Raw genomic sequence first — 144,179 nt, 5'->3', positions numbered from 1 at the left:
TCTCTCCACTCGTGTTTACACTCATTCTCACAAGTGTATCACTCTTCTCTCATAGCTCCATAATCCAGCTGTACCTGCAAGGAAAATCACCTTAGCCATCCTTAAGGAGGTCACAAGTGGTGCAATGGGAGTTCACAAATCCCCATCCTTGTTAAACTCGTCAGATGAATCTGAGTCATAATTTACAAGTTGCTAGTTTCCCTTTTAGGGTTCCAGATTTGAATTCTGGGAAGGTAAACAATGATCCAACGAATTTAGCATAAAGATCAAAGTTCCCTTCTAATGTCTGTGAAGACATTTCCTTGTGACTTATCAGGTAATATCTGAATCATTGTCAACAAGTTGCCGATCTGCGCCTATGTCAGATCCACTATCCGCAGATGCATCCAGGGGATTTAAGCCTGGGGAGGTAGACACTGACCACTGACATATGGCTTTTGGATCAGTATCCTCTCCTAACACCTGTAAAGGCAATTGGTCCATTAACGAACCTTAAACAATCGAATCTGACCTTAAAATGGTCGAAACTCTTATTTCCGTCAACTCATCCTTTGTGTGTGTAACCTCTCCTTGTGCATCAAGAATTGATTATATTTGAAGTGGTGACACTACATCGGATACCTTGGCCGACAGGCAAAATTCAATAGACTCACCCTGTTGAGAGAATGAATCTAGTAACTGTTTTTGTGCCTTTTCAGCCATTACATCTTTTTAAGAAGATGTATGGGGGCTAGCAGTTGTCTCGGTTTAAATACTACTCATCTATGTAGGAGACAGAGCTACTGGGTTGACTACAGAACCTTCCTTATGTGGTGCACTAGGCACTATCTCCCTCACGCTCATTCATACTACATTTAGTGGTAAGAGAGTGTTGGTTGGTTCTGTTTTTGTGTTTGTCTTTACAGTCTGGGATAGATGTTGTGGGTTTTCAACCTCATGACTGTCAATGAAAGAAAGTCATTAGAGACTGAACCTGTAACACAGAACATATGGTAATAGAGAGAAAATAATTTACAATAGTGATTTCAAAAGATTTTACATGAAATAAGAAATCACTAATGTAGAAAGAAGTTTGATTTTGTTTTTCAATATGAATGAGTTTTTGATAAAACATTGATCACTTAGGGTAAAGTCTAAGTAATTCTCATTCATGTCAAAAGCTTACAAATATCTGCAACATAATGTTAACAAGATATCATTGACCGATACTTGTCAAGTACTTTAGATACTAATTGTTATGTTGCATAAGCAATATACCACTGCACATATAAAACAATATGATTGTGCTTAGTGATAAGATAGTTACTAATATGATGACTCTACTTATTCATATAAGATTATAACTTCTGTTAGAGTGCCATACCATGTCCTTGACGATTGCTTGAGCAGTATACTAGTTCATACCAACCTAAAGTGAGATTGTGAAGAAGAGATTGCATAGTCCAATAGATCTGCAGCTGCAAAGTCCATGAACTGTGGTGCACTGACTTCCTCTTTTGACTCACCAAACAGGAGTACACTTGTACACATCTTACTAGAGTACAATTCCAAGTGTAATGTGCAGCAGGTGTCTGATATGTCGTAATATTCTCAAGTCTCGTCACTGGTGCTATATGTTAGATACTGCTTCCTGATAATAACCTAGCACAATATACAAAATTACAATGATAACATTCCCAGCTTGTAAATAGCCATATCCCTCAGATAAACCTTTGCTGTTATCTCCAAAGGTAACCAGGGGGCCAGCTTTCTCAATCCTCATTTGATAGCAGGGCTCTATCTCCGGTCATATGTCTTGATGATCCATTGTCAAGAATCCACACTTCCGGTTTCACCTGTTTTAATGCCCTGCAACACAAATGGATTAACCCTTCTTCGGAACCCAAACTTGGTTGGGCCCGGCATACTTGTAGAATTGTCCTTTGTCAGGCAAAACAACATTTTTAATTTTAACGATCTCAACATCCTCAATGACTGAACATTTGACCTTGTAAACAGCCTTAACAAATTTCTGTTTAAGCTTAGGCACAAATGTCTCCTTTCTAACCTTAGAAGGACTAGCAGTCTTAGACCTATCATGCTTCTTGTTATTCACATGCTGACGAGGAGTAGTCTTATCATTAGACACATGCTTACCATTAAAATAAGCATACATCATATTAAAAGCACAAGACATACAATTAGCAACACCACATGCTTTATGAGAGTGATTAACAGCAGGCAATTTATGCATGGTAGACATGGCATTATTGTTATCCAACTCATGTGTGTCTGAGTTAGTCTCAGTTGCTTTCACAATTTTGACTGGAACTTTTGACTCACTTGACTTGGAAACAATCTTCTCATTAGCATGATCCTCAGCACGTATTTCTTCTTGAATAACAGAAGAGGTCGCATCAAATGGTTCAGCAATTGATGCTTTATAGAGGGGTTCATCAACACCCTTAAGCACATGTGGTACTTCCCTCCCTTTAGCACAGACATGAGGAGGGGAGTTTATGCCTAATTCTCCAATAGCAGCATTGTAATCATAACCTATTCCAGATGTTTGATTAACAGCTTGCTTACTGTAGAACTCTTTAGCCTTCGAACAAGAATTGAAGTAGGCTCTAACCTTAGTCTCAAGACCGGTGATCTTGTCTTTGAGAATAGTTTCGAGTTTTCTATAACAGTCAACTCTATTCTCTAGAAAAGATACCTGTTCTTTTAATTTGTCTTGATTAATGTGCACAAGTCTTAATTCATTGACCTCTTTCTCAAGGTCTGTAATCTGTAAACTTAACAGTTCATTATCACGACGTGCACAATCTAAGTTACCTCTTAGATGATAAACCATTTCAGCATCAGAAAGTTTTACCTCTATTCTTGACGATGAAGCTTTTCCATCAATAGCCATAAGAGCAAGATTTCCTTCTTCTTCATCTTCACTGTCAGTATCATCCCAGCTTCTTCCCTTTTCCAGATAAGCCCTTTCAGAGTTCTTTCTTACTTGCTTTAGCTTCCTACATTCTGTGGCAAAGTGTCCCAACTCATTGCAGTTATAGCATCTAATGGTGCTCCGATCAACCATCCCTGTTTGGTATCCACCACTGCTGGTGTTAGAGGATGAAGATCCACCTTTCTGGAATTTGTTGTAGTTGGACTTGTACTTAAGCTTGGGATTCTTCTTGAATCTGACATGGGAGAATCTCTTGACAATTTGGGCCATTGACTCGTCTTCCAATTGCTCCAGCTCTTCCAAGGAATAAAAATCATCACTTGATTGATTTGTAGTAGGAGGATCATATTCTACTACTAACATATTTTCCTCAGCCTTGGAACACTGTACCATTCTCTCCAATTGTTGAGATTGCTGTTGTTGTTGACCTTCAGCTACAAGTGCAGTAGATGTAGTGACCATTCTATCCTTCCCGTAGACTTCCTTCTGTTGAATCTGCTCCAACTCATAGGTTTTTAACACTCCATAGAGCCTGTCCAAAGAAATCTCACTCAGATCTCTAGCTTCTCTAATGGCAGTGATTCTATGTTCAAGATGAGCTAGCAGTGTTAAAAGGAACTTTTTGTTGACCTCCCTGATTGAATAATACTTTCCATTGATATTCAGGTTGTTGATCAACGCATTGTACCTCTCAAACACTTCAGTAATTCCTTCTCCTGGATTTGATTTGAAATGTTCATATTCAGAGGTTAGGATTTCCAACTTGTTCTCCCTAACTTCCTCTGTGCCTTCATTAATCACCTCAATAGTTTCCCACATGTGTTTGGAATTTTTACAGTTCATCACATGTCTGTTCATCAAGGGATCAAGGGAATCAATTAATATTAATTGAAGGCTGGCATCCAAGGAGGCTTCTTCCTTCTCAGCAGGAGTAAAATCTTCAGGCTCTTTTGGATAGGTTCTAGCTTCAGTAGTCACCACACCATCTATTATTACCTCCGGTTCAATAACCATCGGAGTTTTTATACCCTTCTTTAACAAGTTTGAATATTTGGGATTTGCAACTTGTAAAAATAATAGCATCTTCTTCTTCCACATGATATAATTCTCTTTATCAAATTGTGGAATTTTAACGGTTCCAACTTTATGTGAAGTCATTATGAATTTTTGAATAAATAAAAATTCAAGGAGTTGAAAAATCACAAAAGTCTAGGATCTTGATTTGTTCGTTAATCAGAAGGCTCTGATACCAATTGTTAGGTCCAAATGTGTTTGTAGAAGGAGGGTTGAATACAAACAGTACCAAATAATCGAATAAATGCGGAATAAAAAATGTGAAACAAAATTCAAGTTAAATAAAAATATTATTAAACTTGAAAGGTGTTACAACAACTATATCGATTACAAGGAATTAATCTCAAATTAATTATCACAAATTTAGAATAAATTCGACATGAACTTTTTCTATTTTTGCAATAATTAGAATCAAATGCTAAACGCGATTTGAGATTAAGTTCTAGGGATTTTGATCCGCTAGATTGTTACACAAGAACAAGATAAAGATTTCTAGTTGATTGGATTTAACTTTGCAATCTAGAAATTGATCTTTGAATTTCAGCAGAGAACAATGAAATATTTCTTAGGCGGCTGCTGTGTTCTTGTATTTTTTCAGTTAGTGAATGTCTTCTGCTTCTTTTTCTTTTTGTATGCAATCCAACAAAATTACTTGAACTGCAATGACAATCGGTAGGACAATCTCTTTGGCTCAGCAAGACTTTCAGTAGGACTTTCAATTGTATTAGCAAGACAATCTGATTGAACTACAATGACTATCGGTATGACAATCAGTTGAACTAGAAAGACAATCTCCTTCCTAGTGTAACTTTCGGTATGACAATTGAAATGACTTGGCATGACAATCGGTATGACAATCCAGATTGTCATGCTAGTTCATTTTCAATTGTCTTGCTGATTTAAAACTGTTTTTAAACCAATTAAACTTCTGAAAATTCCTAAAATTAATTCAGAATTAATTAATCAATTAATTCAATTAATAAATAAATTATTCTTCGCAGATATAATTTATTTTCTTAATTAAATTAGATGACTTAATTAATTAATAGAGAATTAATTCTAGTCTTGAGCAGCAACCATTCTTCTGCAAATCTTCTGAAAATCACTGAAAATTATGAATCAATTCCACCACTTCAACGTTGACACTCGATGTACTGTCTGGTTCATGAGTGACTAACTTCCGTGACTTTTCTTCATGTCTTGACTTTGATACTCTGATTTTCTTTAGATTAAATCCTTGTAATAAATGATACCCTGACGAGATCTCTGTCAATTGATTAAATCCACGATCTTGATTTATATCACTGAGGCATGATCAAATTCTTGAACTTCTTCCAGTGAATTAACTCCTCAAGTCTGTAGATGAACCTTGTTTCTGAATCCTTTGACAGATATTACTTTGCGAGATCTCTCTGACGGTCGATCCACTATTTACTTATTACATTCTTATTTGAGTTGAGTTGAATCCTCGAATATACAAATAGGCCTATGACATATGACTTACATAAAGGAATTATTTGATATAAATAAAGGTTTATTTAACCTTCATGCATTTTTATAAAATTATCCGAGTAAGATAAAAACATGGGATTTGTTTTGTTATCTTCATAGTAGTCCTAGAGACTTTTTAAAAATGATGAATGGATTTATTTGGTGGTCATTGCATTTTAATTGATTTTTATGTGGAAAAATGTTATTATTAAGACGAGCTTGCGTAATTCATATAAAATCAACCGTTCGCTCAAAAGTTTATTATGAGTAATGATTGGAAAGCTAATTTCGAGATCTACGTATTAAAATTGTCACTTGTAATAACTTTCGACTTTCCGAGAGAGAGATATTTTATAATTGATTTTTATTACATTTGAGTAAAAAGAAAGGATCAAATAAGCATAAAAGGAATTTAGTAGATTACTAAATTGCCCTTGTCTTTGATAGTTTATAAACCCATCTCCCCCCCTTTTCTTTTCTTTCCTGTGCACCCCATTCTCCCCTTCTCTCTTTATTTTTTTACTCCCTCTCGGCTACTCTCTCTCTCTCTCGGCTCCCTCCATCTCTCTTTTCTCTCTCTTGTTGCAACACCTAATCTTCACTCAAACTCAAAGATATTGCTCTCTATAGTTTCTATTTTCGGTATACTTCTCAAATTCCATTTGCATGTAAGTATTTGTGTAAGTGTTTTGGTGATGATCTCTATGGTTGTGTTCAAGAAAATTAATTTCTTGATACAAAACAATAATAGTAAATTCAAGAGGATTATGTGGTTTAAAACTCAAGAGGAGACCCGTTGCGGGCTCTCTTAAGTTCGACCACCACCGGCTATGATCTAAGGAGAGCCGGTGGAACTTTAATGATGTGTTAATATGAATTTTAAGCCTTGCATGTTTGGTTTTTGAAAGATCAAAAGAGTTTTTGGTATTTCCTTTAAAACTTGAGTATGTGATTGAAAATGGATTTGTTTTGATTATTGATGTGTGTGTAAGTCGTTTGATGATTAGGAAATCAAAATTTAAGGTTTGCATGTTGGGTTATAATTCGGCTTTGTGCTAATTAGAAAGGGAATTGGATTTGATGATTTGATCTTAGTATAAACTAAGCTTATTTAGTATAAAAAGTAATTACATGTTAGGTTTAAAGAAGAACAAATAGTGTATGCCATTGTTTGATCCTTGGAGAGTGTAAATCATGATTTAGCCGAATGAAAATGAGGTTAGAAAAGATTAACTTGATGATTAAGTGAATGCATGCATGTTGATTAAATGATTTGATTAGGGTTGGAGTCATTAAGTGATGCTTGGTGTTGTGTTTCAGAAATTTTGATGAAAATAAGTCAAAAGACTAAGTTAAGGTTTAAAACAAGTTGGAAATATGATATAAAACTTTGCATGTCAAAAATCGATCCTTGCATGTGTAATTTATTAAAAAACCCGAATGGGTCTTATGCTTAAAAAGAGAATTAAGTTGATTTTTGCTAAATATCTTAGTGGCTAGTGAGAACTTGATTGCATGACAATGATTGAATGGTGTTTGTGTTCGAATTTTGATAATTAAAAAGAAGGTGTTGATTTTCGATTTTAATGTGATTATGATTCGGATTTTTGATTAAAAAGGATGAAGTTTAATTGCGTAAATGACTCTTGTGATTTGCATTATTTGTGTTTGATTATATGAGATTGAAATTGAGTATACGTGGTTGTGTTTTACGTGTATGACCGAATGGTATATAAGTAGAAAAGCGACTGATTTGATTCCAATACCTTGCTAAGTGATTGCATGTGAAATCCTAGGAGATATGTGATTCATTTGTGTGATTGGTTTTTGTTATGGTTCAAATTAAGGAATAAAAGAAAAAGGAAATTAAATGGTTTGTTATTAAAGAACTATAAGTGACAGTTATGGTCGCAAAAGGTTTAGTTGTGAATAAATCATGTACTCGTAAGATTTATATTGGTGTGATCTGAGAAATAGTTAAGGTTAAGCAAGTACGCGTCGATCGATAAGTATATATAAAGATATAAAAGTTACGAGAAAGAAATGTGTTATGTGCTATGTGCTTATGTGTATAAGCTATACTCGTATATTTGAGTCAAGAGTATAATCGAGCTATCGTAATTGAGTGATCGTTCCGGGAACGAGAGTTGAGAAACTGATTAAGGTTTTGGTTTTTATTGTAGATTCGGAGCGTGAGGGCATTCAGGATAGGAAAGGGAAAGGTTTACTAGGTGGCAGTAGTTCAACCTTCAGGAAAGCAAATTCAGGCAAGTAACTCTCATTACTTGTGAAAATGGTTATAGAGAGGTGGTTGTTCATACCATGTAGGGTATGGAATTGTTAATTAATGAACCCCTGTTAATGACTTGAGATATCCTGTTTTGATTCTGATACACTGTTATTGATAAGCTTACTGATTCAACCCTTTTGGTAACCTGTCCTTTATGTTCAAGTCATTTATTAAGCCATGAATTGTATTGAACCCTAAAATTATCCTTGCAAACCCTATTTAATGATACCTCACTTCTTGATCACACTATTGATCCCTAAACAGATGTTGATCCTCCTATTTTAAGTACCTTGTTATCCTTGATACAGAATCCTTAGAGTTGTTCCTTGCTTATCTTGAATCACTCCCCAAACTTTGTTTTCTTGAAATTTGACTTAAGAATGAGTTTTGACTCGAAAGAGTCCGAATGATTTCATATTCTTGGTAATGATAAAATGAATTTAGAAAACCTATCTTTTTTCCAAACTCAAGGTTTTCCAAATGAATTCCTGATGGATTGGATTGGGACGTAAGAGGCTAGTGGGACTAGTCCAGTCATGGTAAGAGGCTAGCGGGGCTAGTCCAACTTAAGGCTGAAATTATGCCGATTGGTACCTTAAAGACCGGATGGAGGTCGGTACGGGCTGATCACCCGTATTATAATGAAATGGAAAGATAAAGTGATCCAATCAAGGGTTCTAAATGATTATTTAAAAAGGGAACTGGAACTTTTTGTTCAGTAAATTGATTCATGAAAACGAAAATGGTTTATATTGTTTTGAAAAGAGTTGATTGTGTTAACATGGAGCTTAAAGCTCGAGAACCCTGATTTTAATCTATTGATCATAAAAATTTGATTCCATATAGTGAAGTACTGTTGCTTTCCTCTTTCTAAAAGATCTATTCTGATCCTTTAGTGATTTCTGATGAATGTCGGCTTTCGTCCTGCATTGAGCCTTGTTCCTTGAAAGCCCCGCATTATCCTTCATAACCTTTCCTTAACCCAAAGGATAAAAATCTGCCACCTAGATCAAATAAAGTAGAATGCCCTGAGACAGGTAAAGTCTATTGTGGATTTGATATCGTAGAACTGCTTTATAGTTGCTTGTTGAGTTTCATACTCATATGTTTTGTTTTAATCTAACCATGGCAGTTAAGCAAGAAGATGGCCAGGCTTAGGCGCACTGCTCGTAAGAGCGTACCTGATGGTCCCTATCGTGTTGAGGGCTTCTGGTTGCCAGAGCAGGTAGTGGTATTTCTGAGTGAGCAAGCGCTTAGAAGGAAAGTTTTAAAGATATAATGGGTTATCTGTCGGTTCCCAGCCGGAATCGATTATGATTACTTAATAATATTTTGGGGTTGTAAGTTATATTTTATGATTGGTAGTTGTAATCTTGTCTCATACTTTATCCTGTTGATCCTGTTAGTAGTTAATCGGGGTTTAAGCTTTTTTAATTATTAGATTAAAGGTGTGTGAGTCCTCATTTTCTAACCCCGAGATTGAGGGCGTCACAAGTTGGTATCAGAGCTACAAGATCTAGTCCCTGAGATAAGTTAGGAATAAAAATAGGTATTTTGGGTATATATCTATATCGCGAGAGAGTTTGATTCATATAGAGTTGAGTTAGACTATTAGGTATAGTCTAAGGAAAGTGTGTATCAGTTAGAGTGGAAACTAGAGTTAGGGTGTGAGTTAGATGAAAACTTTATTTAACCCTAACATTGTTTCTTGGTTGCTGTTTTGTGTTTTCTCTCAGGATCCCAGTAGTGGTAGTGACTCAGATTCAGAGATTAGTTTGACTGGTACCCCAGTGGACCCCATTCCACCCTCTCCAGAGGAGCCTGTGTATGTTAGTTCAGACCCAGAGGAGGACCCTTCTGAGAGTAGTGAGATCCCTATGCATATTTCACCCTTGAGGCCAGATTCAGAGACCCCTGCCCCTGAGCCAGAGTCTGAGATGCCTAAGACTGTATCTGTCAGTGTTGGTGGCAAGTTAGCCCAGGATCGAGAATTTATTTACTCTTGCATTCCTGAGTTGGGAGCTTTGGTAGATAGGCTAGCCAGAGAGTCTAGGCAGAGTGCTTCAGTTATGGATGATGAGTGACGAGTTCGGGTGAAGATGGTGGAGCAGGGTGCCAGGAGGAGATTGGATGAGGGGCCATCCACTAGTGATGTTGATGCTCAGGCCCGCAGGCTGCATAAGATCATTCGCTGGATGTTGGTTGTGTTGATAGAGATTCTAGATGATTAGACGGGACTGTTGGTTGAGCCCGTAGATTGTTGTTTTTCAGCGCCGGTAGGCTTTGGGATACTTGGTCAGATGCCGGGATCCCTTTTTCATTTATCTTGTTGTATTTCAGAACTGTGTTATAGTAGTAGTTGTTGGAATTTAGGGGTAGATAGGGGTATATTTTCCATTTTTTCCTCTGTTTAACCCTGCTATATTATTGTACCTTATTTCAGAACTTATGATAGCCAGACTTTTCTTTATGTACCCTTTGTTTAAATAAATCCATTGTCTTGTTTCAATTGTGCACCCTAAATATCTCATAAACTGTTCTACATATCATGTTTCTATACAACCATGTTTTCGTATAACCATGTTTAAAGATCATAAAACCCTATTCTGTGCCATGATAAAATAACACTGATATGAGAATTATGTAGTAACAGGATTGCATGTGCAAAATTGGGTAAAGCTTAAAACCAGCAAAAGAGATTTTATAGAAAATACTGTTATATATGCCATGCTATCATATTACTAAATAATTGCTCAATCACGTTTGTAAGAAATGGCCAACTCACCAGATCACCAAGAAGAAGAAATTCCAACCCAAGACCCAGAAGTAAACCCAGAAACCACCATGATGAGCAGACTTGCTCAACTTTTGCAACAACCTGTGGCCCCTAAAGTTGAAAACTTCAAACACTTTCAATCTGTTCATCCCCCAGAGTTCTTAGGTTTGCCAGACCCAATTAAAGCTCAGTCATGGTTGAGAGAAATGGAAAAAGCTTTTGAGTTAGCAGAAGTTAAGGATGACAAGAAAGCTCAGTATGCAAGTTATTACCTGAAAGATGAAGCAAGTTTCTGGTGGGAGTCTTCGAAGGCGTTGTTGGAAGGCAAGGACTTAACATGGGAGAGGTTCACTGAAATGTTTCTGGATAAGTATTTTCCGAGCTATATGCAAGATCAATTGGAAATAAAATTTCTGGACCTTAGGCAGGAATATATGTCAGTAGCGGAGTATGAAGTGAAGTTCTCGGAATTGTCTAGATTCGTACCTGAATATGTGAATACAGAGGCAAAGAAGACTAAGAGGTTCCAGCAGGGACTTAAGCCGTGGATTAGGAGTCAAGTAGAATTGTTGGAGATCAAGTTTTATGCTGCCTTAGTTTAAAAGGCAATGATAGTGGAAGGTGAGCGTGAAACTGCAAGGAGAGAAAACGAAGGAAGAAAGAGGAAATTTGAAAGCCCAGAGCAAGATCAAGGGAGTACAAAGTTTAGAGGAAAGTCTGGCAAGAATGGTGGAGGTCAGAACCAAAAGTTTCAGAAGCTTAAACCCGGTAACGGAGCTCAGAAGAATCGTTTCTAGAAAACGGGACAACCGGGGAAGGATAACAGACCTCAGATTCAGGAATGCAAGAATTGTGGAAAGAGACACCCGGGAAGGTGTAATAAGTTGGATGTGACGTGTTTTAAGTGTAACCAGAAGGGGCATTACTCTTCAGAATGCCCAAGTGGAGCAAGGAAGCCAGATTTGGCTTGTTTCAAGTATGGTAAAGTGGGCCATATGGCCAGGAATTGTAAAGAGCCTATTCAGAAGGCTAATGTTCTCAGGATTGCTGGACCGCCGTCTTTCCCAGCACCATCAGCTCAACCCAGAGCTAGAACCTTTAACATGACGATGAAAGATGCGGTGCAAGATGTGGACGTGGTAGCAGGTATGCTTGTTATAAACTCAGTAGAAGTAAAAGTATTGATAGATTCTGGAGCAACTAGATCCTTTATTTCTGAAAGTATTCTTGATAAGTTAAATTGTGTTGCGTACCCTCTGGAACCTAGTTTAATTATAGAGGTAGCAAATCAAGAGAAATTTATTGCTAGCAAAGTCTGTCTCGATTGTGATGTGGTTATAGAAGGTCGACACTTTTCTGCTGACTTAATTCCCTTTAAGTTAGGAGAATTTGAGGTTATACTAGGAATGGATTGGTTGTCAAACCATGAAGCGCAAATAGAATGTAAAAGCAAGAAGGTGAAGTTAAGAACCAATGATGGTGAAGAAGTGGTATTCAAAGGAAAGAAGCAAGAAAAGAAATTCCTGACGGCTATTGAGACGAGGAGGTTGATACGTCAAGGATGTGAAGTTTATTTGGCTCATGTCGTGGATGTGGAGAAAGGATCTGTAAAGATCGAGGATATTCCGATAGTAAGAGATTTTCCGGATGTATTTCCTGATGAATTTCCTGGACTACCTCCAGACAGAGAGATCGAATTTACGATTGATTTGGCTCCTGGAACGGAACCAGTGTCGAAAGCTCCCTATCGCATGGCGCCAGTCGAGATGAAGGAATTGGCAGCTCAGTTACAAGAATTGTTGGATAAAGGAGTGATCCGACCGAGTGTATCCCCATTGGGCGCACCGGTGTTGTTTGTAAAGAAAAAGGATGGAAGTATGAGGTTGTGCATTGATTATCGCGAATTGAATAAATTGACGATTAAGAATAAATACCCTCTACCACGGATCGATGACTTGTTTGATCAGCTAAAAGGAGCTTCATGTTTCTCCAAGATTGATTTAAGATCTGGGTATCATCAGTAAATGATCAAAGCGGAAGATATACCCAAGACGACATTTCGAACGAGATATGGACACTACGAGTTTTTGGTAATGGCATTTGGCTTGACGAATGCGCCAGCCGCATTTATGGATCTTATGAACAGAGTGTTCAAGCAATATTTGGATAAGTTCATTATTGTGTTTATTGACGATATACTGATTTACTCCAAGACGGAAGAAGATCATAAAGAGCATTTGAGAATTTCTTTGGAAACTCTGAGGAAAGAGAAGCTGTATGCTAAGTTTTCGAAGTGTGAATTTTGGCTAAAGGAAGTACAATTTCTTGGTCATGTAATTAATAAAGAAGGAATCAAAGTGGACCCATCCAAGATAGAAGCTGTAATGAATTGGGAAAGACACAAGACTCCTACGGAAGTCAGAATTTTTCTGGGATTAGCTGGATATTACAGGAGATTTGTGCAAGATTTCTCTAAGATTGCCATTCCGTTAATGAAGTTGACAAGAAAGAATAAGAAGTTTGTATGGACAGAAAAGTGCGAGGAAAGTTTTCAAGAGTTAAATAAGAGGTTGGTAACCGCCCCAGTGTTAGTATTACCAGATGAAAAGGGGAATTTGTGATATTCAGTGATGCTTCATATATAGGACTTGGATGTGTGTTAATGCAACACGGAAAGGTAATAGCATATGCGTCAAGGCAACTCAAGTCGCACGAGCAAAAGAATCCAACGCACGATTTGGAATTGGTAGCAATTGTGTTTGCCCTTAAGATTTGGAGGCATTATTTGTATGGGGAAAAGTGCGAGATTTATACGGATCATAAGAGTTTAAAGTATATCTTTACTCAGAAGGAATTGAATATGAGACAAAGAAGGTGTAACACCCCCAAATCCGGGGTCGGGGATCCGGGTTGTCACGAGTTCCATTTCCCTTAATAACACCCAATCTTAATAATTAATCAACTATTCTGTACTGTGACCCCACCATAAACACACACACCACAAGTTATAGTCTCAGAGATGAATATCCAAAAATAATCACAAGTCGTTTTATTCCACAATTATATGCCAATACACCTTAAAAGGGTTTCTGAATAAATTTACATTTCTTTGCCATTATTACAATTTATAAATATACATAAATCTGGTTCATCAATAGTTGAAAACCTAGCCTATTGGTAGCTCCTACCTCAGCTACGGCGGCATCAACGCTTCCAGAAAACTGCAGAACATTTTCTAACTGCTTGCGAATTGGAACCTTGGTCCTGTTCATCTTGTCTAGCTGGTGTTGTGTGATGAAAGAAGAAAGCAAGGGTGAGCAACAAGCCCACCAAAATAATATGTATAATGATTTACAATATATGAGCATTCTCATAGTACTCATGAAAGTCTTGGTCAAGAAGAAATGAACCAAGTTGATATCTTACCGCGACCAAGTCGCAAAATATTCAGTATATATGTACATATATACTTTTCACAATCTTTGAAATCCTCTGTCATGTATAATATACACAGAGCTCCCGTTTATAACTGTATAAAATATCGTTGTAAGGTGATCTCATATATCTAACCTTGTCTCAACATTTTTCCGAAAATCTTTGACATGCACAAGATAATCATTTACTAGATACAAGTTTAAAAGATGAAGTTACAAGATACTCCAATATACTTATATCCGAATACTACTTGAACTACCTCCGATCAAGTTATAATCAGTTTCAAAAGTTCATCACCCAGATGAGACTACAAGATAAGACTTGAATAGATTCAATCCTTGAAATATCATTATAAATAATGAAGTTACGAGATACTTCATTAAGTCCCGATATATATATACACCTATATATATACATTTCATACACTCCTTGAAAACCTCTGTTATGAAAATTATAAACAGAGTTGCAATATCCAATGAATTTTGGAAAGGAGAAAACCTTGGCATAAACCTGATATCTTGCTGATCAGGCAAAGATACCAATAAGTAACCTTTTCTACTGTAGATGGATGAATTCCTCGCCGGTCATCACCCTGGCCGCATTCGGACCTCGCGCTAGACCGTTACCCGGCCACTCACGCGTGGATGGACTGTCACCCAGCCTCTTACACCTTCAGACCGTACCCCGGCCTGTCGCTTATGCCGACTCAATTAGATGGACTTACTTCCCGAACATTGGGCAAGTAATCAAATTGTTGTCTCAAAACAGCAACCACGTTGCGAATATAAAATACACCACAGAGTCGGATCCCTCAGGTTTTGAGCGAGTATTTAAATCCCCTTGAAAGGAAGATCTTAAATATAAAAATGAGTTTTTGGGATCCGCTCTAACCTTTAAAAATCATTTTGAAGACTCGAAAACATTTTTAAGAATGTTTGGAGAAATGCTGATTTAATGAAATAAATCAGTCCCGATATATTAGAAAATATCTGAATATAATTAAATAATATTCCCATAAGGATAATCTCTATATAAATAACTTGAAGTAGAAGTTGTAAAACTTATACTTGAAATTAGTATTAAATAACCAAAGATATACTTATACGAAAGTACTATCTTTATTTGAATAATCAAAAATAAGTTTGATTATCGACGCCTTATTCTTTAATAAAATAAAGAATATATTTCAGTAAATAATTGGAGTCATAGGTCCTCAAATGAATATTCAAATAATATTCAATAAATAATATAAAGTGAGTCATAAGTCCTCGAATGAATATTCAAGTAATATTCATTAAATAATATAAAGTTATCGAATAAAACTTATTCGATTAATAGTTTTGAAAACTATATTAATATATATATATATAAATATATATATATAATATACTCGGGAACATCGACTCCCGGTTTTAGCAAATGTTCACCTTTGGGTCCCCTATACTAAGGGTATCCGCAACTATTGCTTATCTCTAGCATAGGTATTATGCAACTAATAAGCATTTGAACCAACAGATATATAAATCAAGAATACAAAACAGGCATGCATATATACCATATCACATGCTCCAATATATCGCAAGAATTTGCTAATAACAAATATGCATTTATCACAAGATCATGCATATACACATATACATCACAACAACAGTTATACGGGTAAAAAACTTGCCTGAGCGACTAGGGGTGGTAAAAAGCATGGGACGAGTCTGGTAACCTATAAACAACATATAAGTTGGAATTAAACCAAAGTCGCTTAAGAATCTAGACTTTAACCAATTAGACTCTAACGCTTGCTTTTGCGCTTAACGATTCACTTACGTCGCTCGAGTACCCTCGGCTCCACCATTTTTAATAAATTAACCGTTACGAGTTTTAAGGCGATTCTTTCGCGAGTGTCTTACCAACTGCCTATTACACTTTACATAAATGTTTTATACTCCAATTAGTCTTTAAGATCTTTAACCTATGTTTCAAAGTAAGGCGAGGGGTAATGGTTTGTTCGCGAAACGTCGTTACTTAAAACGGCCGTTTCTCCTAAACCGTATATCGGAATCAAACGAACCACATATCAAAACGAAGCTCGTAACATGAACTATCTAAACATGGCAATGGTCAAAACCTAGCAGTGAGTTCACGGGTCCTAATGTTAAGAGCAAAAACAGTCTAAAGTAAATCGGGCATTACGACGACTATGTTTACGCGATTTCCCAAATTTATACCATTCCAAATCAACCACCAATCAACCCCAATTCATTCATACAACCAAAATCCATCCATACCATACTACAACAGCCCCAACACCTCAAGTTCTCCAATTTATGTTATTTTCAAACATGAATTTAAAACTATACTTAAGTCCTTTAACTAATCAATAAGATTTCAACATCCAATTTACTACAACTCCAACCCAAACTCTAAACATGCAAGCATCAAGCTACTCTTTTACCATAACAATCAAAATCATCCTAATATACAAAGTAAAGTTAGGGTTTGGAGATGTTATACCTTCCTTGAAGTGATGTGAGTAGCTAGGAAGCCTTAAGAAGCCTTGAGATGTCTTAGGGATGCTTGGATCTTAAAGGAAAAACAAGAAAAATCAAGTTAAAAATCTTGAAATCACTATTAATTATCTTCTTCATTGATTTCTTGGAAGAGATTGTGAATGATTTTGGAGCTCAAACTTATAGGATAGCTATATATGTGCATAAGAAGTACTAGATAATTACCTTACTAATTAAGGAAGCTTGGAACTTGAACTTTGAAATTTCTTCTTCTTGAAATGAAGAAAAGCCAAGAGCAAATGTTGAAGAAGAAAGGAAATGATTTTTGTGTTTGTGATTTGTTTAGCTTATCTTGGTTGCTTTCGATTTGATTTTGGTTAATTACCTTATTAACCTTGAAAATTATGTGGTTAAAAACCAACCACACCTCCTCCCCCCTATGTCATGCTTATGTCACCTTTGCTATGTCATCACCCCTTACTTGCCCTCTTCTTATTGGTTTGATGACCTCATCATCCCTAACCTCCTTGATTAACTCCTAATTGTTTGCCTAATGACCGTTGATCTGTTATACGGTTCGCTTAACTTTCGTTCTCGTTTGAGGGATCATACCCGGGATCTTATTACTTGGGTTTCCTTAACCTTTCTCAATACATTATAATCCTTTTATGATCCTCTCTTATAATCCTCTAATTTAAATCCTTTTTATCATGTTACCTTATACTCAATTCTTTCCGTATCTAGTGGATTTCCGGGAAAAATCAAAGTGTTCGGAATTGGATTCTGACGATCTTTACATACACTTATATACCATATAGAGTACTAATAAAATCTCAGAATATCAATAACAGAACACCTACATAGTGTGGCATGAAAAGTTTTCTCATTCAGCATAATCAGCAAAAACACTATTCATAAGGGTTACAAAAAAAAAGTTCAAAATTTTGGGGTTATTACAGTCTCCCCTCCTTAAAAGGATTCTGTCCCGGAATCAGATAGAAAATGAATAGGGATACTCTCTTAGCATTGCACTTTCTAACTCTCACTTAATTTTCCCTCATTGTGGTTCTACCATCAAACTCTGACTAGTTTTTTAACCCTTCTCCTAAGCACTAGTTCCTTTTCACTCTATAACCCTTCCTGGTTGCTCCATATAGGTTACGTCGGGTTGCATGTCTATGTGCTCATATGCCCCTATTTATCTGGCATCCGAATTACACTTCCTTAACATTGATACGTGGAACACGTTATGAACTTGCTATAGGTTCGGGGGTAGGGCTAGCTCGTATGCTAACTTCCCAATATGTTTTAGTATATCCAAGGGTCCGACAAATTGTGGACTTAGCTTTCCTTTCTTTCCGAATCTCATCAATCCTTTCCAAGGGTTTCCAAGGGGATACCTTTAAAAACACTAGGTCCCCTACTTCCTATTCTTTGTCCTTTCGTGTCAAATCAACATACTTCTTATGTACATCTTGGGCTACTACCAGCCGTCCTCTGATTAGATCTATTATATCCTTGGTCCTTTGGACTACTGCGGGTCCTTTGGACTACTGCAGGTCCGAGCATCTTGCGCTCTACATCTTCATCCTAACATAAGGGAGATCGACATTGTCTTCCCTCAAGGATCTCATAAGGAGATATCTCAATACTGACATATGATCTATTGTCGTAAGAAAACTCAATCCGTGTTAAGTGATCATTCCAAATTCTTTCAAGTCTTTTGCACAGACTCTCATTATAGCTTTTAGCATTAGATCTTTTGTAACACCCCCAGATCCGGGGTCGAGGATCCGGGTCGTCACGGTCTTTCTTTCCACAATATCACTTCACTTAATTAATAATAATAACCTTATGCTGTGACCCCACACTAACACACACCACAACCCGTTATAGTCTCAGAGATGAAATTTAAATAAGTACAAGTCTTTGAATCCACAATTTAAAAGTTATTACAACCCAAAATGATTACTTGATAAAATTTACAGTTAATTGCCATTATCTGCCACAAGTTATAATTATACATAATTGATTCTCAAAAGTAGATGGTCTGATCTACAATAGATCTACCTCTGCAGCTATAGCAGCTACAACATCAACGGGAAGACGCGGGACGCTTCCCACGCGCTTGCGCTGGGTCTGCTGGAGTCTGGCCATCTTTCCTAACTGTTGTTGTGTGATGAAGAAATAAAGCAAGGGTGAGCAGCAAGCCCACCAAAATAATATGTATAATGATTAACAATATATGAGCCTTCTCATAGTACTCATGAAAGTCTTGGTCAAAAGAAATGAACCAAGTTGATATCTTAATGCGATGAAGTCGCAAAATATTCAGTATATATATATATACATATATACTTTTCAAAATATGGGAAGTCCTCTTCCATGCATAATACACACAGAGTTCCAGTGTATAACTGTATAAAAACATCGTTGCAAGGTGATCTCATATATCTAACCTTGTCTCAACGTTTTTCTGAAAATCTCTGTCATGCATAAGATAATCATTTACTAGATATAAGTTTAAAAGATGAAGTTACAAGATACTCCAATATACTTATATCTTTTCCAAATACTACTTGAACTACCACCATTCAAGTTATAATTAGTTTCAAAGGTTCATCACATAGATGAGACTACAAGACCAGATTTGAATAGATTAAATCTTTAAAATATCATCAAAATAAAATGAAGTTACGAGATACTTCATTTGATGCAAACATCATTTTGAAAACTTGACCCTGCCAACACTCAACAATCGCCCAACCGTAGCCTTTCTATCGAAGTGCTCTGGGTAGTGTTGCAGAAATATCCAATTGGATGATGAACTCATTACGGGAGTTTGCCACGCCAGGAAGACCACTTACGATGATCAGTCGTAGTAGTGCAACCCCACCATTTTCAATATGTAGAGGAGAACCTGTCGGATTTACTTGTCAACCGAACACTGAACTCCTAAGGAATGGACCGCCTTAGCGGAACTTCCAGGCCATTTGGGCCAATATAATAAGGCTGGGCCGGCGCCACTCGACCACTTACGCCACTCCTAGTTCAGATGAAATCCATGACTCTGAAACGTAAAGCTCGTTCCCCCTTTCCCCAAGTAGAAACTTGTTGATACGGCTCCACCAAGAAGTCGTATCTAGTTGGAAAGGAAAACTCACCGATATTTCCCAGGCGATGCCTGTTAATGGATTAACTTGTTCCAAGAATTTTACTTCCCGAGTGTTGGGTAAGTAATCAATTCATTTATCAAAACAGCAACCTTGTTGCGAATATAAAACACACCACAGAGCCGGATCCCTCAGGTTTTGAGCGAGTATTTAAATCCCCTTCGAAAGGAGGATCTTAAATATAAAAATGAGTTTTGGGATCCGCTCTAACTTTTAAAAATCATTTTGAAGACTCGCAAAATATTTTTAAGAATGTTTGGAGTGATGCTGATTTAACAAGGTAAATCAGTCCCAATATATTAGAAAATATCTGAATGTTATTATTTAAATAATATTCCCATAAAGAATAATCTTTATAAAAATAATTGAAGTAGAAGTTTTAAAACTTATACTTGAAATGAATATTAAATAACCAAAGATATACCTATACGAAAGTACTATCTTTATTTGAATAATCAAAAGTGAGTTTGATTATCGACACCTTATTCTTTAATAAAATAAAGAATATATCTCAGCAAATAATCAGAGTCATAGATCCTCAAATAAATATTCAAATAATATTCAATAAATAAAATAAGCTGAGTTATAAGCCCTCGAATGAATATTCGAAATAATATTCAATAAATAAATAAGTTGAGTCATAAGCCCTCGAATTAATATTATAAATAATATTCATTAAATAAAATAAAGGAGTCATACATCCTCAAATGAATATCCAAGTAATATTCAATAAATAATATAAAGGAGTCATAAGTCCTCGAATGAATATTCAAGATAATATTCATTAATAAAATCAGGTTAAAGTTATCGAATAAACCTTATTCGATTAATAGTTTTAAAAACTATATCCATATATATATATAAATAAATATATATATATATAATATACTCGGGAACATCGACTCCCGGTTTAGAAATATGTTCACCTTTTATCCCCTATACTAAGGGTATACGCAACTACTTGCTTATTTCTAGCATAGGTATTATGCAACTATAAGCATTGAAATCAACAGATAGATAACCAGATTACGAAATAGACATGCATATATACCATATTAGCATGCTCCAATATATCGCAAAATTTGCTAATAACAATCATGCAATATCACAAGATAATGCATATACATATATTTACATCACATCAACAGTATAACGGGTAGAAAACTTGCCTGAGCGACTGGGGGTTACGAATGGCTCGGGACGAGTCTGGTAACCTATAAGCAACAAGTAAGTTGGAATTAAACCAAAGTCACTTGTTAATCTATACTTTAACTAACTTAGACTCTAACGCTCGTTTTGCGCTCACTGATTCGCTTAAGTCACTCGGGTACCCTCGGCTCCACCATTTTTAATAATTTAACCTTTACGAGTTTTAAAGCGATTCCTTCGCGAGTGTCTTACCAACTGCCTAACACACTTACCATAAATGTTTCATACATTAATTAACCCTTTTTGGTCTTTAACCTATGTTTCAAAGTAAGGCGAGGGGAAAAGTTTCGTTCGCGAAACGCCGTTACTTGAAACGGTCATTTCTCCTAAACCGTGCATCGGAATCGAACGAACTACATATCAAAACGAAGCTCGTAACATGAGCTATCTAAACATGGCAGTGGTCATAATCTCGCAGGGGGTTCTCGGGTCCTAATGTTATGCACAAAAATAGTCCAAAGAAAATCGGACGTTACGACGGCTATGTTTACGCGATTACCAATGTTTAAACTACTCCAATTAACCACCAACCAACTCATAACCATCAATACAACAAAACTTCACCTAAACCATACCACATCAGTCCATAATCTCCAAGGTTTTCAACTCAAACAACCACAATCAAGACCTATGAACTATAATCAAGCTTCAATTACCAAAACACTTCCAAATCAAACCAAACTACTAATAATCACAATCCATGCTTCTCATTTCACAACACCAACCATTAAACTTACTAACAAATAAAGTAAAGGCTAGGGTTTGAAGTTTATACCTTCCTTGGGAGGTGTTAAGTTGCTAGGAAGCCTTAGGGAGCCTCCTACAAGCTTGATCTTTCCAAAGAAATCAAGAACACAAAGTTAGGCTTTGAAGTTTCTAAAAGTCCGATTTAAAGAACTGTAAAAATGAGGGTCTTACCATGATTATTTGGACGAGACTTGTGAACAAGAGTTGTAGGCCATCTCAATTGTTACGACCGGCATTTTATGTAATATTATTTGTGAATAATATTAAGTTAAATAAAAATATATTCAATGCTTGTACGTTTGTGTGAGTGAAAATTTCTGCATTTTAAATTTGCTTTGGGTAGTATATGATTTTTTTTCAAAGCAAGAATTTATTTAATTTCTTTATTTTTGATTTATAAGGAATATTCTAAGCTTTGGAAAAATTTTCTTTTAAAAGACATTTTGTACACAAATTTTGAAAATGATTTTATAAAGTCTCTAAAAATCCAAGTTATTTTATGGTATAAATTTTATAATTTTTGAACTTGTACTTTATTATATAAAAATAAATCTTTGGAAATTAGTTGCTTAATAATTATCAAATTACATGAATAACCTTGCATGCAAACTCTCTTCTATTTAACCAAAGGGCAAAGAAGACATTCTCCACCCCACTAACTCACATTTTGCTAGCCAAATTACCTCTTTGACCTTGCATGCAAACTTGCCTAACTTTAGCTAGAGGGTTACTCTTGTCATTTCCTAAATCCACTCACATTTAGTCTAGTCAAAGACATAAAAACAAAACTAAAGTGATGATCACTCCATTTTCACTCCACCCTCCCCTTTTCTCCTCCCTCCCTCTCGGCTCAACCCTCACTCTCGGCCATCCCATAGCCGAGGCCCTCCATCCCCTTCATTTCTTCATTCTTTCACCCAAACAATCATCTTATATTCAAGTAATTTTACTCCCTATATGTTATTCTTATATATTTCAAAAGTATAGAGTGAAAAACCTATATTTTGACCTTGCATGGTGATGTTTTTGTTAAACTCAAAGTGAACCTCCTTGATTCTTGTGAATCTAAGGCTTTCACCATGAGTTATAGTATCATAGGGTCAAGAATGGCTAGACATAAGAGTGTTACACCTATGCGAATGCTGTTTTTACCCTAATCCATTCGGCCATGACTTGATAGGAGCCGAATGGATGGTGTTTTGTTGCCTTGTTAACATTTTTGTGTATTTTGTGATGATAACATGAATTTTGTAGTAAAGTCTTGATAAAATCCTTTTGCATGCTAGTTGATCATTTAGTTGTAATCCATGTTAGGCTTGCATGTTGAATTATGATAAAAATTTATTTGGAAATCATGTTGTTTTGGTTTGAAAAACCCGAAGGCATGCATGCATGTGGAATTCTCTTAGTTTGTTGTGAAATTTTGATCATTTGGAAAGATTTTGTTAGTGAGCCTTAATTTCAGTAGGAATAATGTGATAATATTGATTTATGCTTCTTGTTGCATGGTAATAATTTGTGGTTATCTTTTATAAAAATATATATCTTGTTGTTTCAAAGGCATGAAGATTTGCGATTTGTTAAGAGTAGTCTCTTTTGTTTTGCCATAGTTGCACCTTAGGTAAGGATGATCTCACCAAGGGTATTTTAAGAAAAAGGGAGTTAGTTCAGTAGAATACCAAGTATAGGTCTTGGTTTAAGTATTTAGTTGTTGTTAGTTGGGTTTGTCAAGTCAAAATCTTGGAAAATGAGAAGTTATAGTTTCTGCAGAAAAATCAGTTTAGTACCCTGAGGTTTAGAGTGAGTTTTGACCATGTCATTGATGTGCACCTTGAGGCCCAAGCCACCAGAAGTTAGTATGGGGAGTATATAATAGGTTTTAGGAGTTGGTTGGAGGTTTGCATGTCATTTGGTTAGGTGCACAAGTAGAATAACAAAATCTGTCCAGCAGGGGACAGTTTTGTTGCAACTTAGAAATAGGGAGATTTGGCCATGTCATGGGTAGGCCCTCATTAGGCCCAATTGGGCCTTAGTTAGAGGGTATGTCAGAGAAGTTTTTCCAACCATAGTTCATAGGATATGAGCTAGAACCATGTGTCACAAGTTAATTCAAGTCAGGGCATTTTCTGCCCAGAAAAACAGGGGTACCTTGGACTTTTAGCTTAGGCCCAAGAAGGCCCAAGCCAGGCCTTTGAGCCACATCAAGCTTATGAGATGCCCTTAGGTCAGGAGAGTCTTGTGTAAAAATTTTGAAGAAAAACTTGTAGTTTAAGTCAAGAAACCTTAGTTACCATTCTGAAATTGGCACCAGTAAGCACTTTCACTTATCACATAGTTTTAGGACACTTAGAAGTGAGTATTAGGTCGACCACCATAGTTGTAAGATAGTATAAGGTCAGTAGAGCAAAAGGCACAAGTGAGGGTCAATAGGTTTTGGATAATTTAGGAAAGGCACATTGAGTTAGGAAGCCCAAATTCGAAGACTTCGTTTAGTTAGCGACCAAGTAATTTAAGTGGTGAGTCGAGATCATCCGAGCCTAGTGTGGCGTTATGGTGTATGTGATGTTATTTGGTATTAATATACGATATGTGATTATGTGGCTACGTGTGTACATTTAAAAATATAAATGTTGGATATGAATTAAGTGTGTATAGGCCTAAGTGCCATCCATGTTTAATTTCGGGTTGTAAATAGGTTAAGATGGAAAGAATATATTATAATGAGGATTATTATTATTTATGTAGGATCTCGAGACGAGGGAAAACTTGCCTTAAAAGTCGAGTGAAGCTCCAGTTGTTGCTCCTACCAGTCAGACCAGACCAGTCTATCTCAAGGCAAGTGATTCAACTTGACCTTCGTATTTGCTGTAAACAGTTCATATATATATATATCGATGCAATTATCCTGAGTCATTTTGATGTATTTAAATCAAGCATATCTTTTGTTTATCTTTGAGTTACATAGAGATGCCATGAACCCTCGAGTACATATTGCAAGTAGTTCAAAAGTCTTTCATGATAGTTTAATGCCATGATAAATTAGAGATGCGTTATAATATCTTATTGATCCTTTTGTTTATCATGCTATTGATCCCTGAGAAATCTTGATGTTGCACCCTGATGCTTTGATTCAACTCTTGAAATAACCTCGATAGAAACTTTATCTTGATACCTAAAAGCCAATCATTTCTTAAATACATTCATGATTGTTTGATAACCCTATCCTTACCCTAAAGCTTGATACCCTGTTATATACTGAGCTGATGATCGCTTTCTTTATATTTTAACACCTTTATCCTATTGGAACCAGTGATGCCTATCTTTTGATGTTCTAATACCTATATCTTGTCTACAACCGTTGCTTTAAGCCTAGTTTGGCATTACTCTTTCATCTTATCCAATAGCCTGGCTTAATTTCCTTGTCTAAGTTCTTGTTTATGGAAACCTCTCAATTACCCTAATATAGTAAAGTCTAGTAGATCATGGCCCTGAGATTTAGTGTCATATTTCCAGTGTTTCAAGTTGATCTATAATCCCTTGATAAAAATAATTACAGTCGAAAGAGATTTTGTCATAAATCGGCATCAGTTTTTAAAATGATTAAAACGTGGATTTTTCAGTCCCAAAGGGGGGCAAATGTTTTCTTGACTGGTGGATCTGGACTGAGACGCGAGTCCTTTCCACACTTATATTAGGCTTAAAAGTTGCCTAGGGATTCCCAATAATGTTTTAGAACCCAGCGAGGTTCGGGGTTACTTCGCGGCTGATCACCGGCTGTAATCCGTAGCGTCATAAAATGATTTTGATTAAGAATGATTTTAAAATTGTTTTGATGCAAGCATAATGATGCCAACTCACATAAGTTTTATCTCTCGATTATCATTGATTATGTCATTCCATTGTCATTCCTAAAGGTATATCTCGATTTATGCTTTGCGTTGTATTGTTAGCACTTGTTGAGCTTTTGGCTCACTTCTTGCTTTACCCTGATATTACAGCTAGCAGCCATGGTTAGATTCAAGCAGACTGCCCGTAAGACCTGTGATGCGGATGCTTATGTTCGAGCCCAGGTAGAATAAGTAATAATAGTTGTGTGAGGACTCGGTATTTGTAATCAGATGTAATAGTTGGTAGTGTTGGGCTGTTCCAAACCCTAAACTGTAAGATCTTGGATTTTGGTTGTGTAGTACTCATTAAAATGATGTAATAACTATATTTATTTTGCTATTTAAGTTGGGGGTGTGACAGGTTTTGGTATCAGAGCTACGGTTTAGAGTCCCTGAACAGCCCAAATAGGTTATAGGACTTGTGAGTAGGTTATAGATATTATGCGAGAGAGTAGGTAAAGTAAATTATTATTAATACTCCTCTTATTGGTTGTCAGCAAAGGGCGCATTCCTCGTCATCCTCTGGGTCGGACGACACTATTGCTTTCTCCGTGTATGCTGAGTTGAGGCGCGAGTTCGACATGCTTCAGGGCAAGTACGACCGACTGATAGACCGACTGAAGAACGTGTATCCGGACAGCCGAAACTACGAAAGGAAGCCCAAGGAGCAGATGATTGCGAGACTTGAGACCTTGGTTCGGTACGTTAGCACTAAGCTTGAGGAGATGCCAGCACACCGGGACCGTACCAGCCAGTATGTCATTCAGATGGTGGCGGATGAGCTCCAGAGCATTGTGAAGACACTTCGAGAGGAAAAGTCTACCAAGCCCCGTTCAGATGGAGTGGAGCCTTAGTTCTTTCCATTTACCTTTCATGTTGTTGTACTATCAGACTCTATGGAATCCCCCGGTTGTTTCCGTCTTTCCTTTAAATAAGCCTGTTATTTCTAGAATCAGACTATGTCCCAATCCTATGTACTGTGACCTTTAAAATTTCAATAATTATGTGCTATTGTTCCATTTGCTCTCAACTGTTATTTTATGTTTTTATCATCATATCTGCTTAATTTGGAAACGTGACCCCATATGTAAACAAGAATGCCATGCGATACCCTCGAATCATTTTATCAATTATATTTGTTATAACACAACTCTTATTTCAGGATCATGCCTCCCAAAAAGAAGAACCCAACAACCACCTTCACCACAGACTCAAACATTCTTCAACTACTGGAAACCTTGCAACAGCAAACCAATGCTATAGCTCAACAACAACTAACTCTTCAACAACGAATTGAAAACCAAGATAACCGTGAGCCATATCAACCACCTGAACCACCAGTACCACCAAGACAAATTGTCACTTTCAAGGTTTTTCAGAGTGTGAATCCACCTGTATTTCATGATACCACTGATCCAGTGATAGCAAACACATGGATCAAGGAGATAGAAAGGGCTTTTGAGTTGGTACAGTTAGGGGACGATCAGAAGACGCTGTATGCCACTTACTTCTTGAAGGGAGAAGTCATTTATTGGTGGGAATCAGTAAAAGCTATGGAAGTCACTCAGCAGATTTCTTGGGAGAGATTTAAGAAGTTATTTCTGGACAAGTATTACCCTAAGTACATGCAGAATCAGATGGAGCTAAAATTTCTTGAGTTAAAGCAAGGGAACATGACTGTACTGGAATATGAGAAGAAGTTCACTGAGTTGTCAAGGTTTGTGACAAAATATACCAGCACTGAGGAAGAAAAAGCAAAGAAATTTCAGCAAGGATTGGAGCCTTGGATCAGAGATAGGGTGGCTATGTTTGAACTTGAGACTTATGCGGGAGTAGTACAGAAAGCTGCTCTGATTGAGAATAATGGGATGCAGTCAAGGAAAGAGAGGGATAACAAGAAGAGGAAGGTTCCATTTTATGGAGAAAAGTCTGAAGCTGGAAATTCGCAAGATCGGAATGTAAAGAGGATTGGTTTCCAGAAGGGCGGAAATTTTCAAAGGAAGGGAAATTTGGGCAAAAGGCAAGAATCAAAAGGGAACAATCAGGCAAGCCAAGGGCAAGTTGGAGAAAACAGGTTCCAGAGGCCAGAATGCAAGCACTGTGGAAGAAGGCACCCCGGAGTATGCAATAAGCTGAGTATGACCTGTTATAGGTGCAATCAGAAGGGACATTTGGCAAACGAGTGCAAGATGCCGAAGCCAGGAGTTACGTGCTACAAATGTGGGAAGACTGGACACATGGCTAGGGAGTGTAAGGCAACAGGACCAGTCAGAGCTCTGATGAACGTGGCAAGTACCAGTGCAAGCGTGCCAGCTGAGGTATTGGCATTACCTCCACCACCCGCACCAACCCCGCAAGCAACAGCAAGGACATTTGACCTAAAGATGAAAGATGTTGTTCAGAATTCTGTGGTGATAGCAGGTACACTTTTACTCAATAATGTCAAAGCCAAAGTATTGATTGATTCGGGAGCCACAAGATCTTTCATATCAGAATCTTTTGTTGATAAGATCCAATGTGATAAAACGGTTATGAGTGAGGTAGTAAATGTGTTAATTGCGAACCAAGAGAAGATTCCTGTGAATCAATTTTGTCCAAAATGTGAGATTGATATTTCGGGATATAAGTTCTCGGCCGACTTGATACTCTTCAAGCTGGGAGAGTTTGATATAATCTTAGGAATGGATTGGTTAGGAGAGAATAGCGCGCAGATAAATTGTAAGACCAAGAGAGTGAATTTAAAGACGAAGAGTGGAGAGAAGGTAGTATTTAAGGGACAGAGGCAAGAGCGACTATTTCTTACAATTATTCAGGCTAAGAAGTTACTTAGAAAAGGTTGTGAGTCGTTCCTAGCATATGTAGTGGATTCAGAGAGAGGCAGCCCCAGCATGGAAGATATTCCTGTAGTTAATGAGTTCCCCGATGTGTTTCCCGACGAACTACCAGGCTTACCACCAGATCGACAAATTGAGTTCGAGATCAACCTTGCTCCAGGCACGGAACCAGTTTCAAAGGCTCCGTATAGGATGGCACCAGCAGAAATGAAAGAGTTGGCGAGCCAGCTACAAGAATTGTTGGATAAGGGAGTGATACGACCAAGTACGTCGCCATGGGGAGCACCTGTTCTCTTTGTGAAGAAGAAAGATGGGAGTATGCGTCTATGCATAGATTACCGGGAGTTGAATAAAGTAACGATCAAGAACCGCTACCCGCTACCAAGGATAGATGACCTTTTTGATCAGTTAAAGGGAGCAAAATGTTTTTCGAAGATTGACTTGAGATCGGGATACCACCAATTAAAGATCAAGGAAGAAGATATTCCCAAGACCGCATTTAGGACCAGATATGGGCATTATGAATTCCTAGTAATGCCGTTTGGATTGACCAACGCCCCGGCCGCATTCATGGATCTGATGAATCGAGTATTTAAGAAGTATTTGGATAAATTTGTCGTGGTATTTATTGATGACATCCTTATTTATTCTAAATCGGAAGAAGAACATATGCAGCATCTCTGGATAGCATTGGAGATACTCCGACAAGAGAAGTTGTATGCCAAGTTTACCAAATGTGAGTTTTGGTTAAAGGAAGTTCAATTTTTGGGGCATGTTATTGGAAATGATGGAATTAAAGTGGATCCGGCGAAGATTGATGCAGTTATGAGTTGGGAGAGGCCAAGGACTCCTACGGAAGTGCGAAGTTTTCTAGGATTGGCCGGATACTATAGAAGATTCGTCAAGGATTTCTCGAAGATCGCCACACCATTGACCAAGTTAACCAGAAAGAATCAAAAGTTTGAATGGAGTGCAGAATGTGAAAATAGCTTTCAAGAGTTAAAACAGAAGTTGGTAACAGCTCCGGTGTTAGTACTTCCAGATGATCAAGGGAATTTTGTAATATTCAGCGACGCTTCACATAAGGGTTTGGGTTGTGTGTTGATGCAACACAGTAAGGTAATAGCATATGCGTCAAGACAGTTGAAGCCGCACGAGTTAAAGTATCCGACGCATGACTTGGAACTAGCCGCCATAGTGTTCGCACTCAAGATTTGGAGACACTATCTCTATGGAGAAAAGTGTGAAATCTACACGGATCACAAGAGCTTAAAGTACATTTTTACTCAGAAAGAGCTCAATATGAGGCAGAGGAGATGGCTGGAATTGATTAAGGACTATGACTGTTCGATAAATTACCATCCTGGAAAGGCGAACGTAGTGGCCGATGCGCTGAGTCGGAAGGAAAGATTGAATGCAATGATAACATCAAAAGAGTTATCTGAAGAAATCGGAAAATTTGAATTGGAACTTTGTGCTTATGGGAAAGTCAAAGAAGTTTGTCATGCAATGACCTTTCAGCCAACACTAATGGAAAAGATAAAGAAGTGTCAAGAGGAAGTAATGGAAAAAGAGAAAAATCAGTTATCTGGAGAAGAGATTAATACTAAAAAGGATGAGCAAGGAATACTAAGGTTTTCATCCAGAATATGGATTCCCCATGTATCTGAATTAAAGAATGAGATCCTCCATGAAGCCCACCATTCGAAATTTTCAATCCACCCGGGAAGCACCAAGATGTATCAAGACTTAAAGAAGAACTTTTGGTGGCCAAATATGAAAAGAGACGTGGCAGAATGGGTTGCGAAGTGCTATACCTGTCAGAAAGTAAAGGCAGAACATCAACGACCAAGCGGATTAATTCAGCCCCTGAAGATTCCAGAATGGAAATGGGAAAACATCGCTATGGACTTTATAGTAGGACTACCACGAACAAAGTCCGGACATGACGCAATATGGGTTATAATTGATCGTCTTACGAAGTCGGCGCATTTCCTTCCAATAAATGAGAAGTCGTCACTGGACAAGTTGGTTCATCTGTATGTGCACGAAATCGTATTAAGGCATGGAGTACCTGTATCAATAGTTTCAGACAGAGATCCCCGATTTAACTCAAGATTCTGGAAGCAATTCCAGGAATGTCTTGGCACGAAGTTGAATATGAGCACGGCGTATCACCCGCAGACTGATGGCCAGAGTGAAAGAACAATTCAAACAATTGAAGACATGTTGCGCAGTTGTGCAATCGATTTTGCTGGAAGTTGGGACGACCACCTGCCATTAATTGAATTTTCATATAACAACAGCTATCATTCCAGTATCGGCATGCCACCATATGAAGCTTTGTACGGGCGAAAATGTAGATCACCAACAAGTTGGGATGAAGTAGGAGAAGGAAGAATTCTCGGCTCAGAATTGGTACAACAGTTGCATGACTCAGTCAAGTTAATTCAGAAAAGGTTGCTTGCTGCTCAAGATAGACAGAGGAAGTATGCGGATCCCGCGCGTAAGGATGTTCAATTCCAAATTGGCGAAGCTGTGTTGCTAAAAGTGTCACCTAGGAAAGGGTTGATAAGATTTGGCAAGAAAGGAAAGTTAGCACCTAGATACGTAGGTCCTTTTGAGATTTTGAGCCAAGTAGGAAAGGTGGCCTACGAGTTGGCCTTACCACCTCAGTATCAGCATGTGCATAATGTGTTCCATGTGTCGTTGCTTAAGAAGTACAATCCTGACGCTAGCCATGTGATAGAATATGAACCTGTAGAAATTCAGGCAGACCTGTCATTTGTGGAGCAACCGGTTAAAGTACTCGACTGGCAAGTAAAGAGTCTTAGAAATAAATCAGTAAAGTTAGTGAAAGTACTTTGGAGGAACCCTAAGGTCGAAGAGTCGACTTGGGAGTTAGAGTCTGATATGCGTTCCCGGTATCCTCATCTGTTCTCTTAGATTCTGGGGACAGAATCCCTTAAGGGGGAGAGGATGTTACGACCGGCATTTTATGTAATATTATTTGTGAATAATATTAAGTTAAATAAAAATATATTCAATGCTTGTACGTTTGTGTGAGTGAAAATTTCTGCATTTTAAATTTGCTTTGGGTAGTATATGATTTTTTTTCAAAGCAAGAATTTATTTAATTTCTTTATTTTTTATTTATAAGGAATATTCTAAGCTTTGGAAAAATTTTCTTTTAAAAGACATTTTGTACACAAATTTTGAAAATGATTTTATAAAGTCTCTAAAAATCCAAGTTATTTTATGGTATAAATTTTATAATTTTTGAACTTGTACTTTATTATATAAAAATAAATCTTTGGAAATTAGTTGCTTAATAATTATCAAATTACATGAATAACCTTGCATGCAAACTCTCTTCTATTTAACCAAAGGGCAAAGAAGACATTCTCCACCCCACTAACTCACATTTTGCTAGCCAAATTACCTCCTTGACCTTGCATGCAAACTTGCCTAACTTTAGCTAGAGGGTTACTCTTGTCATTTCCTAAATCCACTCACATTTAGTCTAGTCAAAGACATAAAAACAAAACTAAAGTGATGATCACTCCATTTTCACTCCACCCTCCCCTTTTCTCCTCCCTCCCTCTCGGCTCAACCCTCACTCTCGGCCATCCCATAGCCGAGGCCCTCCATCCCCTTCATTTCTTCATTCTTTCACCCAAACAATCATCTTATATTCAAGTAATTTTACTCCCTATATGTTATTCTTATATATTTCAAAAGTATAGAAAGAAAAACCTATGTTTTGACCTTGCATGGTGATGTTTTTGTTAAACTCAAAGTGAACCTCCTTGATTCTTGTGAATCTAAGGCTTTCACCATGAGTTATAGTATCATAGGGTCAAGAATGGCTAGACATAAGAGTGTTACACCTATGCGAATGCTGTTTTTACCCTAATCCATTCGGCCATGACTTGATAGGAGCCGAATGGATGGTGTTTTGTTGCCTTGTTAACATTTTTGTGTATTTTGTGATGATAACATGAATTTTGTAGTAAAGTCTTGATAAAATCCTTTTGCATGCTAGTTGATCATTTAGTTGTAATCCATGTTAGGCTTGCATGTTGAATTATGATAAAAAATTATTTGGAAATCATGTTGTTTTGGTTTGAAAAACCCGAAGGCATGCATGCATGTGGAATTCTCTTAGTTTGTTGTGAAATTTTGATCATTTGGAAAGATTTTGTTAGTGAGCCTTAATTTCAGTAGGAATAATGTGATAATATTGATTTATGCTTCTTGTTGCATGGTAATAATTTGTGGTTATCTTTTATAAAAATATATATCTTGTTGTTTCAAAGGCATGAAGATTTGCGATTTGTTAAGAGTAGTCTCTTTTGTTTTGCCATAGTTGCACCTTAGGTAAGGATGATCTCACCAAGGGTATTTTAAGAAAAAGGGAGTTAGTTCAGTAGAATACCAAGTATAGGTCTTGGTTTAAGTATTTAGTTGTTGTTAGTTGGGTTTGTCAAGTCAAAATCTTGGAAAATGAGAAGTTATAGTTTCTGCAGAAAAATCAGTTTAGTACCCTGAGGTTTAGAGTGAGTTTTGACCATGTCATTGATGTGCACCTTGAGGCCCAAGCCACCAGAAGTTAGTATGGGGAGTATATAATAGGTTTTAGGAGTTGGTTGGAGGTTTGCATGTCATTTGGTTAGGTGCACAAGTAGAATAACAAAATCTGTCCAGCAGGGGACAGTTTTGTTGCAACTTAGAAATAGGGAGATTTGGCCATGTCATGGGTAGGCCCTCATTAGGCCCAATTGGGCCTTAGTTAGAGGGTATGTCAGAGAAGTTTTTCCAACCATAGTTCATAGGATATGAGCTAGAACCATGTGTCACAAGTTAATTCAAGTCAGGGCATTTTCTGCCCAGAAAAACAGGGGTACCTTGGACTTTTAGCTTAGGCCCAAGAAGGCCCAAGCCAGGCCTTTGAGCCACATCAAGCTTATGAGATGCCCTTAGGTCAGGAGAGTCTTGTGTAAAAATTTTGAAGAAAAACTTGTAGTTTAAGAGTGTCTAATGCACTCAAGAAACCTTAGTTACCATTCTGAAATTGGCACCAGTAAGCACTTTCACTTATCACATAGTTTTAGGACACTTAGAAGTGAGTATTAGGTCGACCACCATAGTTGTAAGATAGTATAAGGTCAGTAGAGCAAAAGGCACAAGTGAGGGTCAATAGGTTTTGGATAATTTAGGAAAGGCACATTGAGTTAGGAAGCCCAAATTCGAAGACTTCGTTTAGTTAGCGACCAAGTAATTTAAGTGGTGAGTCGAGATCATCCGAGCCTAGTGTGGCGTTATGGTGTATGTGATGTTATTTGGTATTAATATACGATATGTGATTATGTGGCTACGTGTGTACATTTAAAAATATAAATGTTGGATATGAATTAAGTGTGTATAGGCCTAAGTGCCATCCATGTTTAATTTCGGGTTGTAAATAGGTTAAGATGGAAAGAATATATTATAATGAGGATTATTATTATTTATGTAGGATCTCGAGACGAGGGAAAACTTGCCTTAAAAGTCGAGTGAAGCTCCAGTTGTTGCTCCTACCAGTCAGACCAGACCAGTCTATCTCAAGGCAAGTGATTCAACTTGACCTTCGTATTTGCTGTAAACAGTTCATATATATATATCGATGCAATTATCCTGAGTCATTTTGATGTATTTAAATCAAGCATATCTTTTGTTTATCTTTGAGTTACATAGAGATGCCATGAACCCTCGAGTACATATTGCAAGTAGTTCAAAAGTCTTTCATGATAGTTTAATGCCATGATAAATTAGAGATGCGTTATAATATCTTATTGATCCTTTTGTTTATCATGCTATTGATCCCTGAGAAATCTTGATGTTGCACCCTGATGCTTTGATTCAACTCTTGAAATAACCTCGATAGAAACTTTATCTTGATACCTAAAAGCCAATCATTTCTTAAATACATTCATGATTGTTTGATAACCCTATCCTTACCCTAAAGCTTGATACCCTGTTATATACTGAGCTGATGATCGCTTTCTTTATATTTTAACACCTTTATCCTATTGGAACCAGTGATGCCTATCTTTTGATGTTCTAATACCTATATCTTGTCTACAACCGTTGCTTTAAGCCTAGTTTGGCATTACTCTTTCATCTTATCCAATAGCCTGGCTTAATTTCCTTGTCTAAGTTCTTGTTTATGGAAACCTCTCAATTACCCTAATATAGTAAAGTCTAGTAGATCATGGCCCTGAGATTTAGTGTCATATTTCCAGTGTTTCAAGTTGATCTATAATCCCTTGATAAAAATAATTACAGTCGAAAGAGATTTTGTCATAAATCGGCATCAGTTTTTAAAATGATTAAAACGTGGATTTTTCAGTCCCAAAGGGGGGCAAATGTTTTCTTGACTGGTGGATCTGGACTGAGACGCGAGTCCTTTCCACACTTATATTAGGCTTAAAAGTTGCCTAGGGATTCCCAATAATGTTTTAGAACCCAGCGAGGTTCGGGGTTACTTCGCGGCTGATCACCGGCTGTAATCCGTAGCGTCATAAAATGATTTTGATTAAGAATGATTTTAAAATTGTTTTGATGCAAGCATAATGATGCCAACTCACATAAGTTTTATCTCTCGATTATCATTGATTATGTCATTCCATTGTCATTCCTAAAGGTATATCTCGATTTATGCTTTGCGTTGTATTGTTAGCACTTGTTGAGCTTTTGGCTCACTTCTTGCTTTACCCTGATATTACAGCTAGCAGCCATGGTTAGATTCAAGCAGACTGCCCGTAAGACCTGTGATGCGGATGCTTATGTTCGAGCCCAGGTAGAATAAGTAATAATAGTTGTGTGAGGACTCGGTATTTGTAATCAGATGTAATAGTTGGTAGTGTTGGGCTGTTCCAAACCCTAAACTGTAAGATCTTGGATTTTGGTTGTGTAGTACTCATTAAAATGATGTAATAACTATATTTATTTTGCTATTTAAGTTGGGGGTGTGACATCAATACCTTTCCAATGAGCTATAGAACACAATATTTGAGTGAGAAATGAAGGAGATACAGCAGTTTTAGTGTTCTGGTTCTGTTTTGGCCGAGAGCATGAAGAACAATGCCTTGGTTTCTTTTTGATTTTGATGAAAATGATTTTACTTGGCTTGGTAGCTTTGTTTTTGTGTTTGATTTAGTCAATTACCTTGTTGCCCTTGAATTTGTGTGGTTCTCATTCAACCACACCTCCTTCCTTCCCATGTCATGCTTGTGTCATCCTCATGATGTCATCCTCCCCTCCTTGTCCTCTTTCTATTGGTTGGATGACATCATCCCCACTAATCCCCTTGATTAACTTCCTAATCGTTTGCCTAATGACCGCTGATCTGTTATACGGTTCGCTTAACTTTTCGTTTTCGTTTATCGTTTGAGGGATCATACCCGGGATCTTATTACTTAGGTTCCCTTAACCTTTCTCAATATATTGTATTCCTTTTATGATCCTCTCTTATAATCCTTTAATTTAAATCCTTTTTATCCTGTTACCTTATACTCAATTCTTTCCGTATCTATTGGATTTCCGGGAAAAATCCAAGTGTTCAGAATTGGATTCTGACGATCTTTACATACACTTATATACCACATAGAGTACTAATAATATCCCATAAGATCAATAACAGAACCCCTACATAGCGTGGCATGAACAGTTTTCTCATTCAGCAAAAATACTATTCATAAGGGTTTCAAAAATTTCCAAAAATTGGGGTTATTACAGTCTCCCCTCCTTAAAAGGATTCCGTCCCGGAATCAGATAGAAATAAATAGGGATACTTTCTTAGTATTGCACTTTCTAACTCTCAAGTCAATTTTCCCACATTGTGGTTCTACCATCAAACTCTTACTAGTTTGATAACCCTTCTCCTAAGCACTCGTTCCTTTTCACTCTATAACCCTTCCTGGTTGCTCCATATAGGTTACGTCGGGTTGCATATCTATGCGCTCATATGCCTCTATTTATCTGGCATCTGAATTATACTTCCTTAACATTGATACGTGAAACACGTTATGAACTTGCTACAGGTTCGGGGGTAGGGCTAGCTCATATGCTAACTTCCTAAACGTCTTAATATATCCAAGGGTCCAACAAATTGTAGACTTAGCTTTCCTTTCTTTCCGAACCTCATCAATCCTTTCCAAGGGATACCTATAACATTACTAGGTCCCCTATTTCATACTCTTTATCCTTTCGTGTCAAATCAACATACTTATCATGACCATCTTGGGCTACTACCAGCCGTCCTCTGATTAGATCTATCATATCCTTGGTCCTTTAGACCACTGCTGGTCCGAGCATCTTGCGCTCTACAACTTCATCCTAACATAAGGGAGATCGATATTGTCTTCCCTCAAGGATCTCATAAGGCGATATCTCAATACTGACATATGATCTATTGTCGTAAGAAAACTCAATCCGTGTTAAGTGATCATTCCAATTTCTTTCAAGTCTATTGCACAAACTCTCATTATAGCTTTTAGCATTAGAGCTTTTGCTTCTCAATACCCATTCTTTTCCAGTTCGTAATCGCTACTACCTTTCGTTCCTAATATTATACTGGTTATACTTTTACTCGTTAGCGTTCTATAACCTTTTAATAACCACGTCAACCTTAGTATCACGAATGTGTTCCCATTCCGCATACTACCACCACTTTATTACTCCTTTTTCAGTTGTTTCTATTTTCCAAAATTTGATCAATCAAATAGAAGTAAAGGAATTTGTTGAGAGATCACTATGATCATGAACACTTGTTATATCGCATAGTTAGTACAGAAGGTGGCCAGCCTTTAGTACTTAACAAGCAATTAAACAATAGCTGGTATCCTACTCGGCTTCTATCACACAGATAGATAGTCATTCGGCAATACCTCCCCTTCTGGAAGGGTTGTTCTTCTCAGCTTACATGAAATGAAAAGAAGAGAAAAGAACGAACTGAAGAGAATTGTATATTCATAAAAAAAATTTATTGCCATAAAATATCTGGCTTGGAATCTACCTCTGAACTATAGAGGTTTATCATAGAAGAACAAAACATATATGTATTTATATCAATATCAAGTATTATAGCATCGCATTTCACGTGCCTAAATATTTTCGCTATCCCGTCCATCATTCTATGGACCCATGCTCTTCCTCGAGCTTATACACAATCACCTTTGAAACTCCCTTGACATCGAAAATCGAATTTGGGATCTCATTCTATATATCACCGTTACTAGGATTCTATGCTCGCACCGCAACCTTCCTCGTATAATAATACGACTCTCTATTGATAAGAAAGAATAATTATTCACTAGGTAGATACTCTACTTAATTAGTCTATCAATGATAACTTATACACTACCACGACCCGATTAGGGGTACTCAATCTCAACACCCATTCCAATACAACTCTCATGGTTGTAATCAGCTCACTACTCGCAGAATCATTGCTGCCTTACTATGGTCCACCACTGACCCACTGTAGTCATTCATTTTCCATGAAGTCTTAATAGCTAACCATACGGAGTCCATACATGTCGTATCAAATCCTTCTAAGGAGGTAACATAATCACCATTCATGATTCATGGAGTACACTCCTGATTCTGACATACATACATGACATGAAGCAGATAAAAGTGCAGAAGAGTTTCAATCAAAGCAACGATAGCAGGTTAATACCATTCTTAGTCATATGCCTTAAATAGAAGACTTAACTCAAAGGTTCGTTTAGTCCTTTTTGAAACATGGTCCTGGATTATTCTCAAGATAGTACCTCCTAAGATAGATAGCCCGTTCCTGGCGATTACACTTATTAAACCTTTACCAACTACTATTACGGTTGGGTATTGCACAGTCATCAGAAGGAATGTCAATCTTCCAAACCATAATTCAACCTTCACATTTTTAACCATCATCACTGTTTTCTTTTGGTACACGCGCCTATAATTATCCACTTACCTTTAAAGTGTCGGCCACCTCTTTGGCCTTTCCTGATAGTAAAATTTCCTTACAGTCAATGTCATTTTAACCACCTCCAAATAAATTTTCTACCTTATTTCCGATCACTGCTTGAGTGAAGATGTTTTCCTTAAAATCAGATGGGAAAGAAAAGAAAAGAAAAAATATCACCATTTTTCCATAAGTTATTGCCTCAATCTTTAGAGGCTAATCACTGCCAAGACTGACTCTCAATCATACTTAGAACATTTTTTATCTTAAGTCCTAATTGCCCTGAACAATTTCGACCATTACTGGTTCGATCCATACTTTGTCGTGGTTTAACACGTGCCCCACTTGGCATCATTATAATTATGTCATATTTCCTTTATCAACATTTTTATTCTTGAGAATTTCGAATATTTCCTTTCTCCTTGTAAAACCTCTAAGGTTATCCTTCAATCGTTCCTCCTGTATTTGTCACACCCCCAACTTAAATAGCAAAATAAATATAGTTATTACATCATTTTAATGAGTACTACACAACCAAAATCCAAGATCTTACAGTTTAGGGTTTGGAACAGCCCAACACTACCAACTATTACATCTGATTACAAATACCGAGTCCTCACACAACTATTATTACTTATTCTACCTGGGCTCGAACATAAGCATCCGCATCACAGGTCTTACGGGCAGTCTGCTTGAATCTAACCATGGCTGCTAGCTGTAATATCAGGGTAAAGCAAGAAGTGAGCCAAAAGCTCAACAAGTGCTAACAATACAACGCAAAGCATAAATCGAGATATACCTTTAGGAATGACAATGGAATGACATAATCAATGATAATCAAGAGATAAAACTTATGTGAGTTGGCATCATTATGCTTGCATCAAAACAATTTTAAAATCATTCTTAATCAAAATCATTTTATGACGCTACGGATTACAGCCGGTGATCAGCCGCGAAGTAACCCCGAACCTCGCTGGGTTCTAAAACATTATTGGGAATCCCTAGGCAACTTTTAAGCCTAATATAAGTGTGGAAAGGACTCGCGTCTCAGTCCAGATCCACCATTCAAGAAAACATTTGCCCCCCTTTGGGACTGAAAAATCCACGTTTTAATCATTTTAAAAACTGATGCCGATTTATGACAAAATCTCTTTCGACTGTAATTATTTTTATCAAGGAATTATAGATCAACTTGAAACACTGGAAATATGACACTAAATCTCAGGGCCATGATCTACTAGACTTTACTATATTAGGGTAATTGAGAGGTTTCCATAAACAAGAACTTAGACAAGGAAATTAAGCCAGGCTATTGGATAAGATGAAAGAGTAATGCCAAACTAGGCTTAAAGCAACGGTTGTAGACAAGATATAGGTATTAGAACATCAAAAGATAGGCATCACTGGTTCCAATAGGATAAAGGTGTTAAAATATAAAGAAAGCGATCATCAGCTCAGTATATAACAGGGTATCAAGCTTTAGGGTAAGGATAGGGTTATCAAACAATCATGAATGTATTTAAGAAATGATTGGCTTTTAGGTATCAAGATAAAGTTTCTATCGAGGTTATTTCAAGAGTTGAATCAAAGCATCAGGGTGCAACATCAAGATTTCTCAGGGATCAATAGCATGATAAACAAAAGGATCAATAAGATATTATAACGCATCTATAATTTATCATGGCATTAAACTATCATGAAAGACTTTTGAACTACTTGCAATATGTACTCGAGGGTTCATGGCATCTCTATGTAACTCAAAGATAAACAAAAGATATGCTTGATTTAAATACATCAAAATGACTCAGGATAATTGCATCGATATATATATATGAACTGTTTACAGCAAATACGAAGGTCAAGTTGAATCACTTGCCTTGAGATAGACTGGTCTGGTCTGACTGGTAGGAGCAACAACTGGAGCTTCACTCGACTTTTAAGGCAAGTTTTCCCTCGTCTCGAGATCCTACATAAATAATAATAATCCTCATTATAATATATTCTTTCCATCTTAACCTATTTACAACCCGAAATTAAACATGGATGGCACTTAGGCCTATACACACTTAATTCATATCCAACATTTATATTTTTAAATGTACACACGTAGCCACATAATCACATATCGTATATTAATACCAAATAACATCACATACACCATAACGCCACACTAGGCTCGGATGATCTCGACTCACCACTTAAATTACTTGGTCGCTAACTAAACGAAGTCTTCGAATTTGGGCTTCCTAACTCAATGTGCCTTTCCTAAATTATCCAAAACCTATTGACCCTCACTTGTGCCTTTTGCTCTACTGACCTTATACTATCTTACAACTATGGTGGTCGACCTAATACTCACTTCTAAGTGTCCTAAAACTATGTGATAAGTGAAAGTGCTTACTGGTGCAAATTTCAGAATGGTAACTAAGGTTTCTTGAGTGCATTAGACACTCTTAAACTACAAGTTTTTCTTCAAAATTTTTACACAAGACTCTCCTGACCTAAGGGCATCTCATAAGCTTGATGTGGCTCAAAGGCCTGGCTTGGGCCTTCTTGGGCCTAAGCTAAAAGTCCAAGGTTCCCCTGTTTTTCTGGGCAGAAAATGCCCTGACTTGAATTAACTTGTGACACATGGTTCTAGCTCATATCCTATGAACTATGGTTGGAAAAACTTCTCTGACATACCCTCTAACTAAGGCCCAATTGGGCCTAATGAGGGCCTACCCATGACATGGCCAAATCTCCCTATTTCTAAGTTGCAACAAAACTGTCCCCTGCTGGACAGATTTTGTTATTCTACTTGTGCACCTAACCAAATGACATGCAAACCTCCAACCAACTCCTAAAACCTATTATATACTCCCCATACTAACTTCTGGTGGCTTGGGCCTCAAGGTGCACATCAATGACATGGTCAAAACTCACTCTAAACCTCAGGGTACTAAACTGATTTTTCTGCAGAAACTATAACTCTCATTTTCCAAGATTTTGACTTGACAAACCCAACTAACAACAACTAAATACTTAAACCAAGACCTATACTTGGTATTCTACTGAACTAACTCCCTTTTTCTTAAAATACCCTTGGTGAGATCATCCTTACCTAAGGTGCAACTATGGCAAAACAAAAGAGACTACTCTTAACAAATCGCAAATCTTCATGCCTTTGAAACAACAAGATATATATTTTTATAAAAGATAACCACAAATTATTACCATGCAACAAGAAGCATAAATCAATATTATCACATTATTCCTACTGAAATTAAGGCTCACTAACAAAATCTTTCCAAATGATCAAAATTTCACAACAAACTAAGAGAATTCCACATGCATGCATGCCTTCGGGTTTTTCAAACCAAAACAACATGATTTCCAAATAAATTTTTATCATAATTCAACATGCAAGCCTAACATGGATTACAACTAAATGATCAACTAGCATGCAAAAGGATTTTATCAAGACTTTACTACAAAATTCATGTTATCATCATAAAATACACAAAAATGTTAACAAGGCAACAAAACACCATCCATTCGGCTCCTATCAAGTCATGGCCGAATGGATTAGGGTAAAAACAGCATTCGCATAGGTGTAACACTCTTATGTCTAGCCATTCTTGACCCTATGATACTATAACTCATGGTGAAAGCCTTAGATTCACAAGAATCAAGGAGGTTCACTTTGAGTTTAACAAAAACATCACCATGCAAGGTCAAAACATAGGTTTTTCACTCTATACTTTTGAAATATATAAGAATAACATATAGGGAGTAAAATTACTTGAATATAAGATGATTGTTTGGGTGAAAGAATGAAGAAATGAAGGGGATGGAGGGCCTCGGCTATGGGATGGCCGAGAGTGAGGGTTGAGCCGAGAGGGAGGGAGGAGAAAAGGGGAGGGTGGAGTGAAAATGGAGTGATCATCACTTTAGTTTTGTTTTTATGTCTTTGACTAGACTAAATGTGAGTGGATTTAGGAAATGACAAGAGTAACCCTCTAGCTAAAGTTAGGCAAGTTTGCATGCAAGGTCAAGGAGGTAATTTGGCTAGCAAAATGTGAGTTAGTGGGGTGGAGAATGTCTTCTTTGCCCTTTGGTTAAATAGAAGAGAGTTTGCATGCAAGGTTATTCATGAAATTTGATAATTATTAAGCAACTAATTTCCAAAGATTTATTTTTATATAATAAAGTACAAGTTCAAAAATTATAAAATTTATACCATAAAATAACTTGGATTTTTAGAGACTTTATAAAAATCATTTTCAAAATTTGTGTACAAAATGTCTTTTAAAAGAGAATTTTTCCAAAGCTTAGAATATTCCTTATAAATCAAAAATAAAGAAATTAAATAAATTCTTGCTTTGAAAAAATCATATACTACCCAAAGCAAATTTAAAATGCAGAAATTTTCACTCACACAAACGTACAAGCATTGAATATATTTTTATTTAACTTAATATTATTCACAAATAATATTACATAAAATGCCGGTCGTAACATCCTCTCCCCCTTAAGGGATTCTGTCCCCAGAATCTAAGAGAACAGATGAGGATACCGGGAACGCATATCAGACTCTAACTCCCAAGTCGACTCTTCGACCTTAGGGTTCCTCCAAAGTACTTTCACTAACTTTACTGATTTATTTCTAAGACTCTTTACTTGCCAGTCGAGTACTTTAACCGGTTGCTCCACAAATGACAGGTCTGCCTGAATTTCTACAGGTTCATATTCTATCACATGGCTAGCGTCAGGATTGTACTTCTTAAGCAACGACACATGGAACACATTATGCACATGCTGATACTGAGGTGGTAAGGCCAACTCGTAGGCCACCTTTCCTACTTGGCTCAAAATCTCAAAAGGACCTACGTATCTAGGTGCTAACTTTCCTTTCTTGCCAAATCTTATCAACCCTTTCCTAGGTGACACTTTTAGCAACACAGCTTCGCCAATTTGGAATTGAACATCCTTACGCGCGGGATCCGCATACTTCCTCTGTCTATCTTGAGCAGCAAGCAACCTTTTCTGAATTAACTTGACTGAGTCATGCAACTGTTGTACCAATTCTGAGCCGAGAATTCTTCCTTCTCCTACTTCATCCCAACTTGTTGGTGATCTACATTTTCGCCCGTACAAAGCTTCATATGGTGGCAATGCCGATACTGGAATGATAGCTGTTGTTATATGAAAATTCAATTAATGGCAGGTGGTCGTCCCAACTTCCAGCAAAATCGATTGCACAACTGCGCAACATGTCTTCAATTGTTTGAATTGTTCTTTCACTCTGGCCATCAGTCTGCGGGTGATACGCCGTGCTCATATTCAACTTCGTGCCAAGACATTCCTGGAATTGCTTCCAGAATCTTGAGTTAAATCGGGGATCTCTGTCTGAAACTATTGATACAGGTACTCCATGCCTTAATACGATTTCGTGCACATACAGATGAACCAACTTGTCCAGTGACGACTTCTCATTTATTGGAAGGAAATGCGCCGACTTCGTAAGACGATCAATTATAACCCATATTGCGTCATGTCCGGACTTTGTTCGTGGTAGTCCTACTATAAAGTCCATAGCGATGTTTTCCCATTTCCATTCTGGAATCTTCAGGGGCTGAATTAATCCGCTTGATCGTTGATGTTCTGCCTTTACTTTCTGACAGGTATAGCACTTCGCAACCCATTCTGCCACGTCTCTTTTCATATTTGGCCACCAAAAGTTCTTCTTTAAGTCTTGATACATCTTGGTGCTTCCCGGGTGGATTGAAAATTTCGAATGGTGGGCTTCATGGAGGATCTCATTCTTTAATTCAGATACATGGGGAATCCATATTCTGGATGAAAACCTTAGTATTCCTTGCTCATCCTTTTTAGTATTAATCTCTTCTCCAGATAACTGATTTTTCTCTTTTTCCATTACTTCCTCTTGACACTTCTTTATCTTTTCCATTAGTGTTGGCTGAAAGGTCATTGCATGACAAACTTCTTTGACTTTCCCATAAGCACAAAGTTCTAATTCAAATTTTCCGATTTCTTCAGATAACTCTTTTGATGTTATCATTGCATTCAATCTTTCCTTCCGACTCAGCGCATCGGCCACTACGTTCGCCTTTCCAGGATGGTAATTTATCGAACAGTCATAGTCCTTAATCAATTCCAGCCATCTCCTCTGCCTCATATTGAGCTCTTTCTGAGTAAAAATGTACTTTAAGCTCTTGTGATCCGTGTAGATTTCACACTTTTCTCCATAGAGATAGTGTCTCCAAATCTTGAGTGCGAACACTATGGCGGCTAGTTCCAAGTCATGCGTCGGATACTTTAACTCGTGCGGCTTCAACTGTCTTGACGCATATGCTATTACCTTACTGTGTTGCATCAACACACAACCCAAACCCTTATGTGAAGCGTCGCTGAATATTACAAAATTCCCTTGATCATCTGGAAGTACTAACACCGGAGCTGTTACCAACTTCTGTTTTAACTCTTGAAAGCTATTTTCACATTCTGCACTCCATTCAAACTTTTGATTCTTTCTGGTTAACTTGGTCAATGGTGTGGCGATCTTCGAGAAATCCTTGACGAATCTTCTATAGTATCCGGCCAATCCTAGAAAACTTCGCACTTCCGTAGGAGTCCTTGGCCTCTCCCAACTCATAACTGCATCAATCTTCGCCGGATCCACTTTAATTCCATCATTTCCAATAACATGCCCCAAAAATTGAACTTCCTTTAACCAAAACTCACATTTGGTAAACTTGGCATACAACTTCTCTTGTCGGAGTATCTCCAATGCTATCCAGAGATGCTGCATATGTTCTTCTTCCGATTTAGAATAAATAAGGATGTCATCAATAAATACCACGACAAATTTATCCAAATACTTCTTAAATACTCGATTCATCAGATCCATGAATGCGGCCGGGGCGTTGGTCAATCCAAACGGCATTACTAGGAATTCATAATGCCCATATCTGGTCCTAAATGCGGTCTTGGGAATATCTTCTTCCTTGATCTTTAATTGGTGGTATCCCGATCTCAAGTCAATCTTCGAAAAACATTTTGCTCCCTTTAACTGATCAAAAAGGTCATCTATCCTTGGTAGCGGGTAGCGGTTCTTGATCGTACTTTATTCAACTCCCGGTAATCTATGCATAGACGCATACTCCCATCTTTCTTCTTCACAAAGAGAACAGGTGCTCCCCATGGCGACGTACTTGGTCGTATCACTCCCTTATCCAACAATTCTTGTAGCTGGCTCGTCAACTCTTTCATTTCTGCTGGTGCCATCCTATACGGAGCCTTTGAAACTGGTTCCGTGCCTGGAGCAAGGTTGATCTCGAACTCAATTTGTCGATCTGGTGGTAAGCCTGGTAGTTCGTCGGGAAACACATCGGGGAACTCATTAACTACAGGAATATCTTCCATGCTGGGGCTGCCTCTCTCTGAATCCACTACATATGCTAGGAACGACTCACAACCTTTTCTAAGTATCTTCTTAGCCTGAATAATTGTAAGAAATAGTCGCTCTTGCCTCTGTCCCTTAAATACTACCTTCTCTCCACTCTTCGTCTTTAAATTCACTCTCTTGGTCTTACAATTTATCTGCGCGCTATTCTCTCCTAACCAATCCATTCCTAAGATTATATCAAACTCTCCCAGCTTGAAGAGTATCAAGTCGGCCGAGAACTTATATCCCGAAATATCAATCTCACATTTTGGACAAAATTGATTCACAGGAATCTTCTCTTGGTTCGCAATTACCACATTTACTACCTCACTCATAACCGTTTTATCACATTGGATCTTATCAACAAAAGATTCTGATATGAAAGATCTTGTGGCTCCCGAATCAATCAATACTTTGGCTTTGACATTATTGAGTAAAAGTGTACCTGCTATCACCTCAGAATTCTGAACAGCATCTTTCATCTTTAGGTCAAATGTCCTTGCTGTTGCTTGCGGGGTTGGTGCGGGTGGTGGAGGTAATGCCAATACCTCAGCTGGCACGCTTGCACTGGTACTTGCCACGTTCATCAGAGCTCTGACTGGTCCTGTTGCCTTACACTCCCTAGCCATGTGTCCAGTCTTCCCACATTTGTAGCACGTAACTCCTGGCTTCGGCATCTTGCACTCGTTTGCCAAATGTCCCTTCTGATTGCACCTATAACAGGTCATACTCAGCTTATTGCATACTCCGGGGTGCCTTCTTCCACAGTGCTTGCATTCTGGCCTCTGGAACCTGTTTTCTCCAACTTGCCCTTGGCTTGCCTGATTGTTCCCTTTTGATTCTTGCCTTTTGCCCAAATTTCCCTTCCTTTGAAAATTTCCGCCCTTCTGGAAACCAATCCTCTTTACATTCCGATCTTGCGAATTTCCAGCTTCAGACTTTTCTCCATAAAATGGAACCTTCCTCTTCTTGTTATCCCTCTCTTTCCTTGACTGCATCCCATTATTCTCAATCAGAGCAGCTTTCTGTACTACTCCCGCATAAGTCTCAAGTTCAAACATAGCCACCCTATCTCTGATCCAAGGCTCCAATCCTTGCTGAAATTTCTTTGCTTTTTCTTCCTCAGTGCTGGTATATTTTGTCACAAACCTTGACAACTCAGTGAACTTCTTCTCATATTCCAGTACAGTCATGTTCCCTTGCTTTAACTCAAGAAATTTTAGCTCCATCTGATTCTGCATGTACTTAGGGTAATACTTGTCCAGAAATAACTTCTTAAATCTCTCCCAAGAAATCTGCTGAGTGACTTCCATAGCTTTTACTGATTCCCACCAATAAATGACTTCTCCCTTCAAGAAGTAAGTGGCATACAGCGTCTTCTGATCGTCCCCTAACTGTACCAACTCAAAAGCCCTTTCTATCTCCTTGATCCATGTGTTTGCTATCACTGGATCAGTGGTATCATGAAATACAGGTGGATTCACACTCTGAAAAACCTTGAAAGTGACAATTTGTCTTGGTGGTACTGGTGGTTCAGGTGGTTGATATGGCTCACGGTTATCTTGGTTTTCAATTCGTTGTTGAAGAGTTAGTTGTTGTTGAGCTATAGCATTAGTTTGCTGTTGCAAGGTTTCCAGTAGTTGAAGAATGTTTGGGTCTGTGGTGAAGGTGGTTGTTGGGTTCTTCTTTTTGGGAGGCATGATCCTGAAATAAGAGTTGTGTTATAACAAATATAATTGATAAAATGATTCGAGGGTATCGCATGGCATTCTTGTTTACATATGGGGTCACGTTTCCAAATTAAGCAGATATGATGATAAAAACATAAAATAACAGTTGAGAGCAAATGGAACAATAGCACATAATTATTGAAATTTTAAAGGTCACAGTACATAGGATTGGGACATAGTCTGATTCTAGAAATAACAGGCTTATTTAAAGGAAAGACGGAAACAACCGGGGGATTCCATAGAGTCTGATAGTACAACAACATGAAAGGTAAATGGAAAGAACTAAGGCTCCACTCCATCTGAACGGGGCTTGGTAGACTTTTCCTCTCGAAGTGTCTTCACAATGCTCTGGAGCTCATCCGCCACCATCTGAATGACATACTGGCTGGTACGGTCCCGGTGTGCTGGCATCTCCTCAAGCTTAGTGCTAACGTACCGAACCAAGGTCTCAAGTCTCGCAATCATCTGCTCCTTGGGCTTCCCTTCGTAGTTTCGGCTGTCCGGATACACGTTCTTCAGTCGGTCTATCAGTCGGTCGTACTTGCCCTGAAGCATGTCGAACTCGCGCCTCAACTCAGCATACACGGAGAAAGCAATAGTGTCGTCCGACCCAGAGGATGACGAGGAATGCGCCCTTTGCTGACAACCAATAAGAGGAGTATTAATAATAATTTACTTTACCTACTCTCTCGCATAATATCTATAACCTACTCACAAGTCCTATAACCTATTTGGGCTGTTCAGGGACTCTAAACCGTAGCTCTGATACCAAAACCTGTCACACCCCCAACTTAAATAGCAAAATAAATATAGTTATTACATCATTTTAATGAGTACTACACAACCAAAATCCAAGATCTTACAGTTTAGGGTTTGGAACAGCCCAACACTACCAACTATTACATCTGATTACAAATACCGAGTCCTCACACAACTATTATTACTTATTCTACCTGGGCTCGAACATAAGCATCCGCATCACAGGTCTTACGGGCAGTCTGCTTGAATCTAACCATGGCTGCTAGCTGTAATATCAGGGTAAAGCAAGAAGTGAGCCAAAAGCTCAACAAGTGCTAACAATACAACGCAAAGCATAAATCGAGATATACCTTTAGGAATGACAATGGAATGACATAATCAATGATAATCAAGAGATAAAACTTATGTGAGTTGGCATCATTATGCTTGCATCAAAACAATTTTAAAATCATTCTTAATCAAAATCATTTTATGACGCTACGGATTACAGCCGGTGATCAGCCGCGAAGTAACCCCGAACCTCGCTGGGTTCTAAAACATTATTGGGAATCCCTAGGCAACTTTTAAGCCTAATATAAGTGTGGAAAGGACTCGCGCTCAGTCCAGATCCACCATTCAAGAAAACATTTGCCCCCCTTTGGGACTGAAAAATCCACGTTTTAATCATTTTAAAAACTGATGCCGATTTATGACAAAATCTCTTTCGACTGTAATTATTTTTATCAAGGAATTATAGATCAACTTGAAACACTGGAAATATGACACTAAATCTCAGGGCCATGATCTACTAGACTTTACTATATTAGGGTAATTGAGAGGTTTCCATAAACAAGAACTTAGACAAGGAAATTAAGCCAGGCTATTGGATAAGATGAAAGAGTAATGCCAAACTAGGCTTAAAGCAACGGTTGTAGACAAGATATAGGTATTAGAACATCAAAAGATAGGCATCACTGGTTCCAATAGGATAAAGGTGTTAAAATATAAAGAAAGCGATCATCAACTCAGTATATAACAGGGTATCAAGCTTTAGGGTAAGGATAGGGTTATCAAACAATCATGAATGTATTTAAGAAATGATTGGCTTTTAGGTATCAAGATAAAGTTTCTATCGAGGTTATTTCAAGAGTTGAATCAAAGCATCAGGGTGCAACATCAAGATTTCTCAGGGATCAATAGCATGATAAACAAAAGGATCAATAAGATATTATAACGCATCTCTAATTTATCATGGCATTAAACTATCATGAAAGACTTTTGAACTACTTGCAATATGTACTCGAGGGTTCATGGCATCTCTATGTAACTCAAAGATAAACAAAAGATATGCTTGATTTAAATACATCAAAATGACTCAGGATAATTGCATCGATATATATATATGAACTGTTTACAGCAAATACGAAGGTCAAGTTGAATCACTTGCCTTGAGATAGACTGGTCTGGTCTGACTGGTAGGAGCAACAACTGGAGCTTCACTCGACTTTTAAGGCAAGTTTTCCCTCGTCTCGAGATCCTACATAAATAATAATAATCCTCATTATAATATATTCTTTCCATCTTAACCTATTTACAACCCGAAATTAAACATGGATGGCACTTAGGCCTATACACACTTAATTCATATCCAACATTTATATTTTTAAATGTACACACGTAGCCACATAATCACATATCGTATATTAATACCAAATAACATCACATACACCATAACGCCACACTAGGCTCGGATGATCTCGACTCACCACTTAAATTACTTGGTCGCTAACTAAACGAAGTCTTCGAATTTGGGCTTCCTAACTCAATGTGCCTTTCCTAAATTATCCAAAACCTATTGACCCTCACTTGTGCCTTTTGCTCTACTGACCTTATACTATCTTACAACTATGGTGGTCGACCTAATACTCACTTCTAAGTGTCCTAAAACTATGTGATAAGTGAAAGTGCTTACTGGTGCAAATTTCAGAATGGTAACTAAGGTTTCTTGAGTGCATTAGACACTCTTAAACTACAAGTTTTTCTTCAAAATTTTTACACAAGACTCTCCTGACCTAAGGGCATCTCATAAGCTTGATGTGGCTCAAAGGCCTGGCTTGGGCCTTCTTGGGCCTAAGCTAAAAGTCCAAGGTTCCCCTGTTTTTCTGGGCAGAAAATGCCCTGACTTGAATTAACTTGTGACACATGGTTCTAGCTCATATCCTATGAACTATGGTTGGAAAAACTTCTCTGACATACCCTCTAACTAAGGCCCAATTGGGCCTAATGAGGGCCTACCCATGACATGGCCAAATCTCCCTATTTCTAAGTTGCAACAAAACTGTCCCCTGCTGGACAGATTTTGTTATTCTACTTGTGCACCTAACCAAATGACATGCAAACCTCCAACCAACTCCTAAAACCTATTATATACTCCCCATACTAACTTCTGGTGGCTTGGGCCTCAAGGTGCACATCAATGACATGGTCAAAACTCACTCTAAACCTCAGGGTACTAAACTGATTTTTCTGCAGAAACTATAACTCTCATTTTCCAAGATTTTGACTTGACAAACCCAACTAACAACAACTAAATACTTAAACCAAGACCTATACTTGGTATTCTACTGAACTAACTCCCTTTTTCTTAAAATACCCTTGGTGAGATCATCCTTACCTAAGGTGCAACTATGGCAAAACAAAAGAGACTACTCTTAACAAATCGCAAATCTTCATGCCTTTGAAACAACAAGATATATATTTTTATAAAAGATAACCACAAATTATTACCATGCAACAAGAAGCATAAATCAATATTATCACATTATTCCTACTGAAATTAAGGCTCACTAACAAAATCTTTCCAAATGATCAAAATTTCACAACAAACTAAGAGAATTCCACATGCATGCATGCCTTCGGGTTTTTCAAACCAAAACAACATGATTTCCAAATAAATTTTTATCATAATTCAACATGCAAGCCTAACATGGATTACAACTAAATGATCAACTAGCATGCAAAAGGATTTTATCAAGACTTTACTACAAAATTCATGTTATCATCACAAAATACACAAAAATGTTAACAAGGCAACAAAACACCATCCATTCGGCTCCTATCAAGTCATGGCCGAATGGATTAGGGTAAAAACAGCATTCGCATAGGTGTAACACTCTTATGTCTAGCCATTCTTGACCCTATGATACTATAACTCATGGTGAAAGCCTTAGATTCACAAGAATCAAGGAGGTTCACTTTGAGTTTAACAAAAACATCACCATGCAAGGTCAAAACATAGGTTTTTCACTCTATACTTTTGAAATATATAAGAATAACATATAGGGAGTAAAATTACTTGAATATAAGATGATTGTTTGGGTGAAAGAATGAAGAAATGAAGGGGATGGAGGGCCTCGGCTATGGGATGGCCGAGAGTGAGGGTTGAGCCGAGAGGGAGGGAGGAGAAAAGGGGAGGGTGGAGTGAAAATGGAGTGATCATCACTTTAGTTTTGTTTTTATGTCTTTGACTAGACTAAATGTGAGTGGATTTAGGAAATGACAAGAGTAACCCTCTAGCTAAAGTTAGGCAAGTTTGCATGCAAGGTCAAGGAGGTAATTTGGCTAGCAAAATGTGAGTTAGTGGGGTGGAGAATGTCTTCTTTGCCCTTTGGTTAAATAGAAGAGAGTTTGCATGCAAGGTTATTCATGAAATTTGATAATTATTAAGCAACTAATTTCCAAAGATTTATTTTTATATAATAAAGTACAAGTTCAAAAATTATAAAATTTATACCATAAAATAACTTGGATTTTTAGAGACTTTATAAAAATCATTTTCAAAATTTGTGTACAAAATGTCTTTTAAAAGAGAATTTTTCCAAAGCTTAGAATATTCCTTATAAATCAAAAATAAAGAAATTAAATAAATTCTTGCTTTGAAAAAAATCATATACTACCCAAAGCAAATTTAAAATGCAGAAATTTTCACTCACACAAACGTACAAGCATTGAATATATTTTTATTTAACTTAATATTATTCACAAATAATATTACATAAAATGCCGGTCGTAACAGTATTCCCTATATACAGGGCATATCAAAATACCATTTACTAATACTAGAACCATTGTCTATATACTTCTGAAAAATTTCTCCACCGATCCTTAAAGGTTATTATTACCTTAATCCTTTCCAATTCATACTGTCAAAACTCATACTATCCCTATTAAGGGTGAAATGCCAACCTTTATGCATTCCCCTAGGATTCGTTTTAAGTTACCGATGTTCTATCCTTAATTCCACCTTTAAAAAGGTACAAGCATCCTTCCATGGATAAATAAAGTCATATATCCCTGATAAGGGTATCTTATTCAATCATTTCCACCTCGATAGTCTATACCGAATTTCACAATAGCATCCTTATTCAAGTTAAGGTCAATCCACATGGCCTCCAAAAGATAAAAATGGTTATCCGCTTTTCTTTCCTGATTTGGTAATGATCACATGGATGATCTGGAAGATATTGGTCGTGTTCAACGTGAACTTCTTCTTAATAAATCCTTATTTACTTTTGTTATTTATCTCAACAGTCATCTCAATGTTGGGATATCTTTCCTGGCGTCTCCCTTCCTGGGTATCAAGCCACCGGTCTTACACTTCACATTCTTGAAGGTCACTTCCTTCATCCAATTTTCTTAATTTCTTACTTTCTTGTCTCCTCAGTCTATCCGCGTCTCCTTATTTATCCTTCGAACTATCTCAAGGTTTCTTCGAACCCTCCCAACTTACAGGGGATAATATATATGTATCTCTTATACCTTCAACCATCAATTTAACTCATGGTATATCACCCTCATCCTGACGATTACATACTTTTCTATGTCTATTGCTACGAGTCTTTAGGGTTTCCTCATACCCAACTCCCTTATCATTCCTCAAACTCTATTGCCTTTATATTCCTTTCCACTTCAGTTTCTTTTTATTTTCCTTTCTCTTATCATTATTTCATGGACCAACACAACATAAACATTGATTTCATACATCCCGTCATTCTGGATTCGTGTCCTCAGAACGAATCTTGATAACTTTTACAACTTAGATTCATAATTCATCATACTCGTCTGCCTTTGTTCTGTCTCTAAAGCTTTTACACTATCTCCATAACCTTGGGAAGTACTTTCCTAAAACAATTGACTGAACTTAAATCAGTTTATTATAACCTCTGGCTCCGTGCCTTTCTTGGTCTTTCACCAGCGGGTGGCCTCTCTCTTAGGAGGGTAAGTTACAAAAACAGTCCTTTGTGGTTCGTCAATCATTTAGAATCTCAAATGATTCCTCTATTTCCTTTAGCCAGGCTCTTGCCTCGGCTGGGTCAGCTTGTTCCATGGAACTCTGAGAGCTTAGCGACTTAAAGGTCCTGAAAGAATTTCTCACCGTACTGTCTCCTCAGGGTGGTGGTTGGGGATAATAGTCTAAGTTCTCTTTAGACAGGTCCATGAATTGCCGTATAGGGGTACCATCTCGGGTCTCCTTTCCTTACTCGACTTTTTGTTTCCTTAGTATGAAATGTTTCATCCTACTCCCCATAATTGGGGTCATCTTTTAATTTAAAATCCTCATTTTCCACTCCATTATGTCATGGGTTCCTTCTATCTTGATGGCGACCTCCCTGACTATCACGTTCAGGGTTTGCTCTAAATCTTATTCCTCAAACTAGCTTTCATCTAAGATCTCATCTTTAAGCTCTTGAACATTCGGAACCCAAATTCTGTAGGAATACCTCATTATTCCCTTATCATCTCTCTCGGTATTAATCTCTTATCTATTTGTTGGCTCTCTGCCTTCATTCATAACTTTTTCTGGCACAATATGATCTTTTCCAATAATTCGGGCTGTATTGCTATCTCAAACAGCTTTTCGGTACCGGCTCCGGTTACCTTCACTACTATTTCCATTTTCTCAAAATCTCTTATAAACTCTCCAAAAGACATTATCATCTTGAGTCTCTCCTTTTTACTAAGGGCATCAGCCACCATATTGGCTTTCCCCGAATGATAAAGAATCTCCCAATCATAATTCTTGATTAGCTCTAACCGCCTCCTCTGGCGTATGTTGAGCTCTTTCTACGTAAGAATGTACTAGAGCACTTATGGCTTAGGTAATTCTCGCACTTCTCTCCATACAAGTAGTGCCTCCAATCTTTAGGGTAAAACTATTGCCACGAGCCTAAGCTCATGGGCGGGGATATCGAATTTCATATTACCTTAATTGTCTTGATGCAGACGCGATTATCTTGCTGTGCTAAGAAGCACCCTAATTCCTTATGCGAAGCGTCACTTACAAATTACAAAATCTCCTTTTTCCATCCGGCAACGCCAGCATAGGGGCCATCAGCAACCTCTGCTTCAGTTCTTGAAAGCTGTTCTCGCATTTCTCTGTCCATTCGAACTTCTCAGTCTTACGAGTAAGCCGCGTTAAAGGGGCTACTATCTTTACAACTTGAACGAACCTCCGGTAGTGACCGGCCAATCCTACCTCTGGTAGTTGCCCTAACCATGGTCATCAATTCCTCAGTGGTCCTTTATTCATTCTTGTCAGGATCCTCCATGGGATCCTCCTCAGCAACTATCCCTTCTAGGACAATATCCTCAACCGCTACATCCTCAATATCAACATCATCCGGTCCCGCGTTAGGACGCTCTATCGGATCCATAATCTGATCCCCAATAAATAATAAAACATCATCGCGTTGATGTTCCTCAACTTCAGGGTTCGGAGTCTCGCTACCATATACGATAACGAACTACGCTTCTATCGCTACATTTATAAGGGTTCCCATAAGGGTTTTAACTGTCAGTACTACGTTAGGTAGTCCTACTATGAACTTGGCAAGAGTTCTTATTATCTTAGTGAATTTATTATCTTAACGTCCCATCATCTCTGAGGTTTATAACGCTTAGCTCTGATACCATTTCTGTAACACCCCCAGATCTGGGGTCGAGGATCCGGGTCGTCACGGTCTTTCTTTCCACAATATCACTTCACTTAATTAATAATAATAACCTTATGCTGTGACCCCACACTAACACACACCACAACCCGTTATAGTCTCAGAGATGAAATTTAAATAAGTACAAGTCTTTGAATCCACAATTTAAAAGTTATTACAACCCAAAATGATTACTTGATAAAATTTACAGTTAATTGCCATTATCTGCCACAAGTTATAATTATACATAATTGATTCTCAAAAGTAGATGGTCTGATCTACAATAGATCTACCTCTGCAGCTATAGCAGCTACAACATCAACGGGAAGACGCGGGACGCTTCCCACGCGCTTGCGCTGGGTCTGCTGGAGTCTGGCCATCTTTCCTAACTGTTGTTGTGTGATGAAGAAATAAAGCAAGGGTGAGCAGCAAGCCCACCAAAATAATATGTATAATGATTAACAAAATATATGAGCCTTCTCATAGTACTCATGAAAGTCTTGGTCAAAAGAAATGAACCAAGTTGATATCTTAATGCGATGAAGTCGCAAAATATTCAGTATATATATATATACATATATACTTTTCAAAATATGGGAAGTCCTCTTCCATGCATAATACACACAGAGTTCCAGTGTATAACTGTATAAAAACATCGTTGCAAGGTGATCTCATATATCTAACCTTGTCTCAACGTTTTTCTGAAAATCTTTGTCATGCATAAGATAATCATTTACTAGATATAAGTTTAAAAGATGAAGTTACAAGATACTCCAATATACTTATATCTTTTCCAAATACTACTTGAACTACCACCATTCAAGTTATAATTAGTTTCAAAGGTTCATCACATAGATGAGACTACAAGACCAGATTTGAATAGATTAAATCTTTAAAATATCATCAAAATAAAATGAAGTTATGAGATACTTCATTTGATGCAAACATCATTTTGAAAACTTGACCCTGCCAACACTCAACAATCGCCCAACCGTAGCCTTTCTATCGAAATGCTCTGGGTAGTGTTGCAGAAATATCCAATTGGATGATGAACTCATTACGGGAGTTTGCCGCGCCAGGAAGACCACTTACGATGATCAGTCGTAGTAGTGCAACCCCACCAATTTCTACATGTAGAGGAGAACCTGTCGGATTTACTTGTCAACCGAACACTGAACTCCTAAGGAATGGACCGCCTTAGCGGAACTTCCAGGCCATTTGGGCCAATATAATAAGGCTGGGCCGGCGCCACTCGACCACTTACGCCACTCCTAGTTCAGATGAAATCCATGACTCTGAAACGTAAAGCTCGTTCCCCCTTTCCCCAAGTAGAAACTTGTTGATACGGCTCCACCAAGAAGTCGTATCTAGTTGGAAAGGAAAACTCACCGATATTTCCCAGGCGATGCCTGTTAATGGATTAACTTGTTCCAAGAATTTTACTTCCCGAGTGTTGGGTAAGTAATCAATTCATTTATCAAAACAGCAACCTTGTTGCGAATATAAAACACACCACAGAGCCGGATCCCTCAGGTTTTGAGCGAGTATTTAAATCCCCTTCGAAAGGAGGATCTTAAATATAAAAATGAGTTTTGGGATCCGCTCTAACTTTTAAAAATCATTTTGAAGACTCGCAAAACATTTTTAAGAATGTTTGGAGTGATGCTGATTTAACAAGGTAAATCAGTCCCAATATATTAGAAAATATCTGAATATTATTATTTAAATAATATTCCCATAAAGAATAATCTTTATAAAAATAATTGAAGTAGAAGTTTTAAAACTTATACTTGAAATGAATATTAAATAACCAAAGATATACCTATACGAAAGTACTATCTTTATTTGAATAATCAAAAGTGAGTTTGATTATCGACACCTTATTCTTTAATAAAATAAAGAATATATCTCAGCAAATAATCAGAGTCATAGATCCTCAAATAAATATTCAAATAATATTCAATAAATAAAATAAGCTGAGTTATAAGCCCTCGAATGAATATTCGAAATAATATTCAATAAATAAATAAGCTGAGTCATAAGCCCTCGAATGAATATTATAAATAATATTCATTAAATAAAATAAAGGAGTCATACATCCTCAAATGAATATCCAAGTAATATTCAATAAATAATATAAAGGAGTCATAAGTCCTCGAATGAATATTCAAGATAATATTCATTAATAAAATCAAGTTAAAGTTATCGAATAAACCTTATTCGATTAATAGTTTTAAAAACTATATCCATATATATATATAAATAAATATATATATATAATATACTCGGGAACATCGACTCCCGGTTTAGAAATATGTTCACCTTTTATCCCCTATACTAAGGGTATACGCAACTACTTGCTTATTTCTAGCATAGGTATTATGCAACTATAAGCATTGAAATCAACAGATAGATAACCAGATTACGAAACAGACATGCATATATACCATATTAGCATGCTCCAATATATCGCAAAATTTGCTAATAACAATCATGCAATATCACAAGATAATGCATATACATATATTTACATCACAGCAACAGTATAACGGGTAGAAAACTTTCCTGAGCGACTGGGGGTTACGAATGGCTCGGGACGAGTCTGGTAACCTATAAGCAACAAGTAAGTTGGAATTAAACCAAAGTCACTTGTTAATCTATACTTTAACTAACTTAGACTCTAACGCTCGTTTTGCGCTCACTGATTCGCTTAAGTCACTCGGGTACCCTCGGCTCCACCATTTTTAATAATTTAACCTTTACGAGTTTTAAAGCGATTCCTTCGCGAGTGTCTTACCAACTGCCTAACACACTTACCATAAATTTTTCATACATTAATTAACCCTTTTTGGTCTTTAACCTATGTTTCAAAGTAAGGCGAGGGGAAAAGTTTCGTTCGCGAAACGCCGTTACTTGAAACGGTCATTTCTCCTAAACCGTGCATCGGAATCGAACGAACTACATATCAAAACGAAGCTCGTAACATGAGCTATCTAAACATGGCAGTGGTCATAATCTAGCAGGGGGTTCTCGGGTCCTAATGTTATGCACAAAAACAGTCCAAAGAAAATCGGACGTTACGACGGCTATGTTTACGCGATTACCAATGTTTAAACTACTCCAATTAACCACCAACCAACTCATAACCATCAATACAACAAAACTTCACCTAAACCATACCACATCAGTCCATAATCTCCAAGGTTTTCAACTCAAACAACCACAATCAAGACCTATGAACTATAATCAAGCTTCAATTACCAAAACACTTCCAAATCAAACCAAACTACTAATAATCACAATCCATGCTTCTCATTTCACAACACCAACCATTAAACTTACTAACAAATAAAGTAAAGGCTAGGGTTTGAAGTTTATACCTTCCTTGGGAGGTGTTAAGTTGCTAGGAAGCCTTAGGGAGCCTCCTACAAGCTTGATCTTTCCAAAGAAATCAAGAACACAAAGTTAGGCTTTGAAGTTTCTAAAAGTCCGATTTAAAGAACTGTAAAAATGAGGGTCTTACCATGATTATTTGGACGAGACTTGTGAACAAGAGTTGTAGGCCATCTCAATACCTTTCCAATGAGCTATAGAACACAATATTTGAGTGAGAAATGAAGGAGATACAGCAGTTTTAGTGTTCTGGTTCTGTTTTGGCCGAGAGCATGAAGAACAATGCCTTGGTTTCTTTTTGATTTTGATGAAAATGATTTTACTTGGCTTGGTAGCTTTGTTTTTGTGTTTGATTTAGTCAATTACCTTGTTGCCCTTGAATTTGTGTGGTTCTCATTCAACCACACCTCCTTCCTTCCCATGTCATGCTTGTGTCATCCTCATGATGTCATCCTCCCCTCCTTGTCCTCTTTCTATTGGTTGGATGACATCATCCCCACTAATCCCCTTGATTAACTTCCTAATCATTTGCCTAATGACCGCTGATCTGTTATACGGTTCGCTTAACTTTTCATTTTCGTTTATCGTTTGAGGGATCATACCCGGGATCTTATTACTTAGGTTCCCTTAACCTTTCTCAATATATTGTATTCCTTTTATGATCCTCTCTTATAATCCTTTAATTTAAATCCTTTTTATCCTGTTACCTTATACTCAATTCTTTCCGTATCTATTGGATTTCCGGGAAAAATCCAAGTGTTCAGAATTGGATTCTGATGATCTTTACATACACTTATATACCACATAGAGTACTAATAATATCCCATAAGATCAATAACAGAACCCCTACATAGCGTGGCATGAACAGTTTTCTCATTCAGCAAAAACACTATTCATAAGGGTTTCAAAAATTTCCAAAAATTGGGGTTATTACATCTTTTGCTTCTCAATACCCATTCTTCTCCAGTTCGTAATCGCTACTACCTTCCGTTCCTAATATTATACTGGTTATACTTTTGCTCGTTAGCGTTCTATAACCTTTTAATAACCACGTCAACCTTAGTAGCACGAATGTGTTTCCATTCCGAATACCACCATAACTTTACTACTCCTTTTTCAGCTGTTTCTATTTTTCAAAGTTTGATCAATCATATAGAAGTAAAGGAATTTGTTGAGAGATCACTATGATCATGACTACTTGTTATATCGCATAGTTAGTACAGAAGGTGGCCAGCCTTTAGTACTTGACAAGAAATTAAACAACAGGTGGTATCCTACTAGGCTTCTATCACACAGATAGATAGTCATTCGGCAATACCTCCTCTTCTGGAAGGGTTGTTCTTCTCAGCTTACATGAAATGAAAAGAAGAGAAAAGAACGAACTGAAGAGAATTGAATATTCGTAAAAAAAATTTTTATTGCCATAAAATATCTGGCTTGGAATCTACCTCTGAACTATAGAGGTTTGTCATTTGTCATAGGAGAACAAAACATATACGTATATATATCGACATCAAGTGTTATAGCATCGCAGTTCACATGCCTAAATATTTACTACTCCGTCCATCGTCCTATGGACCCATGCTCTCGCTTGAGTTCATTAACAATCACCTTTGAAACTCCCTCGACAACGAAAATTGAATATGGGATTTCATTTTGGACATCATCGTTACTAGAATCCATTGCTACACCGCAACCTTCTTCCTATAATAATACTACTCTTTATTGATAAGAAGGAATAAATATATCATAGGTAGATAATTGACTTAATTAGTCTATCAATGATGACTTATATATCACCACGACCCGATTAGTGGTACTTAATCTCAACATCCATTGCAATACAACTCTCACGGTTGTAATCAGCTCATTACTCGCAGAATCATTGCTGCATTACTATGGTCCACCACTGACCTACTGTCGTCATTCGTTTTCCATGAAGTCTTAATAGCTAACCATACGGAGTCCATACATATCGTATCGAATTCTTCTAAGGAGTTAACATAATCACCATTCATAATTCATGAAGAACACTCCAAATTCTGACGTACTTTCATGACATGAAGCAGATAAAATTGCAGAAGAGTTTCAATCAAAGCAACGATAGCAGGTTAATACCATTCTTAATCATATGCCTTAAATAGAAGACTTAACTCAAAGGTTCATCTAGTCCTTTTTGAAACATGGTCCTGGCTTATCTCAAGATAGTACCTTCTGAGATGGATAGCCCGCTCATGGCGATTACACGAATTAAACCTTTACCAACTACTATTACGGTTGGGTATTGCACAGTCATCAGAAGGAATGTCAATCTTCCAAACCATAATACAACCTTCACAGCTTTAACCATCATCACTGTATTCTTTTGGCACAAGCGCCTATAATTATCCTCTTACCTTTAAAGTGTCAGCCACCTCTTTGGCCTTTCCTGATAGTAAAATTTCCTTATAGTCAATGTCATTTTAACCACCTCCAAATAAATTTTCTACCTCATTTCAATCACTGCTTATGTGAAGATGTTTTCCTTAAAATCTGATGAGTAAAAAAAATCATCATTTTCTATAAGTTATTACCTCAGTCTTTAGAGGTTAATCACTGTCACGACTGACTCTCAATCATACTTAGAACATCTTTTATCTTAGGTCCTAATTTCCCTGAACAATTTCGACCTTTACTGGTTCGATCCATACTTTCTCATGGTTTAACACGTGCCCCACTTGGCATCATTATAATTACGTCATATTTCCTTTATCAATATTTCTATTCTTGAGAATTTTGAATATTACCTTTCTCCTTGTAAAACCTCTAAGGTTATCCTTGAATCGTTCCTCCTGTATTCCCTAGATACAGGGCATATCAAAATACCATATACTAATACTAGAACCATTGTCTATGTACTTCTGAAAAATTTCTTTACTGAACTTTAAAGATTGTTGTTACCTTGATCCTTTCCAATTCATACTTGTCAAAACTCATGCTGTCCCTATTAAGGGTGAAATGCCAACCTTTATGCATTCCCCTAGGATTCGTTTTAAGTTACCGATGTTCTATCCTTAATTCCACCTTTAAAAAGGTACATGCATCCTTTCATGGATAAATCAAGTCATATATCCCTGATGAGGGTGTCTTTATTCAATCATTCCCACCTCGATAGTATATGCCTAATTTCATAATAATATCCTTATCCAAAATGAGGTCAATCCATATGGCCTCCAAAAGACAATAACGGTTATCCACTTTTCTTGCCTGATTCGGTAATGATAACAAGGATGTTCTGGAAGATATTGGTCATGTTCAACGTGAACTTCTTCTTAATAATTCCGTATTTACTTTTGTTATTTATCTCAACAGTCATCTCAATGTTGGGATGTCTTTCATGCCTGGCGTCTCCCTTTCTGGGTATCATGCCACCGGTCTTACACTTCACATTCCTGAAGGTCACTCCCTTCATCCAATTTTCCTAATTTCCTACTTTCTTGTCTCCTCAGTCTATCTGTGTCTCATTATTTATCATTCGAACTATCTCAAGGTTTCCTCGAATCCTCCCAACTTAAAGGGGATAAAATATACATAACTCTTATGCCTTCAACCATCAACTTTAACTCATGGTGAATCACCCTCATCCCGACGATTACATACTTTTCTGTTTCTATTGCTACGAGTCTTTAGGGTTTCCTCATACCCAACTCCCTTATCATTCCTCAAACTCTATTGCCTTTATATTCCTTTCCACTTCAGTTTCTTTTTATTTTCCTTTCTCTTATCATTATTTCCTGAACTAACACAACATAAGCATTGATTTCAAACATCCCGTCATTCTGGATTCGTGTCCTCAGAACAAATCTTGACAACTTTTACAACTTAGATTCATAATACATCATACTCGTCCGCCTTGTTCTGGCTCTAAAGCTTTTACACTATCTCCATAAACTTGGGAAGTACTTTCCTGAAAACAATTGACTGAACTGTAATCAGTTTATCATAACCTCTTGCTCCGTGCCTTTCTTGGTCTTTCACCAGTGGGTAGTCTCTCTCTTAGGAGGGTAAGTGACAAAAACACTATTTTCTGATTCGTCAATCATTTAGAATCTCAAATGATTCCTGTATTTCCTTTAACCAGGCTCTTGCCTCGCCTGGGTCAGCTATTCCCTTGGAACTCTGAGAGCTTAGCGACTTAAAGGTCCTGAAAGAATTTCACACCACATTGTTTCCTCAAGGTAGTGGTTAGGGTAAAAGTATAAGTTCTGTTTAGACAGGTACATGAATTGTCGTATAGGAGTACCGTCTCGGGTCCCCTTTCCTTACTCGACTCCCGTTTCCATAGTCTGAATGTTCCCTCATTCTCCCCATAATCGGGGTCATCCTACATGTTTTAAATCCTCATTTTCCACTCCATTATGTTATGGGTTCCTTCTATCTTGATGGCGACCTCCCTGACTATCACGTTCAGGGTTTGCTCTAAATCTTATTCCTCAAACTAGCTTTCATCTAAGATTTCATCTTTAAGCTCTTGAACATTTGGAACCCAAATTCTGTAGGAATACCTCATTATTCCCTTATCATCTTTCTCAGTATTAATCTCTTATCTATTTGTTGGCTCTCTGCCTTCATTCATCACTTTTTCTGGCATAATATGTTCTTTTCCAATAATTCGGGCTGTATTGCAATCTCAAACAACTTTTCGGTACCGGCTCCGATTACCTTCATATCTATTTCCATTTTCTCAAAATCTCTTATCAACTTTCCCAAAGACATTATCATCTTGAGTCTCTCCTTTACACTAAGGGCATTAGCCACCATTTTGGCTTTCCCTGGATGATAAAGAATCTCATAATCATAATCTTTGATTAGCTCTAATCACCTCCTCTGGCGCATATTGAGCTCTTCCTGCGTGAAAATGCACTAGAGCACTTATGGCTTGTGTAAATCTCGCACTTCTCTCCATACAAGTAGTGCCTCCAATCTTTAGGGCAAAACTATTGCCACTAGCCCAAGCTCATGGGTGGGGATATCGAATTTTATATTCCCTTAATTGTCTTGACGCGTACGCGATTACCTTGTTGTGTTGTATAAGAAGCACCCTAATTCCTTATGCGAAGCGTCACTACAAATCACAAAATCTCCTTTTCCATCTGGCCACGCCAATATAGGGGTCGTCACCAACCCTTGCTTTAGTTCTTAAGAGATGTTCTCGCATTTCTCTATCCATTCGAACTTCTCAGTCTTACGAGTAAGACGCGTTAAAGGGGCTACTATCTTTACAAACTTGAATGAACCTCCGGTAGTGACCGACCAATCCTACCTCTGGTAGTCACCCTAACCATGGTCATCAATTCCTCAGTGGTCCTTTATTCATTCTTGTCAGGATCCTTCACGGCATCCTTCTCAGCAACAATCCCTTCTGGGATAACATCCTCAACCGCAACATTCTCAATATGAATCTCATCCGGTCCCTCGTTAGGGTACTCTATCAGATTAACAATTTGATCTCCAACATGTAATATAACATCCTCATGCTGATGTTCTTGAACCTCAGGGTTCGGTGCCCCGCTGCCCTATACGAGAACGAACTATGTTACTATCACGATATTTATAAGGGTTCCCATAAGGGTTTTAACTGTCAGTACTGTAACGCCCCCAAATCCGGGGTCAGAAGATTTGGTCGTCACTATGAAACCTCAATCCAAAATAACCTGTTAAATCAAATAATAAATGCCAGCGGAAGATATTTAGTATAAATGACCCCAAACTAATCCAAGATCTTTTAAGGTTACAGTTCTAGAAATAAGATATCCAAATTCCAGAAATAAATTTTTTTTCACTTTCTTTTAAAACTCTTTTAATAATTCTCAACCTTAAAACTTAACCCGCTAGTATAACTTCGAAATGAAGTATACTAGGACTAAATAAAATACACAACTATAATATAATATAATATAAACAACTTTACATAATAAAACTTACACTAGCCCGCAAACCCTGGATCAACCACCTTCCAAAAGCTTCTTCTTTGCTTCCTCGAATTACGCAGCTAAACAGCGCAAGCTAATCCTCACTGGAGGTTAAATTTAAAAACAGGCAAGTATGAGCGGAAGAAATGCTCAGCAAGATCATTATAGTAAATATAAGGTCGTTTGATATAAAACCGACATCTGCATTAGAGCAGAACATTTTTAAAAATCATAGTTGCTGAATCATAAAATTTTAGTTGAGGAACCCCATAATTGATTCCTTAATTGTATTCAAAACCATTTTGATATTCTTGAGCGACATGTTTCAGCAATACTTTGAATCTTGACGAGAATAAAACTCGTAAAACAGTGTTTACGGAAATATCGTAAACCACAATAACATGAAACAATGATTATGGATTGAATCATAAACTTTACTCAAAACTCAACTCTTAATATTAATACTTATTTTGTTGTCATATCAAATTAGATATCAATACGAACTTTGATGCTCACAACACCCATACTGAAGTCAACATCAATCATCTATACTAATACCACCTTTGATATTTAACAACAACGTAAGTATCCACAAAATCAGAAACTGAATCAAAGCCACAATTCACTTCTAATCCAAAACAGAATCAGTACTTTTAATCCAAAAAGAATCAGTCAATAAATCATTTATTTTATGAATATCAAAAATGATATGACAATTTAGATTAGGATCATTCTCCGACGGACGTACTATCACATGCTGATCAGCCCGTGTGATAGCACAAGGTCATGATTCATAGAAACGTGACCCCAAAAACACGAGTACTCAAACAAAAAGGCATAACTAGCCTGTGGCAAAATGGTGTCATAATATTCATATGGCACTTAGAAATAGCCCTCCGCTGGACCGTCCGTCCCGGTCACTTACGCAATTATGATCCAATCTTAAAACCTTTTATTGAAATGGGGTCATGATACTCGACACCCGAAATAATTTTATTCCCCCAATAACTTGGGTAGAAATATTCACAACCAAATCACTTTTCTCAAAATCCAAAACATTTATAAATCCAGAAATTGGATAAGTAAAATCACTTGACTATTCTGAATATAGTATAGCAGATGAGTATTTGCATAAACAGAATTATTTAATTCAGCGATATGTAAAACATTTATCGATTCTAAACTGAGAATAGGAAAAGCAATACTTGCATGATACGATTCAAAATAAATATCACTTGAACAATAATTGATGATAGGGATACTTGCATAATATGAATCGAATTAAACGTCACTTGAATGATAAGTGAGGTTAGGGTACTTGCCTTTGGATTTTAGCAGTTAGTCACACTCGCAATGACGCATCTATTCGGACATTCTGTATTAAAGTATCACCGTCTTGCTTTTCAACACCTTACTGATATGCTGCTCCTGCGATTGCTAGAAGCCAGATATCCACTTCCATTCCATCTCACTCTTTATCCAACACCTTGTCCTGATCAACTCGAATGATCCGCATCTATAATTAAAATATAGAACTTTAATTGTCTAATCGATAACCACTCGACGAACTGCACGTCAAAAGCCTATCGTCTACCCATATGATAGCCCACATATAATTATATCAGCCAAACACAGGAATCTTGACCCACATATGCACATAATTCACATAGCACGTAAGCACATAATCCACGTATCACATAATTCATATCACATATGACTCAGTTCGTAAAAAGGGTCGACTCGATACGTTTAAAACTGAAATCGGGTCAAAAATATGATTTATCGATGAATAATCGACTCAGAATCATTCGTAAAACAAGCGACCTTTCAAACAAAAGGATTTGGGTTTTGAAAGTATTTTTATTGAAAGCGGAATATTTTTCTGAGTCTGTACGCGTTCGTTTCGTATTAAACGGATGAACGGTTGATTTATTATGAATTTTTAAACATTTTTCGGAATTAAAACGGGCTTCCGAATCATTTTATAATTAAATAATAGGGCTCGAACACTCAAAAATAATTTTATAAAAATTATCGAGCTTGGAAAATAATTTAAAATAATATTTTAAAGCTCGAACTATTTTTCACAATTTTTAAATCAAAGTAAATAATTAAATCTAATTATTAAATCAATTTAAATCAATTAATAATTAATTAAGTTAATTAATCAATTAATATTAAATTAATCGATTAACTAAAATAATTAAAAACTAATTAAAATTAATTAATAAAATAAATCAGATTTATTTTTGAATTAAAATGAATTTTGGAATTAAAATAATAATTTTAGGAATTAAAATGAATTTAGAGATTAAATAATGGATTTTGAATTATTAATAAAAATAAAACCCAAAAACACTTTTTAGAAATCCAATTAGGGAAAATGGGGATCAAAACCGGGTATATTTTTCAACCCAGGCGGGTCGTAACCGGGTCACGAAGAACCCTAGAACCGACCGGGAAATCTGCAGAATCCGGTGATCTGCGATTTCCGGCCGAGTTCCGACCAAGGCTCAACAGCCAACAAGTCAACAGGAATCAATCAGGTTTAATGCTCAAATCGTTCCTTATCATTCCAGAAACTTTCAATCAACTAGAAAACATCCAAACATTCTGCAGAGCTTCGATTCCGATCATAATGCAACAAACCGGCGAGCAAGTCCGGCGAAGATCGAACACAACAATTCGTAATCCAAATTCAACAATTAACATCTTAAAATGAAGCTTAAGACATGTATAATCAGTTCATATCATCAAAATAATCCAAAAATTACTCAATAAGAAACCCCTAATTTTCGAATAAAAACCCTAAAATCGAATTTTGAAAATTACTAATCGTTTGAATGATTTGATGGCTTAAACAGAAAGAACATGAAAATATGAACGTTTTGGTTACTCATACTTCAAATTCTGAAGTCTGCATCACCCTCAAATTTGGGTTTGATTCTCAGAAATCTTCAAGAACACCAAGAACACATATTCAAATAATTTCCAGAAAATTCAAACCTTAATTTCTATATGATATTGAACTCTATTTTTGAAGTATAATATACCAAATTGACCAGAAAAACATGCTCTACAACATGGAAGCATCAAATCACATCAACAACATCAAGAACAAAAATTCGTAATTTAATTATCAAATAATTCGAATATAAATAATTAAATAAGAAAATTACTGTGATTTCTGGAAGGAAACTGATGATTGATTCAGATAGAAGATTTCGAGAGCTTCGTTTTGATATGCTGCACGCCCGAATCGGAGTTCGATAACGCCTTCGTTCGTGTGTTTGATTCTCGGGAACGTATCGGTTTTCTCGGGTTTTTCTCTGTATTTACGGTGTTTTAACTGGTTGCAAATGAATAAACGGAATAAACGAAATAAGAAATAGGCTATTTATATTTATGGAATATTGGATCGTTCTGGATCGTTTTGGATCGTTTTGGATCATTAAATTAGTTGCTTAGCCGCTAAGTAATTGCAATAACGATCCGATTTGATATCAAAATTGGATAATTATCCAAACCGGGCTTTTTATAAAATACTTTATACGAAAATAATGTAATAATATCCCGTCTTTTGAAAATACGGGTTTCGTTGGTTCACCGAAATGATTATCGTATCGAAAAACTTGCGCCGGGCCGCGCACGGGTCAAACCGTAATCCGGATCGAAAAAGTCAAAACACGGAAAATGTCCGGAATTACCAGATTAGGTTAGGAAGGAGTTTTCGGAAGAGTTTCGGGTTGTAAAAACGCAAAAACGGTTGAAGTCGGACGATTCCCGGCTTTATAAAATAATTTTGGTAATTATTCAGAAAATAATTAATAATTCATAAATTAATATAAAATCATCTAACAGTCCAAAAATTACCAGAAAAATATCACAATTATCTATATTTTATTCTGGACATATAATAATTCAAATACTCAAATAATGTCACATCTAAACACCCAAACATCAATTTCACTTATCAGATAATTCACCAAAATTCACCTAAAATCACATAAACAATTCCAAATAATTATAAAAATAATATCTGAAAATATGGGATATTACAATCTACCCACCTTATAAGGATTCCGTCCTCGGAATCAGCAGAAGAAAGCACTAAGGGTTTTCTAACCAATTTCCCATCACACCGCCTTACTTTGACTTGACCAGGATACTCAACTTAACTTGATTGGCATACCTTCGAATATTTGGAATAATAAAATCATGGAGTTTCAAAAAGAAAAGAATCTGATGCCATAACGGAACCAAAATCTGAATTTGAGAAAAATATTGTTGAAATAAAAGAATAACTGAGAGATCAATATGACCAAACGAACTTGGTATTGCGTGTCCAAATTAAGACACTACTAAAGGTTGTTAACCTTCATGTATTCACAATACACACAAGTGATGGCGTCCCATCCAACTCCTATCACACAGACAGGTATACCTTGTTTCCCCTATAATTAGGGTTGTTCATCTCAGTCGGAATAAAAATATCAAAGAATTCAAAATCAAATGAATAAAACTGAAAAGATTTCAAAACTGATATTTCTGAAGGAAATGAAATCCAGAGAACAAAATTCTGGCACCAAAATGAGCAAGTGGTGTCACATGATCAAGAAACTATCCACCAAATAAGAAAAGTGGAATTAATTATCATAAGTTGACAGAGCTATCAAAACCGGAAAAAAATAGGCTTCATGATAGCCTCTGGCACATTTAAAACACAGATAGGATTGAAAATGAGTGTTAGGGAATATATCCTCTAACAATTACTTCTTTTTGAGAGATGTCAAAAGGAATTATAGAAAGAGAAGGTATTGCCAAAGTCTTAATATTTATCTTCAATTTGAACTCTTCAGTTGACTCGTCATCCGATTCTAGATACTTCTTCATTTTCTAAGGATATCGATAATCTCCATCATCGTCGAATCGTAGTTTCAGAAGATTCCACAATAGAAATTTGCAGCTTCCCGGAGTTCCATCCAGTTCAGCACAATCATCTCAAACGAATGCGCCTATCTTAACTTATTCGTTGGTACTATATCCAATAGTCCAACAGGAACTCGATATGAGCTCAAACGTCCTCACATAGCTATACACACTCCTACATACTCTCGTTTCTAGTTTACTATAACCTCAGCTCTGATACCAACCTGTAACGCCCCCAAATCCGGGGTCAGAAGATTTGGTCGTCACTATGAAACCTCAATCCAAAATAACCTGTTAAATCAAATAATAAATGCCAGCGGAAGATATTTAGTATAAATGACCCCAAACTAATCCAAGATCTTTTAAGGTTACAGTTCTAGAAATAAGATATCCAAATTCCAGAAATAAATTTTTTTTCACTTTCTTTTAAAACTCTTTTAATAATTCTCAACCTTAAAACTTAACCCGCTAGTATAACTTCGAAATGAAGTATACTAGGACTAAATAAAATACACAACTATAATATAATATAATATAAACAACTTTACATAATAAAACTTACACTAGCCCGCAAACCCTGGATCAACCACCTTCCAAAAGCTTCTTCTTTGCTTCCTCGAATTACGCAGCTAAACAGCGCAAGCTAATCCTCACTGGAGGTTAAATTTAAAAACAGGCAAGTATGAGTGGAAGAAATGCTCAGCAAGATCATTATAGTAAATATAAGGTCGTTTGATATAAAACCGACATCTGCATTAGAGCAGAACATTTTTAAAAATCATAGTTGCTGAATCATAAAATTTTAGTTGAGGAACCCCATAATTGATTCCTTAATTGTATTCAAAACCATTTTGATATTCTTGAGCGACATGCTTCAGCAATACTTTGAATCTTGACGAGAATAAAACTCGTAAAACAGTGTTTACGGAAATATCGTAAACCACAATAACATGAAACAATGATTATGGATTGAATCATAAACTTTACTCAAAACTCAACTCTTAATATTAATACTTATTTTGTTGTCATATCAAATTAGATATCAATACGAACTTTGATGCTCACAACACCCATACTGAAGTCAACATCAATCATCTATACTAATACCACCTTTGATATTTAACAACAACGTAAGTATCCACAAAATCAGAAACTGAATCAAAGCCACAATTCACTTTTAATCCAAAACAGAATCAGTACTTTTAATCCAAAAAGAATCAGTCAATAAATCATTTATTTTATGAATATCAAAAATGATATGACAATTTAGATTAGGATCATTCTCCGACGGACGTACTATCACATGCTGATCAGCCCGTGTGATAGCACAAGGTCATGATTCATAGAAACGTGACCCCAAAAACACGAGTACTCAAACAAAAAGGCATAACTAGCCTGTGGCAAAATGGTGTCATAATATTCATATGGCACTTAGAAATAGCCCTCCGCTGGACCGTCCGTCCCGGTCACTTACGCAATTATGATCCAATCTTAAAACCTTTTATTGAAATGGGGTCATGATACTCGACACCCGAAATAATTTTATTCCCCCAATAACTTGGGTAGAATTATTCACAACCAAATCACTTTTCTCAAAATCCAAAACATTTATAAATCCAGAAATTGGATAAGTAAAATCACTTGACTATTCTGAATATAGTATAGCAGATGAGTATTTGCATAAACAGAATTATTTAATTCAGCGATATGTAAAACATTTATCGATTCTAAACTGAGAATAGGAAAAGCAATACTTGCATGATACGATTCAAAATAAATATCACTTGAACAATAATTGATGATAGGGATACTTGCATAATATGAATCGAATTAAACGTCACTTGAATGATAAGTGAGGTTAGGGTACTTGCCTTTGGATTTTAGCAGTTAGTCACACTCGCAATGACGCATCTATTCGGACATTCTGTATTAAAGTATCACCGTCTTGCTTTTCAACACCTTACTGATATGCTGCTCCTGCGATTGCTAGAAGCCAGATATCCACTTCCATTCCATCTCACTCTTTATCCAACACCTTGTCCTGATCAACTCGAATGATCCGCATCTATAATTAAAATATAGAACTTTAATTGTCTAATCGATAACCACTCGACGAACTGCACGTCAAAAGCCTATCGTCTACCCATATGATAGCCCACACATAATTATATCAGCCAAACACAGGAATCTTGACCCACATATGCACATAATTCACATAGCACGTAAGCACATAATCCACGTATCATATAATTCATATCACATATGACTCAGTTCGTAAAAAAGGGTCGACTCGATACGTTTAAAACTGAAATCGGGTCAAAAATATGATTTATCGATGAATAATCGACTCAGAATCATTCGTAAAACAAGCGACCTTTCAAACAAAAGGATTTGGGTTTTGAAAGTATTTTTATTGAAAGCGGAATATTTTTCTGAGTCTGTACGCGTTCGTTTCGTATTAAACGGATGAACGGTTGATTTATTATGAATTTTTAAACATTTTTCGGAATTAAAACGGGCTTCCGAATCATTTTATAATTAAATAATAGGGCTCGAACACTCAAAAATAATTTTATAAAAATTATCGAGCTTGGAAAATAATTTAAAATAATATTTTAAAGCTCGAACTATTTTTCACAATTTTTAAATCAAAGTAAATAATTAAATCTAATTATTAAATCAATTTAAATCAATTAATAATTAATTAAGTTAATTAATCAATTAATATTAAATTAATCGATTAACTAAAATAATTAAAAACTAATTAAAATTAATTAATAAAATAAATCAGATTTATTTTTGAATTAAAATGAATTTTGGAATTAAAATAATAATTTTAGGAATTAAAATGAATTTAGAGATTAAATAATGGATTTTGAATTATTAATAAAAATAAAACCCAAAAACACTTTTTAGAAATCCAATTAGGGAAAATGGGGATCAAAACCGGGTATATTTTTCAACCCAGGCGGGTCGTAACCGGGTCACGAAGAACCCTAGAACCGACCGGGAAATCTGCAGAATCCGGTGATCTGCGATTTCCGGCCGAGTTCCGGCCAAGGCTCAACAGCCAACAAGTCAACAGGAATCAATCAGGTTTAATGCTCAAATCGTTCCTTATCATTCCAGAAACTTTCAATCAACTAGAAAACATCCAAACATTCTGCAGAGCTTCGATTCCGATCATAATGCAACAAACCGGCGAGCAAGTCCGGCGAAGATCGAACACAACAATTCGTAATCCAAATTCAACAATTAACATCTTAAAATGAAGCTTAAGACATGTATAATCAGTTCATATCATCAAAATAATCCAAAAATCACTCAATAAGAAACCCCTAATTTTCGAATAAAAACCCTAAAATCGAATTTTGAAAATTACTAATCGTTTGAATGATTTGATGGCTTAAACAGAAAGAACATGAAAATATGAACGTTTTGGTTACTCATACTTCAAATTCTGAAGTCTGCATCACCCTCAAATTTGGGTTTGATTCTCAGAAATCTTCAAGAACACCAAGAACACATATTCAAATAATTTCCAGAAAATTCAAACCTTAATTTCTATATGATATTGAACTCTATTTTTGAAGTATAATATACCAAATTGACCAGAAAAACATGCTCTACAACATGGAAGCATCAAATCACATCAACAACATCAAGAACAAAAATTCGTAATTTAATTATCAAATAATTCGAATATAAATAATTAAATAAGAAAATTACTGTGATTTCTGGAAGGAAACTGATGATTGATTCAGATAGAAGATTTCGAGAGCTTCGTTTTGATATGCTGCACGCCCGAATCGGAGTTCGATAACGCCTTCGTTCGTGTGTTTGATTCTCGGGAACGTATCGGTTTTCTCGGGTTTTTCTCTGTATTTACGGTGTTTTAACTGGTTGCAAATGAATAAACGGAATAAACGAAATAAGAAATAGGCTATTTATATTTATGGAATATTGGATCGTTCTGGATCGTTTTGGATCGTTTTGGATCATTAAATTAGTTGCTTAGCCGCTAAGTAATTGCAATAACGATCCGATTTGATATCAAAATTGGATAATTATCCAAACCGGGCTTTTTATAAAATACTTTATACGAAAATAATGTAATAATATCCCGTCTTTTGAAAATACGGGTTTCGTTGGTTCACCGAAATGATTATCGTATCGAAAAACTTGCGCCGGGCCGCGCACGGGTCAAACCGTAATCCGGATCGAAAAAGTCAAAACACGGAAAATGTCCGGAATTACCAGATTAGGTTAGGAAGGAGTTTTCGGAAGAGTTTCGGGTTGTAAAAACGCAAAAACGGTTGAAGTCGGACGATTCCCGGCTTTATAAAATAATTTTGGTAATTATTCAGAAAATAATTAATAATTCATAAATTAATATAAAATCATCTAACAGTCCAAAAATTACCAGAAAAATATCACAATTATCTATATTTTATTCTGGACATATAATAATTCAAATACTCAAATAATGTCACATCTAAACACCCAAACATCAATTCCACTTATCAGATAATTCACCAAAATTCACCTAAAATCACATAAACAATTCCAAATAATTATAAAAATAATATCTGAAAATATGGGATATTACAAGTACTACGTTAGGTAGTCCGACTATGAACTTGGCAAGAGTTCTTATTATCTTAGTGAACTTATTATCTTAACATCACATCATCTCTGAGGTTTATAACGCTTGGCTCTGATACCATTTCTGTAACACCCCCAAATCCGGGGTCGGGGATCCGGGTTGTCACGAGTTCCATTTCCTTTAATAACACCCAATCTTAATAATTAATCAACTATTCTGTACTGTGACCCCACTATAAACACACACACCACAAGTTATAGTCTCAGAGATGAATATCCAAAAATAATCACAAGTCGTTTTATTCCACAATTATATGCCAATACACCTTAAAAGGGTTTCTGAATAAATTTACATTTCTTTGCCATTATTACAATTCATAAATATACATAAATCTGGTTCATCAATAGTTGAAAACCTAGCCTATTGGTAGCTCCTACCTCAGCTACGGCGGCATCAACGCTTCCAGAAAACTACGGAACATTTTCTAACCGCTTGCGAATTGGAAGCTTGGTCCTGTTCATCTTGTCTAGCTGATGTTGTGTGATGAAAGAAGAAAGCAAGGGTGAGCAACAAGCCCACCAAAATAATATTTATAATGATTTACAATATATGAGCATTCTCATAGTACTCATGAAAGTCTTGGTCAAGAAGAAATGAACCAAGTTGATATCTTACCGCGACCAAGTCGCAAAATATTCAGTATATATGTACATATATACTTTTCACAATCTTTGAAATCCTCTGTCATGTATAATATACACAGAGTTCCCTTTTATAACTGTATAAAATATCGTTGCAAGGTGATCTCATATATCTAACCTTGTCTCAACGTTTTTCCGAAAATATTTGACATGTACAAGATAATCATTTACTAGATACAAGTTTAAAAGATGAAGTTACAAGATACTCCAATATACTTATATCCGAATACTACTTGAACTACCTCCGTTCAAGTTATAAACAGTTTCAAAAGTTCATCACCCAGATGAGACTACAAGATAAGACTTGAATAGATTCAATCCTTGAAATATCATTATAAATAATGAAGTTACGAGATACTTCATTAAGTCCCGATATATATATACACCTATATATATATATTTCATACACTCCTTGAAAACCTCTGTTATGAAAATTATAAACAGAGTTGCAATATCCAATAAATTTTGGAAAGGAGAAAACCTTGGCATAAACCTGATATCTTGCTGATCAGGCAAAGATACCAATAAGTAACCTTTTCTACTGTGGATGGATGAATTCCTCGCCGGTCATCACCCTGGCCGCATTCGGACCTCGCGCTAGACCGTTACCCGGCCACTCACGCGTGGATGGACTGTCACCCAGCCTCTTACACCTTCATAGACCGTACCCCGGCCTGTCGCTTATGCCGACTCAATTAGATGGACTTACTTCCCGAACATTGGGCAAGTAATCAAATTGTTGTCTCAAAACAGCAACCACGTTGCGAATATAAAATACACCACAGAGCCGGATCCCTTAGGTTTTGAGCGAGTATTTAAATCCCCTTAAAAGGAAGATCTTAAATATAAAAATGAGTTTTTGGGATCCGCTCTAACCTTTAAAAATCATTTTGAAGACTCAAAAACATTTTTAAGAATGTTTGGAGAAATGCTGATTTAATGAAATAAATCAGTCCCGATATATTAGAAAATATCTGAATATTATTAAATAATATTCCCATAAGGATAATCTCTATATAAATAACTTGAAGTAGAAGTTGTAAAACTTATACTTGAAATGAGTATTAAATAACCAAAGATATACTTATACGAAAGTACTATCTTTATTTGAATAATCAAAAATAAGTTTGATTATCGACGCCTTATTCTTTAATAAAATAAAGAATATATTTACTACAACTCTAACCCAAAGTCTAAACATGCAAGCATTAAGCTACTCTTTTACCATAACAATCAAAATCATCCTAATATACAAAGTACAGTTAGGGTTTGGAGATGTTATACCTTCCTTGAAGTGATGTGAGTAGCTAGGAAGCCTTAAGAAGCCTTGAGATGTCTTAGGGATGATTGGATCTTAAAGGAAAAATAAGAAAAATCAAGTTAAAAATCTTGAAATCACTATTCATTATCTTCTTCATTGATTTCTTGGAAGAGATTGTGAATGATTTTGGAGCTCAAACTTATAGGATAGCTATATCTATGCATAAGGAGTACTAGATAATTACCTTACTAATTAAGGAAGCTTGGAACTTGAACTTTGAAATTTCTTCTTCTTGAAATGAAGAAAAGCCGAGAGCAAATGTTGAAGAAGAAAGGAAATGATTTTTGTGTTTGTGATTTGTTTAGCTTAGCTTGGTTGCTTTTGATTTGATTTTGGTTAATTACCTTATTAACCTTGAAAATTGTGTGGTTAAAAACCAACCACACCTCCTCCCCCCTATGTCATGCTTATGTCACCTTTGCTATGTCATCACCCCTTACTTGCCCTCTTCTTATTGGTTTGATGACCTCATCATCCCTAACCTCCTTGATTAACTCCTAATTATTTGCCTAATGACCGCTGATCTGTTATACGGTTCGCTTAACTTTCGTTCTCGTTTCTCGTTTGAGGGATCATACCCGGGATCTTATTACTTGGGTTTCCTTAACCTTTCTCAATACATTATAATCCTTTTATGATCCTCTCTTATAATCCTTTAATTTAAATCCTTTTTATCTTGTTACCTTATACTCAATTCTTTCCGTATCTAGTGGATTTCCGGGAAAAATCAAAGTGTTCGGAATTGGATTCTGACGATCTTTACATACACTTATATACCATATAGAGTACTAATAAAATCTCAGAATATCAATAACAGAACCCCTACATAGTGTGGCATTAAAAGTTTTCTCATTCAGCATAATCAGCAAAAACACTATTCATAAGGGTTACAAAAAAAAGTTCAAAATTTTGGGGTTATTACAGAAGGTGGTTGGAATTGATCAAAGATTATGACTGTGTGATAAACTATCATCCTGGAAAGGCAAATGTGGTAGCAGACGCTTTAAGTCGCAAGGAAAGGTTGAATATGTTAACATCATCGGAAGAATTGATCAAGGATTTTGAAAAGATGGAAATAGAGGTGCAGACTCCAGAATTTGGAGGTGAAGCTATATATGCAATGTCTTTTCAACCCGAAATTTTGGAAAAGATTCGATGTTGTCAAGAGCAAGTGATGAATCGCGAAAAGGATAAGTTGACGGGAGAAGAAATTAAAGCTCAAAGAGATGGAAAAGGAATATATCGTGTTAACTCACGTATTTGGATACCTAATGTCGTGGAACTAAAGCACGAGATTTTGCAAGAAGCGCATAACTCGAGATTTTCAATTCACCCCGGAAGTACGAAAATGTACCAGGATTTAAAAGAAAGTTATTGGTGGCCATACATGAAGAAGGAAATTGCAGAATGGATAAGTAAATGTTATACGTGCCAAAAAGTCAAAGCAGAACATCAAAGGCCGAGCGGATTGCTTCAGCCACTGGATATACCGGAATGGAAATGGGAACATATAGTGATGGATTTCGTGGTAGGATTACCTAAAACCAAGTCAAATCATGATGCGATTTGGGTGGTAATTGATCGGTTGACAAAGTCAGCACATTTCTTGCCGATAAATGAAAGGTTTTCGTTGGAAAAGTTGGTCAAATTGTATTTGGATGAGATTGTGATGCGTCATGGAGTTCCTGTATCTATCGTGTCTGATAGAGATCCAAGGTTCAACTCGAGATTTTGGAGATAATTCCATAATCATTTGGGAGCTAAGTTGAAAATGAGTACGGCATATCATCCGCAGATGGACGGACAAAGTGAAAGGACAATTCAGATAATTGAAGATCTGTTGCGAACCTGTGCAATAGATTTCAAAGGAAATTGGGACGATCATTTGCCGTTGATTGAGTTTTCCTACAACAACAGTTATCACGCGAGTATTGACATACCGCCTTATAAGGCGTTGTATGGAAGAAAATGTAGGTCCCCAACATATTAGGACGAAGTTGGTGAACGCAAATTAATTGGCCCAGAGCTAGTTCAACAAACAAAGGAAAAGGTAGAAATGATTCGAAAGAGATTAATTGCAGCTCAAGATCGCCAAGCAAAGTACGCAAATCAAGAATGAAAAGATGTGCAATTCGAATCTAGAGACAAAGTCTTATTAAAAATATCTCCTTGGAAAGGTTTAACCCGATTCAGAAAGAAAGGGAAGTAGAGTCATAGGTATATTGGACCATTTGAAGTATTGCGACGAGTTGGGAAAGTGGCATATGAGTTGGCGCTACCTCCACAAATGCAACATCTGCACAATGTATTTCATGTATCTCTTCTGAAGAAGTATAATGCTGATGCGAGCCATGTGATCGAGTTAGAACCAGTGGAAATCCAACCAGATTTGTCTTATGTGGAACAGCCAATTCAAATTTTGGACCGAAAAAAGAGGGCGCTTAGGAATAAAGTTGTACCTCTAGTTAGAGTATTATGGAGAAATCCATTAGTTGAAGAATCGACTTGGGAATTAGAAAGAGAAATGAAAGAAAAGTATCCCCATCTATTTGCTTAGATTAGATTCTGGGGACAGAATCTTTTTAAGGAGGGTAGATTGTGACGACTGAGAATTTTGCGACGTAATTAAATCAATAAAGTATGCTTTATGTGATGTGATTATAATTATATGATTAAGTGTTGATTAATTATCTTTTCTGTATATTAGAATATAGGAGCGTAAATAAAAGCGTTCCAATTTAAGGAGTCAGCTTAGGAGTTAAGCTGTGTTGTCAGGCCGTCTGGTAGAACGGAACCCATCCTAATAAGGAGTTAAAGAATATAAAATATGAATTATGTGTGATTGAATGAAATGAATGTGTAAATAAAGTATTTCGTACTCAGTGACGTGTCGGTCGATAATGATAATGAGAAGCGTAATCGAAACGCTGAGCGTCGGGCCGTCAGGCTGAGCGAGACCCGGTACGTGTAGAAAAAGGATAAAGATTAAAGAAGGAAAAATTCTCTGATCAGACCTGAGTTGTTATGTGTTCGTATATGTGTGATTACTGGTCTCTGTGTATGACTATGTGTTCTTTGACATTTTTATGAATTTAAAGGAATTATTAGATTTAAATAAAGGTTTATTTAACCTTCATGCATTTTTATTAAATTATCCGAGTAAGATAAAAACATGGGATTTGTTTTGTTATCTTCATAGTAGTCCTAGAGACTTTTTAAAAATGATGAATGGATTGAATTGGTGGTCATTGCATTTTAATTGATTTTTATGTGGAAAAATGTTATTATTAAGGCGAGCTTGCGTAATTTATATAAAATCAACCGTTCGCTCAAAAGTTTATTATGAGTAATGGTTGGAAAGCTAATTTCGAGATCTACGTCTTAAAATTGTCACTTAGAATAACTTTCGACTTTCCGAGAGAGATATATTTTTTAATTGATTTTTATTACATTTGAGTAAAAAGAAAGGATCAAATAAGCAAAAAAGGGATTTAGTAGATTACTAAATTGCCCTTGTCTTTGATAGTTTATACACCCATCTCCCCCCTTTTCTTTTCTTTCCCGTGCACCCCATTCTCCCCTTCTCTCTTTCTTTTTTTACTCCCTCTCGGCTACTCTCTCTCTCTCTCTCTCTCTCGGCTCCCTCCATCTCTCTTTTCTATCTCTTGCTGCAACACCTAATCTTCACTCAAACTCAAAGATATTGCTCTCTATAGTTTCTATTTTCGGTATACTTCTCAAATTCCATTTGCATGTAAGTATTTGTGTAAGTGTTTTGGTGATGATCTCTATGGTTGTGTTCAAGGAAATTGATTTCTTGATACAAAACTATAAGAGTAAATTCAAGAGGATTATGTGGTTTAAAACTCAAGAGGAGACCCGTTGCGGGCTCTCTTACGTTCGACCACCACCGGCTATGATCTAAGGAGAGCCGGTGGAACTTTAATGATGTGTTAATATGAATTTTAAGCCTTGCATGTTTGGTTTTTATAAGATCAAAATAGTTTTTGGTATTTCCTTTAAAACTTGAGTATGTGATTGAAAATGGATTTGTTTTGATTATTGATGTGTGTGTAAGTCATTTGATGATTAGTAAATCAAAATTTAAGGTTTGCATGTTGGGTTATAATTCGGCTTTGTGCTAATTAGAAAGGGAATTGGATTTGATGATTTGATCTTAGTATAAACTAAGCTTATTTAGTATAAAAAGTAATTGTATGTTAGTTTTAAAGAATAACAAGTAGTGCATGTCATTGTTTGATCCTTGGAGAGTGTAAATCATGATTTAGCCGAAAAAAATGAGTTTAGAAAAGATTAATTTGATGATTAAGTGAATGCATGCATGTTGATTAAATGATTTGATTAGGGTTGGAGTCATTAGGTGATGCTTGGTGTTGTGTTTCGGAAATTTTGATGAAAATTAGTCAAAAGACTAAGTTAAGGTTTAAAACAAGTTGGAAATGTGATATAAAACTTTGCATATCAAAAATTGATCCTTGCATGTGTAATTTATTGAAAAACCCGAATGGGTCTTATGTTTAAAAAGAGAATTAAGTTGATTTTTGCTAAATATCTTAGTGACTAGTGAGAACTTGATTGCATGACAATGATTGGATGGTATTTGTGTTCGAATTTTGATAATTAAAAAGAAGGTGTTGATTTTCGATTTTAATGTGATTATGATTCGGATTTTTGATTAAAAAGGATGAAGTTTAATTACTTAAATGACTCTTGTGATTTGCATTATTTGTGTTTGATTATATGAGATTGAAATTGAGTATACGTGGTTGTGTTTTACGTGTATGACCGAATGGTATATAAGTAGAAAAGCGACTGATTTGATTCAAATACTTTGCTAAGTGATTGCATGTGAAATCCTAGGAGATATGTGATTCATTTATGTGATTGGTCGTTGTTATGGTTCGAATTAAGGAATAAAAGAAAAAGGGAATTAAATGGTTTGTTATTGAAGAACTATAAGTGACAGTTATGGTCGCAAAAGGTTTAGTTGTGAATAAATCATGTACTCATAAGAGTTATATTGGTGTGATTTGAGAAATAGTTAAGGTTAAGCAAGTACGCGTCGATCGATAAATATATATAAAGATATAAAGGTTATAAGAAAGGAATGTGTTATGTGCTATGTGCTTATGTGTATAAGCTATACTCGTATATTTGAGTCAAGAGTATAATCGAGCTATCGTAATTGAGTGATCGTTCCGGGAACGAGAGTTGAGAAACTGATTAAGGTTTTGGTTTTTATTGTCGATTCAGAGCGTGAGTGCATTCAGGCTAGGAAAGGGAAAGGTTTACTAGGTGGCAGTAGTTCAACCTTCACGAAAGCAAATTCAGGCAAGTAACTCTCATTACTTGTGAAAATGGTTATAGAGAGGTTGTTATTCATACCATGTAGAGTATGGAATTGTTAATTAATGAACCCTTGTTAATGACTTGAGATATCCTGTTTTGATTCTGATACACTGTTATTGATAAGCTTACTGATTCAACCCTTTTGGTAACCTGTCCTTTCTGTTCAAGTCATTTATTAAGCCATGAATTGTATTGAACCCTATTGTTAGGTCCCAATGTGGTAGAAGGGGGTTTGAATACAAGCAGTACCAAATAATCGAATAAAATGCGTAATAAAAATTGAAACAAAATTCAAGTTAAATAAGAATATTATTAAACTTGAAAGGTGTTACAACAACGATATTGATTACAAGGAATTAATCTCAAATTAATTATCACAAATCTAGAATAAATTCGACATGAAATTTTTCTATTTTTGCAATAAAAAGATTCAAATGCTAAACGTAATTTGAGATTAAGTTTTAGGGATTTTGATCCGCTAGATAGTTACACAAGAACAAGATAAAGATTTCTAATGGTTTGGATTTAACTTTACAAACTAGAAATGGATGATCTTGAATTAGCAGAGAAAATGAAATATTGCTTCTGCTTCTTTTCTTTTTGCTGTGTTCTTGACTTCTGTTTTTTGTATATTTTGTTGAATGGCTGCTTCTGTCTTTTTAATCAATCAACAGAATGGAATGAACTGGAATGATAATCCCATAGCTGGCAAGACTTTCAGTAGGACAATGGATTGAACTAGCAAGACAATCTGATTGAACTACACTGACTTTCGGTATGACAATCAGTTGAACTAGCAAGACTATCTCCTTTCTAGTAGAACTTTCGGTAGGACAATTGAAATGACTTGGCATGACAATCGGTATGACAATCCTGATTGTCATGCTAGTTCATTTTCAACTGTCTTGCTGATTTAAGACTGTTTTTAATCCAATAAAACTTCTGAAAATTCTTAATATTAATTCTGAATTAATTAATCAATTAATTTAATTAATAAATAAATTAATCTTTGCATATATAATTTATTTTCTTAATTAAATTATATGACTTAATTAATTAATAGAGAATTAATACTAATCCTGAGCAGCAACCATTCTTCTGAAAATCTTCTGAAAATTATGAATAAATTCCACCACTTCAACGTTGACACTCGATGTACTATCTGGTTCATGAGTGACTAACTTCCGTGACGTTTCTTCATGTCTTGACTTTGACAACTTGATTTTCTTCAGATTAAATCCTTGTAATTCTCTGATACCCTGACAAGATCTCTGTCACTTGATTAAATCCACAATCTTGATTTGTATCACTGAGGCTTGATCAATTTCTTGAGCTTCTTCCAGTGAATTAATTCCTCAAGTCTGTAGATGAACCTTGTTTCTGAATCCTTTGACAGATGTTACTTTGCGAGATCTCTTTGACGGTAGATCCACTATTTACTTATTACATTCTATTTGAGTTGAGTTAAATCCTCGAATATACAAATAGGCTATGACATATGCCTTACAATCTCCCCCTATTTGTTTGTTAGACAATAACACACAAATACCTAGAGGATAACTCAAGTAACAAATAAGAAAAATATATAAACATAAATGCAAAGTAAATAGCAGAAAAGTTCTGGATAACATTTAACCTTTTCCAGATTCCATGTAGATGTTCCTCTAGACTGAACATATCTTCAAGTAGTTTCATCTTCACTTGTACAACCACATTTCCTGTTGAGAAGCACATATCTCTCTTGCTTCTCCCCCTATGAGAATCAACTGATTAAAGAAGATCACCTTCGTTTACCACCTCTCCCATACAATAGGATCCGAAGATAAAAACCAATGGTACTCCCCTAACAGCTTCTTCCCTTACTAGAAAATCACCATGTGTGTACCACATCTCCCGTACAATAGGATCCGTAGCTACAAACAACAATGGTGTGGTGTAGTGTACATGTTCTTCATCTTTTTCTTCCTCCCTGCTATTTCTCCCCCTTAGTTGAGGAATCCTCCAAACTATTATTTAAGCTTTTATCTCCCCGTTAAAGAAGGAATGTATTCCGTCGTCTGAAGGAGTTCTCATATTTCACTTGGTTGGAAAAGAAATAACAAGTGTTTCTCTTTCTTCCTCACTGTGAGTGTGTGATTCTGTTTAGTGTACCTCACATGTGTTTCACTCTTCTCTCCACTCGTGTTTACACTCATTCTCACAAGTGTATCACTCCACTCATAGCTCCAAAAATCAGCTGTACCTGTAAGGAAAATCACCTTAGCCATCCTTAAGGAGGTCACAGGTGGTGCAATGGGAGTTCACAAATCCCCATCCTTGTTAAACTCATCAGATGGATCTGAGTCATAATTTACAAGTTGCTAGTTTCCCTTTTAGGGTTCCAGATTTGAATTCTGGGAAGGTAAACAATGATCCAACGAATTTAGCATAAAGATCAAAGTTCCCTTCTAATGTCTGTGAAGACATTTCCTTATGACTCATCAGATAATATCTGAATCATTGTCAACAAGTTGCCGATCTACACCTATGTCAGATCCACTATCCGCAGATGCATCCAGGGGATTTAAGCCTGGGGAGGTAGACACTGACCACTGACATATGGCTTTTGGATCAGTATCCTCTCCTAACACCTGTAAAGGTAATTGGTCCATTAACGAACCTTAAACAATCGAATCTGACCTTAAAATGGTCGAAACTCTTGTTTTCGTCAACTCATCCTTTGTGTGTGTAAACTTTCCTTGTGCATCAAGAGTTGTTTATGTTTGAAGTGGTGACACTACATCGGATGCCTTGGCCGACAGGCAAATTTCAATAGATGCACCCTGTTGAGAGAATGAATCTAGTAACTGTTTTTGTGCCTTTTCAGCAATTACATCTTTTTGAGAAGATGTATGGGGGCTAGCAGTTGTATCGGCTTAAATACTACTCATCTATGTAGGAGACAGAGCTACTGGGTTGACTGCAGAACCTTCCTTATGTGGTGCACTAAGGCACTATCTCCCTCACGCTCATTCATACTACATTTAGTGGTAAGAGAGTGTTGGTTGGTTCTGTTTCTGTGTTTGTCTTTACAGTCTGGGATAGACGTTATGGGTTTTCAACCTCATGACTGTCAATGAAAGAAAGCCATTGGAGACTGAACCTGTATCACAGAACATAGGGCAATATAGAGAGATAAAATGTACTTAAGATCTATAATGAATGAAAATTATACATTTAATCTTTTGAGAGAGATGATGTACAATAGTGATTTCAAAGGATTTTACATGAAATAAGAAATCACTAATATAGAAAGAAGTTTGATTTACTCCTAAAACTCACTGCACATGTTAAACAATATGATTGTGCCTAGTGATTAGAGAGTTATAAATATGACGATTGTTTGAGCAGTACACTAGTTCATACCAACCTGAAGTGAGATTGTAAAGAAGAGATTGTATAGTCCAATAGATCTGCAACTGCAAAGTCCATGAACTGAGGTGCATTGACTTCCTCTTTTGACTCACCAACCAGGAGTAGACTTGTACACATCTTACTAGAGTCCAATTCCAAGTGTAATGTGCATCAGGTGCCTGATATGTAGTAATATTCTCAAGTCTCGTCACTGGTGCTATATGTTAGATACTGCTTCCTGATAATAACCTAGCATAATATACAAAATTTCACTGATAACATATCCAGCTTGCAAATAGCCATATCCCTCAGATAAACCTTTGCTGTTATCTCTAAAGGTAACCAGTGGGCCAGCTTTCTCAATCCACATTTGATAGCAGGGCTCTATCTCCGGTCATATGTCTTGATGATCAACTGTCAAGAATCCACACTACCAATTACACCTGTTTAATGCCCTGCACTACAAATGGATTAGACCTTCTTCGGAACCCAAATTTGGTTGGGCCCGGCATACTTGTAGAATTGTCCTTTGTCAGGGAAAACAACATTTTTAATTTTAATGGTCTCAACATCCTCAATGACTGAACATTTGACCTTGTAAACAGCCTTAACAAATTTCTGTTTAGGCTTAGGCACAAATATCTCCTTTCTAGCCTTAGAAGGACTAGCAGTCTTAGACCTATCATGCTTCTTGTTATTCATATGCTGACGAGGAGTAGTCTTATTATTAGAAACATGCTTACCATTAAAATAAGCATACATCATATTAAAAGCACAAGACATATAATTAGCAACACCACATGCTTTATGAGAGTGATTAATAGCAGGCAATTTATGCATGGTAGACATGGCATTTTTGTTATCCAACTCGTGTGTGTCTGAGTTAGTCTCAGTTGCTTTCACAACTTTGACTGGAACTTTCGTTACACTTGACTTGGAAACAACCTTCTCATTAGCATGATCTTCAGCACGTATTTCTTCTTGAATAACAGAAGAGGTCGCATCAAATAGTTCAGCAATTGATACTTTATAGAGGGGTTCATCAACACCCTTAAGCACATGTGGTACTTCCCTACCTTTAGCACATACATGAGGAGGGGAGTTTATGCCTAATTCTCCAATAGCAGCATTGTAATCATAACCTATTCCAGATGTTTGATTAACAGCTTGCTTACTGTAGAAATCTTTAGCCTTCGAACAAGAATTGAAGTAGGCTCAAACCTTAGTCTCAAGACCGGTGATCTTGTCTTTGAGAATAGTTTCGAGTTGTCTATAACAGTCAACTCTATTCTCTAGAAAAGATACTTGTTCTTTTAACTTGTCTTGATTAATGTGCACAAGTCTTAATTCATTGACCTCTTTCTCAAGGTCTTTGATCTGCTGACTTAACAGTTCATTATCACGACGAGCACAATCTAAAGAACCTCCTAGATGATAAACTAATTCAGCATCAGTAAATTTTACCTCTTTTCTTGACGATGAAGCTTTTCCATCAATAGCCATAAGAGCAAGATTCTCATTTTCTTCATCTTCACTATCAGTATCATCCCAGCTTCTTCCCTTTGCCAGGTAAGCCCTTTCAGAGTTACTCTTCTGATTTGAATCATAAGAGTTCTTCCTTACTTGCTTTGGCTTCCTACATTCTGTGTTAAAGTGTCCCAACTTATTGCAGTTATAGCATCTAATGGTGCTCCGATCAACCATCCCTGTTTTGTATCCACCACTACTGGTGTTAGAGGATGAAGATCCACCTGTCTGGAATCTGTTGTAGTTGGACTTGTACTTGAACTTGGGATTTCTCTTGAATCTGACATTGGAGAATCTCTTGACAATTTGGGCCATTGACTCATCTTCCAATTGCTCCAGCTCTTCCAATGAATAAAAATCATCACTGGATTGATTTGTAGTAGGAGGATCATATTCTGCTACTATCACATTTTCCTCAGCCTTGGAAAACTGTACCATTCTCTCCGACTGTTGAGATTGTTGTTGTTGTTGACCTTCAGCTACAAGAGCAGTAGATGTGCTGACCATTCTATCTTTCCCGTAGACTTCCTTCTGCTGAATCTGCTCCAACTCATAGGTTTTCAACACACCATAGAGTCTATCCAAAGAAATCTCACTCAGATCTCTAGCTTCTCTAATGGCAGTGATTCTATGTTCAAGATGAGTTGGCAGTGTTAAAAGGAACTTTTTGTTGACCTCCCTGATTGAATAATATTTTCCATTTATGTTCAGGTTATTGATCAATGCATTGTACCTCTCAAACACTTCAGAAATTCCTTCTCCTGGATTTGATTTAAAATGTTCATACTCAGAGGTTAGGATCTCCAACTTGTTCTCCCTAACTTCCTCTGTGCCTTCATTAATCACCTCAATAGTTTCCCACATGTGTTTGGAATTTTTACAGTTCATCACATGTCTGTTCATCAAGGGATCAAGGGAATCAATTAATATTAATTGAAGGCTGGCATCCAAGGAGGCTTCTTCCTTTTCAGCAGGAGTAAAATCTTCAGGCTCTTTTGGATAGGTTCTAGCTTTGGTAATCACAACATCATCTTCTATCACCTCTGGTTCAATAACCATCGGAGTTTTTGGACCCTTCTTTAACAAGTTCAGATATATGGGATTTGCAACTTGTAAAAATAATAACATCTTCTTCTTCCACATGATGTAATTTTCTTTATCAAATAGTGGAATTTTAACGGTTCCAACTTTTTGTGAAGCCATTATGAATTTTTGAATAAATAAAATTTCAAGGAGTTGAAAAATCATAAAAGTCTAGGATCTTGATTTGTTCGTTAATCAGAAGGCTCTGATACCAATTGTTAGGTCCCAATGTGTTTGTAGAAGGGGGATTGAATACAAACAGTACCAAATAATCGAATAAAATGCGGAATAAAAATTGAAACAAAATTCAAGTTAAATAAGAATATTATTAACCTTGAAAGGTGTTACAATAACGATATCGTTTACAAGGAATTAATCTCAAATTAATCATCACAAATCTAGAATAAATTCGACATGAACTTTTTCTATTTTTGCAATAAAAAGATTCAAATGCTAAACGCAATTTGAGATTAAGTTCTAGGGATTTTGATCCGCTAGATAGTTACACAAGAACAAGATAAAGATTTCTAGTGGTTTGGATTTAACTTTACAAACTAGAAATGGATGATCTTGAATTAGCAGAGAAAATGAAATATTGCTTCTGCTTCTTTTCTTTTTGCTGTGTTCTTGACTTCTATTTTTTGTATATTTTGTTGAATGGCTGCTTCTGTCTTTTTAATCAATCAACAAAATGGAATGAACTGGAATGACAATCCCATAGCTGGCAAGACTTTCGGTAGGACAATGGATTGAACTAGCAAGACAATCTGATTGAACTACAATGACTTTCGGTATGACAATCAGTTGAACTAGCAAGACTATCTCCTTCCTAGTAGAACTTTCGGTAGGACAATTGAAATGACTTGGCATGACAATCGGTATGACAATCCTGATTGTCATGCTAGTTCATTTTCAATTGTCTTGCTGATTTAAGACTATTTTTAATCCAATAAAACTTCTGAAAATTCTTAATATTAATTCTGAATTAATTAATCAATCAAATTTAATTAATAAATAAATTAATCTTTGCAGATATAATTTATTTTCTTAATTAAATTATATGACTTAATTAATTAATAGAGAATTAATACTAATCCTGAGCAACAACCATTCTTCTGAAAATCTTCTGAAAATTATGAATCAATTCCACCACTTCAACGTTGACACTCGATGTACTTTCTGGTTCATGAGTGACTAACTTCCGTGACGTTTCTTCATGTCTTGACTTTGACAACTTGATTTTCTTCAGATTAAATCCTTGTAATTCTCTGATACCCTGACGAGATCTCTGTCACTTGATTAAATCCACAATCTTGATTTGTATCACTGAGGCTTGATCAATTTCTTGAGCTTCTTCCAGTGAATTAATTCCTCAAGTCTGTAGATGAACCTTGTTTCTGAATCCTTTGACAGATGTTACTTTGCGAGATCTCTTTGACGGTAGATCCACTATTTACTTATTACATTCTTATTTGAGTTGAGTTAAATCCTCGAATATACAAATAGGCTATGACATATGCCTTACACCTATTATTATCCTTGCAAACCCTATTTAATGATACCTCACTTCTTGATCACACTATTGATCCCTAAACAGATGTTGATCCTCCTATTTTAAGTACCTTGTTATCCTTGATACAGAATCCTTAGAGTTGTTCCTCGCTTGTCTTGAATCACTCCCCAGACTTTGTTTTCTTGAAATTTGACTTAAGAATGAGTTTCGACTCGAAAGAGTCCGAATGATTTCATATTCTTGGTAATGATAAAATGAATTTAGAAAACCTATCTTTTTTCCAAACTCAAGGTTTTCCAAACGAATTCCTGATGGATTGGATTGGGACGTAAGAGGCTAGTGGGACTAGTCCAGTCATGGTAAGAGGCTAGCGGGGCTAGTCCAACTTAAGACTGAAATTATGCCGATTGGTACCTTAAAGACCGGATGGAGGTCGGTACGGGCTGATCACCCGTATTATAATGAAATGGAAAGATAAAGTGATCCAATCAAGGGTTCTAAATGATTATTTAAAAAGGGAACTGGAACTTTTTGTTCAGTAAATTGATTCATGAAAACGAAAATGGTTGATATTGTTTTGAAAAGAGTTGATTGTGTTAACATGGAGCTTAAAGCTCGAGAACCTTGATTTTAATCTATTGACCATAAAAATTTAATTACATATAGTGAAGTACTGTTGCTTTCCTCTTTCTAAAAGATCTATTCTGATCCTTTAGTGATTTGTGATGAATGTCGGCTTTCGTCCTGCATTGAACCTTATTCCTTGAAAGCCCCGCATTATCCTTCATAACCTTTCCTTAACCCAAAGGATAAAAATCTGCCACCTAGATCAAATAAAGTAGAATGCCCTGAGACAGATAAAGACTATTGTGGATTTGATATCGTAGAACTGCTTTATAGTTGCTTGCTGAGTTTCATACTCATATGTTTTGTTTTAATCTAACCATGGCAGTTAAGCAAGAAGATGGCCAGGCTTAGGCGCACTGCTCGTAAGAGCGTACCTGGTGGTCCCTATCATGTTGAGGGCTTCCGGTTGCCAGAGCAGGTAGTGGTATTTCTGAGTGAGCAAGCACTTAGAAGGAAAGTTTTAAAGATACAATGGGTTATCTGTCGGTTCCCAGCCAGAATCGATTATGATTACTTAATAATATTTTGGGGTTGTAAGTTATATTTTATGATTGGTAGTTATAATCTTGTCTCATACTTTATCCTATTGATCCTGTTAGTAGTTAATCAGGGTTTATGCTTATTTAATTATTAGATTAAAGGTGTGTGAGTCCTCATTTCTAACCCCGAGATTGAGGGCGTCACAACGATGCTTGGAGTCTCATCTTTACTACCATCATCATAAAGTCCTGTACGCCAGAACGTCAGAACTTGAGTTCCAGATATACTGGATGGTTGTGTCAAAGCGAACCCAATTTCACTATAAGATAAGAAATCCTGAATAAAATGAAGTTCCGAAGGAGCTTCACTCTTAGTGAGAATGGCAGTGTAGTTGTTGTGGATGAACTTTGCTCCATTAAAGATTATATCCTTGGGTGCCATTGAAAAAGAAGTGAGAAATAAGAATGCCTGAAAGGTGTTTCATAAAATGCCTGTGTAAAAACCGTCAGTGAATATAGAGAGACTAAGAGAAAAGAGAGAGAGTATTGAATACAAAAGTAGATAAAAGATTTAAAATCGTTTCTCTCTTTTACTTATACACGCCACTTGACAGCAATTAAGACGAATTGGAACAGTCTTTACACGTGTCAGACATGCAGTAGTTAAGACAATAGTTAATAGGCCCGGGAAATAAGTAATGATTACTATGCACATGCAGTTTTTAAAAAAAAACTGTTCCCACTAAATAAGTAATTATGACTGTTTTTATCTCACTTAAACCAATATTCTGATAAAATAGAACCGTTCAAGTATTGACCAAAAAATAAATCAAGTAAATAAATACTGCCACGTAAGTATCAGAACTTGATTATTATCAGAATTTAAAAGTCATCAGAATATGGCTTCTGTACTCAAAAAATGAATGTTTGTTTCTGTAATTCTTCATAAAAATACTGATATGGTTTCTGCAGAACTTAATCATCAGAACTTCCATCAGAACTTGTCCCCAGAATTTATGCAACTGACACTTAAACTGTTCATTTAAAACAACATTGATCACCACAATAATTTTCATCATTCATATGGAGTGTAAGTATGTGCTTTAAGCTAAATATCAGACAAATAGTAAAGTCTGATTCACTTCAGTACATCTTAGAAATAAGGCATAACTAAGAACTTTGCTCAAAATCTGTCATTAGTCTGAAGTCTACTGTAGAATGAGTTCATGCATGAGTCCACCTCAACTGTTTTGTGCTCATTTTATGCATCTTTTGATATTCTTTTTCACAGGAGCTCCTCAGTGTAAGTGAGTCACAACTGCTTATCAAAATTTATACTATTATCAGAGTATTTCTCCAGTAATCAGAGAATATGAAAAGTCACCAAGAAAACTTTATTTTGCTTTTCTAATGCATATTACTTAATACCAGCAATGCACTTGGGTCTCCCTTCCACATACATTTTTCTCTAGATCTCAAAGGAGTACCTGATATTTATTTATTTTCTTTACTTTTTCTTTTGATAAGTGAGGCTTATCAGCTCTTAGTCCATCCATAAGATTTACCAACATCAGAACTTAACAGATAAGAAGCACTATTCTAGTTTTTGACATAGTAATAAGATACACAAAGTCAACCTAACCAAGCTCAATATCAGAATTTGCTTGTGTTAAAAGATTTCACATAAACAATTATTTCAAACATGGGATCTTTAGTATATTACAGACTACTAGGTCAGCATCTAGCACAGTTATCCTCATTGGATTGAATAGTCACAGAAACATTCATATCACTATCAGAGTTTAGAAATTCACATCAGACAACAATCAACACTTAGGTAAATTTCAATTTAAGCACAAATTACATAGTAATATCTGTAAATACTGAATATAAGGTCTGATGTATCAGAACATGAACTAAACAGATTTATAGAAAGAACCTGAAACCATTCCAAGTTCATTTACCAATCTTGTAAATGTAGCTTCCCACAGTGGTTTTGTGAAGATATCTGCTAGTTGTTGATCTGTTGGAACAAAATACAATTCCACTGTACCTTCCATCACATGTTCCCTTATGAAGTGGTACCTAATGCTGATGTGCTTTGTCATTGAGTGCTGAACTGGATTACCTGTCATAGCAATAGCACTTTGATTATCGCAGTAAATGGGTATTTTAGAATATGTTAACCCATAATCCAGTAACTAATTCTTCATCCAAAGAATTTGTGCACAACAGCTTCCTGCAGCAATGTACTCTGCCTCTGCAGTTGATGTGGAAATTGACTTTTGTTTCTTGCTAAACCAAGAAACTAATTTGCCTCCAAGAAATTGGCAGCTTCCACTTGTGCTTTTCCTGTCAATTTTGCACCCTGCAAAATCTGCATCTGAGTAACCTATTAGCTTAAAGTCTGATTCCCTAGGATACCATAATCCTAGATCAGCTGTACCCTTAAGGTACTTAAAAATTCTTTTCACAGCTGTTAAGTGAGGTTCTCTTGGATCTGCTTGAAATCTTGCACAAAGACAGGTAACATACATAATATCAGGTCTACTTGCAGTTAGATAGAGTAGTGAGCCAATCATACCTCTGTAATCAGTAATATCTACTGATGTACCAATATCTTTACCCAATTCTATTGCAGTGGCCATAGAAGTGGATGCTCTTGAACAGTCTTGCATTCCAAATTTCTTCAACAAATTTTTGGTGTATTTAGATTGACAAATAAAAGTTCCTTCTACATTCTGCTTGACTTGAAGGCCCAGAAAATAACTAAGTTCTCCCATCATACTCATTTGATATCTTGACTGCATTAGCTTGGCAAACCTTTTACAAAGTCTGTCATTTGTAGAACCAAAAATGATATCATTAACATATCTGCACCGAAAGTAAGTCCTTTCCATGATTGAGATAGAATAAATTTTTGTCAATTGTCCCTCTGTTAAATCCACTTTCCAGAAGAAACTGAGCTAATGTCTCATACCATGCTCTTGGAGCTTACTTAAGGCCATAAAGTGCTTTATCAAGTCTGTAGACATGATTAGGAAATTTTGAATCTACAAAACCTGGAGGTTGTTCAACATATACTTCTTCTTCCAATTCTCCATTAAGAAAAGCACTCTTTACATTCATTTGAAAGACTTTAAACTTTTTGTGAGCGGCATAAGCCAGAAATATCCTTATGGCTTCCAATCTAGCAACTGGTGCAAATGTTTCATCATAATCAATTCCCTCATGTTGAGAATATCTTTTTGTAACCAGCCTTTCTTTATTTCTTGTAATTATGTCATCACTATCAATTTTATTTCTGAACACCCACTTTGTACCAACAACAGATCTATTCTTTGGTCTTTACACTAGGGTCCAAACTTTATTTCTTTCAAATTCATTTAACTCTTCCTGCATTGCTTGCACCCAATCAGCATCTTGAAGAGCTTCTTTTACTTTCTTTGGTTCAGTCTGAGAAAGAAAAGAATGATAGAGACATTCATTTGATGTTGCTGTTCTAGTTCTAACACCTGCTTCAGGATTTCCAATAATAAAGTCAGGTGTATGTGCTTTAATCCACTTTCTTGTAGATGGAAGGTGATCTCTAGAACTGGATGCTCCCCCATGATCCATGCTGTCTCCATCAACATTTTCTGATACTCCCCCTGAAATTAAGCTCTCTGAGTTGGATCCTTCAAAATTTGAGTTTCCAGAATTATCAGAACTTGGCCCATCAGAACTTGATGAATCAGAACTTGAAGAGCCTGTTCTAGGTTCTGATACTTCTTGAGATGTGGTTGGATCTTCAATATGCTCCCCCTGCACAGGTGCATTTTCCTTTGGTGTAGTCACCACAGTTTCAATAACATCAGAGTTTAACCCATCAGAGTTTGTAGTATCAGGATTTAGACTATCAGAATTTATTGAATCAGAATTTAAAACTTCATTCTCAAATCTTAGCTGATCATGATCATTGAAATCTTCAAGTCCAGTAATCTTCTTATCATCAAAAGAGACATTGATAGATTCCATGACAACCCTTGTTCTTAAATTGTAGACTCTGAAGGCTTTTGTGGAAAGTGGATATCCAACCAAAATTCCTTCATTAGCTTTTAGATCAAATTTGGATAGTTGTTCAGGATGAGTCTTAAAAACAAAACACTTGCATCCAAATACATGAAAGTACTTCAGATTTGGCTTCTTTTTCTTCACCATCTCATATGGTGTCTTTCCATGCTTGTTGATAAGTGTTGCATTCTGAGTAAAACAAGCAGTCTACATAGCTTCAGCCCAAAAGTAGGTTTGTAACTTTGCTTCATCAAGCATAGTTCTTGCAGCTTCAATAAGAGTTCTATTCTTTCTTTCAACAACTCCATTTTGCTGTGGAGTTCCAGGAGTAGAGAATTCCTGCTTTATTCCATGGCCTTTGCAGAACTCTTCCATAATCATATTCTTGAACTCAGTGCCATTATCACTTCTTATGATTTTCACAGAGTCTTTGACCAATTTATCCAGTTATTTGACATGATCAATCAAGATAGATGCAATTTCACTTTTTGTGTGCAGGAAATACACCCATGTGTATCTGGTAAACTCATCTACTATGACCATAGCATATTTCTTCTTTGCAATAGACATGACATTCACTGGACCTAATAGATCAACATGTAGTAGGTGATAAGGCTCAAGAATTGAAGATTCAGTCTTGCTCTTGAATGAAGATTTTCTTTGTTTTGCCTTTTGACATGAATCACAAAGGCCATCAGGAGCAAATACTGATTTTGGCAGTCCTCTCACAAGATCTTTCTTGACTAGTTCATTTATATTGTTAAAATTTAAATGAGAGAGTTTCTTGTGCCAATCCCATCTTTCTTCAATTGATGCTCTGCTTAACAGACCGATTGCAGAACCATCAGAACTTGTTGAAAGCTTGGCTTCATAAATGTTACCATGCCTGTATCCCTTCAGAACAACTTTGCCTGTAGATTTTTTTAAAACTTCACAATGTTCTTCAAAGAAATCCACATGATAACCTCTGTCACAGATTTGACTAACACTCAGCAGATTGTGTTTAAGTCCTGAGACTAGAGCTACTTTTTTAATGATGACATTCCCAAGATTGATATTGCCATATCCCAGAGTTTTTCCCATGTTGCCATCTCCATAAGAAACTCCTGGGCCAGCTTTCTTCATAAAGTCTGATAGCAGGGCTTTATTTCCAGTCATATGTCCTGAACATCCACTGTCCAGAACTAGGATGTTTTTCCTGTTGCCCTGCAATTACAAAAACCACTAATGATTAGTTTTAAGGACCCAGACTTGCTTGGATCCTTTGGCCTTATTAAGTTTGTTTGCATTTGCAGCGGATTTAACTTTAGAGTTTATGCTAACATTTTTCATATCAGATTTTACAGCATTAGACTTTGCATCAGAACTTACATTAGAAGGAATTAAAGCAACTTTCTTCAAAGAAGGTTTTATTTGATAATAATCATAGTACAAACTATGATATTCCTTACAAGTATAAATGGAATGCCATAAACTACCACAATGAAAACCAGGATTTTGTGGTTTAAACCTAACAGTCTGACTCTTAACTCCTGATTTAGGAGGTAAAGAGTTTATATCCTTATTCTTCCTGCAAAAAGAAGCAAGATGGTTAGTGTTTCCACAGTTATTGCATTTCTTTCTAGGAGCATTAGGAACAGACTTATAATTATTGCTTTTATTCACACCTTCCTTTCCATTCCTATTTTTCCTAGGTGGCTTTACCTTATTTACATTCTTAATCTCTTTCAACTTATACTTAAGCTGCTTCTTTGTCATTAAGCCTATGTTAACTTCAGCTGGTTTATCCTGTTTTAATTTATCAAGTCCGCTTCCTCTTAGGCTGGTAGTTCTTCTAAGTTGACTTTGCCTTAACTTCTGTCTCAATATCTTTCATCTTTTCAGAATCAGACTTTACAGTTTTAGATACAAACTTAACAGGATTTACCTTTGGCTTATTAGTCTGTTTAACAAAAATTGGCTTAATTTGTTCAGTTCCTATTTCACTTTTATCATTTCCATAACCTAAGCCCTCTTTCCAGTTTCCACTACTTAGTAAATTCTGAGTTGTTCTACTAGAGTTAGTCCAAGTCCTGATAATCTCTCTTTCCTTTTCTAACTCAGTTTTTAGAGATTGATTCAATTTTAACATTTCATCTCTAACATAAAAAGTATCATCTCTTTCTTTCTGAGTTTGATGGAACATAACTAACTCTTTTTCTAAATAGTCATTCCTTTTCTTAAAAGCCAGATTTTTAGAAGTTAACCTATCACATGTTAAAGTCTGATCTCTATAGCTAATGAATATGGTTTTAAGATAAGATCTCAACTCAGTAATATCATCAGTATAAAAAGCATAAGTTATTTGAGGTACCTTTAACTCAGCAGCTTCAAAACTGCTATCAGCATTTGCCATCAAGGCATAGTTCACCTCATCTTCAGAATCTGAAGTGTCTGTCCAGCTTTTCTTCTTTGTGACAAGTGCCTTGTCTTTGTCACCTTTTCCTTTCTTGAAATCAGGATATATGTGGCCTTTCTCACCATAATTTTAGCATTTAACATTTGAGTAATCTCCTCTGTCAGACTTTCCTCCTTTGCCTTCAGATTTTCTGAAACTCTTTTTATCAGAACTTCCACTTTTCCTGGAAACCTTCTTTCCCTTTCTGAATTTCCTGTAGGCTATCTTTGTGATACCCTTCACCATAAAAGCACACAATTTCATCATCTTTTCATCAACATCCATCTCAGATAGACTTTCAGTTTCTGAATACTCATCATCATTATCAGAACTTGATGAATCTGAATCAGACTTTATGATGAGAGCCTTTCCTTTGCCTTTCTTTGAGGCAGCCACTTTGGGGGATTCCTCCTCAGCCTTAAGAGCGACTGTTCTTGACTTTATCCCATGCCTCTTGCTTCTTTTATCCATCTCAAGTTCATGAGTTTTGAGCATACCATAAATTTCATCAAGAGTAGTTTCATCAAGTGCATAGTTGTCTCTTATAATAGTTGCCTTCAAATCCCAACTTTCAGGAAGAGCTAAAAGAATTTAAGATTAGAATTTTCAATATCATATTCCTTATCCACTAGTGACAGATCATTCAAGAGTTTAACAAATCTGTCATATAAACCAGTTAATGACTCATCAGGTTTTGAGTCAAAGTGCTCATACTCTTGAGTGAGTATAGTCCTCCTGTTCTTCTTAATTGCATCAGTTCCCTGGCATCTTGTTTCCAAGGCATCCCATATCTCCTTTGCAGTCTTGCAGTTAATTACCCTGTTTGACATGACATTATCAATGGCACTATGCAGCAAATCCCTTACCTTTGCATCCTTGGCAATAGATGAGATATCTTCAGCTGTATACTCATTTTTCTCCTTTGGTACAGTCTTTGTTGGCTGATCTGCAACTACAACAGAGAGCTTGGTTGGCTTATGTGGTCCTTCATTAATTCTGTCAAGGTATTCTGGATTTGTAGCTTCCAGGAACATAGCCATCCTCACTTTCTGTACGGGATACTTAGAAGGTCTCAGCATGGGAACCCTAATAGTCTCATATCGACTGTGGATTTGAGTCTTTGGAGTTTCTTCAGTTTTGGTGGGCTTGGTTGGAGTTTGTTTTTCTTCAGACATGACTATTTTGGATCTTTACTGTATATGTGTTAACAGATTGGCTCTGATACCACTTGTTAGGTCACACACACTGTAGAAGGGGGTTGAATACAGTGTATAATACAATCAAATCGAATTAAGAACATAAGTATGTAACAAAGAATAATCTTATTAATAAAACAGTATTGCAATGGAACCGTTGTCTCTCTGTGATGAACAAATATCACGAGAGCTACTAGGGTTACAATGAATAATATTCTCGATAATGATAACACTTATAGTGTAAACCCTATGCTGTGTTTATATACCACACAGTTACAAGATAATCACTAATTGATATCGAATATAATTCTATATCCTAACAAATATCAATTAGTTATCTTTTCCCCCAAGTCTTCTAATCTTCATAGAATTCTTCTCCATGCATATCTCTTCTTGTTTTAGTCTTGATATTCTTTCCCTTCAATCAGCCGCCTTTCTTATCTGAAAGTCTTCTTAATTCCTGATATTATCCCCTGATGAATATCTTTTGATAACTTAAGTTCTGATAACTTAAGTTCTGATATCTTAAGTTCTGACTTCAGTATAAGTACTGATTTCCAGTTAAGTCCTGATTTGTCCTGTTAGTCAAGATCTGAAAACTAAACACAAATCATTATTAGACATGACATCACAAATATATCTAACAAACACACGTCCAGATCGCGGGTTCTGTAATAACCCCAAATTTTGAACCTTTTTGTAACCCTTATGAATAGTGTTTTGCTGATTATGCGGAATAAGAAAACTTTTCATGCCACACTATGTAGGGGTTCTTTTATTGTTATTCTGAGATCTTATTAGTACTCTATGTGGTATATAAGTGTATGTAAAGATCGTCAGAATCCAAATTCGAACACTTTGATTTTTCCCGAAAATCCACCAGATACCGAAAGAATTGAGTATAAGGTAACAGGATAAAAAGGATTTAAATTCAAGGATTATAAGAGAGGATCATAAAAGGAATATAACGTATTGAGAAAGGTTAAGGAAACCCAAGTAATAAGATCCCGGGTATGATCCCTCAAACGATAAACGAAAACGAAAGTTAAGCGAACCGTATAACAGATCAGCGGTCATTAGCCAAGTAATTAGAAGCTAATCAAAGAGGTTAGTGAGGATGATGTCATCAAACCAATAAGAAGAGGACAGGTGTGGGAGGATGACATAACAAGGTGACATAAGCATGACAAAGAAAAGTGTGTTGTTGGTTGATTAAGAACCACACAAAAGTTACCATGGTAAAAAGTAGTTAAAACAAATCAAGAGCAATCAACCAAGCCAAAAACAATTCATTTCACCAAAACACAAAGTTGACCTTCATTATCCAACAAGAAGCTCTCGGCTTTTCTTCATTTTCAAGGAGAAAAAAATCAAAATCCAAGATCCAAGCATTGTTAAATCATGAGGTAATTATCCAAGGTTCCTTATACATAGATATAGCTATCCCATGAATCTAAGCTTCAATTTCATTCACAATCTCTTCCTAAAAATCATGGAAGAAGAGGGTGAATAGTGTTTTTCAAGAACTTAAAATTTTGTTCTTAAGTTTTTGTTTAGATTAAGCTTTGGTAAGGACATTCAAGGGTGATTCCAAGCTCCTTAGTTACTTTTACTCACCAAGGAAGGTATAACCTCATAACCTAGCCCTACTTTTGTATATTTAGAGTTCTGTGTTTTGTATGATAATAAGTTCACTAAGATAATAAGAACTCTTGCCAAGTTCATAGTCGGGCTACTTAGTGTAGTACTGACAGTTAAAACCCTTATGGGAACCCTTATAAATATCGTGGTAGTAACATAGTTCGTTCTCGTATAGGGCAGCGGGGCACCGAACCCTGAGGTTCGGGAGCATCAATATGAGGATGTGTTATTACATGTTGGAGATCAAATTGTGAATCCGATAGAGTACCCTAACAAGGGACCGGATGAGATTCATATTGAGAATGTTGCGGTTGAGGATGTTATCCCAGAAGGGATTGTTGCTGAGGAGGATCTCGTGGAGGATCCTGATGAGAATGAAGAGAGGACCGCTGAGGAATTGATGACCGTAGTCAGGGCGACTACCAGAGCAAGAATGGCCGCGAGGGTGGCAGTAGAGGATGGAGAGTTACCAAGGGCACAAAGGTTAATGAGGGCAGAAGGAGTGGGGCCTTCCACGACACCAATTATACCAGTATCAGACCCTCTTCTAGAGGTTCCTGTAGAAATCCATGAGGTTCCACCAATTCCTGTTCCCTCCCCTATACAGAGCCCATCACCTACTGAGGAAATGCCACCTTTATCTCCTGCACCATTGTCACCTGATACCGTGCTTGGTTATCCATTTGGATCCCCTGGGCCTGCACCACCTGCACCCCATGGACTACTAGATGCTACCACTCAGGCTTCTCTTATCGCTGATTATTATATGACTTTGGGTGGCCTGTCTGAGGCCCGTAATGTTAGGAGTGATCTGTTGGATCGACTTACTGCACCGAGGATTGAGGGCAGGGTACTTCCGGAAGGATTAGCTTATAGCATGGAAAGGATTGAGGCTACCGCCCGTGTTACAGCTAGAGGCCATCTTGAGGGTCAGATTGATCCAGCTCTACTTGCAACTATCTTAGACCTCATCACCACTTTAATGGAGCAGGTTAGGGATGTCGTGCGTGCCCGTATTTCTTGATCCATAATAGTGTGCAGAGTCTGAGCAATCTGACAAGAATTTCATGCAACACCGCTTTTGGAGGATTAGCCTAAGTTATCAATGATTAGTTTTTAATGACTAGATGATTATCTATGGTAGTACTTTTGGGATAGAAGTGATCAAATCAAATGATGTAATTCTCTTTAATGTGTTTAGTTGTGTACCCTCGAACAAATGGTTAAGTATATATTCATTAATTTCAGTTCAGATCAGTTTGGTTGTGATGAGTTCATATTTTTAATTACGCTGTTAACACTTAAGAGAGTGTCATGAAGTTTATAGAACTTGAGAATTCATAATTTGCAATCATGCAAGGACTGAACGAGGGAAAAATTTAAGCAAAGTAAGTAAGACAAATATCCAGAGATTCTCCAAATTTTTTTCCAAGCATCATGCCCCCACGAGGGATAAGATTAGGGGCAAACCTTGAATGTGATAATCAGGGAGGTCGTAATTAAGATATAAGAAACCCAGAATATAATGAAGTGGAAAATGAGGATTCTAAATTAAAAGATGACCCCAATTATGGGGAGTAGGAAGAAATATTTAGACTGACAAAACAGAAGTCGAGCAAGATAGGAAGAACCAGGATGGTACTCCTATTGGGAAATCCATGGACCTGCCTAAAACAAAACTTATACTTTTACCCCTAACCACCACCTTGAGGAAACAATGTGGTGTGAAATTCTTTCAGGACCTTTAAGTCGCTAAGCTCTCAGAGTTCCAAGGAACAAGCTGACCCAGTCGAGGCAAGAGCCTGGCTAAAGGAAATAAGGAATCATTTGAGATTCTAAATGATTGACAAATCACAAAAGACTATTTTTATCACTTACCCTCCTAAGAGAGAGGCCACCCGCTGGTGAAAGGCCAAGGAAGGCACGGAGCAAGAGATTATAATAAACTGATTTAAGTTCAGTGAATTGTTTTCAGGAAATTACTTCCCAAGGTTATGGAGATAGTGTAAAAGCTTTAGAGCCAGAACAAAGGCAGAAGAGTATGATGAATAATGAATCTAAGTTGTAAAAGTTGTCAAGATTCGTTCTGAGGACACGAATCCAGAATGACGGGATGTTTGAAATCAATGCTTATGTTGTGTTGGTTCATGAAATAATGATAAGAGAAAGGAAAATAAAAAGAAACTGAAGTGGAAATGAATATAAAGGCAATAGAGTTTGATGAATGATAAGGGAGTTGGGTATGAGAAAACCCTAAAGACTCGTAGCAATAGAAATAGAAAAGTATGTAATCGTCAGGATGAGGGTGATTCACCATGAGTTAAAGTTGATAATTTAAGGAATAAGAGATACATATATTTTATCCCCTGTAAGTTGGGAGGATTCGAGGAAACCTAGAGATAGTTCGAAGGATAAATAATGAGACGCGGATAGACTAAGGAGACAAGGAAGTAAGAAATTAGGAAAATTGGATGAAAAAAGTGACCTTCAAGAATGTGAAGTGTAAGACCAGTGGCTTGATACCCAGAAAGGGAGACACCGGGTATGAAAGATATCCCAACATTGAGATGACTATTGAGATAAACAGCAAAAGTAAATAAGGAATTATTAAGAAGAAGTTCACGTTGAACACGACCAATATCTTCCAGAACATCCTTGTTATCTTTACCCAATTTAGGCAAGAAAAGCGGATAACCATTGTTATCTTTTGGAGGCCATATTGATTGACCTCATTTTGAATATAGATGTTATTGTGAAATTCGGCATATACTATCGAGGTGGGAATGATTGAATAAGACACCCTTATCAGGGATATATGACTTGATTTATCCATGGAAGGATGCATGTACCTTTTTAAAGGTGGAATTAAGGATAGAACATCGGTAACTTAAAATGAATCCTAGGGGAATGCATAAAGGTTCGAATTTCACCCTTAATAGGGATAGTATGAGTTTTGACAATATGAATTGGAAAGGATTAAGGTAATAACAACCTTTAAGGATCAGTGGAGAAATTTTTCAGAAGTATATAGACAATGATTCTGGTATTAATAAATGGTATCTTGATATGCCCTGTATCTAGGAATACAGGAGGAACGATTCAAGGATAACCATAGAGGTTTTACAAGGAGAAAGGTAATATTCAAAATTCTCAAGAATAGAAATGATTGATAAAGGAAATATGACGTAATTATAATGATGCCAAGTGGGGCACGTGTTAAACCACGAGAAAGTATGGATCGAACCAGTAAAGGTCAAAATTGCTCAGGGAAATTAGGAGCTAAGATAAAAGATGTTCTAAGTATGATTGAGAGTCAGTCGTGACAGTGATTAACCTCTAAAGACTGAGGCAATAACTTATGGAAAAATGGTGATATTTTTTTTTCTCATCATATTTTAAGGAAAACATCTTCACATAAGCAGTGATTGAAATGAGGTAGAAAATTTATTTGGAGGTGGTTAAAATGACATTGACTGTAAGGAAATTTTACTATCAGGAAAGGCCAAAGAGGTGGCCGACACTTTAAAGGTAAGAGGATAATTATAGGCGCTTGGGCCAAAGGAATACAGTGATGATGGTTAAAGCTGTGAATGTTGTATTATGGTTTGGAAGATTGACATTCCTTTCGATGACTGTGCAATACCCAACCGTAATAGTAGTTGGTAAAGGTTTAATTCGTGTAATCTCCATGAGCAGGCTATCTATCTTAGAAGATCCTATCTTGAGAATAATCCAGGACTATGTTTCAAAAAGGACTAAACGAACCTTTGAGTTAAGTCTTCTATTGAAGGCATATGATTAAGAATGGTAATAACCTGCTATCGTTGCTTTGATTGAAACTCTTCTGCAATTTTATCTGCTTCATGTCATGAAAGTACTTCAGGATCTGGAGTGTTCTTCATGAATTATGAATGGTAATTATGTTAACTCCTTAGAAGAATTTGATACGACAGGTATGGACTCCGTATGGTTAGATATTAAGATTTCATGGAAAATAAATGACTACAGTAGGTCAACGGTGGACCCTAGTAGTGCAGGAATGATTCTGCGGGTAATGAGCCGATTAATTACAACCGTGAGAGTTGTATTGGAATGGATGGATGTTGAGATTAAGTACCACTAATCGGGTTGTGGTGATGTATAAGCTATCATTGATAGACTAATTAAGTCGATTATCTACCTATTGAATACTTATTCCTTCTTATCAATAGAGAGTCGTATTACTATACGAGGAAGGTTGCAGTGCAAGCATAGAATTCTAGTAACGATGATGTCTAGAATGAAATCCCAGATTCGATTTTTGATGTCGAGGGAGTTTCAAAGGTGATTGTGTATGAGCTCGAGGAAGAGCATGGGTCCATAGAATGATGGACGGAATAGCAAAAATATTTAGGCGTGTGAAATACGATGCTATAATACTTGATGTTGATATAAATACATATATGTTTTGTTCTCCTGTGACAAACCTCTATAGTTCAGAGGTAGATTCCAAGCCAGATATTTTATGGCAATAAATTTTTCTACGTATATATAATTCTCTTCAGTTCGTTCTTTTCTCTTCTTTTCATTTCATGTAAGCTGAGAAGAACAACCCTTCCAGAAGGGGAGGTATTGCAGAATAACTATCTGTCTGTTTGATAGAAGCCTAGTAGGATACCACATGTTGTTTAATTGCTTGTCAAGTACTAAAGGCTGGCCACCTTCTGTACTAACTATGCAATAGAACAAGTGTTCATGATCATAGTGATCTCTCAACAAATTCCTTTACTTCTATATGATTGATCAAACTTTGGAAAATAGAAACAGCTGAAAAAGGAGTAGTAAAGTTATGGTGGTATTCAGAATGGAAACACATTCGTAATACTAAGGTTGACGTGGTTATTAAAAGGTTATAGAACGCTAACGAGCAAAAGTATAACCAGTATAATATTAGGAACGGAAGGTAGTAGCGATTACGAATTGGAAAAGAATGGGTATTGAGAAGCAAAAGCTCTAATGCTAAAAGCTATAATGAGAGTCTGTGCAATAGACTTGAAAGAATTTGGAATGATAACTTAACGCGGATTGAGTTTTCTCACGATAATAGATCATATGTCAGGTATCGAGATGTCGTCTTATGAGATCTTTGAGGGAAGACAATGTCGATTTCCCTTATATTAGGTTGAAGTTGTAGATCGCAAGATGCTCGGACCAGCAGTGGTCCAAAGGACCAAGAATATAATAGATCTAATCAGAGGACGGCTGGGAGTAGCCCAAGATGGACATAAGAAGTATGCTGATTTGATAATGAAAGGACAAAGAGTATGAAGGAGGGAACCTTGTATTGTTAAAAGTATTCCCTTAAAAAGAATTGATGAGGGTCGGAAAGAAAGGAAAGTTTAAGTCCACGAATTGGTGGACCCTTGGACATATTAAGACGTATTGGGAAGTTAGCATATGAGCTAGTCCTACCCCCGAACATGTAGCAAGTTCATAACGTGTTCCACGTATCAATATTAAGGAAGTATAATTCGGATGCCAGACAAATAGGGGCATATGAGCGCATAGACATGCAAACCGACGTAACCTATATGGAGCAACCAGGAAGGGTTATAAATTGAAAAGGAACAAGTGCTAAGGAGAAGGGTTATCAAACTACGCAGAGTTTGGTGGTAGGACCACAATGTGGGAAAATTTACTCGAGAGTTAGAAAGTACAATGCTAAGAGAGTATCCCTATTCATTTTCTATCTGATTCCGGGACGGAATCCTTTTAAGGAGGGGAGACTGTAATAACCCCAAATTTTGAACCTTTTTGTAACCCTTATGAATAGTGTTTTGCTGATTATGCGGAATAAGAAAACTTTTCATGCCACACTATGTAGGGGTTCTTTTATTGTTATTCTGAGATCTTATTAGTACTCTATGTGGTATATAAGTGTATGTAAAGATCGTCAGAATCCAAATTTGAACACTTTGATTTTTCCCGAAAATCCACCAGATACCGAAAGAATAGAGTATAAGGTAACAGGATAAAAAGGATTTAAATTCAAGGATTATAAGAGAGGATCATAAAAGGAATATAATGTATTGAGGAAGGTTAAGGAAACCCAAGTAATAAGATCCCGGGTATGATCCCTCAAACGATAAACGAAAACGAAAGTTACGCGAACCGTATAACAGATCAGCGGTCATTAGCCAAGTAATTAGAAGCTAATCAAAGAGGTTAGTGAGGATGATGTCATCAAACCAATAAGAAGAGGACAAGTTTGGGAGGATGACATAACAAGGTGACATAAGCATGACAAAGAAAAGTGTGTTGTTGGTTGATTAAGAACCACACAAAAGTTACCATGGTAAAAAGTAATTAAAACAAATCAAAAGCAATCAACCAAGCCAAAAACAATTCATTTCACCAAAATACAAAGTTGACCTTCATTATCCAACAAGAAGCTCTCGGCTATTCTTCATTTTCAAGGAGAAAAAAATCAAAATCCAAGATCCAAGCATTGTTAAATCATGAGGTAATTATCCAAGGTTCCTTATACATAGATATAGCTATCCCATGAATCTAAGCTTCAATTTCATTCACAATCTCTTCCTAAAAATCATGGAAGAAGAGGGTGAATAGTGTTTTTCAAGAACTTAAAATTTTGTTCTTAAGTTTTTGTTTAGATTAAGCTTTGGTAAGGACATTCAAGGGTGATTCCAAGCTCCTTAGTTACTTTTACTCACCAAGGAAGGTATAACCTCATACCCTAGCCCTACTTTTATATATTTAGAGTTTTGTGTTTTGTATGGTTCATAAGATGCTTGGTTATTGTGTATTTAGAGATGGGTTGGTGTTATGATGTGTTTGGAGTTGTAAATCTTGATAATTAACTAAAGAACTTAAGTAAGCTTTTAGTTCATGATTGGGAAGTAGTATAAGTTGATAATATTGAGTTTTTGGGGCTGTTATGGTGAAGTATGGATGGAGTTTGGTTGTGATGTTGATTGTGGGTTGATTGTGGGTTGATTTGGAGTGGTATAAATTTGGGTAATCGCGTAAACATAGTCGTCGTAATGCCCGATTTACCGTAGACTGTTTTTGTTCTTAACATCAGAACCCTTGAACTCACTGTTAGGTTTTGACCATTGCCATGTTTAGATAGTTCATGTTACGAGCTTCGTTTTGATATGTGGTACACTTGAATCCGATGTATGGTTTAGGAGAAATGACCGTTTTAAGTAACGGCATTTCGCGAACAAACCAATTTTCCCTCGCCTTACTTTGAAACCTTCGTTAAGGCCCTTAAATTACTAATTGGAGTATGAAAAATTTATGTAAATGGATTAGGCAGTTGGTAAGGTGCTCGCGAAAGAATCGCCTTAACACTCTTAATGGTTAATTTATTAAAAATGGTGGAGCCGAGGGTACTCGAATGACTTATGTGATTCGTTAAGCGTATAAGTTACCATAAGTGAACGTTAGGGTTCAATTGGTTAAAGTCTAGTTTCTTTAGCGACCGGGGTTTAATTCCGACTTATGTTGTTGTTCATAGGTTATCGGACCCACTCTAAGCTTAAGTCTACCCCGTAACACTCAGGCACGTTTTCTACCCGTTATACTGTTGTTGTGATGTAAATATATGTATATGCATTATCTTGTGATAAGTGCATGATTGTTATTAGCAAATTTTGCGATATATTGGAGAATGCTGATATGGTATATATGCATGTTTGTTTCGTAATCTTGATATCTAATTGTTGATTCAAATGCTTATAAGTTGCATAATACCTATGTTAGAGATAAGCAGTAGTTGCGTATACCCTTAGTATAGGGGACCCAAAGGTGAACATTTTTCTAAACCGGGAGTCGATGTTCCCGAGTATAATATATATATTTATTTATATATATATATATAGATATAGTTTTCAAAACTATTAATCGAATAAGGTTTATTCGATAACTTTATTTTATTCAATGAATATTATTTTGAATATTCATTCGAGGACTTATGACTCCGATTATTTACTAAATAATATTCTTTATTTTATTAAAGAATAATGTTTCGATAATCAAACTTATTTTCGATTATTCAAATAAAGATCATACTTTCGTATAAGTATATCTTTGGTTATTAATATTCATTTCAAGTATGAGTTTTAAAACTTTTACTTCAATTATTTTTATAAGGATTATCCTAATGGGAATATTATTTAAATAATAATATTCAGATATTTTCTAATATATCGGGACTGATTTATTTCATTAAATCAGCATTACTCCAAACATTCTTAAAAATATTTTCGAGTCTTCAAAATGATTTTTAAAAGTTAGAGCGGATCCTAAAAACTAATTTTTATATTTAAGATCTTCCTTTCAAAGGGGATTTAAATACTCGCTCAAAACCTGAGGGATCCGGCTCTATGGTGTATTTTATATTCGCAACGTGGTTGTTGTTTTGAGACAACAATTTGATTACTTGCCCAATATTCGGGAAGTAAGTCCATCTGATTGAGTCGGCATAAGCGACAGGCCGGGGTAAGGTCTATGAAGGTGTAAGAGGCTGGGTGACAGTCGATCCATGCGTGAGTGGCCGGGTAACGGTCTAGCGCGAGGTCCGAATGCGACCAGGGTGATGACCGACGAGGAATTCATCCATCTACAGTAGAAAATGTTACTTATTGGTATCTTTTCCTGATCAGCAAGATATCGGGTTTATGCCAAAATCCTTTTCTTTCCAAATTCATTGGATATTCCAACTCTGTTCATACCTTACATGACAGAGATCTTCAGGAAATGTATGAGAGATATATATGGATATATATCGGGACTTAATGAAGTATCTCGTAACTTCATTTCATTCAATAATATTTCAAAGATTGAATCTATTCAAGTCTTATCTTGTAGTCTCATCTGGGTGATGAACTTTTGAAACTGATTATAACTTGAACGGTGGTAGTTCAAGTAGTATTCGGAAAGATATAAGTATATTGGAGTATCTTGTAACTTCATTTTAAACTTATATCTAGTAAATGATTATCTTGTGCATGTCAAAGATTTTCGGAAAAACGTTGAGACAAGGTTAGATATATGAGATCACCTTGCAACGATATTTTATACAGTTATAAACGGGAACTATGTGTATATTATACATGTCAGAGGATTTCAAAGATTGTGAAAAGTATATATGTATATATATACTGAATATTTTGTGACTTGGTCGCGTTAAGATATCAGCTTGGTTCATTTCTTCTTGACCAAGACTTTCATGAGTACTATGAGAATGCTCATATATTGTTAATTATTATACATATTATTTTGGTGGGCTTGTTGCTCACCCTTGCTTTCTTCTTTCATCACACAACAACAGATAGAAAAGATGAACAGGACCAAGCTTCCAATTCGCAAGCGGTTAGGAAATGTTTCGCAGTTTTCTGGAAGCGTTGATGTCGTTGTAGCTGAGGTAGAAATTACCAATAGGCTAGGCTTTCAACTTCTGATGTACCAGACTTATGTATCTATATGAATTGTAATAATGGCAAATAATATGTAAATTATTCAGAAAACCTTTTGAGGTGTAATGGCTTATAATTGTGGAATAAAATGACTTGTGTTATTTTTGGATATTCATCTCTGAGACTATAACTTGTGGTGTGTGTGTTTATTGTGGGGTCACAGTACGGAGTAGTTGATTGTTTATTAAGATTGGGTGTTATTATGGGAAATGAAACTCGTGACAACCCGGATCCCCGACCCCGGATTTGGGGGTGTTACAGGTTCTTTCATACAATTGCATTTTACACACGTAACAATTAATCAAAAAAAATTTCTGGTCCTTGCGGGGCCACAAATAACAACTATAACATGTCATAACATGTCAATAATCATTTTAAACTCATGTAAAGACAAAATATTTATTTAATTATCAAAAAATATTCACATAATTTTCCCAGATATTACACTATATAAGCACATATTAGGTTTATACTTTATATGTTACGTACATTAATATATCATTCGCATAACCTAACAGCTCTCAAGGATAATTGTTCATCCTTTGAGAGAGTACTTTTGTAATCGGTATTCACCCTCTCTACAGTTGATTACGGACCTAAGAATTGGTATCAGAGCTTGTTGTTGACATACAAATAGTTTAAGATCTGAAAATCAATCTTTAATGGCAGACAAAGAAGCACCACAAAATCCACCACCACCACCACCCCCAGCCACTTCACATATTAGAAGTAATATGAGTAGCTATGAAGCCATCATGGTTCCAATCTGGAAAGTTAGGATGGCCATGTGTTCAGAAGCAACAGATCCTGAATGCCTAAGCAGGATTTATGATGGTCCCCATAGACCAATGAAGGTAGCTATTGCTGTAGCAGGAGAAGCAGAAAATATGGTTGATAAAGACTAGAAGGACTATACTTCTGAAGATCTTTCATCTATTATGAAGGATGCAAAATTCAGACATATCTTGCATAAAAGTCTTGATAGTGTTATGTCCAATAGGTTAATTAGATGTAAAACATCAAAGGAAATTTGGGATACTCTAGAAGTAAAGTGTCAAGGTACTACTACTATCAAGAAGAACATGAGGACAATACTTACTCAAGAATATGAGCAATTTGACTCAAGAGATAATGAGTCCTTAACTGAGATCTATGATAGATTTCCGAAGCTTTTAAATGACTTATCTCTTGTCGACAAGTAATATGATTTAGAGGACTCAAACTTGAAATTTCTACTTGCACTCCCTGAAAAGTGGAACTATAAGGTCACATCAATAAGTGATAATTCTGAACTTGATGAAACACCTCTAAATGAGATCTATGGCATATCAAAAACTCATGAACTAGAGATGGAGAATAGAAGCAAGAGAAAAGGATCCAAGTCTAGACTAGTTGCACTTAAGGTTGAAGAGAAGCCAAAGCAAAAAGCTAGGAGAAAAGGTTACTCCAAAGAAAAATCTATGATCGCGAAGTGTGATACTTAGTCATCAAACTCTGATGATGACTTAAATACTGATAGTGAATCAGATACTGACAGTGATCATGACAACAATGAAGACATGGAATAAATGGCTGCTCTATTGGTTAAAAGCTTCAAGAAGATGGTCTACAAGAACTTCAAGAAAGGGAAAAGGTTTTCCAGAAAAAGGTTCCAGTTCCTCAAACTCTGATAAAGGGAATGATAGAAGAAAAACTGATAGGAAGGAATCAAAGTTTGGAAAATCTGTTAAGTCAAAGGAAAGATGCTACAACTGTGATGGAATTGGACACTTTGTAGCTGACTGCTAGAAAACCAAAAGCTGATAAGAAACAATCCTTGATCATAAAGGAGAAAAACTGGGATGATTCATCAGATTAAGATTATGATGTCAACTATGCTCTCATGGAAAATGCTGATACTGAGGCTGACAATGCTGAATTAAAGGTACCTCAAACCACCCTTTCTTTAGATACTCATCATATCCATGAATTAAGATTATTTCTTAAACCTCTGCATGTTAGTTATAGGGATCAAACCTTAGAAAATAACAGAATCAAGAGTGAAAACTCTGAGTTAAAGAAAAGGAATGATCACCTAGAAATTGAGTTGCTTTCCATGCTAGAAATCCAAAAAGAATGAGATAATGCTATTTATGTTGAAGAAAACATTGTTAGAAAAGCATGCTTATCTAGAAAATGAGTTAGCTAAACAAAGAGAGGTTATTAAGCTTTGGACTAACTCAGGAAAAACAACTCAGGAAATTTTAGAAAATAGTTGTTGGGGATCAGGATTAGGATACGCTAATAGACCTAATTATGATAAAAAAACTAGAAAAGAAACTAAAAAAAACTAAACCAGTAAATATTGATTCCAAGGTCAAACTGAACAAGGTTCAGTTGAAGCCCATTAAGTTTAATCCAAGTGCTGATGCTGTTAAGTCAGTTAATGAGGTAGGTTCAACCTCAGCACCTAGATCAAACTTAAATACTGATAAAAGTGAACAAGTTCCAAAAAGATCAGTAAATATTGGTTAAATGACTCAGAAATTGCTTAAGCAAAAGCTGAAGGAATTATACATGAAAAACAATGAGAAAAAGCATAGGAAAAACATGAATGACAAAGTAGGTGTTAATAAGAATGATAATTATGTAACTGCTTTCAATGCACCTAGAAAGACATGCTTGAATTGTGGTAGTACTAATCATCTTGCTAATTTTTGCGGGAAGAATAAAGAGATAAATATTATTCCTCCCAAATCAGAATTTAGGAATAGAACAGTTAGATATAAACCACAGAGTCCTTGTTTTCATTGTGGTAGTGTGTGGCACTCTATTTATACGTGTAAAGAGTATCATAGTTTATATTTTGATTAATATGAACTGAAACCCTCTTTAAATAAAGCAAAATCTATTTCTGTATATGTAAATTCTGATAGTAAGAATGTTAACACAAACTCTGATATGAAGTCTTCTGCTGCATATGTTAACAAACTTAAAAATCCCAAAAGATCCAAGCAAGTCTGGGTCCTTAAAATACTAACTAATTTTAAATACTAATTGCAGGGTAACATGAGAAATTCTCTAGTCTTGGACAGTGGATGCTCATGACTGGTTATAAATCCATGTTATCAGAATTTAAGGAGAAAGCTGGCCCAAGTGTTTCTTATGGAGATGGCAATTTAGGAAAAATATTGGGATATGGAAAAATCAGAAATAGGAATGTCATCATTGAAAATGTAGCTCTGGTTGTAGGACTCGAGTATAATTTGATCAGTATGAGTTAAATCTGTGACAGAGGTTACCATGTGAATGTCTATGAAGAATCTTGTGAAATTATTAGTAAGTCTGATGGAAAGATTGCAATGACTGGTGTAAGACATGGTAGTTTATATAAATCCAGGGTCTCCATAAATACTGATAAATCAAAGTTTATCTACTTAGTAGGGCATCTGTGGAAGACATCTGGAACTGGCATAAAAGACTTTCTCACCTCAATTTCAACAATATCAATGAACTTGTGAGGAAAGATCTTGTGAGAGGATTGCCCAATGCAGTGTTTACTCCTGATGGCTTATGTGACTCATGCCAGAGATCCAAGCAAAGGAAAACATCTTTTAAGAGTAAAAATGAATCCACCATTCTTGAACCATATCATCTACTTCATATTGATCTCTTTGGTCCAGTCAATGTTATGTCAATTTCCAAGAAGAGGTATGCACTTGTAATTGTTGATGAATATACAAGATACACATTGGTGTACTTTCTACACACCAAGGATGAATCTTCATTCTTCTTCTTGGTCGTGTGAGAGAGCTGGAAAAAGGATCAACATACAAAGTGAAGATAATCAGAAGTGATAATGGAACTGAATTCAAGAATAGTTCTATGGAAGAGTTCTGCAAATTCAAGGGGATAAAACAAGAATTTTCTGCTCCTAGAACTCCACAACAAAATGGAGTTATTGAAAGAAAGAATAGAACTCTCATAGAAGCTTCAAGAACCATGCTAGAGGAAGCAAGATTTCCTACCTACTTTTGGGTGAGGCTGTGCAAACTGCTTGCTTCACACAAAATGCAACTTTGATCAACAGGTATGGAAAAACACCATTTGAGACGGTGAAGGGAAATAAGCCAAATTTAAAGTACTTTCACATTTTTGGTTGCAAGTGTTTTGTTCTCAAAACTCATCCAGAGCAGCTAACCAAATTTGATCTAAAAGCTGGTGAAGACATTTTTGTGGGATATCCATTGTCTACAAAAGCCTGCAGAGTTTACAACCTGAGAACAAGGACAATCATGGAATCTATACATGTATCTTTTGATGACAAAAGATTACAAGTCTAGAAGATGCATATGACCATGATAAGTTGAGATTTAAAAATGAAGTACCATATGCTGAACAGTTAAATCCTGATTCACTGACAAATCCTGATACAGTAAATCCTGAAATCACTCCAAGCTCTGATCATCCACATGACAGTGGAAATTCTTCAAATACAGAAGCATATGTTGAAGGGGAGCAACATGATTCAAATTCAGAGTCTTCTACAAGTGATTCAACTCAAGGTACATCAATAAATAAGTCATCAGACTCTCATTCCTCAAATTTTGATGAGTCAAATACTAATAACAATGGGAACACTAATTCAGGAGGAGCATCAGGACATGATAGTGGTACAAGTTAAAGAAATAACAGAGAGTTCATGGATCAAGGGGGAGGTTCTTCTTCAAGGAGTCAACTTCCATCTGCAAGAAAATGGTCTAAGTCACACACACCTGAGTTAATTATTGGAAATCCTGATAGTGTTGTAAGAACCAGGAAAGCCAATCAAAATGAATGTCTCTACCATTCTTTTCTATCTCAAATTGAACCCAAGAAGGTGGAAGAATCTCTTCAAGATGCTGGTTGGATAACAACAATGCAAGAGGAGCTTAATAAATTTGAAAGGACAAAGTCTGGATTCTTGTGCCAAGACCAAATAACAGATCAGTTGTTGGTACAAAGTGGGTGTTCATAAACAAAACTGATAGTGAGGGCATTTTTACAAGAAATAAAACAAGATTGGTTGCAAAGGGCTATGCACAGCAAGAAGATATTGATTATGGTGAGACTTTTGCTCCAGTTGCAAGGCTTGAGGCAATCAGAATTTTTCTAGCATATGCTGCTCACAAGAAGTTTAAAGTGTTCCAAATGGATGTAAAGAGTGCATTTATAAATAGAGAAATCGAAGAGGAAGTTTATGTTGAACAGCCTCCAGGGTTCATTGATCCAAAATATCCAGATTATGTCTACTTACTAGATAATGCACTCTATGGACTAAAACAAGCTTCAAGGACCTGGTATGAAACACTTGCTCTATTTATGTTAGAAAGTGGTTTCACAAGAGGTAAAATTGACAAAACTCTCTTTTATAAATACCATGGTAAGGACTTGTTATTAGTACAAATATATGTTGATGATATCATCTTTTGATCTACTAATGATAAACTTTGTGAGAGATTTGCAAAGCTAATGTAGTCTAGATATCAAATGAGTATTGATAGGTGAATTGAGTTTTTTTCTGGGGTTACAAGTAAATTAGACTGATAAAGGGAACTTCATAAATTAATCCAAATACACTAGGAATTTTCTCAAAAGATTTAGAATGAAAGACAGTTCAACTGCATCAACTCCCAAGGCCACTGCCACCAAGTTAGATTTAAATACTGATTCATCAGTAGATATAACTAACTACAGAGGTATGATTGGATCAGTCCTATATTTGACTGCTAGTAGACCTGATATCATGTATGTTACCTGTCTCTGTGCAAGGTTCTAAGCTGATCCAAGGGAACCTCATCTATTAGCTGTGAAAAGAATTTTTAAATATCTCAAAGGCACCATGAATCCTGGATTATGGTATCCTAGAGATTCATATTTTAAGCTAATTGAATATTCAGATGCTGATTTTGTAGGATGCAAAATAGACAGGAAAAGCGCTTCTGGAAGCGGCCAAATTCTTGGTGGCAGATTGGTTTCTTGATTTAGCAAGAAACAAAAGTCCATTTCCACATCAACTTCAAAAGCTAAATATATTACTGCAGGAAGCTGTTGTGCTCAAATTCTATAGATGAAAAATCAGTTACTGGATTATGGATTAGTCCTATATATTGTGATAAGCAAAGTGCTATTGCAATGACAGGAAATCCAGTACAACATTCGATGACCAAACATATTAGCATTAGGTACCATTTTATAAGGGAACATGTAGAAGAGGGTACAATGGAATTGGTCTTTGTTCCAACAGATTATCAGTTAACAGATATGTTTACCAAGCCTCTTTGTGAAGCTACTTTCACAAGATTGGTGAATGAATTGGGAATGATATCAGGATATTTCTCAAACCCTGATGATTAAGGAATAACTACTGATAGTTAGAGTATGGTATCTTATTATTATGTATCAGTACTTGCTAAATATTGATTATAGTTTTAAATTCTGATGCCATGAAAGCATGCAATTAACTTCTATTAATTCCAGCCAGCAGCTGCATGTTAAACTCTGATTATGTGTATAAGCTCTGATATTGGTCAAACTTGTTTTCACTGATAAATCCTGACAGTTGTTGTTAAATTCTGATATTGGTCGAACTTGTATTGACTGATAAATCCTGATAGTAGTTGATTAAATATTGCTAATAGTCAGACTCTGAATGACTATAATATTCTGATGATAATTTTTGAATTTATTCAAATATTATTTTAATAGTATTTTAATTACAGGTTTGAAGTTGTATGCAAGTGGGTAAGTAATTATTATTTGCTTACTTATAGTAACTAATAACGTGCATATCTGTAAAAATGATTGAATATTTGTTTTTATATTGGGAATAGGAGATTAGAAAAGGGACTTTACATTTGTATGTCTAGATACACGTAAGATCATGCATGCAGTAGTAATTATTACCCGGTTATCAAAGTGTCTCTTCTGTTTCTTCTTTCTCTCCTATATAAACATACAAGTCATCTCACAAATCATCAACTCTACTATGAACACAACTTCTCATCTTCTTCTACCAAAACCCAAAAACATGGCTCAAAATCAATTTTGTACCAGAAATAATGGAGTATATCTCCCTATCTTCAACCTGGTGGACAACAAGATGTAATTTGACCCCTTCGGACTCCGAGTCCATATCAGTGGTCAAGTCTTTCATCCCACTGAAGTTCCTGATTCAATTCAATTTATGATCATCTTTCGTGGGATGATCAACTCGAACTTCACTTTTTCAAAAGTGAAGTTCTTCTCGAAGAAGAACAACGAGTTGAGTTAACGGAGTGTCAACGTCTGGCAGCTCTTGAGCTGCAAGAGAATATTATTTCTCTTGCAGGCTCCATGTCTCGCATCTTCCACCGCTGAGTGGCGATTAAGGAGCAGGCTGCAAAGAAGAGGAAGATTGAGTAGTTCTAGCTTCAGGAGTTAGGGTTATTTGATGAATTGAACTTTATACTTATCCTTTTTTAATGAATGAAAATATCTTTCTTTTCGTCTCTTCAAATATGATGCCTGATTAACTGCTATTTTATTCTTAAGCATGTTATAAATTGTGACTGTTCATCTTCTGCTTTTTAATACATGTGAATTTGATATTCTACTTGAGTTATTATGACATACAGAAGAACATATACAAAATATTAAGGAATATCTAATATCACAGAAGAAATTGATGAAAGGTTTAATTCTAATCTCATGAGACTTATGATATTTGAGTGTTCTTGTCTATCATAATGTCTAACCATATTTATGTTTCAAAAGTATGATAATATGGAACAGGGCACATTATTTGAAACTCTCTTTTTCTCACAAGAGAAGTTGTCAATACTCAATCAAAATATCACAAATCTTATATCTGAAATTTCTTTTTAAAAATGAAACATTTGAATCCATTTCTCAAATGTTTCCAAAATCAAGTGACATGGTTCATGTAACTATGCTCACTACTCAGAAACAACATTAAGTTGGTAAGAGACTACATGCCGAGGTAGATCTTGATGACACCAACAAAAACACAGGGGTTTCATCAGTTTTTACTGAAGACCCTATGATAACATCAAATAACACATTCAAGTGTCAGGTCTTTGCAAGAAGAACAAGGTTTGAGACCGTGGTACATGACAATAACCTAGTCAAATCCTCTACGATTCAAATGGAGGTTCCCATAATTGGTGAGCAACACAGTTCAACTGAATTTTCAGATTCATAAGGTATAAATACTGATTTCACTTTATCAGCATTTATTTTAAATACTGATTTTGTATTATCAGCATTTAATTATGCATGTTATATATCCTACTGGTATGATTATTTCTAGACCTTATTTAAAGATTACCTCTAGTTGTATGACCACATAGCACCTTTCTTTAGCCACCCCTTATTTTTGTAGGACAAATCATCTGAGCTTTTCTCTGAGTTGAGTGAAAAGATATAGAGAAAAATAGAATTAAAGAGAGGCGGGATCCTTCCTGGAAAAAGGAGAGGTAGATGAGAGTCAGGATTTAGTAATCCTTGTGAGGAAACTCTAACTATTGAAAGTTATGAGCTGTGTGGTGTGAGGAGTAGTGAGACTACTTTAAAAGAATATAGAGATTAAGTGTTACTTGTTATATTTTGCAGGTGCACAGAGTACACAAGAAACAATCGTTGAACAATAGTTTGTTGACCCTCGGATTAACTCTGATGTACCAAGTGCTGATAATCTCCCTGCAGGTCTAAGTACTGATACTTTCCTGCACTCCATTCAATCTACTATTCCACCACCTGTAGCAATCCCTGTTTTTATTGAAAAATAGTCCATTCACTCTACTATTTCATCACCTGACATTCTCCCTGTTATTTCTGAAGATGTAGTAGCACAACAGTCCATTCATAAAGATCAATCCACTCCAGAGTCACCACAGCACTCCACAGGTACTGAGGTTCTGGAAGTAAATCTTGAAGCTCCAGTTTATTTATCTACAATTCTTGAAGATGTGGAGCTAAATGCTGATGGTGTGAAAGCTTCTGAAGCTGCTGGATCACATACAACACCAATTTCTGATTCTATCTTACATTCTGAAGCTGGAGATGAAGTCCAGCAGATAGTTCAAGATCCAGTTATAAATGAATAATATAATGATGGTGAAGAAGCTGATATTTTAAATGCTCTTATAGATCCTGAGGATGATCTATTCTTCCCTGAAGGTATGCCTAAACATGTGAGGCAACAGAAGCTTAAGGAGTTCGATGCTAAGAAGAAGTATGATTATTTTGATGATATATGGAATGATAAATAGAAAGATGTTGCATATCCTATTTCCAGAACCAATGCTGTTGAACATCTGGAAACAACTGAATAGAAAATTTAAAATCCTGACATGATGAATCATCTGAAAGCATCTACTATGGTAGTAAGATCCTTGCATACGGCTCAAGAAGCAACCACTTCTCAAATCAATCAGATCAATGAATCTTAAGCAGATTGCACCAATTGTTTCCAGATAGACTACAATTGAAGCCAATCATGCTAGATTGGAAGCTATGCAAGTTCAAATGTCCGAACAACTTACAGAGGTACAAAATTCAATGGAGCTGATTCTTTCTCTAGTGCTCGGTGATGATGCCAAAAGGGGGAGAAGATTGTTAAGTCTAAATGCAAGCAGCTGGCATTGACAAATACTGATGATGAAAGTCCTGATGGAGGTAATAAGGGGGACAAAAGGGCAGTGTAAGGAGAATAGGTGAAGATCTAGTTGGGATTAGTGGCTCATCAAAAGCAATCACTAGGTCTCAATCTAGATAAGGTGGAGAAAGTAAGACAAGTGAAAGAAGAGTTAAATCTAAAGAACTGACTGTGACTACACCAACTCAACAAACTCTGAAACTCATAATTACTGATAAAGACCAAGGTATTGCGGAGATAGAAGCCGGTGCAGAAGCAGGTCAGTATCTTCAAACTATGAAAGTAAAAGGTAGAAAGAAAACTATATTCTACAAGGACCCAAAGATTTAAGCATTTAACTCTGAGGTGAGTAGAAGAATCTTTGAGAAAGAAAATCCTAGAGTTGATCTAGAAAAGCTAAGGCAAATGGAGGAAGATTTCAAGAATTCCATGAAGACAGCAAATATTGATGCTGCTTTTATCTCTCAAGATCCATATGAAGATGATCTTTCTAACAGACCAACCAAAGGGGTAGTCATAAGGGAAGTGAGTCAGGCAGGGGCTGAAAGACCTCTTAGGTCTCAAGCTATCTTAACTGCTGACAGGATTTATAGGGGAAAGAGAAGATAAGAGAGAAGTCCAAGCCTTCAAAGCCTAAAACTAAAGTTGTTGCTAAGAAGAATAACAATATCTAAGCCAACTAAATCTAAAATACTGATAGATCCATTCTATACAGTAGCTCAAACATTTGATACTGAATAAAAAGTTGAAGAAGATGAAGTCAGTCAAGCTCATCAAAGAAGGCAGATTCATGGAGCTGACTGGGCTGAAAAACTGAAGTAACCTCTGACATTGCTCAAGTTAATGAAGAAGCAGATGTTGTTATTTAACCAATCACAACCTCTGATACTACTCATGTTGATGATTCTTTAAATCCAATTCAAGCGGAGTTATCAAATCCTAATTTTGAAAACTTAGTCTCGGATAAGCCAGAACTTACTTTCGAAGAAAAGAGAAAGTTACCATGGAGAAGCAAGAAATATGCACCAAGAAGAGATTCTTCTGAAACATTAAAGAAGATTTATAGTGGAAGTTCTCATACTAGAAAACCTGGAATCATAAGTGGTCTGGGAAGGTTAAATGCTGATCCATCTATAGGTTATGCTTTGATTCTAAGGAAGCATGCTAATCTGCAGAAATTGGAGACAATGTGATGCTTGAAGACTTACAGAAGATCATATCAGCACAGATGGTTATTGATCTTGTTGGAGAGAAAATGATTTATTTTCTGGAGAATGGGAGAAGATTAAGGTTGACTCAAGAACAGTTAAGAGACAAACTGTGATGCCCTCAATCCCGGGGTTAGGAAATGAGGACCCACACACCAATAAACTAATACAACAACATATATAATAAACCCTGATTAAATAATAACATGATCTAAATATGATTAAGTATGAGACAAGATTATAACTACAAACCAGAATAGATATAATATAACCCAAAATAATAAATTCAAATTCATTCGATTCCGATATGGAACCGACAGATAACACATTGTATCTCAACCCACTTATACATTCCTTCCAACTCATACGTATAACGACTCGTGTACTTTTGAATTATTTAAATATATAATTGTGGAAGTATTAATTAACTGAAATATGTGTCTTGGTGTTGGCAGCGGTGTGCTGATATATACTATTTATCTGTGAATTTTTGGTGTAAAGGATTGGAATGTGTAGCTAAAAGTTGAGCTATATTGTTCTGTTTTATTTTAAAGGTGAATTTATCACAGTTCTAAATCCGTAAATATTTGGATTGTCTCTAAAATTAGTTTTATGATTTTATAATTTCAATAATTATTTTTGGGATTTTACAAAATTTGGAAATCAATATTTTATCAGTTATTTAACCCTGTATGATTTTCTGACTCCATTTAATTGCAAAATCTATATTTAATTCCAGAATTAATCAAAAATTATGAAGTTCATATTTTTCTAAGTTTATAATATTCTGAGAATTTTAAAATTATTTTGGAAATTTTCGGGATTAATTTCACCCGCGCGTTGTTTCATTAAATTGTTAAAAAGCGGGTACATAGTGCACTTCGAAAATTGCTCTAAAACTTTGAAAATTACGTTTTTATAAACTTTGGGATATTTCTAACATTTTAAGAGTGTTTTCGTGATTTTCTGAAATTATTTTAAGTGCAGCTCGGATCATTAATTGTTAAATGCAGATATGAGTTGCATTTCAAAAATGTTTTAAAAATTATAAATTTTTTATTTTATTAGTTTCGGGATTTTTAGAAAATTTTAGGATTATTTTGGTACGGTCTGGTTAATATTTATTAACAGATTTTACCAAAATCGATTAAAATGATGCGAATCGACTTGTAATCAGTCAGGACACGACACATGTCCATTAAACGGGACACGTGCCGTGTTGTTAAGCGAAACAGAGGTGTGAGTCATTTGATATTGTAAACATCAATCTGTAGTATCTCAATCTCTCATCTCTCGTTCTCTCTCTCACTCTACTCTCTCTCCGCTCTCTCTATCATCAATCTCTCTCGGTCTTTCCTTTCTTTTCCTGTTGTCATTCCTTCTTATTACTCCCTATGCCGCCTGTGTTCCGGTAACTACTTCCAGCCTTTTTGTTTCTATTGCTAATCGATTCATCTATGATGTTATATGTATATGTATACATACGTGATTGTATGTATGTGTATTGATGTGTGTGTACAATTCGTGTATGTGTGTGTCTATGTGGGTGAAGTTTGGGTATGTGGCTTTGGGCATTCCGGTCGTCCCTGTGTTCTTGGTTGTTGTGCGGTGTTTGTGTTGTGGCGCGTTGTGCGCGTGTAGCCCTGTTCTGTTACCTTGTTCTGTTGGTTGTATTCTGGTTCAATAATCTGAATTAATCTGTGTAATTATTTTAATTGCAGGGAATTATGACTACGATTCATGATATAAATAATTTCGTGCGATTGATTTTAACTGAATTAATTGGTGGAATTTTTTTGTTGGAACCCAAAAATTTGGGTGCCTTGAAAATTTTGCCGCCGTCGATGATGAGCCTCGGCGAGCCGACGGTTGACAATGATGAATCATTTCTGAGTCCTACAAATAAAAATATAAACATGCGAGTAATAATAATTAATAACTAAATTGTATCGGTGATTGGAATTTGCAAGTTGTAACTGGTTGTCGTGGTTTAAATTGGATTGTTGTTGAATTGATGTCGATTGATGTTTCGACGGGTAGTCCGATAAACCAAGGGGACGCTGTCCGATTTCTGGAAAATTGAACTACGGAAATACGGGAGCGTATCCGAGGATTATAGGGACGTTGAGCGAGTATAAGTAAATAAATATACGTATGTTTTATACAAAACCTGATTGTATGTTATGTTGTATGTTTTGTCCAAAAACATAGTAACCCTAATTTCGTAAAATGACGATTATACGTCTTTTCTGAAAACAAACACTGAATCGATTTCGAGAATGTGAACCCTAATTGTTGTCTGTGTTATTCTAATATGAATAATTACGAGTTGGGATTGAATATCGTCGGGTAAGAATTAGTATCGAGGATATGTCAAGCATACCTAGACGTCTAACGTAGAGCATTTCAACCCTGTAGGTTATAATCGGGAACCTGAAAGTGGACGATGGACTAAAGATAACCTAGTGGTCAGTCGACGAGCTCAGTAGAGTTTCTACAGAAAGACCTAAGTGTCGAAGTCGAATTCAAGGGGATCTAGTGATTGGACGTTAGAGCCTGAGCAGCAGAGTCGACTCAAAGTTGATCATTAATAGTTGTAACGCCTTGTAAGGCAAGTATTTCTGAACTTTTCTTCAAGATATATTACTAATGTTTTCGAACTATTTTATAACATGTTGCTATTATTAAACATAACTCTTGTTTTATAATGCATATGCTGCAAACTATTTACCCTTAAACCCTGATTCTTTCTTGATCTTGAGCCGTAAGCCTTATTCTTTGCAAACCGCCCTTTTGTTGATCCTCAGACACCAAACCATACAAATATAATACTACTCTTCAAAAGTATAACTACCAAACACCAAACACTGAAAGAGAATGATTTAAAAACACAGAAACTTTTATATTCCAATCATTCTTATAACATCAAAGAACCATATCCTGAAAAATCATTACTGGTCTAATACCTGACCCTTGTACAAACTGAAAACTGTTTCTTATACATACCTTGATATACCCTTGAGATATCCATGAGTTTCCTTACGTTTTTATTCAAGTGTTTAACCATCATTGATTATGATCTTGTTTTATCGAATTATATTATTTATCCTATTGAACTGCTTTAGGATTGGATAGTTCTATACATGTGGACCAGATTCGTGGTCAGACCATACCAATGGTCAAGTTAGGCCAATGTGTGCCTTGGGTCCAGTAATTAGAGCAGTGCTGTGTGCTTGCTCGGGGTTAGTGCGTGACTGATCAGCAGCCTAACCTTGGTTTTTAAAACTTAAAATGAATATCCAATTCTAATGATTAGTTAAAAAGAAACTTGATTCCTTTGAATCATCTCATTTGATCATTGTTTAACCTCAGTTATCGTTATCATGACTTGCTGGGCTAGTTAGCTCACTCTTGCGAATCTTTTTATATATATTACAGTTGAAAAGGATATGGATGGTAGTGAAGTTCCTCAGTCCAAAGTGCGGGCTAAGGTTCCAGTTGAGTTGGATCGAGCTAGCAGAAGCTTCATGCGGTAGAGAGATATCAAATTGTAAGAATACTTTTATTATCAGTTGTAAGTTAAATAAAAAGGGAATTTGGTACATTGTAATAAAAGTTAAGGTTGTGGCTTGTTTTCATACTTTAACCTGTTGCGATCCGTGGTTTTGTGAAGCAGGGTCATTATAAGTAATATCTCTTATACAGGTTTATATATTGTGTATGTGTTGTGGACCCCAAACTTTTGACCCGGGTTTGGAGGGTGCCACAGGTTGGTATCAGAGCTACAGGTTATAAGTCACTGAAACAAGCCTGGATAGTCGGGATTGGGTAGAGGGTTAAGATTAGGAATAGGAAAAAAAAGATAAGATGTCGTGAGGATGAGTGCGACTATATAGTTGGTCTCCGGCACGGTTCGTATTGCGATTCGGGATTCTTAGTTTGCGATGTGATCTCCAGACAACAGCAATGGCAGATCCTGATTTCCATGCATCATCTGATTGTTTGGAGCTTTCCGTTCGAGGATCGTCATCTTTTCCTATATTTGGTTCGCACCTTGTTCTTTCGTTAATATTAATGGTATTACCTTCTGTTATGACAGTTGCACCCTTTCAAGCTATTCTACGCTATTCTACCACCTCTTGATATGAGACTACCTATTTAAGAACCTCCATCTGTTTATTCTTGTTTCACTGGACATTCGGCTGTGAGTGTATCTCCTTAGTTTACCCTACATCCTGTTCTATACCCCCAGTTTAGAACTTGTCCTATGAAGCGATTGCACCTGCAAGGATGGATTCGAGAGCTACAGTAAATGGTGAGTGCTTGAGATATAAATAAAGGCGAGACGAAGTTTAGAGAGGAGATTTAAGTGTTTCAGAGGATAAATGTTATCGGGTTAAAAGAAGCCATTAGTGACTAAGCCACCCGTGAATAATTATGGGATGAATTAGATGAATCTTGAAAGAGTTAGAGAGAAATGTATAAACCTGGAATTTTGGTGGAATTAAATGATAGTGCTATGATAAATGTGATATGTAAAGTAGTGATGTGATGTGATACAAGCAAACTTTGTTCTATGAAATAGACTTGTTGACTATTGGATAGCCTGTTCTACTTAACTACTGCAACGATAATGTTGGGAGTATTACCAGTATGGGAGCCTTGATGTGAAGCTACGAATAAGATAATGTGCGACAACAAGTGAAGTTTCATCGATTAAGGAAGGTAAATGGATACGATAAAGGAGAAAAGGTAGATTGAAGTCAATGGACCTTTATATGATCGTTCTATTAATTTGGTACCTTGTTATAGGTTAGAAGGACAACAACCAACTCATATAGTAAAGACAACTAGGTTTGTGATTTTCCAAACTTTTTAAACAAGTTTTCAAAAAAAAAATTCTTTTACAATTTTCTAAAAGCCTTTTTGAATAAAATAAGTTTTAAACCTTGGTTGTCAAGTTACTACTTGAGTTTCTTGTTTGTTAAAAACCTGGATTGCCTGGAAGGATCATTATGTCGAATGGTACGTGGTTATTCTAAATTAAAAGAGGAATCTCGAAGTTACCTAGTAGGAACGCCATTATGATCGAATTGTTAAGGTAATATACGTGTAAGTGCGATGTTAAAGATGCAAAACTTAGCAAGTAAGAATTCATTATAATGCTTGGTTTGTGAAGACATTTCAGCGAACTTTTTAAAGTTGTTATATGGCGCAATTGGGATATGATCGAACGAGCTCAAAAGATGAATACAAATGAAATGTGGATGTTGACCAATGGTATCGTTCTTGCCTTCAATATTACAGCATATATTCCTATTCAATTCCTAAAAATGTATGAACTTCTTTTCGTAAATAAACTCTTTGCTATGATATCGAAAATGAGGATATTGCATTCCTTTCAAATTTAATTATTTCCTCAAGTTTTGCTTTCTGATTGGGACAAACAGTGTTATGGTGAGACACTTTGTCGGAATGAGGAAGAGTCGGGTGGACGCCACCTAAATATGTGTTGTATGCCAAATGGTATGAAAGACTGGCCATCTTAAGTACCAATGGGGTTGTCTCATTCATATTCAAATCCTTGTTTCTTCTTTCATTTCAACTCTGAATTTTGTTGAATTGTGAATCCTTCCAGTTGCTTCGTTGTACTGTCATTCTTTGTAAGAGTTTTTCAAATAGAAATCAACGAATTATGGACCAAGCGGGAAAAGTTCCATCTACTTCTAATGCAAGGGAAGCAAACAAGGGCATATGGCGAGAATTGCAAATCACTAACCCAGTCAGGGATGCACTAAGGACCAAAGGAATCTACTCCAATAAGGAATACGTCTTCGAGAACGAGAATATGCGATTTCCTGTGAAATATGTTGTTCAAATTACGGGCGTGATAACATGGATGATTATGGTAAATACCTCATGCGTTAAAGTATCAAAAAAAATGTGAGAGAAACTTAAGTGTTTATCTCTCAAGGTTTTGTTGATGAGATGAGTTACTCTGTTGAATTGATAAGATTATGATTAAAGGACTAGCAAGTCAAGAACGTGTAATTGTTACATAAGTGAATACCAATGATGGATTTGAGATTTCTGGCAATAAGTTGTGAAGAATTGATATCATTTGAGACAAGAGGACTTGACATTATTCTAAGGAATGGATTGACTATGGGAGCATGATGCCCAGACAAACCGTCGTGATGAAAAAATAGCTCTGAAAACATCAGATGAGGATATGATGACACTACACCATAAAATGCCTACTGTAACACCAAAAAAATGTTGCATTAGGGGGTAAATATGTTACTTTTTCCCCAATTTTAAGCTAAGGTAACATTTTTTTAAAGATAGGTTTTTCCATGTTGCCTTAGGGGTCTAAGGTAACATCTTTAGTGCCTAAGGCAACATCGTATTTTAACTTGTTTATATGTTGCCTTAGCTTGCTAATGCAACCGAAAGACGTAACTTGTTTTTTTATGTTACCTTAGAGTTCTAAAATGTTTTAAAAAAGTGGGACCCATATTGGGGCCCACAAGGGGCCACTATAACACTTTATAAAGCTATTGTAACACTTTGCCAAAAAAATTAAAAATTTCTATTAAAATGTATACAATCCCAAAATACCAATTCATTACCACAATAATTCCATTTACACAAATCAAACATCCGCTCATCCAAAATCTAAACATGTTACCAACTACTAAAGATTATAAACTTTAAAAAAGAAAGAATGTAAAAAATATAAAAAAAAATAATATTACAAGCCACTGCTCTCGGACTTCTGCTCGGATTTGCTTCACTTTCTCCTCGACTGCAAGATCAAGGCATGTCATAATTTGTCCAAGTACCCAAAGAAGCTTTCTCTTATTCTGCCATTAGAGGTTAGGCCAATAACACCTGTTTTATGAACGCGTTAGGCTCCTGGAGTGAAATTATTATGTATTGGAGTATTACCTATAGAAGAGATGAACTCTGCATAAGAACCAATCCATATGCTGTATAACCATAAGATAGTTTATGCGGCTTCATGCATCTTAAAGTTTTATGAATCAAACATTTATATTCAAACAATTGTGTTTGCTAATCTCACTGAAATTTCCAATATAAGGCTGGTGCACATGCCACAATACTGAATGCACGCTTACAACTATGTTCATACTATGAAGCACATACCTCTTTCTTTTCAGATGAGTGTGACATACCTTTCTTTCCCTTACCTTTTTCTGCCGAGTTTATCTTGCCTTTAATTCACTTCTCTTCCTCAATCAGGTGTACTCATAAATAACTGAGTTCTCCGCGTTACTTTGGCTATCTAGAAGTGGAACATAAAAAATATGTAATAAGAAAAAAGGAGCAGCTGATACAGAAACTGCAGATTATTAAACTGATAAATAAGGCACATGTATCATGTAAATTTTCTCATAAAAACCATTTACATAAAAAGTTAGATGCCATGTAAAAGTCGCAAAAAATGTAAATATCAACCTGTTGAAGCTCTGTCCTTGTTTAGTCGATAGTATCTCCTGATCTTGGAGAAAAAAACACCTTCCAGAACCCATCATATCCAATAATCTCATCTGAGTAATGTCTCACAAATTCTTTTCCAACAATGTTGCAGGGTCTAAAACGTTGAGTTATAACTCATTATTTCTAATTTGAATCTAGTAAACGCAAAATATAATATGTAAAGCTAATATACAAAAAGAACATGATGTAAAACAAGACCAGAAGACAAAACAAAGAAGCTGAGAAAAGTAAAGATTGACACAACCTTTGATCAATGTACTGGTTGTCACAGCTTATTAGGAAAATAGAAAATATTATTAAAGGTGGTGTTAATGGATTACAAAAACAACTAGTAACAAATTACAAAAAAACACTTAGTAAAGAGAACATAGATTTATGTTAAAACTAGCAGACACTTAGGAGCCAAACTACAGAAAGAGTAGAGACAATAGAACTCATAAGATAGTAACTGTAGACTAGAGTAATAATGAATTTTTAAAAAAATTACGCAAAAAAGCAAAAACAGAGAAATGTAAGACTATGGTAATAAACAGAAAAATGATCATTTTGGCTTGGCCAGAGAATTGCATCACTAAAAATCCACACAACATATAGTCTCTGGTGGCTAAACATGAACCCTACTGGTATTAAAAATAACCGCGACCATTTACTAATTCCTCACTAAAAGTGTTTATAATTTTTAAAAACATATTAATATCAAGAAAGGTAAAACGAAAAAACCGCAAGAGTTGAAAACAATGTAAAAATCACACTAAAAATTATAAATCTAAGAGTCAAACCATGGTGTCTAGGGTGGAAACATAACTACATACCAGCTGACTCAAGCACAATTACTGTAAAATGTATACTATGAAGACCATTTTGGAAATCAGGAATGACAGAAAAAACAAGTCAAAAATATCTTGAGAAATAACTCACAACATACACCCAAAAATGTCTTGAGTAAAACACAGAATGACAGAAAAAACAAGTCAAACACTAATCCAGACACCAAAGCTGTACAAATCTAGCTATATAACAATAACAAGAAAAATATTTTAAAGGAAAACATGAACAAATCCAGCTGTATATGTAGATCATATACATGTATGTGTTGTGTTGACACCTAAAATATTTGGGACTCTTAAATAATGAAATATATACATACAACTACCCATTGACCTTGTGATATAACATAAGCAACGATAGTGCTATGATACAGTGCTATGATACTGCTTCTCATTTGATATCTTTGTTAACTTATTTACATATATCCTAAAAGTGATTCAAAATGAAAGAAAGAGAACATTGCAGGTATGCAAATATCAATTGGTTTACCTTCAGATGGATACAACCAACTTTGTGAGCATAGCAGGGCTTCTATCTCCTCCACATTCTCTGGAGTAATCAAGCTGTGGTACTTGTTAATAGTCTGTTCTCCAGAGCCAAAAGTTGTTTATGGTGCAGCAGCTATAATTAGAATGGTTAGAATATGTTATTCCCAGTGGACTAACAATGAGATTTACAGAAGGGGGGTTGAATGTAAATCTCAAAACTTTTTCAAGTTTTGAGCAGTTTGTAAGGCTAAGTGTTTGAGTGATCAAATGTGTGTGAATTGCTTGGAGCTGATGCAGACAAATATATATATTCAAACACAAATGTAATGAACACAAAGAACTTAAAAACTTTTCTGGTGGATTTGTTGTTCCACCAGAGATGTGTTATTTCAGAAAATCTGTGATTCAAAATTAAATCACAGCTGCTTCCTAGTACAAACTAGATGATTTTCTCTCTTGATATTTCTAAACAGCTCAGGGAAAATTCACATCTAATTACTAGCTACTACTTGGTTTATATATCACCAAGTTTACAAGTGAAGACAAAGATAAAGTACAATAAGAAAATAGTTCTCCACTTGTTTCTATTCCATTTTTATCCAGTGTAATATGGAATTATCTGTTGACTTTCCATTTTGAACCAGACTAAAAACGGCTGCTTTTTCTGCTGTTCCTGAAATAGGCTACCACATCTCTGTCAATCCATGTGCCTCTGTCAGCTTTGTTAACTGTCACTATCAACTGCTATGAGACTGAGCATCCGTTGAAGCTTTCATCCGTTGATGGCTTTATCCGTTGATGCTCTAGCAGTTAAAGCTTTATCCGTTGAAGCACTTATCCGTTGATGGATATTTATCCGTTGAAGTATTAGAGACATCCGTTGAAGCTTTGTTTCTTATCCGTTGAAGGTCTTCAATATCCATTGACACTTCTTCACTTATACAAAATTACAAGGCATGAAATATTTACAATTAGCCCTCCTATTTGTACATCCATTAGTAGTCAACATGACTGATTATTTCCTAACAACATCTAAGAATTACAGCTTGAAACCAGAAAGTGAAATGTGCTACAATACCAAACTTATTGCTAAGTAAGGCTACTCCTTCAACGGATAGCCAAGATGGTCTTATCCGTTGAGGCTACAAACACTAGATTTCTACTTAAGTGTTTTGCTTAACTTATCATCAAACTAATACACATATTCCTAACAATCTCCCCCTATTTATGTCTACTAGAACTGTAGGCATAAATTTGGGTTTAGCTTGATGATAACAAAACACTTAACAAATATATAAATTGTAACAAAGCAGAAATTCAAAAGTGCTACAAAAGTGTATATGCTGAGATGAAATTGAAGAAATACATTGTTTCCAAGGGTGCTCCTTTAGCCTGAGCAAATTACTTTCTTTTCCTTTGATCCCTAGTTTTCTTTCCTAGCCTCCTGTCATTCTCCTCTATTTGAAGTTGAAGTTGTCTGTAGAATTTAGCTTCATCTTCTTCATTGATATCTAACTTAGACTGCATATCCTTGAGAGTTTCATTACTGGCAATCTTTAGCTGATCATCAATTCTGAAAAATCTTCTGACTCCTTTGTTGTCTCTGAACTCCATCAACCAATGAGGTGGTTTGTGAATTGTAATACCTCTCTCTTGAATGAGTAAAGTTCTAGGCAAGGCATTGGGCTCCCTCCAAGTTTTCCTTATGTTGGCAATCTTGTTGAGAATCTCAGTCCTGGCAGTCCTGGTAAAGCCAGAATCCTTTTGTATGGCTGAGTAGACTCTAATCAAGGTAGAGTAGCCTTCATTCAGAATTCTGTGAAGAGGCCATGTTCTTTCCCCAGCTCCTTTGTATTTGAACACTAGTCTTTCTGGTAGCTGTCTGTAGGCAGCTATTCCCCTTACATCCTCCAACTCATCCAGATAGAGTTCAATGTCTGAAAATTCTTTTATGTCACAGATGTGAACATAATCATCTTTAGAGGTTTGAGGTTTAGGCTTAGGCTTCTGTGTGAATTTGATTGAGGCTTTAGAGGGTGTTTATTTGATTCTTCTTTTCTGCTTCTTTGATGGTGTAAAAGAGGTTAGGAAGGTGGGCAATTTGATGGTGTCCCAATCAATTGGTTCCTCCTTAGGAGTGATTGGTTCACCATGAATGTTTATGACGGGGTCAGGCACAATGGGTTCAGGAATAGAGGGTAGTGGTTTGGATATTGATTGGTTTTCTTCAGTCTCATCTACCATCTTTCTCTTTGCATTGACTTTCTTTCTATTCCCTTTCTGCCATTCTTCCTTACTTCTTTCCTCCATCTCAGTACCAACCATGTCCCCCATAGCTCTATCTTCACCTTTGTCTTCAATTTCTTTCTATTCTTCAGCCTGACTTAACTTTAGCTATTTTTCAAGCTTTGCTAGTGCTCTTTTGTTAGCCTTTAGCTGTTTGGCTTCTTCCTTCAACCTCTTGGTTTCTTCCCTCTTGGCTATTGAGAATTTGGGATGTCCTTGCATCACATAGATGCTCTTTCCCTCTCTAAAGATAACAGCCATGTTCCTCCTTACAGCCTCATCTATGTTCTCTTTGAGCTTTATGATATTTCTACCCATAAGCTTGTCTTCATCAGGCTTTGGAAGAGGAAAATCCACTCCTTTCATTTGAGCAAGGCTTAGAGGGTTCTTTGTAGAGTCCTTGTTGAAGCTATTGTTGGGCTTGAGAACCATAGGTTGCAGATCTTTGGAAGAAGTTTCTCCATCCTTATGCCTCCCTACTGGCTTGAGTTCCATAATAATTGATTCCACTTTTGTGCTATGCTTCACAGATTGTGATTGAGAAGTTGTAGAACCAAATATTAGTTGCATCTTTTCATCAATCTTCTTCCTTTGCTCTTTGACTTGCAATTCAGCTACTGCTATCTAGATTAGATCAATTCCATCTAGCTTTCCTTTGACTTGAATTGGTGGAGAAGTTGTGATGACAGGAACTAGCACTTGAGAAATCTGAACTGTTGTAGATGGCTCTCCTTCCCCTTCCCCTTTATTCTCCCCCTTTTTGTTATCATCAAGGGTAGTGGTCAAGCCTTGTGCTTTTGCCAGCTGCATGAGTAGATTTGTTTGAGTTTGTTGATTCTGAAGAATGGTGACCATAGAGTCTTCAATGATTTGAACCCTATCTTCCAATCTGGCCAGCCTCTTGTCAGCATCAGATGCTTTCCTCAGTCTCCCCAACAAATATTGCATAGTACCATAGGGTATAACTGAATCCAATTTCTCAGCATTGTAGGATTTCAGATCAGCAATATCCTGCTTGAGCTCATCCATACTTAGATTTTGCTAGTAATGCTGCAACTGCAAGAGATGCAGAGATTCCAGATGAGCTTGAAGAATTTCCTTGGTACCAGCATCTTGAGTCTCCTGAAAGGCCTTCTAAATTGTCATGACTTGTCTGACCAAAGTGACACCAAATTCTCCTGGTGTTGGTGATTTGGCCAGTGCCCATTCAGGAAGAGCAGGAGCAGAACTTGGGCCTTCTACTCCCCCTAAGTTCATGCTTTCATTCAAAGAATTAGAGTCATCATCATTAGAATTTACTCCAAATTCTTCAGATGGCTCACCAGCTTGAGAAGGCAGCCTGTTGACAGCAACTTTTTCTCTGAGAAGAGATTCTGAAGTGTGTACAATGTGTAGTGTCTGTTCTGCCTCCACATTGCCCTGAGCAGCCAAAAATTGAAAGGCTGAAACAGGGTGAGTAAAAGTGTCAGCATCCAAGGAAATGTTATCAATGATAGCTTTGTAATGTTGCTGAAATTGTCTTTCCTTATCTGCATCATCCACTTTCATTAACTCACTAGCAATGGCTGGATCCACCCTTATAGCTTCTGTACCTGCCTTTCTCTCAATTTCTCTCTGTTCTTGCATCAGGGGCTCCCCCTGGCTCACACACACCCTCACACCCTCACCTTCACCTTCTAAGGTGGCACTCCTCTCACTTACTTTTGCCATGCTGGAAGAAATAGCATGCATTTGGTGACTCTCAACCTCTCCTTTTGCCTGGGAGCAATCCAGCCTCTCACTCAAAAAATCACTCCCTTCTCTCAAACCTAAAAGTGATTGTACAGTTGCCATGTCCTCTACAGTTGGAATTGTTTCTGTTAAGTGTGTAGAGGCCATCAACGGATAGGGAGTATCCGTTGAAGTAGAAACTGATGGTGTCAACGGATAATTACTGTTAAGCTTATCCGTTGAAGAACAACCACTTGTCAACGGATGAGAGATATCCGTTGAAGAGGGAAATGATGTAGAGATAGAAAGTGACATAATTGTTGAATCTGTGTGGATTGATTTTAAGTGAGGTAACACAGAATCTTCAACTACATCTGAAAGAATTGGCTGATAATCCAACAAATCATCAAAAAAATGATGATCATCAGGTTTTGAGTGGGGCTCCTCCCTGAGTTTCAATGAGGGAGAATCATGAATTGATGTGAATATCATGTCCACATCCAGAGAGGGTATTGGAGAGCTTGATGAATGGTGTGTTTCTATATTAAGAGAATGGGGCTGTGATTCCACATTTGCTGGAATCACATCAAGCTAAATTTGAGAAGGCACAGATACTGGTGGATGTATCTGTGCTGTGTGTGTCCCTTGTGTGGAAACTAGGGTTTTGGCCTTCTTCTTCCTTTAAAAGGCTTTAATTGGTGAATGTGTAGCTTCAGTGTCCCTCCCTCTTTTGTTCTGTGTCCCTGGTTGGGGACTATTTTCAATAGTTACATCCTTTTGGGAGGATGCAACTAGGGATGTGCTGGACTCCTTTTGAACCACCACAGTCTTTTGAGAGACTGTGGCTTGGCTGGTTTGGGTACCACTCACCTCTCCCACCTTATCCTGGGGGGCTTTTTGATGTTCACCCCTCCCCTCACCACTCACACCCTGTTCACTCCCTTCAGGGTTTATGGTAGTTGTTACAACTGTTGTCTTTTGAGAAACAACAGAGGTAGGTTTCTTTGACTTGACTTTGGAAACTTTAGATGTAATAACCCCAATTTTTGGAAATTTTTGAAACCCTTATGAATAGTGTTTTTGCTGAATGAGAAAACTTTTCATGCCACGCTATGTAGGGGTTCTGTTATTGATCTTATGGGATATTATTAGTACTCTATGTGGTATATAAGTGTATGTAAAGATCGTCAGAATCCAATTCCGAACACTTTGATTTTTCCCGGAAATCCACAATATACGGAGAGAATTGAGTATAAGGTAACATGATAAAAAGGATTTAAATTAAAGGATTATAAGAGAGGATCATAAAAGGAATACAATGTATTGAGAAAGGTTAAGGGAACCTAAGTAATAAGATCCCGGGTATGATCCTTCAAACGATAAATGAAAGCGAAAGTTAAGCGAACCGTATAACAGATCAGCGGTCATTAGGCAACGATTAGGAAGTTAATCAAAGGGATTAATGGGAATGATGTCATCCAACCAATAGAAAGAAGACAAGGAAGGAAGGATGACATCATGAGGATGAGGTAAGCATGACATGGGAAGGAAGGAGGTGTGGTTGAATAAGAACCACACAAATTCAAGGGCAAGGTAGTAATTTGCTAAATCAAATACCAATCAAGTCAACCAAGCCAAGTAAAAAATCATTTCCATCAAAAAATCAAAACAACCAAGGCATGAGTTCATCTTGCTCACGGCTTTTTAGCATTTTCAAGGCATAGATTTTTCAAAATCAAAGATCAAAGCTTCCTAAATTTGTAAGAAAATTCCCTAATCATCTTCATGCTTAGTTATGGCTATATCATGAGTTTAAGCCATTAATTCTTTCTCTAACTTCTTCATTTAATCAATGAAGAAGACAATGAATAGTGTTTTCAAGATTTTTAACTTGAAGTTTGTCTTGTTTTCTTGAAGATCCAAGCTTTCTTAAAACTTCTCCAAGCTTCTTAAGGCTTCCTAGCTCCACCCACCACTTCAAGGAAGGTATACCATCTCCTAACCCTAGATTCCTATATATTATAGGATGACTTTGAGTAGTGGGTTGATATTGTATCTTGTTGTTATGATTTAGAGTTTGAGATTTGGTATGGTAGTGAATGGAATGGTAATTATTGTGGTTTGGATTTAAAAGAACTTAAGAATGATTAAAGTTAAGTTTAAGCATAAGTATGAAAGATTAAATTGAATTGGTTGGGGTGGTTATGATGTGATAAGGATGGAGGTTGGTTGTATGTTGGATTTGAGGTTGATTTGGGTTGTTTGTGAATGGGTTAAAATTTGGAAATCGCGTAAACATAGCCGTCGTAACGTCCGATTTTCTTTGGACTGTTTTTGTGCATAGCATTAGGACCCGAGAACCCCCTGCTAGATTGTGACCACTGCCATGTTTAGATAGCCCATGTTACGAGCTTCGTTTTGATATGTAGTTCGTTCGATTCCGATTTACGGTTTAGGAGAAACGACTGTTTCAAGTAACGGCGTTTCGCGAACGAAACTTTTTCCCTCGCCTTACTTTGGAATGTAGGTTAAAGACCAAAAAGGGTTAATTAATGTATGAAACATTTATGTAAGGTGTAATAGGCAGTTGGTAAGACACTCGCAAAGGAATCGCTTTAAAACTCGTAAAGGTTAAATTATTAAAAATGGTGGAGCCGAGGGTACCCGAGTGACTTAAGCGAATCAGTGAGCGCAAAACAAGCGTTAGAGTCTAAGTTAGTTAAAGTATAGATTTACAAGTGACTTTGGTTTAATTCCAACTTACTTGTTGTTTATAGGTTACCAGACTCGTCCCGAGCCATTCGTAACCCCAGTCGCTCAGGCAAGTTTTCTACCCGTTATACTGTTGCTGTGATGTAAATATATGTATATGCATTATCTTGTGATATTGCATGATTGTTATTAGCAAATTTTGCGATATATTGTAGCATGTGATATGGTATATATGCATGCCTGTTTCATATTCTTGAAATATATATCTGTTGGTTCAGTTGATAATACCTATGCTAGAGGATAGCGGTAACTTGCATATACCCTTAGTATAGGGACCCAAAGGTGAAAATATTTTCTAAAAACCGGGAGTCGAGGATCCCGAGTAATCTTGTATATATGGATATGGATATATATATATATATATTTATATATATATATATATGGTTATAGTTTTCCAAACTATTAATCGAATAAGGTTTATTCGATAACTTTAACTTTATTTATTTATTTGAATATTATTTCGAATATTATTCGAGGGCTTATGACTCTTTTATATATTATTATTGAATATTATTTGAATATTCATTCGAGGGCTTATGACTCAGTTTATATTATTTAATGAATATTATTTGAATATTCATTTGAGGATCTATGACTCCGATTATTTGCTGAAATATATTCTTTATTTTATTAAAGAATAAGGTGTTAATAATCAAACTTATTTTCGATTATTCAAATAAAGATAATACTTTCATATAAGTATATCTTTGGTTATTTAATACTCGTTTCAAGTATAAGTTTTAATACTTCTACTTCAATTATTTTTATAAAGATTATTCTTTATGGGAGTATTATTTAAATAATAATATTCGGTCATTTTCTAAATATTCTGGGGACTGATTTACTTCATTAAATCAGCTTTACTCCAAACACTCTTTAAAGTGTTTTCGAGTCTTCAAAATGATTTTTAAAAGTCAGAGTGGATCCCAAAACTCTTTTTTTTATATTTAAGATCTTCCTTTTAAGGGGATTTAAATACTCGCTCAAAACCTGGGGAATCCGGCTCTGTGGTGTATTTTATATTCGCAACGAGGTTGCAGATTTGGTAAGTGAATTGATTACTTGCCCAACGTTCGGGAAGTAAGCCCATCTCATTGAGTCGGCATAAGCGACAGGCCGGGGTACGGTCTATTATTGTGTAAGTGGCTGGGTGGCAGTCCATCAACGCGTGAGGGGCCGGGGTACGGTCTAGCGCGAGGTCCTAATGCGGCCAGGGTGATGACCGGTGAGGAATTCATCCATCTACCGTAGAAAAGGTTACTTATTGGTATCTTTGCCTGATCAGCGAGATATCGGGTTTATGCCAAAATTCTTTTCCTTTCCAAAATTCATTGGATGTTTCAAACTCTGTTCATACTTTACATAACAGAGGTTCCAGGAAATGTTTAAAGGGGTATATATATGTGGATATATATATATACCGGGACTAAATAAAGTATCTCGTAACTTTATTTCATTCAATAATATTTCAAAGATTGAATCTATTCAAATCTTGTCTTGTAGTCTCATCTATGTGATGAACTTTTGAAACTGGTTATAACTTGAACGGTGGTAGTTCAAGTAGTATTGGGAAAGATATAAGTATATTGGGGTATTTGGTAACCTCATCTTTTAAACTTATATCTAATTAATAATTGTCTTATGAATGACAAAGATTTTCAGAAAAAAAAACGTTGAGACAAGGTTAGATATATGAGATCACCTTGCAACGATATTTTTTATACAGTTATACACTGGGACTTTGTGTATATTATGCATGGAAGAGGACTTCCAATATTTTGAAAAGTATATATGTATATATACTGAATATTTTGCGACTTCATCGCATTAAGATATCAAACTTGGTTCATTTCTTTTGACCAAGACTTTCATGAGTATTATGAGTAGGCTCATATATTGTAAATCATTATACATATTATTTTGGTGGGCTTGCTGCTCACCCTTGCTTTATTTCTTCATCACACAACAACAGTTAGGAAAGATGGCCAGACTCCAGCAGACCCAGCGCAAGCGCGTGGGAAGCGTCCCGCGTCTTCCCGTTGATGTTGTAGCTGCTATAGCTGCAGAGGTAGATCTATTGTAGATCAGACCATCTACTTTTGAGAATCAATTATGTATAATTATAACTTGTGGCAGATAATGGCAATTAACTGTAAATTTATGAAGTAATCATTTTGGGTTGTAATAACTTTTAAATTGTGGATTCAAAGACTTGTACTTATTTCAATTTCATCTCTGAGACTATAACGGGTTGTGGTGTGTGTTAGTGTGGGGTCACAGCATAAGGTTATTTATTATTAATTAAGTGAAGTGATATTGTGGAAAGAAAGACCGTGACAACCCGGATCCCCGACCTCGGATCTGGGGGTGTTACAGAAATGGTATCAGAGCTAAGCGTTATAAACCTCAGAGATGATGGGACGTTAAGATAATAAGTTCACTAAGATAATAAGAACTCTTGCCAAGTTCATAGTCGGACTACCTAACGTAGTACTGACAGTTAAAACCCTTATGGGAACCCTTATAAATGTAGCGATAGAAGCGTAGTTCGTTATCGTATATGGTAGCGGGACTCCGAACCCTGAGGTTGAGGAGCAACAGCGCGATGATGTTTTATTACTAATTGGAGATCGGATTGTGGATCCGATAGAGCGTCCTAACGCAGGACCGGATGATGTTGATATTGAGGATGTTGTCCTAGAAGGGATAGTTGTTGAGGAGGATCCCATGGAGGATCCTGACAGGATTGGATAAAGGACCACTGATGAATTGATGACCATGGTTTGGTCGACTACCAGAGGTAGGATTGGCCGGTCACTACCGGAGGTTCGTTCAAGTTATAAAGATAGTAGCCCCTTTAACGCGGCTTACTCGTAAGACTTGAGATGTTCGAATGGACAGAGAAATGTGAGAACTGCTTTCAAGAACTGAAGCAGAGGTTGGTGATGGCCCCTATGTTGGCGTTGCCGGATGGAAAAAGGAGATTTTGTGATTTGTAAGTGACGCTTCGCATAAGGAATTAGGGTGCTTCTTAGCACAGTAAGATAATCGCGTATGCGTCAAGACAATTAAGGTAATATGAAATTCGATATCCCCGCCCATGAGCTTAGGCTCGTGGCAATAGTTTTACCCTAAAGATTGGAGGCACTACTTGTATGGAGAGAAGTGCGAGAATTACCTAAGCCATAAGTGCTCTAGTACATTCTTACGTAGAAAGAGCTCAACATACGCCAGAGGAGGCGGTTAGAGCTAATCAAGAATTATGATTGGGAGATTCTTTATCATTCGGGGAAAGCCAATATGGTGGCTGATGCCCTTAGTAAAAAAGAGAGACTCAAGATGATAATGTCTTTTGGAGAGTTTATAAGAGATTTTGAGAAAATGGAAATAGTAGTGAAGGTAACCGGAGCCGGTACCGAAAAGCTGTTTGAGATTGCAATACAGCCCGAATTATTGGAAAAGATCATATTGTGCCAGAAAAAGTTATGAATGAAGGCAGAGAGCCAACAATTAGATAAAAGATTAATATCGAGAAAGACGATAAGGGAATAATGAAGTATTCCTATAGAATTTGGGTTCCAAAAGTTCAAGAGCGTAAGGATGAGAACTTAGATGAGAGCCATAGTTTGAGGAATAAGATTTAGAGCAAACCCTGAACGTGATAGTCAGGGAGGTCGCCATCAAGATAGAAGGAACCCATGACATAATGGAGTGAAAAATGAGGATTTTAAATTAAAAGATGACCCCAATTATGGGGAGTAGGATGAAACATTTCATACTAAGGAAACAGAAAGTCGAGTAAGGAAAGGAGACCCGAGACGGTACTCCTATACGGCAATTCATGGACCTGTCTAAAGAGAACTTGGACTATTATCCCCAACCACCACCCTGAGGAGTCAGTGCGGTGGGAAATTCTTTCATGACCCTTAAGTCGTTAAGCTCTCAGAGTTCCAAGGAACAAGCTGACCCAGTCGAGGCAAGAGCCTGGCTAAAGGAAATAGATGAATCATTTGAGATTCTAAATGATTGACGAACCACAAAAGACTGTTTTGTCACTTACCCTCCTAAGAGAGAGACCACCCGCTGGTGAAAGACCAAGGAAGGCACGGAGCAAGAGATTATAATAAACTGATTTAAGTTCAGTCAATTGTTTTCAGGAAAGTACTTCCCAAGGTTATGGAGATAGTGTAAAAGCTTAAGAGCCAGAACAAAGGCAGACGAGTATGATGAATTATGAATCTAAGTTGTAAAAGTTATCAAGATTCGTTCTGAAGACACGAATCCAGAATGATGGGATGTTTGAAATCAATGCTTATGTTATGTTGGTTCATGAAATAACGATAAGAGAAAGGAATATAAAGGCAAGAGAGTTTGAGGAATGATAAGGGAGTTGGGTATGAGGAAACCCTAAAGACTCGTAGAAATAGAAATAGAAAAGTAGGTAATCCTCCGGATGAGAGTGATTCACCATGAGTTAAATTGATGGTTGAAGGTATAAGAGATACATATATTTTATCCCCTGTAAGTTGGGAAGATTCGAGGAAACCTTGAGATAATTCGAAGGATAAATAATGAGACGCGGATAGACTGAGGAGACAAGAAAGTAAGAAATTAAGAAAATTGGGTGAAGGAAGTGACCTTCAAGAAGGTAAAGTGTAAGACCGGTGGCATGATACCCAGAAAGGGAGACGCCAGATATGAAAGATATCCCAACATTGAGATGACTGTTGAGATAAACAACAAAAGTAAATAAGGAATTATTAAGAAGAAGTTCACGTTGAACATGACCAATATCTTCCAGAACATCCATGTTATCATTACCAAATCAAGAAAGAAAAGTGGATGACCATTGTTATCTTTTGGAGGCCATATGGATTGACCTCAATTTGAATAAGGATGCTATTATGAAGTTAGGTATAGACTATCGAGGTGGGAATGATTGAATAAGACACCCTTATCAGGGATATATGACTTGATTTATCCATGGAAGGATACAGGTACCTTTTAAAGGTGGAATTAAGGATAGAACATCGGTAACTTAAAATGAATCCTAGGGGAATGCATAAAGGTTGGAATTTCACCCTTAATAGGGATAGTATGAGTTTTGACAGTATGATTTGGAAAGGGTTAATGTAGCAACAACCTTTAAGAATCAGTGGAGAAATTTTTCAGAAGTATATAGACAATGGTTCTAGTAATAGTAAATGGTATTTTAATATGCCCTGTATCTAGGGAATACAGGAGGAACGATTGAAGGATAACCTTAGAGGTTTTATAAGGAGAAAGGTAATATTCAAAATTTTCAAGAATAGAAATGTTGATAAAGGAAATATGACGTAGTTATAATGTTGCCAAGTGGGGCACGTGTTAAACCACGAGAAAGTATGGATCGAACCAGTAATGGTCGAAATTATTCAGGGCAATTAGGACTTAAGATAAAAGATGTTCTAATTATGATTGAGAGTCAGTCATGACAGTGATTAACCTCTAAAGACTGAGGCAATAACTTATGGAAAAATGGTGATTTTTTTTTACTCATCAGATTTTAAGGAAAGCATTTTCATATAAGCTGTGATTGAAATAAGGTAGAAAATTTATTTGGAGATGGTTAAAGTGACATTGACTGTAAGGAAATTTTACTATCAGGAAAGGCCAAAGAGGTGGTCGACACTTTAAAGGTAAGAGGATAATTATAGGCGCTTGTGCCAAAAGAATACAGTGATGATGGTTAAAACTGTGAATGTTGTATTATGGTTTGGAAGATTGACATTCCTTCTGATGACTGTGTAATACCCAGCCGTAATAGTAGTTGGTAAAGGTTTAATTCGTGTAATCGCCATGAGCGGGCTATCTATCTTAGAAGGTACTATCTTGAGAATGAGCCTGGACATGTTTCAAAAGGACTAAACGAACCTTTGAGATCAGGAGTGTTCTTCATGAATCAGAAATGGTGATTATGTTACCTCCTTAGAAGGATTTGATACGACATGTATGGACTCCGTATGGTTAGCTATTAAGATTTTATGGAAAGTGAATGATGACAGTAGGTCAGTGGTGGACCATAGTAAGGCAGCAATGATTCTGCGAGTAGTGAGCTGATTACAACCGTGAGAGTTGTATTGGAATGGGTGTTGAGATTGAGTACCACTAATCGGGTCGTGGTAGTGTATAAGTTATCATTGATAGACTAATTAAGTAGAGTATCTACCTAGTGAATATTTATTCTTTCTTATCAATAGAGAGTCGTATTATTATACGAGGAAGGTTGCGGTGCAAGCATAGAATCCTAGTAACGATGATGTATAGAATGATATCCCAGATTCGATTTTCGATGTCGAGGGAGTTTCAAAGGTGATTGTGTATAAGCTCGAGGAAGAGCATGGGTCCATAGAATGATGAACGGAATAGAAATATTTAGGCATGGGAAATACGATGTTATAATACTTGATGCTGATATAAATATGTTTATGTTTTGTTCTCCTATGACAAACCTCTATAGTTCAGAGGTAGATTCCAAGCCAGATATTTTGTGGCAGTATATTTTTTTTTATATATATACAATTCTCTTCAGTTCGTTCTTTTCTCTTCTTTTCATTTCATGTAATCTGAGAAGAACAACTCTTCCAGAAGGGGAGGTATTGCCGAATGACTATCTATCTGTGTGATAGAAGCCGAGTAGGATACCAACTATTGTTTAATTGCTTGTCAAGTACTAAAGGCTGGCCACCTTCTGTACTAACTATGCAATAGGACAAGTGTTCGTGATCATAGTGATCTCTCAACAAATTCCTTTACTTCTATTTGATTGATCAAATTCCGGAAAATAGAAACAACTGAAAAAGGAGTAATAAAGTGGTGGTAGTATGCGGAATGGGAACACATTCGTGATACTAAGGTTGACGTGGTTATTAAAAGGTTATAGAACGCTAACGAGCAAAAGTATAACCAGTATAATATTAGGAACGGAAGGTGATAGCGATTACGAACTGGAAAAGAATGGGTATTGAGAAGCAAAAGCTTTAATGTTAAAAGCTATAATGAGAGTCTGTGCAATAGACTTGAAAGAAATTAGAATGATCACTTAACACGGATTGAGTTTTCTTACGACAATAGATCATATGTCAGTATTGAGATATCGCCTTATGAAATCCTTGAGGGAAGACAATGTCGATCTCCCTTATGTTAGGATGAAGTTGTAGAGCGCAAGATGCTCGGACCCGCAGTAGTCCAAAGGACCAAGGATATGATAGATCTAATCAGAGGACGGCTGGTAGTAGCCCAAGATGGACATGATAGGTATGTTGATTTCACACGAAAGGATAAAGAGTATGAAATAGGGGACCTAGTAATGTTATAGGTATCCCTTAGAAAGGATTGATGAGGTTCGGAAAGAAAGGAAAGCTAAGTCTACAATTTGTTGGACCCTTGGATATATTAAGATGTTTGGGAAGTTAGCATATGAGCTAGCCCTAACCCCGAACATGTAGCAGGTCGTAACGTGTTTCACGTATCAATGTTAAGGAAGTGTAATTCAGATGCCAGATAAATAGAGGCATATGAGCGCATAGATATGCAACCCGACGTAACCTATATGGAGCAACCAGGAAGGGTTATAGAGTGAAAAAGGAACAAGTGCTTAGGAGAAGGATTATCAAACTAGGCAGAGTTTGGTGGTAGAACCACAATGTGGGAAAATTGACTCGAGAGTTAGAAAGTGTAATGCTAAGCAAGTATTCCCATTTGTTTTCTATCTGATTCCGGGACGGAATCCTTTTAAGGAGGGGAGACTGTAATAACCCCAATTTTTGGAAATTTTTGAAACCCTTATGAATAGTGTTTTTGCTGAATGAGAAAACTTTTCATGCCACGCTATGTAGGGGTTCTGTTATTGATCTTATGGGATATTATTAGTACTCTATGTGGTATATAAGTGTATGTAAAGATCGTCAGAATCCAATTCCGAACACTTTGATTTTTCCCGGAAATCCACAATATACGGAGAGAATTGAGTATAAGGTAACATGATAAAAAGGATTTAAATTAAAGGATTATAAGAGAGGATCATAAAAGGAATACAATGTATTGAGAAAGGTTAAGGGAACCTAAGTAATAAGATCCCGGGTATGATCCTTCAAACGATAAATGAAAGCGAAAGTTAAGCGAACCGTATAACAGATCAGCGGTCATTAGGCAACGATTAGGAAGTTAATCAAAGGGATTAATGGGAATGATGTCATCCAACCAATAGAAAGAAGACAAGGAAGGAAGGATGACATCATGAGGATGAGGTAAGCATGACATGGGAAGGAAGGAGGTGTGGTTGAATAAGAACCACACAAATTCAAGGGCAAGGTAGTAATTTGCTAAATCAAATACCAATCAAGTCAACCAAGCCAAGTAAAAAATCATTTCCATCAAAAAATCAAAACAACCAAGGCATGAGTTCATCTTGCTCACGGCTTTTTAGCATTTTCAAGGCATAGATTTTTCAAAATCAAAGATCAAAGCTTCCTAAATTGGTAAGAAAATTCCCTAATCATCTTCATGCTTAGTTATGGCTATATCATGAGTTTAAGCCATTAATTCTTTCTCTAACTTCTTCATTTAATCAATGAAGAAGACAATGAATAGTGTTTTCAAGATTTTTAACTTGAAGTTTGTCTTGTTTTCTTGAAGATCCAAGCTTTCTTAAAACTTCTCCAAGCTTCTTAAGGCTTCCTAGCTCC

The sequence above is a fragment of the Apium graveolens genome, chromosome 4 (genome assembly GCF_009905375.1).
Source record: "Apium graveolens cultivar Ventura chromosome 4, ASM990537v1, whole genome shotgun sequence".
NCBI classification, from domain to species: domain Eukaryota; kingdom Viridiplantae; phylum Streptophyta; class Magnoliopsida; order Apiales; family Apiaceae; genus Apium; species Apium graveolens.
Note: the sequence above shows the minus strand (reverse complement) of the source record.